Source organism: Pinus tabuliformis, chromosome 3_2 (genome assembly GCF_031772625.1).
Source record: "Pinus tabuliformis cultivar Carrire ecotype Pingquan chromosome 3_2, CPIR1, whole genome shotgun sequence".
In the NCBI taxonomy this organism is placed as follows: domain Eukaryota; kingdom Viridiplantae; phylum Streptophyta; class Pinopsida; order Pinales; family Pinaceae; genus Pinus; species Pinus tabuliformis.
Genome location: NC_142302.1, coordinates 808,812,172 through 808,956,350, shown reverse-complemented (window position 1 = coordinate 808,956,350; position 144,179 = coordinate 808,812,172). Strand labels below are relative to the sequence as shown.

Here is a 144,179-nt window from a genome sequence, read left to right as displayed (position 1 = left end):
AACCTTATAAATACACACGATTTTCATTTTACACGCACAATAAAAATGAGTAATATGTTATGCAAGTTTATATATGACACCAAAAGTTATCACATATTTAAAATTTCTTGAAAAAAATACCCATGTTAGTATGGGTTGGTCCCCATTAAAACCCCAATCCTAAGGCCATTTCCATGGGTTTTATATATTCAACAACCAATTATTAACACAATGTCTAACAATTTTAACAAAGTATAAATTAAAATTGTCATACCAATTAAGAATTTGTGTCGTGTTTCTTGAACTTCCTTTTTCCTTGGATGCTTCCTTGAATTCTCACTAGCTTCATAGTCCATGGTATCTGAAAATAAAGTAAAAAAATTGTTATCACAATTTCGAATTATTGAAGAAAATATGAATTTATAAATACTACAACTATTCGCATAATTATATGTGTAACAAAATGAACAAGAACAATAACAATTGTATAGTAATAGCTAATCAAGGTTAGAAAAAGGGCACCTCGAAATAATTTTTTATATTATTTTAATCGTGAATATAGGAAAGCAAATATCTACTAGGTTTTCCTTCCAGCACAAGCATAAGAACATTTCCAAAAGACATTACATTGTGAATAAACAAAAAAAAAATTGTATAGAGACCAAAATAACAACATATATACACAAAATTTATCTCTTATAGTCATGTATATTCTTGGTTTGCTTTAGATGAAATAATAGCAAAACACAATGAAAGAACATTAACTATGGCAATCATTATATTTTCTTCTAGATCTTTGTCTAGCACAAAGACAAACACATACCAACTTTGCAAGGTGAAATAAATTTAGAATGTGATATAATTACTTCTAACATGAACAAAAGCATATTGCATTTTCATCCTAGATTTATTTCTATTACAAAACGCATGGATATTGTCAAAAAAAAACATTGTAAGGTGAAAGAAATCTAGCATGTGCTAGAATTATTTTTTAGCACGAACACATTCATATTTCCAAGAAAAACATTGCAAAACAAAATAAATATAGCACAAGCTAGATTTCCTTATACCACAAACCACAAACATATTGTCATTAAAATATTGCAAGGCAAAGGAAATGAAACCCATGCTAGACTATATTCTATCGCATACAAGAAGATTGCCAACAACAACATTGTATTGTAAAGCAAAAACATAAACACAATGTCAATATAGTCATTGGAATAATAATATTTCTTGGGACATTTGACCTTGCCTTTTAGAGACTATGAAGTTTTAGTCCATGCCTACGTAGACTATTGTTACAATATAAAAAAATTTAAACCTTGAAAAGATAGAAGGCCCTTCATATGGAATATGTGGTCTAAGAATGGGATAGTGTACAAAGAATTCCTCCATAAAAAAATACAAAAACGTTGCAAATAACAACATTACAAGGTGAAAGAAATATAATTCATACTATAATTCCTTCTAATGCGAAATTAATCACATAACAACATTGTAGGGTGATAAAAATTTACTCAAAATTACATTTACTTATAACATACATATAAATATCTCATGACAACACTACACGACAAAAAAAATTTAGCGCAAGCTAGATTTTCTTAGCCTAAACAAAAAACATGTTAGCATTAACAACATTGCAATGTAAAATAAAATCTAACATGTGTTAGATTTCATTTTAGTGCAAACTCGAGCACATAGAAACATTGTAGAGTGACAAGTCTATCAAGTGCTAGATTTATGTCTACCACAAAATACAAGCACGTTGCCAACAACAACGTGGTAGAGTATAAGAATTCTAGATTGTGTTAAATTTTATTCCAACACAAACACAAACAAACATTTTAATTTGAAAGAAATTTAAACACATGTTATATTTCCTTTAAACGCAAACACAAGAACATAACAACATTGTAAGACTAAACAAGTTTATTGTGTGCTAGATTAACAACATTGCAATTAAAATAAAATCTAACATGTGTTAGATTTTCTTTAGCGCAAACTTGAGCACATAGAAACATTGTAGAGTTTCCTTAAACGCAAACACAAGAACATAACAACATTGTAAGACTAAACAAGTTTATTGTGGATAGATTAACAACATTGCAATTTAAAATAAAATCTAACATGTGTTAGATTTTCTTTTAGCGCAAACTTGAGCACATAGAAACATTGTAGAGTGATAATTCTAGCAAGTGCTAGATTTATGTCTACCACAAATAAAAGCACATTGCTGACAACAACATTGTAGAGTATAAGAAATCTAGCTTGTGTAAATGTTCTTCCAACACAAACACAAGGACATTTAAATTTGAAAGAAATCTAACACATGCTATATTTCCTTCTAGCACAAACACAAGAACATAACAACATTGTAGGACTAAATAAGTCTATAATGTGTGCTAGATTAACAACATTGCAATGTAAAATAAAATCTAACATGTGTTAGATTTCCTTTTAGCACAAATTGGAGCACATAGAAACATTGCAGAGTGAGAAATCTAGCAAGTGCTAGATTTCTGTCTAGCACAAATACTAACATGTTGCCAACAACAACATTGTAGAGTATAAGAAATCTAGCTTGTGTTAAATTTTCTTCCAACACAAACACAAGCACATTTAAATTTGAAAGAATTCTAACACATGCTATATTTCCTTCTAGCACAAACACAAGAACATAACAACATATTAGGACTAAATAAGTCTAATGTGTGCTAGATTAACAACATTGCAATGTAAAAGAAAATCCAACATGTGTTAGATTTCCTTTTAGCACAAACTCAAGCACATAGAAACATTGTAGAGTGAGAAATATAGCAAGTGCTAAATTTATGTCTACCACAAATAAAAACATGTTGCCAACAACAACCTTGTAGAGTATAAGAAATCTCGCTTGTGTTGAATTTTCTTCCAACACAAACACAAGCAAGTTTAAATTTGAAAGAAATATAAAACATGTTATATTTCATTCTAGCACAAACGCAAGAACATAACAACATTGTAGGACTAAATAAGTCTAATGTTTGCTAGATTAACAACATTGCAATGTATAAGAAAATCTAACATGTGTTAGATTTCCTTTTAGCACAAACTCAAGCACATAGAAATATTCTAGAGTGAGAAATATAGCAACTGCTAGATTTATGTCTAACACAAATGCAAGCACGTTGCCAACAACAACATTGTAGAGCGAGAAATCTAACATGTGCTACATTTATGTCTACCACAAATACAAGCACGTTGCCGACAACAACGTTGTATAGTATAAGACTTCTAGATTGTGTTAAATTTTCTTCCAACACAAACTCAAGCACAATTTAATTTGAAAGAAATCTAACGCATGTTATATTTCCTTGAAGCACAAACACAAGAACATAACAACATTGTAGGACTAAATAAGTCTAGTGTGCGCTATATTAAAAACGTTGCAATGTAAAAGAAAATCTAACATGTGTTAGATTTCCTTTTAGCGCAAATTCGAGCGGATAGAAACATTGTAGAGTGAGAAATCTAGCAAGTGCTAGATTTATGTATACCACAAATCTATCCTACCATCGAAAGCGGAAACAAAATCTATCCTACCATCTCAAGCTTTGGATAGAAAGCTTGGTAAAAGAGATGGATTTGGTCTGGGATAAGTCTCTCTATAAGGAAAAGAGGTCCTCTACATGGAGCTGGCAGAAGGGAGTTACCTAAAAATATATCTCGAGTTATCTAGAAACTCCATACGAAAACATCACATGTGTTTTCTTATCAAAGGATGGGCTTCCTCTCATAAACCAATATTCATTGCTTCCCTGTATCCCTTGCAAAGGCTCTATCTTTTGACCCCGTTGTATAAAAGGCTCTTTCACCCACTGTTGATAATATCGGCGATTCGAAAATATTGCGATATTTTTGGCAAAACGATATATCGCCGAGAAAATATCGCAATATTTTTTTGTGTTTAAAATATCGCGATATTTCCAAAATATCAGCAAAATATCGGCTATGTTTAAAATTTTGAAAAAAAAAAATATTTTTTATGTTTGCCGATATTTTGTTGATATTTTCGCCGATATTGCCAATAAGATGTTTTCTGGACCCTTGCCGATATTTTTCCAATACCAATATTTTCAACACTGCTTTCACCTACCCTGTTGATCATATGCTCCGAGTACAAACTCAAAATAATATATGGAAGACACATTATCCTCATGCATGGGAGACATAACATATACGTTTTCTTGGAGAGTTTCTTTCCATGTCATTCTTACATTCTTCCTCATGCTGAAAGAACATATATTTCTTACATTCTTCCTCATGCTAAAAGAACGCATGCCTCCATAGTTGGAATTCAATAAAACCAACCTAAGAAGCCAATGATCTTGAAATATGTGTGATTTTGTGCCAAGATAGAGGTGTCGTGGCATAAGTGGAAGGAAGGAATTTTTCTAAATTTGAAGACAGAGTTTAGTAAAAAACATAAAATCTCATTACGCACTAGTTTAAATCAATGTTCACTGCAAATAAGATAAAGTGTCCTTCAAATCACATTATAAACTAGTCTGAATCATCACTGCATTGAGCCATGGTATACGAATTGTAAGGATACCCAAAGAGTAGCAGTAGCTAAAAATTTTTATGCCAACATTATGGAACTAGAGGGAATGGATTCAATGGAGATCAAGACCTTACATTGTGTTTTTCTGAGTGGAAGAAGTCCCTAGAAATTAAAATTTTCCTGGAGATAGGGACAAGCAACTAATAACAAACGGAAGCACTAATAATGTATCAAGGAGTCAGGTTCCTGAAGGACATTGTGCAAAGGGATGTAGTTATTGTTGAGGACTCCAACATAATCACAAGATCACTGAAGCAATTCCCTCTTCCTAAGCCCTGGCATGCATCTATCATAAAATGGTCCTGCTACTCAATGCATTTAAATAAGTCCACTATTTTCAGGTTAGAAAAAGATTCAACTCCCAAGTCAATCAGATGGCTAAGCAAGCAATTTCAGTTGAGGACTCCAACACAATCACAAGATCACTGAAGCAGGAAAGAGCTCCTTCCTCTTAAGCCCTGGCATGCATCTATCATAAAATGGTCCTGCTACTCAATGTATTTAAATAAGTCCACTATTTTCAGGTTAGAAAAAGATTCAACTCCCAAGTCAATCAAATGGCTAAGCAAGCAGTTTCAAAAGACAAAGGAACTCTCTGAGTATGTATCAAGGGGGGGGAGGGGGGAAATCCCTCTACACCTCAATAACATCATCAATAAAAAGTCCCAAGGAGAGGAAGCATGAAAGGTGGCACTCTCTACCCAAATTGTGATACATGGAAACAAAAGGAGTTTGGCTCACCAGATAAGAAGGCACAGGGACGGTTTGCTAACAGAGAGTTTGATAACCAGGACAATTTGCTAACAGGGACAGTTTGATCATATGTTCCAAGTACAAACTCAAAATACTAATGGAAGATAGGTGATCCTCATGCATTGGAGACATAACATATACGTTTTCTTGGAGAGGCCTGATACTAAAGCATAGCGTGACATTCTTTTTTATTACAGATTTCCTTGACAACATGTTAGAATTCTTTTTACTTGCAGATTTCCACAAGATTGGGGTCCTCTGGAAATTCTTCTGGAGTAATAGCTTCTGGGTTATGATCTTCCAATGATTTTTTTTTCTTCTTTTAATTATTTGTGTTTATTATTATTATCTTCTCACTAAACGTCTTGGTAGGCTAAAATTTCACCTCATCCCACTCTAAAGTAGAATGATTTAAAGAAAATGATTTGTTGATATTCCTACCTGGGAACAAAACTGGCAGTTAAGTTATCATATTTGGTTGCTCCTAGGATTAATCATTACATCATAGGTGTGCATAGGTTATACATTAGAAGATATATACAGTCATGTATATCCCTTATCACTGGGAAGTGAAAACGTCATAATTCAACCGAGCACATGATGTACTACCGTTAAGGTGCATTACAAAACACGAAGTACAAGTTTGATACATCTTTGAATTCAAGTCCACTAGGAACTAGGAATTATGTCTGATCAATGAGATTTCTGTAGGTCTAACAAATCCACAGTTGTGAATAATTATTCCCTACAGATACATGCCCAGGTGGACAAAGTTGCAATGGATCTTGAGCATTTTGTTAGCTACTTGAGCACTGAAGAGGTGCCTTTTGCATAATGAGTAGGGTCCCGGCTGATGATCATCAACTTTGCTACTTGTGCCATCCCAATGCTCAAGACAATGCTTTGAGTAGTGACAAAGTACAAGTCAGTGAGTGTGAGAAATAAGGGAGAGGTGCTAAGTTTGGCTATGCCACTGCCACAACTACATCTAGTAGAGCATACTTTGGATGAAAAGGTACCCTGCATCCTCTTGGGGTTATCTAATATGTGGTGACCTCAGGATGATGGTAATGAAGGATGGAACTTCCAGTGATATTTATGTTTCCCAATGTTTTGGGATGGCCTTCAAAGCTAATCAATGATGACCCTCCCTGTTCTACTACGGTGCAGGTGTTCAGGTGCCATATCATTTATTGTTCATTGTTTTGTTGATGTGACTCACCCTTCAAGGTTTTAATTATGTTGATGGCTATACTGGACTTTGGGCCAAGGGTCTATTTTGTTCATAACTTCATATTTCAGTTGGATCTAGGCATTTAGTGCATAGGGGATTTTTAATGTTGCTCCTATGTTGACATTATGGTGGTGGTCCATCTATTCAAGCCACACATTCACACAATGGGTAGTGGATGATGGATCTAGTGGGCAAGTTTGGGTTTGTTGGAGGGTTACATGTTTGAGGCAGCATTTAACTGGAGAGAGGAAGATGGATAAAATCAAAATCTATGACCAAGTTTCTGGTGCAGACAGGGAACCTTGGAGGGGCTGTTAAACCAATCTTTGTACGAGGAAGAAGGGAGGCAGCCCTGTGCCCCCAACATGGCTGACATAGAGGGGATAAATATATGCAGAAAACACAGAAGTCAAAGGCCAAGGAGAAAGTAGATGAACCGAGTAGACTGCATCAGATCTTTATAGGGGGTGCTCAGCACAAGCTACTGCACCTGTTCAAGTGAACCCAATCATATTAACTGCAAAAAAGGATTTGAATAAAAGAGAGAAGCATCTTTATGTTGTCTACCTCCAGAAGCAACAAAAGAAAATATTAGAGTGTGATAGGAGAGGGTATTTTCATTTGAGTGCAATGCTTAATAAAACTTAGACGACCATTTTTTTCCTGAAATGCAATAAAGAGAAGCATTAAAACTTACTACACTAGAATTTGGCACAAGAGACGAATAAGCTCGAACATGATAATAGGATAATGATTAAAACATAGTTAATAGACTTATAAACATTTATCAAATACCATCACACAATTGGCATGGTTAATATCAGCAAAAGGCACGACTATTAGTGCACCAACGATGAAGCATTTGGCACATGAAGAATACAGCAATGCACCAGCTAGATATAGTATTTGAAAATGAAACATAGAAGATACTAGAATGCCATAGTTGACATTGTAACATAGTGCTTGGCACAGTTAAGAAAGAAAATAAACATAGTTAGAAAAGGCTACTGATTGCAGCAAAGTAGGCACTTAGACATAGCGAATTCAGATGTCCCATTTGTGGTTTGATATTCCTTTTTCTGCTCTGCATAATGAATTTCTGGGAGGAAACCCACTGGGTACTTCCCCTCTAAATGCAAATGCAAATCAAACCAATCAAACAGTCTAAATGCAAATGCACATGTATGTATTTGTTTTCGGCTTTCTTAGTATGTGAATGATAAAAAGAAAGCTAATGCGCAAATCTGAAATACTTTTCAAGCAACAGTTACTAACAAGTTTCTTTTCAAAATAAAAAACCTAAGACAATCTCAACACTTTACGATTCGGAAATGAATACTTGCTTTCGACACTAGAAAAACTACAAATTCATACCAAATACAATAGTAACAGGGTGATTGACTATCAAGAGCAACCAAACTCTCTCCTATGACTGAAAATGACACTTGCGACACTTTCAAATCAAGAAACGACAATACAATTACGTTACTTTTTGCAAAGGAGAACTAAAAATGACTCAACAAATACACAAAAACATTTACAGTTCTTTTGCACAATGGAGGCGGAATATCAGCAAGGAAAGGGGTTTCAAACAGAGATATACTGATTACAAACAACAAAACTCATGAATAGAACTGAAAAGAATGGACACAGAAACCAAAACTGAGGAACAATGCCTAGTTTGATCAGCGCACCTGTAACACAGTGAACTTGAAATGCAGCGCACCTACTACACTCAGGAAGTGCGCTGAATTTCAGATTCACAGAACAGAGCCTGCGCTGGGCCAGAGACGAGACTTTGCTTGGGTTCCAGGTCACAGTTTGTAGTTCAGTTCAAGGGTTTTGGCCGAGCAAATGGTAATCAATAAACCAACAATCAGGGGTAGATCTAAGGAGGTTATTGGAGCTACCACAGGGGCAATTAGAGAGTTTGTAAATCAGTTGTTTAATTCATAAACAAATCCCGGAGATTGACTGAAGCGGCATTTATCTACTTTGCATTTGCATAGCAAATGCAGTTCGAAAGCTACCTGGCTCGACTTCAGACTCCGTCTGTAAGTTTATAAAATAAACAACAAGGAAGATAAACAAACAACCTAGTCGCTCCCCAATGGAGTCGCCATTTTGTTACAGTGAAAAGTGTCTACACAGAACTTCTTATCCCACTAAGGTGTGGTAACTACCTTAGAAACAAACAAAGTAAAGCTACTTTCGTTTTTCCTTTATGAAATATAGATGAGAGAAGAACAAAGGAGACCAACCTCTATCTTGCGCTTATCTCCTAATTCGATTCCTCTCTCTCCTGATAGTCCTTCGCTACTTGCTTCCTAGAGAAGGATACTAAGAGAAAGGCTTAATGTGCAAAGGTGGTGGTACGCAAAACAAAGAAAGGAAAAATAAGATCGAGGGGATAAACAGAAATGTCTCCTCTCGTTTATATATTTTGTTGATTTGAAAAAAAGCTTACTCATTTTCATTCTTCTTCCTCGTTTGTTATTGTCCCATTTTCCGTTGTTGTTGACTTCTTTCTCTTTGAAACCAGCCCATTTCGTTAGCTCTTTATGTCCTCATCCATTCTCTTTCAAAATGTTTCGATTAAAGGTTTGCTCCATGAATTTCACATAAACTCGTCATCGATATCTATTGATCTTCACCATTTGAGTCTCAGCAGGACCATTTTTGTCTCTGATACCTATTGCCATGGTTCTTTCATACCTTCAAAGGAGAAGCAGCTTCAACATGCACAACCATGAGAAAAGCACTGGGAAAAGATGAAGAAGACAATGGAGATGTAGGACAACAAAAATCTCTCTATTTCTAATTGATTAATTGCAAATAAATGATAGTCCCAAAGTGTGGTAATTGAGAGGACAACTGCCTCCAGAGTAAGTTCATTTTTTCCATTTTTGAATGTAACATGGCATATTAAGGTTTAGGAATCCCCTGATAGGAAAGTATCTTTGAATTTAACACAACATATTAAGGTTTATGAATTCCCTGATTGGAAAGTACTACTAACGAACACTTAAAAATGGAATTACCATACGCTGCGATATCCATGATGGTTGGATCACCAAAAAACTAGTACTGTTATGCAGCAGGGATGGACTGTTAAATTTGAAGACAGAGTATGGTTGAATCACCAAGAAACTAGTACTGTTATGCAGCATGGATGGATTGTTAAATTTGAAGACAGAGTATAGTAAGAAACATGAAATCTCATTATGCACTAGTTTAAATCAATGTTCACTGCAAATGAGATCAGGTGTCCTTCAAATCACATTATGCACTTGTCTGAATCATCACTACTTTGACCCATTGCTAACAGACAGTTTGATAACAGAGACAGTTTGGTAACAGGGACAGTTTGATCATATGTTCCAAGTACAAACTCAAAATACTAATGGAAGACAGGTGATCCTCATGCATTGGAGACATAACATATACGTTTTCATAGACGTTATCTGTTCACAACTAAAGATTCATTCCCTATGGGCCATTCCACTATACGTGATTAATTAGTTTTACAAAAAACCCCTTTTCCAATCTATCTACTACCTGAGGTTATATAACCTTATCTTCTTCAAAAAAATCCTTACTTTATAACATAAGGGACATGATAGGAAGACTTCAAAAAGAAGTCTGTAGAATCTTTCATCACACCGTCAAGAACTTGTAAATATTTATGGCAACAGGGGACAAAGTCAAAGTCCCCTTTGATAACTCATTCGCTGAAGTATTGAGTTCATGAAGAATGTCCCTGAAAGAATATTTGTCAAAGTCTGTTGAAGTGTTGAGTTCGTGAAGAATGTTCATGAAAGAATTTCATTTAAAAGATATAATTGAGTTATAAAAGTCCACCAACAAATGACATAGATTTATATTTATTAATTGATGCTTTCCTATTGGCCTAATCAATACAAGGTTGGAATCACTCATGATCTGCAACTTCTTAACACCTCTAAGCATAACAACCTCAATAAGTTTTCTTAGGGAAGTAAAATATGCTTAGTTAGTTGATCCTCTATCGAGAGAATATTGAATATGGAAATAGTGATCAAGAATGAGAAAAAGAACAACACATACCCCACAAATGCAGGGATGGTCTTAACTAACACCATAAATAAATAAACTCAAAATCCAAATCTATCATTACTGATAGCTTAGGCCTCCTCGTGGGTATATCCTCCAACCTTTAATGCACTAGATGCTTTAGAGCCAACAGTAATAGAAATAAGAATATCCTTGTCTTGAAAAATGCTATAGTTCTTTGTTTACCAAATACCATATATGAATAACACTACAAGAGCTTAAAAGCATTTAAGAAACTTATTAAAGAACGAAACTTATGCACATTCCATCAAAATAACATAGGACCAAGGAACCTTTGGCTTGAGCTCAATGAAAAATTTAAATAGGATTTGAACAATATAACGACAAGAGATAAACAAATGATGAACATTTTCCTCATTGTTTTTGCACAACAGACATTGATGAGGCCCAACCTAACCTATTTTAATTCCACTTGCCCGAGTGAGAAGTTAATTTGATAAAGCTAACTACAATGTAATTATAATTTCCAAAGGAAAATGCAGTTATCATAATAAATCCCACTACCACTCACTTCTCTTGAAAATTGAGATTCCATAATTACCTTATACCTTGTTTAATAGTGTAAATGTGTCTTTCATATAGTTAGCCTAAACCAAAGTAATATAGATGTTGTATGGGTGTTAATGTGAGAATAATTTTGCCCCTAGACAAGGATGGCTTTGTTTGGGGCCTTGGACATCATCTAAGGAGAAACACCATTATCATCCCAGGGCGTACGAGTGGTTTTGGTTGGTTTAGTAATAATACAGACTGTGCACATGGTACAAAAACACCTCCCAGTGCCTCTAAGATGAACGGTTGGCCTAGTGGTGCTCATCGCCAACATGAAGGTTTCTTGTTGGTGGCTAGTGTCCTACTTACTAATGTCTACTACCCAATATTGTGACATTTTGATAGGTCGATGAACCAACAACTAATACATTGCATTAGTGTTGGTTGACCTTGTTAAGGTGTCCTTCATACAGTTAGCCTGAAATTTGACCTCTCGATGGACTATAGTCCCCAACCATGGAGTGAGAGTCCTTGAACCCTCTATCTCCATGAGCTAAATTATGGATAATGTAGGATGATATGCTAATATCGAGGACATGTTTGACATTTTGATAGGTCGATGTACCAACAACTAATACATTGCATTAGTGTTGGTTGACCTTGAGGTGTCCTTGATACAGTTAGCTCGAACTTCGACCTAGACTTGATGGACTATAGTCCCCAACCATGGAGTGAGAGTCTTTGAACCCCCTATCTACATGAGCTAATGGATAATGTAGGATGATATGGTAATATCAAGGACATTGAGCTTGACATGGCATGTAGGTTAGTTGGGGCTTTTTGCACATTTAGGTGATGGGGAGCACTATTTGCCATCATTATAAACCAAAGGAATATAGATGTTGTATGGGTATTAATGTGAGGATAATTTTGCCCCTAGACAAGGATGGCTTTGTTTGGGGCATTGGACATCATCTAAGGAGAAACACCATTATCATCCCAGGGCGTACGAGTGGTTTTGGTTGGTTTAGTAATAATACAGACTGTGCACATGGTACAAAACCACCTCCCAGTGCCTCTAAGGTGAACGGTTGGCCTAGTGGTGCTCATCGCCAACATCAAGGTTTCTTGTTGGTGGCTAGTGTCCTACTTACTAATGTCTACTACCCAATATTGTGACATTTTGATAGGTCGATGAACCAACAACTAATACATTGCATTAGTGTAGGTTGACCTTGTTAAGGTGTCCTTCATACAGTTAGCCTGAAATTTGACCTCTCGATGGACTATAGTCCCCAACCATGGAGTGAGAGTCCTTGAACCCTCTATCTCCATGAGCTAAATTATGGAGAATGTAGGATGATATGCTAATATCGAGGACATGTTTGACATTTTGATAGATCGATGTACCAACAACTAATACATTGCATTAGTGTTGGTTGACCTTGAGGTGTCCTTGATACAGTTAGCTCGAACTTTGACCTAGACTTGATGGACTATAGTCCCCAACCATGGAGTGAGAGTCCTTGAACCCCCTATCTACATGAGCTAATGGATAATGTAGGATGATATGGTAATATCGAGGACATTGAGCTTGACATGGCATGTAGGTTAGTTGGGGCTTTTTGCACATTTAGGTGATGGGGAGCACTATTTGCCATCATTATAAACCAAAGGAATATAGATGTTGTATGGGTATTAATGTGAGGATAATTTTGCCCCTAGACAAGGATGGCTTTGTTTGGGGCATTGGACATCATCTAAGGAGAAACACCATTATCATCCCAGGGCATACGAGTGGTTTTGGTTGGTTTAGTAATAATACAGACAGTGCACATGGTACAAAACCACCTCCCAGTGCCTCTAAGATGAATGGTTGGCCTAGTGGTGCTCATCGGCAACATCAAGGTTTCTTGTTGGTGGCTAGTGTCCTACTTACTATTGTTTACTACCCAATATTGCGACATTTTGATAGGTCGATGTGCCAACAACTAATACATTGCATTAGTGCTGGTTGACCTTGACATGTCCATGATACAATTAGCCCGAAATTTGACCTAGACTTGATGGACTATAGTCCCCAACCATGGAGTGAGAGTCCTTGAACCCCCTATCTAGATGAGCTAATGGATAATGTAGGATGATAATGTGAGGATAATTTTGCCCCTAGACAAGGATGGGTATGTTTGGGGCCTTGGACATCATCTAAGGAGAAACACCATTATCATCCCAGGGCATACGAGTGGTTTTGGTTGGTTTAGTAATAATACAGACTGTGCACATGGTACAAAAACACCTCCCAGTGCCTCTAAGGTGAACGGTTGGCCTAGTGGTGCTCATCACCAACATCAAGGTTTCTTGTTGGTGGCTAGTGTCCTACTTACTAATGTCTACTACCCAATATTGTGACATTTTGATAGGTCGATGAACCAACAACTAATACATTGCATTAGTGTAGGTTGACCTTGTTAAGGTGTCCTTCATACAGTTAGCCTGAAATTTGACCTCTCGATGGACTATAGTCCCCAACCATGGAGTGAGAGTCCTTGAACCCTCTATCTCCATGAGCTAAATTATGGAGAATGTAGGATGATATGCTAATATCGAGGACATGTTTGACATTTTGATAGATCGATGTACCAACAACTAATACATTGCATTAGTGTTGGTTGACCTTGAGGTGTCCTTGATACAGTTAGCTCGAACTTCGACCTAGACTTGATGGACTATAGTCCCCAACCATGGAGTGAGAGTCCTTGAACCCCCTATCTACATGAGCTAATGGATAATGTAGGATGATATGGTAATATCGAGGACATTGAGCTTGACATGGCATGTAGGTTAGTTGGGGCTTTTTGCACATTTAGGTGATGGGGAGCACTATTTGCCATCATTATAAACCAAAGGAATATAGATGTTGTATGGGTATTAATGTGAGGATAATTTTGCCCCTAGACAAGGATGGCTTTGTTTGGGGCATTGGACATCATCTAAGGAGAAACACCATTATCATCCCAGGGCGTACGAGTGGTTTTGGTTGGTTTAGTAATAATACAGACAGTGCACATGGTACAAAACCACCTCCCAGTGCCTCTAAGATGAATGGTTGGCCTAGTGGTGCTCATCGGCAACATCAAGGTTTCTTGTTGGTGGCTAGTGTCCTACTTACTATTGTTTACTACCCAATATTGCGACATTTTGATAGGTCGATGTGCCAACAACTAATACATTGCATTAGTGCTGGTTGATCTTGACATGTCCATGATACAATTAGCCCGAAATTTGACCTAGACTTGATGGACTATAGTCCCCAACCATGGAGTGAGAGTCCTTGAACCCCCTATCTAGATGAGCTAATGGATAATGTAGGATGATAATGTGAGGATAACATGTGAATAATACCCGAGGTTCAGATTCCAAGATTTTTTTGTAACTTTGTTATCTTCAAAGTTACAAACAACATGTTTGTTAATTGAAGTGATATTTGATTTCAGCGCTTAGTTTAGCTTTCTTTTAAGGTTTTTTAGTTTAGCAATTTTTTCTTACAACTTATCTTAACATTTGTTGATTATAGTTGTAGCACTCTTACATTAATTAGATAGAATTTTTACTTTAAATTTAGTTCATTTCCATTACTATTTATAATTTTTTTGTTTCATTATGTGTTATTCATTAACCCTACCACAAATTGTTTTAATGCATTGGATTTGTTCACTTTCCAATTTTCCAACTTCTCATTAGCATCATTGCCATCCAATACCACATTTAGCATATTCACCTTCACATTAGACTGTTTCTTGCAGAAAAATAAGGACACCTGTAACAGTTTGCAACCCGACTTCCAAGCTTGCCCAAATTCACACGAAACATAAGATAATCCGTGATTCAACGCGGGAAACTTTTGAACAGACAGATAATCAGTGATCCGTGTGCTTTGACAATCCGTGATCCGTGTGCTTTGAGAAGCGGATGCACACATTATATCCAATATGGTCGGGGGTATCCTGTAGCATTAACAGGTGAGGCGCATCTGTCAACAACCCTTTTGGACGGCCAAGACATTTTTATAAGCTCTGCATTTAATTCCGTTTTTTTTCTGTGAGGCCGATCTTCCATAGTTTTTTCCTAAAACAGGTATGTGTTTAGGCTTTCTGTTGGTTTTATTAAAAAATGTCTCTTTGGATAAATTATTATCATATCCTGTTGCCTGTTCAGATTTTTGGGGCTACCTTTAGATTATATCTTTTTGATTTTGCAGACTTTAAACACATATCTACTAAGCATAGGATGATAAAACGTTGCATTTTCTTGGATCGGATTCTAGCTTAGTTATTTCCTCTGCTTCTGGGCATATGTAACGTTAAGTGCATGTTAATGGAATTTGATTACTTGTTTCTTTGTGTTAAGTACATTGATAAGCAGAAGGGATCAATTGTCACCTATAAGGCTTATACCTAGTAACGAAGACTTTAGAGGAAGGTCAAATCACCATTGCAAGGCTTCTTGGCTCAAAGGACACTTAACCATGCAGTTTTTCACCATAATCAAGCCTATTTAGCTTTCTATCCCAACCTATTCATAGATCCCTGCTCTTTAAATTAATATTTGTTTATTGCTAAGCATCAATGGGTGGCAGTAAAAATAGTATTGAGTAGGCACTGACAAGTGCACTTAGTTTGAAAGTTGGGAAGTCAGATAATTTGGGGAATCATTATCTGTCAGATCATATCTTCCTTTGAACATCGGAAAATAATTCTTGTTCGGAGTATATCCATCAAGCTATCAGCACTCTGTTATTCATGTATGTATGAAAGTCACCTAATCATACTGCTTCATAAGTAACAAGAGTCATTAGACATCATATTATAACATCACATCTCCCTCACAATGTTTAAAAGGTAAGCTTACTTAAAACATAAGCATTGAGCTATATGCAACCTTCTCTTAATCATATGGTCCATGTGCTGGAATTATCCAATCATAATCATGCAGCTTATATCAAAATCAGTTATCAAGACATGCCTTTCATCAGGAATCATCGGACAAGAACAATCATTGAAGATTTTATGGCTCCCTCTTAAGCCTTTCTTGAAGTCAGATGAGGCAACAACTTCAGAAAAGGTATGAGTCATCATAGTCCTAGTTGTATCATCCTTCATTGCATCAAATTACCCATTTCATGATGGCAAGGAGAATTTCTCATCAGGCATTCATATATGTAGAACCATTCTTCACAAAATCCTGATTTAATGCAATCAATATATCATGTTCTTTTGCTTATTTTGCTTGTATACTTGCTTCTATTTTTCACAAGGATTGATAGAGAATTGGTCAGAGTGCTATGCACTTCTTCTAGATGACCTTCATGATTGAAGGCTTTAGGTGAGGTTTACTTCTTATCAAAGGTGCGACAATTTCCTTTACTGACAGATCCTTGAGAGGTTTGATTTTGGCCTAGAATTGTTGTTCCTTTGTTGATTCTTGTTTCCACTTGTAGCTGCAAGCTCATAGTAATTAATGATTTTCAGTCGTCACTAGGATGTCATGTCAATCATGTTTCGTGATACAAGATTAATGTAAGGCAAATCAATGTAGGATCACAACCAAGTTCCATCATAGGTCAAAATTTTAGAAGGCTACTTCCCTTATTACAAAAATTGTAACTGTCTTATTTTTTCACAAAATCATTGTCCTGAAGGTCTTTGATTTACTGACAGAATGTGCTTTAAACAAAATCATTTTCTTCAGATGATTGCAAGAACCCTTTACTTTTTCCTGTTGATATTGGGAGCTGTAAAGATCCATACGTGATTTATTTTAGCTCAGGGTAGGCCAAATAACTCTACTGCTCAGATAATATTCTAATGATGTTGATGATCTTGAGGGCCAAGATTGAACATAAATTAAGAAGTATTTGGAGAGAAGTAAACTTAATCCAAAGGCTAAGTAAATTTTTAAAGGGACTACTAGATTATCTACCATCTCTTCTTACTGGTACTATCATCTCTTCTTACTGACCTTCCACAACAAATTCTTCACATTCCCTTAGACATTTCATTAATATCTCATCAACATCCTCTTTCTACTGCTCACTCCACTAGTTTGGACATTTCATACAATCCATGAGACTTTTAGTCAATCTCTCTTCTGCATCTTCTACCCCTCTAAGGGTTGTTCATTGGTCTTGTTCAAAACAAAAAACTACTTCATCCTTAGGCTCAACTTCTCTGATCTCTTCTTCTCTCAGTTGTGTACTCAGCAAGTTCTTTATATTCCTCCCAAGCTTTTTGTATTTAGGGAGTTTCATCTTAAAACTCTTTTTTCCTATAAGTAACTTGATGCTTCTCCTCAAGTTCCATTTTTGCCTTTCATCTTCTCATTCCAACAACATTTTCACTAAAATGAGTCCCTCCTTCATCTCAAACATCTCCTTATTAAAATCCTTTTGATTTAATTTCCTTCCCATGTCATTTCTCTTGGCATCCTACTCTCCTCCATTGTGGCTTCCCTTTGAACCTCAATTATGGCCATGAATAGCCATCTCTTTTCCTTCGTTCTTGGGCTATTCCATTTTCCCACTGTGAGATATAGTCAAGCCTTGTAAGAATATGTCTCCATTTCTTGTTACCTAAATGCCCAACCTACTTCTCCATTCCCTGGACTATTGATATTCCCTTGGTTCCCTCCTTTGGAACCCCTTGAGCACTCCTTGTACCTATTTGGATTTTTTGGCACCTTTTTCTTGTCTTGAGAAATCCTCTGGTTCTCTTCTCTTAAGGACCTCCTTTGTCCCCTTCACTCTCCAACCGCAACTCGGTTTTCTCCTTCAACAACGTCTCTTTATGTAAGGTTTCTTTTGCCACTTCCGCTGATAATTCTACTAATTATTTACATCTCTTCTTGGCTATAATTATGCCATCCACATTTGCTACTATTTGCAGTTATTAGCTTTCTTTCCAAAATTAAATAAACTTAATGACTTGTTGCCTACTAGGATTTCTCCTCAATATCCCTTATAGCTCTTCACTTAGCTGTTTTCTCCTTCTAGTTCTGCTCCTTTCTAGTCTAAATTTCTTCCTTCGTGCCACCTCCTCTTCCGAGAAGTATTCTTAATGTCCACTCTGAGACTAATTCATTTCAGAATCTGGTACTATGTTCCTCATCTTAGGAAGCTTCCTATCCTATATTCATACCTTTTGAGTATATGGTGTCCTTAGTCTGAAGTTCCTCTATCTCACCTCTATATCTTGCTTTATCAATCTTGTCTTTGTAAAATAGCCAAATTTTTAGCCACCATCAAAAATAAATAGAGAAATAATTATCTTTCCTCTCTAGCGTATTCTCCTCCTCACTCACTATAACATTTGTTGGCTACAATCTCCCTTTATATGACAATGCTCTAAAAAGAGCTTTGGCTCTGACACTACAAATGGCACAGCAAATGCCTAATGTTGTCCCGTTACTTAGCTTCTAAACAGTAAGAATCCCTATCTTTTTGAAATGATAACATTTCACCAAAATGACCACATTCCATTCCTTTAAAGAATAAAAATATAAACCAAAAACCTCAACATTTGTAATTCCTTGTATGAATTAACTAGAAACCTTGTGAGTTAACAAAACTATAAATCATTAGCAGGTTCACTCCTTTCTATTTTCCATAAAATAATTGAAATATTATTGGAACCCAAGGCTTTGAGGGTTCCACCCTAGCTTGGGAGTTGGGACCTCTCCCAACGTTTCCTCCATGGCTTGGATCCAAGGCCCACCCTCTTATTGCTTGGGGGTCGACTCCTTCCCATGCCTGCTCGTTGGATTTTTTTGTTGAAGACCTGATCTCCATCTATGGCCAACTGATTCTTGATTTATTTTTAGTTTAATTCCTTAGCTGGGGTCTTTTTTTCTTCACATGACGGAGATAAAATTATCTCTTCCATGCTCAACAATGAAGCACTTACATAATTTACTTCTTAATGTTTTTAACAGAATGGAACTTGGGTTCCAAGGTGAACTAGTAGACTTATCATATTCCAAATGAAGCATGTAGACTCCTCCATTCATTATTTAAATCATGGAAATGATACTAGTAGAATTGAGTGAGATTTTGGGTGAGGTTCTGTAAATTAGACCTTCTTATCCAACTGAATGTGCTATTATTTATTCTCGAGCACCAGAGGATGTGCTTCCTAATGGATAGAAATAATACCTTGTGAATTTATTAAAAACATTCTCCTAGACAGGCCTGCTTCTACTTATGTTTTGGAAAAAACATATCATCTGATTGTTCTAAACATCAAAACCCAATAGCCAAACTCATTCCTATACCTCTTCAATATTTCTCCATTCCAACTAGGCTGAATGATCCTGAATTCAGATGAAAAGTACCAGCCTTCTCGTCATGCAATCTCAAAACAACTTTGAGGGCTAACCCACCTTCTTTGGATGAAAGGAAGGTATTAACACATCTATTTAGGGTGCATATTTATGTGCAGTTGCGGCTTTTTCAGCACAAGCATACACCACAGTGATGATTCAGTTTTTTGCTTGGGCTGAGGTGAGAAATGGAATTTTATGAACAATGATGCTCAGTGTTCCTAGAACAGAGTTCAGATTATTATCATCCTTGTTGGCATGTGAAGGTTTGTCATGCCTTGTATATTCTCATGATCTATATGTATTCATTAAGTTAGTGAAACTGGAACCTCCCCATTGACATATTTTCATTGCCAAATTTCCAAATGCTATAATAAAAAAAGGTTGTGCAAGGTTGCAGTGAGTGAACTCCAGTGTTTTTGCTGAGGCAGAATATATGTTATCTAGGCCAAATATATGTATCCTCTATTCATATATGTATCTCGAATTGTTCATTGGTCCAACTTCAGGGTTTTACCAAGTTGCAGACTGTCATTCTGGGAATATAAATGATAAATTATAATTAAGCAAATGCTGGCACACATCCGACCATACTACATCAGCCCCTTTTTCTGTTCCTCCATAAATAATGCTGATATACTAGAGATAAAAATGAATATCAATAGGGTATGTATTACTTCCAAAGGCTATGAAAAAACTTTTTAATGGTTTATTGATTCCAAATGGAAATGGATACAATAAATCTGTAGATGGATATTCAACTCTTTTCAAAGCAAAATAGCCTCCGAGCATGACCTGTACAAATATTAAATAGCCATCAATTCTCCAAACTAGTACTGAATTGCACAAGGATTATAACAATATAAACTCTGTTCAAGGAACACTGAGCAGCATTGTTCATAAAATGCCATTTCTCACCTCAGCACATGCTCATAGTGTAACTTGAGAAAATGCTCATAGTGTGCTTGAGAAAAAAATTGAAAAAAATCGGTGAGCAGAGTGTAACTTCTGATTAATTGTGAGTCCAACTTGTGCTGGCTGAGTAATCTTGATCAACCTTGAATTTTACTACAGCCTAGCTTGAAAAACTCTCTTCTGATTTGATTCAAGTCAAACCTGCAATTCAAAGAGTTTAATTCGTTATTCTCACATTGGTTGGATGGCCAATATGCAAAAAAATGACAAATAATGACGTGGTCTCTCAACAAGAATATGGGCTTTAATGCCTCACGGGTCACAAGTATAGTGTTGTTGTGGCCCAGTTTGCAACTCTGAGATATCAGAACATAAGGAGAATAGTATAGGGATTCTTCTCAATGCATGTCCTTTCCTTGTAAGACCTTGATAGGGGTATATAGATTATTGACAATAGAATGCATATTTGTCTGTATAGTTGTTTATTATGTAATCATCTAAAGGGCAACAGAGTACATGAATATGGGTTAGACTGTCTCGTAACTGTATAGTTGTTGAGGCTCAATTGTGATTACGTGATCTTGGAAGATTTTGAGAGTATATAAACGCTTCCCAATGTATGTCCTTTCCTTACAAGACTTGGATAGGGGAATATAGAGTCTTATTATTGAAATTTAGATTTTTTTATTTTTTTTTTGTATAATTGCTTATTATCTACTAATCTGAAGAAAAACAGAGTTACAAGAATACAAGTTTAAATGCCTCAGAAATGTACAGTTGTTGAGGCTCAACTGCAACTCTGAGAACACGGAATATTTTGTGTGGAATATATAGACTCTTATCAATCAATGTCCTTGTATTGCAAGACCTTGATAGGGGTATACATATTTTCTCAATAGGACAGACATGTTTGTATAATTCTTTATTGTCCTAATCATATGACGAAAACCAGAGTGCACGAATATGAGTTTCAATGCTTCACAACTTTTAGTTGTGGAGGCTCTATTGTGACTTGGAGAACTAGTAATACTTTTAGAAGAGTATATATATTGTTTTCAATCCATTTCCTTGCCTTGCAGGACCTTGAGAGGGGTATATAGATTCTTCTCAATGGGAAACAATTGCCATTTGTATGGTTGATTGTGATCCAATCATCTGCAGAACATGAGAGTGCAAGGATTTTCAGGGGATCTACATTCAAAATAAGGCTTGAAGAGAATCTCCACTATCAAATCAACCAAGGGTAGACTTGCTTAAAATGTGCAATCAAAAAACAATTTACTTCTTAATCCTCCCTACAAAGGAATTTTCAATTGCAAAGACTAAGCACAAAGAATACTGTGTGACTAGCCTTTGACCTTGGGTAAGCTAGCTTCCATGACTGTCATGCCATATGTGTTTTTCCAATTGGACCTAGGCATATGTGGCATGAGAGTCATGTGATATTATCCTTTGACCATTTTAGTCGCTTTTATGTAAAGTGATTGGGAGTATTAAGACTCCTCCATTCATTATTTAAATCATGGAAATGATACTAGTAGAATTGAGTGAGATTTTGGGTGAGGTTCTGTAAATTAGACCTTCTTATCCAACTGAATGTGCTATTATTTATTCTCGAGCACCAGAGGATGTGCTTCCTAATGGATAGAAATAATACCTTGTGAATTTATTAAAAACATTCTCCCAGACAGGCCTGCTTCTACTTATGTTTTGGAAAAAACATATCATCTGATTGTTCTAAACATCAAAACCCAATAGCCAAACTCATTCCTATACCTCTTCAATATTTCTCCATTCCAACTAGGCTGAATGATCCTGAATTCAGAGGAAAAGTACCAGCCTTCTCGTCATGCAATCTCAAAACAACTTTGAGGGCTAACCCACCTTCTTTGGATGAAAGGAAGGTATTAACACATCTATTTAGGGTGCATATTTATGTGCAGTTGAGGCTTTTTCAGCACAAGCATACACCACAGTGATGATTCAGTTTTTTGCTTGGGCTGAGGTGAGAAATGGAATTTTATGAACAATGATGCTCAGTGTTCCTAGAACAGAGTTCAGATTATTATCATCCTTGTTGGCATGTGAAGGTTTGTCATGCCTTGTATATTCTCATGATCTATATGTATTCATTAAGTTAGTGAAACTGGAACCTCCCCATTGACATATTTTCATTGCCAAATTTCCAAATGCTATAAAAAAAAAAGGTTGTGCAAGGTTGCAGTGAGTGAACTCCAGTGTTTTTGCTGAGGCAGAAGCCATGCTTCTTTCAAATCAAATGTCTAGTGCTACAATTCTCAAGGTACTTTAGGACTTGTGCTCTCTTTCTTCCCCACTTAACGAGGGAAAGGATGATTAGGTACCAACTTATAGATATCATGATGAAAGTGTTATTATAATCACGAGTCTAAATTTAGCTATTGAACTTCTATGGCAACAACTGGGTCTATGCATCAGTAAGATAGTAAAATTGGTCATCTTCTTTTCCTGTTGTACCTTTGTCTTCTGATGCTAATGGATTTTTACTCCCTCTACGACCAGGCACATAGAATATCTTTCCATATATTGACCTATTTTTGTAATATGTGAAAAGTTGCAACCTCATCAAATGACACTTACACAGCTATAATACACCAGTGCTACCTCTAGAGAGATAAGACCAGCTGCAAGTTCATCTGATTCCTTAGTTCTCAAGATACTGGCCCATTGTATACACATAATCAAAGGGAATATCCTTCACTTTGACAAGTGAAACAACCGGTAAACTCAAGGCAGCAATATCAAGATGACTCCATACACACTACATTATTAGATTGACTTGGTAAACTGATATCCTGTTGCATGTTCAGATTGTTGGGGTTACCTTCAGATTCTTTCTTTTTTTATTGTACACACTTTAAACACATACCCAACCCATTTCCTCGTAAGCATTAATAAGCATAGTATGATAATATGGGGCATTTTCCTGGATCAGATTCCATCTTAGCTATTGCCTCTCCTTTTGGGTAGATGGAAAGTTAAGTGCATTCTAAGGGAATTTGATTGCTTGTTTCTTTGTGTCAGGATACCTGCAAATGTCCTTGCTGACATTGTGACATCAATGTAAGAGAAGTCCTTGTAATCAAATGGGTATTTATCCCAGGAGTTTACTCTTGTGCATTCTCACATTTTCAAGTCTTGCATATGTGCCAGAAATCATAGACAAGTACCCAAACTTGGAAGAAAACTCAAATTTACTATGTAGCTACCTAACCCAATTCCAATTCAAGAGGTACACAACTCAATCAATAATAGCACTCAAAGGGTTATGATGCTACTGAGCTCCATTCCATAGAAACAGAGATCTCAACGAGTTAAAATTCAAGCCATGGACCATTGAAGAGTTAGATCCAACATTCAGTATTGCAATGAGTGTATATGAAATACACCAATATTATCTATGCATTCATAAGCAATATCTGACAAACACCTTTGGCAACTAGCCTTTAGTTTTTACAAGAGATGCATGAGAATATATGAAATAAATCAATCTTATCTATGCATTCATAAGCAACATCTGAAAAACAACTTTGGCATCTAGCCTTTAGCTTTTACTAAAGATGCATGAAGCATTATATAAACAGAATGCAATCTTTTGGGAATTCCATTCAAATGTGGAACATTACTATGGAAGCCAAGTTAAGAATTGATATTAGATCTTGCATGCACATTTCATGGATTGTTGTAGTAGTGACATAAAAATGGACTTGGTGAGTTATATCATATATGTCAAAGATAGTCTAAAGTGAAGTATGAAACTGCCAGCTTAGCTATAAACTTGGCTAAATGGTCCAACCTAAAACTGTGATCCTTCCTTTATTGCTAAGCATCAGTGGGTGGCAGTAACAATAGTATTGAGTAGGCACTGACAAGTGCACTTAGTTTGAAAGTTTGGAAGTCAGATAATTTGGGGAATGATTATCTGTCAGATCATATATTCCTCTGAACATTGGAAAATAATTCTTGTTCGGAGTATATCCATCAAGCTATCAGCACTCTGTTATTCATGTATGCATGAAAGTCGGTCAATCATACTGCTTCTTAAGTAACAAGAGTCATTAGACATCATATTATAACATCACATCTCCCTCAGAATGTTTGAAAGGTAAGCTTACTTAAAACATAAGCATTGAGCTATATGCAACCTTCTCTTAATCATATGGTCCATGTGCTGTTATTATCCAATCATAATCATGCAGCTTATATCAACTTCAGTTATCAAGACATGCCTTTCATCAGGAATCATCAGACAAGAACAGTCATTGAAGATTTTATGGCTCCCTCTTAAGCCTTTCTTGAAGTCAGATGAGGCAATAACTTCAGAAAAGGTCTGAGTCATCATAGTCCTAGTTGTATCATCCTTCATTGCAGCAAATTACCCAATTCATGATGGGAAGGAGAATTTCTCATCGGGCATTCATATATGTAGAACCATTCTTCACAAAATCCTGATTTAATGCAATCAAGATATCATGTTCTTTTGCTTATTTTGCTTGTATGCTTGCTTCTATTTCTCACAAGGATTGATAGAGAATTGGTCAGAGTGCTATGCACTTCTTCTAGATGACCTTCATGATTGAAGGCTTTAGGTGAGGTTTACTTCTTATCAAAGGTGCCACAATTTCCTTTACTGACAGATCCTTGAGAGGTTTGATTTTGGCCTAGAATTGTTGTTCCTTTGTTGATTCTTGTTTCCACTTGTAGCTGCAAGCTCATAGTAATTAATGATTTTCAGTCGTCACTAGGATGTCATGTCAATCATGTTTCCTGATACAAGATTAATGTAAGGCAAATCAATGTAGGATCACAACCAAGTTCAATCATAGGTCAAAATTTTAGAAGGCCACTTCCTTTATTACAAAAATTGTAACTGTCTTATTTTTTCACAAAATCATTGTCCTGAAGGTCTTTGATTTACTGACAGAATGTGCTTTAAACAAAATCATTTTCTTCAGATGATTGCAAGAACCCTTAACTTTTTCCTGTTGATATTGGGAGCTGTAAAGATCCATATGTGATTTATTTTAGCTCAGGGTAGGCCAAATAACTCTACTGCTCAGAAATATTCGGAACAACATGCAGATTTAATTACACTACAACACATTCCTTGCTGAAAAATGATCCTTTAAATAGAATGCAGATCTATCTTATTCCCCACTGTTTTCACCATCTTCCCATACACTATCAACAACTTGCAAAACAACAAGGAGATCAATACTTTTCATTTCCAGAGAAATACCACCTACCACATTATCAATAGTTTCAAAAGGAAATCAGTTTCTTTATACCACAGATGGCAAAGTTCCTTTAAGGGGTACTCCTTTGGGGATCCTATTATTAGACTTTGTAGGTGGTCCATTTATTGGAAACACCAAATGAACTCTATCAAACTTGCAATCTTTGCCTCCTCCTTGTAGAGTTATATAATGTGTTGTAGAACCTTTCTCATAATTCAACCTAGCTAGTTGTCTGCCACTGCATTTTTACCTCAAGATATCACTTCTTTGGAAATGGCTCTAAGGTTTGCATAAAATTATGAACCCATAGTTAAATAGGAACCTCCTATATCTCCTAATGACTTCGCAGTAATACATGTATCGCATTGGATTGGAAGTACCACCGAATTGTAGGGGCTGGTTGACAGAACTGGATTCCAAAATGTCATTACCTAGTGGAGCCCCAATTTCTGGTAGGCCTTTATCATTAAGTACCTCTATCATATCATGCCATGAGTGAAACTTGATTTGATGTGCTTACCCACCATTACATGGGGGCCTTTTCCAAATTCATATACATTGTTGCAACCCTTTGCTCAAGCACAATCTACTCCACCACTTGTTCCAAAGATTCTTTCATGGTGTCAGTTGTGCCATTAAACTCGATATCTTCTTAAGATCTGAACTAATCCACCTAACTATTTTCAACATCATGCAATGCCAAAAAAAAATTACAGTCTATTCAAGAGTGATTAAAATCTATATTTATCTTTTTCCATAGATCAGACACTGACACACAAGACAGAGTTCCGAGTCATCATTGTGCTCATACAAAATAAAAATTCAACCTTTCTTACACAAAGGCACAAAAAGAGTTGAAATATGGGCATTTGTTTGGAATTCACTCTATGTGCCACTATACCCAGTTAGTTTTATTGTTATGTTTGTCTGGTTTTACTTATAACACTTAAAAAGAGGATGAGAATGGAAACAATAAAGGAGTAGAGAAACATCTTCCTCTGCGAAAACAACAACTATGGTGGAATGGTAAACGCTCCTCGCATATTCACACCTTGGAAACCTTATCTCGAAATGAAGCTAGTCCTCACTTGCATTAGAGAAAATCCATTTGAACCTTGTTGGGCCTTGAAAGAGAGATCAAATTTCTCCAAACACCTCGTAAACAAATATTCTTGTAAATTTTTTATATTTTTTAATAAAAAACAGCTGAAAGGTAAGATAGGCCCCATATAGTTGACTCAGTAATAAAATTTAATTATTTTTAAATTAGATTTTTTTCATACAAAACATGTCTGCTTGAACAGAACATACTGAAAAGGAAGATAACCCGATAACCCCATATAGTTGACTTAGTAATTAAAATTTTAAGTTTATATGGTATCAAATTCCTCATCAAATTTCTTTCCACATCATCCAGTGGTAAAAAATATATCGAAGAATTCAATATATTTTAATACACAATATATATTTTTTAATTTTTTTACATAAAATTTTATGTTTATCATATCAAATATTTTATATTTATAAGAAAGATTAAGTTTCTAAGAGTTTAATATCTTTTAATATGTAGCATATATTTTTAATAGACAATATATTAAAGGGAAAAATAATAAGATAACTTTTTTGTAAGTTAGTAAAGTTTCAATATATTACTAAATAAACATACAATACAAAAATAGTAGTTGGTTTACCAAACCAGTTGTAGAAGAAGATTCTCTTTGTCACAGATTTAACCAGACATGCCATATGATTTTTTTGTCTTTACTTTCCCTTATATAGTTCAAAAAAGTTCCCCTTCCCACTACTACTATATGTAGCTCTGCCTATCTGAATAGCTATATAGCTCTGATCTTCAAACCTAAACTTGACAAAATAACTACAATACTACCTATATAAACATAACACAAAACTAAACAAAAGATTGGTCGATGCCATGATCAACTAACACAATATTATTTGCTTGGAGTTGTTATCGTCGTTGGCCCCATTGTTGGGTCCTCCACAAGGGTTGTCGCTGGAGCCTCTAGGGTTGCCAGTGGTCATCCGCCTGCAGCGCAAGCCTCTCGAACTCGATACTTCCTCAAACGGGCGAAATCTCCTATCTCTACACCCATCGATATATCCACATTATCGATATAATTTAGATAGATTGAGAACATTTTGTTAAGATCCCCAATTCTGCCAACATGCAATTTCTCTATGTTAACCAAACCCTTGAGAGCCTTTTCAATTCCTTTTAGGCGTTGGTCTATAGATTTTAACTCGATTTCTATCTCGAGTTGCCTCTTTTTCCTCTACTCTGCTGCCTCTGCTTGCAGCTTTTCCACCAGAGTCTTGACATGCCAAGCGGTCTCCAAGGTCTTTTGGTACACAGTCATCTATGTTTTGGATTTCCCTGTGTTGATGATCCAATCTCCTTCCTCCTCTATTCTACCATCAAAGATAGCCCTACAATGTCTTCGAACCTCACTCTCCCAGATTTCCACTATATCCTTCCCTTTTGTGTGACTGTTTAGCAACAACCTCCGCTGCTTCCTCCATGCATGTCTGTTTGCAAAACTCAAAGCCCTGAGCATCCGTGGGAACTACCTCTTGGCCTACTAGCATCACTTTAGCTCTTACTCATTGCACTCCCTGATAACTGAATTTCCCTCATAGAAATTACTATCACCAACTCACAATTACACCACCTTTCAGTGTTTTGCCTTATGTCGATGAAGCTTGCTCCCTAGCTATGATTTAAAGATGACACCCCAGATGAGACTTGCCTCGCCGATATTTGAGTACTTTCCCTCTCAATTTTTAGTAACTCTGACCTACTAGCGATGTTGTTGTTCATTCGTGTGTACTTGTGGACGTCCTTCCTCTCATTTTCCCTTGCCAGCGGTTTGTTCAAAATCATAATCACCCTAACCTTGCTCTTGTATGTTTCTCCTCTTGATTTCGTACCTTCCCACTCCTCTTGCTACATCTCCTATTAATGAGATGATCACACTAACAATCTATTATGGGGGAAATCCTCTCCTTCCCATGATTAACCATCACTCTATCCTTGTATTGCAAACACATACCCCTTCTCGTTTCCTAAGTATGTCCATAATGAAGGATTATTTGTTCGTATGAACTGGTAGATCACTGTCCTGATTCGGGCCCACCCCTTCTCTATCAACCTGCCTTAATGGCGTGGAGTGATCTCTCTCTGCCAACCTTTGGCTTTCCTCCTTTAGCTATCCCTCTGAAAACTTGCACATCACGTCGGTGAGCAAATGGACATTATCTACCCCTTTATTTTCCACCCTATCCACCAACACATTTGAAAACCACTGAACTAAGGTGAATTCCATGGTTTTCAACACCTCCAGATGTTTTTGAATGCGTTGGGTTAATGGGGGCAAGTGCCAGTTCCATGTTACTTTACTTATTTGTGTGCCACATTGTAACTTACGTGTCACTTGAATGATAAGAGGTGCGGTTCCTACTAGGTCTGGTTCCATGGGAGTTTGCATGGGCTTACAACCATTCATATGGGATTTCTCAATAAGTGTCTTGGCATATTTTCTTTTATATACAAATATCCGGTGATGTGTTTGTCACACCTCCAAACCAAGACACTAATGCAATAGACCAAGATCGGTCATGTCAAAGGACCTTTTCAAATCTTGCCAAAATTCTCTTCTCATAACTGCCTGCGATTACTAAGTCATCGACATACACAATGATGATCACAATATCCCCCCTTGATCTTTGCAGTATAGGTTAGGATCATAAGGGCTTCTCTTTCAGCCATGCTGTGCAAAATGCTCATCAATTTGTATAGAAAGTTCCCACAATATATTTCGTTTAAGCAAAATATAATGCTTAATATTTTGCAAAATAGATACAAATGGATTACTGCGATGTAGTAATATCTCTGAAAGAGTATCTAAAAGCATATTTTCAAGATATTTACACCATGCAGAGGTAAAAAACCAGGGCATATATGTTTAAATCCCTCCCATCAAAGTACCTTGAGGTCCCTCTAATGGTGCAAGCCTAGAAGAACTCCAATTAGGAAAAAATTGTATCAAGCCTTGAGGATAGGGTGAAACAATGGAATGTCAAAGCCCTAAACCTGGGTGGTCATCTGATTCTAACAAACACAGTGCTACAAGCTATTCCAAGGTATATCTTATCTATCCTCCCTTCTCCCAAAAGATCTGGGACATCCAAAGGAACTTCTTGTGGTGAGGGGTAGAGGTGAAACGAAAATGGGCGCTAGTGGCCTTAAATAGAGTGCAAACCCAAAGATGCAGGTGGGCTAGGTCTTCAAGATCCAGAGGTAACCAACAAAGAAAATGGAGCAAACTTATGGTGGAGATGGTTAAAAGGGGGGTCATCACCTTGGGAAAGGCTTTGGAAATCAAAATATGCACCTAATTTCCATACAAAAAAGTTAGTTTGGTTATCAAGTTCCACTCAGGGGTTGGCAATTTGGAATTTAGCATGGAATAAAAGAGGTATAATGCAAAAACACTATTCTGGGAAATCAGAAATGGAAAGGAGGCCCTATTTTGGGATGATGTGTGGTAGAAACAAGCTAAGTTATGCAGGGAGGAATGACATCCCTTCAAACTAAGCACATAAATATAAGAGTATAGAGAATTCTACCAATTCTAGGATCAAGGACCAACCCAGAATGACTTAGCTATTCAGTATCTAACAGAGGAACTAAGAAAATTAAGAATTATGTTCAATAATGAACAAGACCAACTCAAATGGGGGAAAAAAGAAGATGTGGAGTTCAATCTCAAGGAAGTCAAAGCTTATCTTAGTGAGGGATATACTGGTACAAATGATCCATCGTGGAAAAAACTGGATGGTGCCACATTGGCCATAAATTTAAATTTTCATGTCATTGATTTTACACCAGAAGGTCCTAACTCAAGACAAAGTTATAAAGAGAGGATTTATAGGTTCCTCTTCGTGTTTCCTCTCCAAAAACACAAAAGAGAGGCTTAATCATTTACTCAACACCTGTAACTATATGGAGGCACTATGGGACTAATTAGCCTCAATATTTAGATAAAGAAACCAAAGTCGAGAGAGCATACAATAAACAATAAAGAAATGACGGGTGCATTATACAAAAAACGAGGTGGTGAACCTTACCTGAAATTTCATTCGAGGTTTCATCCTTTGGGAAATTTGGAAGGAGCACAATAGATGAATATTCTCCTATTATAAGCTTCCTGTTGACAACCTAGTGGAAGGAAAAATGTGTCAGCTAAAGGAAACATTAATTAGTACGGGAAATCAACCATTAGAGGAACAACCACCCCCCCAAGGAAACACAAATTTTGAAGTGATGAGGCTTCATGTTTTTCACCCTGTTTTCCCCAAATAAATATATTCTAGCAGGAAGAATTATTCATTACTTTCTCCTCTTACAAGCAAACACTCGACAAAAAAAGGATTTCACACCTCAGAGTTTTTTTGTAGGATAAAGGGAAAGGTGAGTGGGTATCCTGCAGTAGCTGCATTGGTCTTATTAGCATTACGCCACTTTTCATATGGGTCTTCACAACAAATAATCATCATTACACTTTGTTGATTTGTTTTAAAAATAAACATAACACCCAATAGATTTCTTTTGGGATACAATGTTGTTGTTGGTAGTATGATTGTATTTGTGCCACATGTAAAGCTAATATGCGTTAAATTTCTTTCACCTTGCAATGTTTTTATTGGAAATGTGTTTGTGTTTGGGCTAGAAACTATGCTAGATTTCTTTTGCTTTGCAATAGTGTTGTTGTCAATTTGGTTGTTTATGATAAAAGGAAATCTAGCAAGTGTTAGATTTCCATCACTTTGGCAATGTTATTGGAAAAGTTGTGCTTGTGTTTGGGCTAGAAGTTGTGTTAGATTTCTTTTGCTATGCAATGTTGTTGTTTTCAATTTGGTTGTTTATTATAGAAGGAAATATAACACGTGTTAGATCTCTTTCACCTTGGTAATGTGCTTTTGTTTGTGTTAGAAGGAAATATAGCATGCACTAGATTTCTTCTGACATAAAATGTTGTTATTGGTAGTATGCTTGTATTTATGCTACATGTAAAGCTAGCATGCGTTAAATTGATTTTACCTTGCGACATTGTTGTTGGAAATGTGATTGTGTTTGTGATAGAAGTTGTTGGATTTTGTTGGCTTTTGTTTGCCCTACAATGTTATTGTTGCCAATGTGCTTTTGTTTGTACTAGAAGTAAATCAATCGTATGCTAGATATCTTCTACACTGCAATGTTATTTTTGGCAATGTGATTGTGTTTGTGCTACAATAAACTCTAGAATGTGTAAGATTTCTTTTACTTTGAAATGTTTTTGTGAGTAATATGCTTCTATTTACGTTAGAAGAAAATTTAGCATGTTGTGGATTTCCTTCGCCTTAGAATATTGTTATTGGCAATGTGTTTGTGTTTGTGCTAGAAGGAAATCTAGCATGTGCTAGATTTATTTGACCATGTAATGTTGCTTCTAGCAATATGCTTATGTTTGTAGTAGAAGGAATGATATTGATTGTTAGCTTTCATTTGAGGAAACAATGTTTCATTACGTACAACATGACAACCATAATATTTTTATTTTTGCATTTATATTACTTTTTCGGAAGTTGTGTGTTTTTGGGGAAATATAAAGTCACACTTTACACAGTTCATTCTTTTACTTACAAGTTACGATGTAATTGTTGTTACAGAATTGATGCAAGCTACAATGGAAAATATAATTTTGGCAAAAGGGGACTATGTTGATCTCCTTATTAATGATCAAGTCATTGGGCTAGCAAGGGTTGAATCTGCAGAGTCTGGAACTTATTATGTTGGAAAAAAGGTTAATGTTGGTTATGTTGCAATTTTGATAATTGATCTCATTCAACCACATTTGATTGATGATGATGTTAATGAAGGGGACATACATCCATGGAAGATTGTGGATTTGAGACACCACATAGGTAAATCAAAATATTGAAGCATGTGTTATATATTTTTGATACTATAATAAATGTTCTTTTTTTGAGTAAATACTAACATTATTTACATTTGTTTATAGGTACAAATGTTTCTTCTACATTTTCTATTGGAGACAAGGTAAATCTTCTACAACATGGAGTGAAGGTGGGCGAGGGCTCCATATTCAATACAGAGCTTGGGCATAAAGTGCATGGAAAGATGGTAAAGAAAGGATGCATAGTGGTTAAAATTGAAAAGGTGTTAAAACATAATGTTCCTCTACCACATCCAACAGGGTTTGAGCATACACTTGGGGGTGCATTAGAATCTTATGAAATTTGGCCAGAATCAGATTTGGAGCCTCACTGTCATGATCATGCCATAAATATTCCCCAAGATAGGGTTAAATTCATATGTGCAAAGGTTTCTCTTACACATGAATGCATGGGAACACGCATGTGCATTGCCAAAGGAATGCTAGTTCATGTCCACGAGGATGACATTGTTGAGGGTGAAACACTAGGTGAAATGGATTTTGGTGTTTTTCTAGAAGAGATAGATGGAAATTGTGAGATATGCAAAATTGGAGATAAGTCTATACATTGTTTGGTTAGATGGCCAATAAATAAGTTGGTGGACAACAAAGGTGTGATATTAAGGGTCAAGGAAAAGTTCAAGGAACCAACCAAAGAAATGGTGATATGGGATGTTATAGAGGACACAAATCCCTTAAACAAATGGGATGGGTACCTTTGTAATGAAAAAGATAGAAACTCAATTGATATGAATGTAACAAGGCCATATAAAAGGATTAAACGAGTTATGGCTACAAAAAAAACTGCAAAATGTCAAACAAAAATAGATGAAGAGAAAGAAATTCGACTTTTGGCAGCAGATGTATGTTGTAGAAAAGATTGTCTTCAACATGTCGATAGGAAGGCCATTGAAGGTGCTAGAAGGGGTATGAGACAAATAAATACAAATGGTATTAGAGAATTTGTCTTGAATTCACTCATGTCAAACACAGTGATGTCAAGCGGCCATGGCCATGGCCATGGCCTACCACCTATTGCTAGAAATGTAAAGGACATGAGATTTAATGGGAATATTATTTGTAAGAAAGCATGGTATAAGATACATAAAATTCCTCAAAGCACATTCTATAACTACCAACATTATTTCCAACATGGACAGATCAAAGCTATTCATGGTAACACCAACACATGCAAAGCACGAGCTCACACAGTGGCAGCTATAGAAATATTGCACAAAATTGTAATGGATAATTCAGATTTTTCACCAAATCAAACACGTCAAGTTGAAGAAGATGGAACATCTGCTCCTTTAAGACTGCTTCCTTCGACTTACACACAAATTTCTTTGTTAAAAGAGATCAATGAGGCTCTTCAAAAGCTCAATTACCCATCAATATCACAACCAACAATGAGCAAGATCTGGAATACTAAGTTTCGAGATGTGGCATTTTCAAAGAACACCAACTTCAGTAAATGCAGTGAATGTATTGTGTTGAAAGCACAAATGAAGTCAGCAACTACAAAAGAGTTGGAAGAAAAGGCACGAGGTAGGTTGACGAAACATAACAAGATTGTTATGTGTGGAAGATATTGCTACTATGCCCATAGAATTATGTCAGAGCGGTTTCCAAAGGAGTATTTGAGCATTATCCATGATAAAATGGACAAAACAAAGACATCAATCCCAAGGCTACGTGTCAAATCAAAATCTGTTGTAGGAACAAATTTGGGTTTGTCATTGACAGGTATGCTTACACATGGGCATAAGGCGGGAGGTTTTGGTCATTTCTCCTTACCATTTGTCCATATGGGATCACAATTTACTATTACATCCCTTGCAAAGTGCTTAAGGGACCTTGAAGACCCACAAATGGATATGTATGGTGATCTACTTTATGAAAGTGGAATTTCAAGAAACCCACTTACAAATGCATTACTTGACACCTCTATTTACCCAAAATGTCAAGGGTACAAGGATGATTTTATATGTCATGGAAGTTCAAAAAGTCAAAATGTTGATTTTAAACCTCTTCCTCCACATTTGTTGTTACAGTTGGACAATGCAGCAAGTGATAATAAGAATCGCTATCTTTTCATGTTTCTATCACTTTTAACTGCACTTGGTGTCTTCATCACTATTGAGGTTGGGTTCTTGCCTGTGGGGCACACCCATGAAGACATAGATGGAACCTATGGAAGAATGTCTTCCAACCTAAAAAGTAAAGATATTTATTCTTTACCTGAAATGATGGATACATATCGCATAATTGAAGAAAATAGAGTGTTTCCACCTACACTTATTGACAAGGTCTATGACTTCAAAAGTTTCCTTAGTGGATACATTAAGGAGGGAAAAAATGCACTAGTTGGACATCTTAATGTTCAATACTTCCAATTTCTTATACTCAATGATGTTCCAGTACTAAGGTATAAAGAATCAATTAGAGACTCTCAGTGGTCAGAACCAGTTGAGTTATGGAATATAGATGATGAAGGTCGACCTATAATTCCCATAGGGAAGCCATCTTTCTTAGCTTCCAAACAGAATGATGTCTATTTAAAAGAACTAAAGGAAGGGATAACATCATACATAAAAATGTGGAAAGACACTATTGGGAATGAGGATTCACCAATTGTTACAGAGGAATGGAAAAATAAAGTGGTGTATTGGGAAAAAGTTCTTGATACATTAGATGGAATCTATAATGATCATAGAATAATAGATGGAAATGATTCATCTTCTGAGGATTTCTGGCCCAAGACAAGGCACATTGTTGATGTTGATCGTAATGCACTCCAAGTAATCTCAAGTATTATGGATGGAGATTTTGATAATGCGATAGATGAACCAATATATGTTGGACCCAAATGCAGCAAGCCAAAGCCAACATTCAATCCGATGATTGATGTTGAGAAAGGAAAGATGTTGCTAGTTAGATCAGGAAATGAGGATGCAGGTGAGATGATTTGGATGGCAAAATCCATCTCAAATATCTTTAGGGATGATGAAAGTGAGAATCTTCATGTAAAGGTTGACTGGTGGAAGCCTATGTCAGGGAAATACAATGGAAAATTTTTAGAGCAATATTGGGTACCAAATCCTGATGACAAAGAACTTGGCTCTATTCCAATTAATACCATAGTGTGGGCATGGATGCCAAAGAAAGAACATTGCAAGAAGACCAAGATAAATAAATATGGTGTAGAAGCCATTCTTGATCTACTTGAGCGATTATCTTAAGAGTAGGCTTATATGATGCATAAATGTAATTTTTTTTTGGAGGATCTATTAATATACATTCAGACACATTTTCCCATATTTGTTGTATAAATATTATCTTCATATTTTTTTTGAAGGAGTTTTATATTATTTAATAGTTCAATGTAATCATGTGTTATACAAATTACATGACAATGCCATAAAATATTTAAGTTTTCAAAGCTTTATTTGACCAACATGACTTCTCACCATATCAAATATGCATAATAAAATTCAATAATGCATCTAAAAACATCTTCTAAACTTGTTATATTAAAACAATAGTGGGGTACCTAATTAGTATTATATTTAATATAAACCATTTAAACTCTTAATGAATAAATGCTAGATGCTTGATATAATGTTTGAGGTGAGTTTTCCTTAATTTTCCTTATTATAATTGATATAATCAAATTCCCTATTTTGTTGTATGTTAATTTAAAAAAAAATTATTTTGATCATTGAACAACACAACTACAATTATAAAATATTTCTACTTATAGATTTTGAAGTGGTGCCAACATTATACTAGTATAATTAATTTGTACTCAACTTAGGAAAAGTAGTTAGTGTCAATTTAAAATGGTCAATAATAGTAAGAAAAACAATATTAATATATTGTTAAATAACTTTATAGGTAAGATTTTTTTTACACAATCTAGTATTCATGGTCATATTTAATACATAAATATAAATGTTAATGGTAATAGAAATAATGTAAGGAATTTAAGTTTTAGATGAATGTTAATATGTTCTTTTCAATATAGTATCCTTAAACATTACAGGGATAAAAACTAAACATGTGTAATAAATATCTTAATAATTTTTCTCTCTTTCTTGTTGTATTTGAAAATAATCAAATTGTACTACTTTGTTACTATTCTAATTCATGATTGATTTTGATCATTAAAATGATTAGTAATTGAAACGAGAGGCTCATTTTACAGCCCAATATGGGGGGATGTGTAAGTTTGTCTATTCGTCTGTGCCCGTTTAAAATAAAAATTATGTTCTAAATAGAAAAATATAAAAAAAGAATATTTTGTAAAGTAATTAGAAGTGAAAAAAAATGTGTGAATCAGAGGTTTAAATCTTATAATTTTCAAAAGTAACTATTGAAGATTTATGTTAACTAATTTATGTCAATATCAACTTCATATATATCTATATATATAAAAAAAAAAATCTTATGGTTAAAATTATTATTTGTTCTTATATATACTCTATTTAGCTTTCAAAAATGTAGTTTCAACAATTAAAAATAGCACATTGTCTCTTTCACTCTAAATGTGTTTGCACTTGAAATTTGATCCCTACATCTGCACTTAAAATGGATCTATGATGGTATATATTGGACACATTACTATGATCATTTGTCATTGAATAACTTTATACTTAATATATAGCTTGCATATTAATATATTATTCATTAAGTAAGCCTCAACCAACTTCGTTTCTTACATAAAAGTACAAATAATAAATAAAAATAAATTATATTCAACATTTTATTTGATCCTAAAAAAATATTTTCTCCTAACTCTAAAATGGTGCAAACTTCTTACAATAGTATGTAATGATGATGGTGATAATAATGATTATCATCCACTAAGACCAACTATGGTATATAAGAAGGTAAAAAGATATTACTAAAAGTTATTTTGAATTTTAAATTGTGCCAACATTGTTTTAGTAATAATCGTAAATCAACATATACATGATATTTACTATATCGGATTATCGGTTAATAATAGTTACACACACATCATTATTTTCATAAAATAACCTTAACAAACTTATCTTTTTAATATAAACCATAAAAATATTAAAATAGATAATGTAAGGAATCCAATATTAATATGTGAAATATTTTCTTTTTCAAGTTTATATAAATTTGTTTTATAAAGTTTATCATGATAATTTTTACACAAAAAATGGTAAATATCTATATAAAAATTAGTGAACTAAGTGGCTTTCTAATTCCTCATTTCGAAAAAATATAATCTAGTTAAAGTTCTAAATAATAGTATATATTGGACACATTACCAAAAATTTCATTTGTCATTAAATAACTTTATACTTAATATATATCTTGCATATTAATCTATTATTCATAAAGCGAGCCTCAATCAACTTCTTTATTGACATAAGCGTACAACTAATAAATAAAAATAAATTATGCTACTACTCACATTCAACATTTAATTTGATCATAAATTTATTTTTCTCCTCAACTCTAAAATGGTGCAAACTATCTACAATAGTATGTAATTATGATGGTGATAATGATGATTATCATCCACTAAGACCAACTATGGTAAATAAGGAGATAAAAAGATATTATTAAAAGTTATTTCGAATTTTATTGTTATGCTGAAAAAGCAATAAAAGAAGTGTTTCAATATCATCATAATTTTGCTTAGTTAAACAATAAAAAAGGTTGGTACCGTCACAAATATATTGAAATTTAATTCTAATACGAGTATAAACTCGATGCTTTGAGGGTTTTTTAATCTTCAATCATAATATAACTAGTGTTGCAAAGGTGATAGACTTTTAAATTGTGCCAACACTGCCTTAGTAATAATCATGACTTTTCACATACATGATATTTACTATATCAGATTATAATTAAATGGATTAATAATAGTAACATATGCATCATTATTTTCATAAAATAACCTTAACAAACTTATTTTTTACTATAAACCATAAAAAATATTAAAATAGATAATGTAAGGAATCCAAGATTAAAATGTGAAATATTTTTTTTAGCAAGTTTATATAAATTTGTTTTATAAAGTTTATCATGATAATTTTTACACAAAAATGGTGAATATCTACATTAAAATTAGTGGATTAAGTGACTTTCTAATTCCTCATTTTGAAAAACCTTAATTTAGTTAAAGTTCTAAATTCTAGATCCACTGAATACTTCCATATTTAATGAAATATGTGTTTCTAGTTTGGGGTTACCACCTAGGTGGGAAGGAGTTTTGAATGACTACCCAAAGATTCCTAATAAGTTCCCATTTCCTTGTCTGTTGTGTTTCCATAACTTGTTCTCTAGATTATTTAAGTTCGAAAACCTGTGCTTGAGTGAGGTCCTCATCGAAGAAAATCCTACTGGGGAGAGAAAACAACTTCTTCTTAGCCCTGAGGGCGCAGATTCGATCAGACACAGTCTAAAACCCGAGGAAGTGAGTGGAGTGATAGCCTAGCTAGGCTCTGTCCAGAGTTATATGGGGGAGGCTAAGGGTATCCGGAAGGAACCTAGTCCCCACTTCCATAAGATCAGGAGAGGAGTGAGGTGATGGGAGACCTCTCACCTTGATACTTAATTCTCTTGCTCATCTGGTGCATTCTTCCACAATTTTTCTTGCCCCACCTCCTCAACTGCTGCAAGATGGGTATGATTTTTATCCTTTTCCCGAACCACCTGTGTCTAAGAATTTATGTGTGTTTCAGTTTCTTATTTGAAGGTGGCCTGTTGTGATCAGATCGGCTTGCTTTTAAGGTTGATAATTTCTGCATGCAATGTATCATTTGGAGGATGGAGATTTTCATTATTTTTTCTTTCATGTATTATTTTCTTAAAGGATAAACTATCCCCTTGCACCTTTGAAACTTTGTTAGAGATAGTGTGTATTTCTAAATAGAACTTGTTGTTTTCGATTTCCAGAAATTCCATTTTTACAGCATTTGTTTTACCTGGGCTACCCAAAATGAGAAATTGAACTCCATGGCTTTTTCATGGACCCCAGTTTCAAGTTGTACCCCTTGACCCTCAATCACTATTACTAAGGGTTCAGGTGAAGCTAGGGGCTTTGATAGGATTTCAAGGAATTATTTAATGTCCATGTCTAAGTCCATCAGAGGCACTATAAAAATACTGCACAAAAAAGGACTTCTACTTTAGTTGGTATACCGTTGATTCCTAGTATTTGTCAAACACTTAGTGTGAATCCTCTCTTCCTTTCCTATTCTGTGCCTTTGTTGTTTCTATCTGCAGTAGGTTCCTAAAACCCTGCCCCCACTGCTCCTCTGCTAAGTGCTGCAAAGAAATTAAATAATATAGTAGAATTTCAGCCGATATGATGCTTTCACTATGCCTGCCACTTATAATTCCCAGTGCGGGAAAACCTCTTTCACATAAAATATAGCACTCAGGGAAGAGATAACCTGGTGCGTTAAAACTCTTCTGTGTGTGCTCAAGGAAGTGCGAACATGGCTCAGAACACACACGCCATTTGATTTATTTTTTCTGACTCACTAAACTATTTTTCGTGTTTTATGGCCTGAGATCACAGGGTTCACCTAATTCGAACCTTCGGTGAATCTTGGTGAAAAGAGAGAAACAACAGTGGTTGCGACTGCAATGTCACCACCCTGACTTAACCCTGAGACCTTCACTACGTGAGACTGATGTGATAACTGACTACGAGATAGAAATTTGTTGGTGTAATAAGAACTCCTTCAACCCTTGTGATATTGAGAGTGAAACGAAGCCTAAATTATAGGCAACAAGGTGTTAACATTCTCTTTAAAATCCTAACAGTGACAAACCTGAGTTAGGGTTGGATGAAGATATTTAACGACCAAGCCAAGAGTTTATTTGCAAAAGGTAAAATAAATTGAATGTAGGAATTAAGGAAAAAGAAAGGAATGATATTGATGAGGTTAGACGAAGATGAGGATGATGTTGATGGTGGAAAAGATGATGACACTTCCTTATTTTGAACTCTGAATCCCCCAAACAGGGGAACACTCAAACACTTTCTTAACATGGAAAAATTCTCTAGGAGAATCTGGTGGATTAGAAGGTTTGATTAACATGGAAAATTTATTAGGAGAATTTAGTGGATAAAAAAATTTGCTTGGCATGGACAATTTTATAGGAATATTTGGTTGTATTCACAAATTCTATCTCTATGAGGGTGTTGACAACTTAACGAAACACCCATGGGAGTTCTTGATTTGTTGGAGGAATAATCTGAAATCTATATAATTTTTCATCCATTTTGGTGTTTTCTGGGGTGAAGAATCAAAGTTGTGGACTTGTATCAAACATCTTCCATGCCAATCCCAAATTCTGTAAGGATGGGTCAAAATTGAAAATTTTCACTTTTGAGGGAAAAAAGTGTTATCTTGGGCCATAAATTTTGCCAAAACAATTTAGCAGTTTTACCTAAGTGTTGAGTGTTGAAAACATAGTTCCTATGAGAAAACTATGTCCTTTATATAACTTGACTATTGCTTTGACCACCATAGTGCCAAATGGAGCTCGCTGCAATATCTCATACATGTGGAGGCTATTAGGGCATGCTAGAATCTAAACTACAAGGGAAGAAAGGGGTTATGTTCCTGTTGTTTTTTTTTGCCGTTTCATAGCCAAACACAATGAATTAGTAGGATATCAAGGCAGAGCAAAAGAAGTAGGCAATCTTGTAGTAACCTATTCAAGCCACAATGTACATCTACTCCATATAAACTGATTATATTTATTTGTATTTTGTACTATGAATCTGAGATAAAAGAGCAAGGCATAATCCATATTTCTTGCTAGAGTTTTGTGTTCAATGTGTTAATTTCGTGCACTTTTGACAATTGTAGTTTTGGTCTTTTCTTCTCAGTTATTTCTCATGAAGAGATTGGTATGCATCTAATATTATAACTTGACCATAAGTAATCAATACAAAATAAAGTATACCTTACTATCATTGCAGTAGCTTATTGAAATCTAATGTGATGAGATGTCTAGTGGAATGTCCATAGTAGTTTGCGTAGCATATTACTAGCATAGCGGTTTTATTTGATCTTTTTGTTGATCAGTTGTAGGATCTAGATATTTGCATAAGGTGAGGAATGTAGTTTCAAACCCTAGCCATGGTGGATGAATAAAGATGACTTGGGGGAGAGATTTGCATGGTTGGAAGTGAAGTCTATGACATTGTAGTGTGCTAGGGTAATTTTGCCCTAGATTTTGACCAATTTCATTCTTCTTGTACAACAATAAATCTAACAGTGCACTCCTACCACTAATACTACTATGCAATGTTATGATTATTCACCTAAGGTTTTCTTAATAATTAACCTTTCTTTTCCTATTACAGTAGTTAATTTTGATTCACAATTGTCACTCTATCTTCAGTGATTGTAGTGAATGGAGATATCTAAAATATAAAACAACAATACCATAGTTTTTGGCATTACATTATCCAATAACATATAAATCCATAGTACAACATGAAATTCAATTCGAGCGATTTTTTCCCTTATTGATGGGAACTATGAACTACTCGTTAAATCCAATTTTGCAATACCAGAAGTCCAATCTTAAATGAATTATGTTTCCTACACTTCCTGAGTTTTACGTTATCTAAGAAGTCAATTCTAAACCTGTTACAAAGTCAGCTTCACCCCAATCTGCCCCCTTCTACATGACTACGTCCTTCTACTGAAGGATCTGAATTGCAGACAATCCCAAATTGCAGGAATTGTATTTGCTGGCATGTATAGGACTTTTCTCCATAGATCGAAGGGAAAACAATCTTGGTGGTCACCTTAAAACTCCCGCAACTTGGAAACCCTTCTTGATTCTCAATCGAACAGGTTATGCTTCCGGAAACTCAGATTTGAACAATGTTTAGGCTTAGAAATCCTTTGATAAGTGCCGAGTCACTCTTTTTCTATTTTCTAAGACTCCAACCTACCTTTTGTTTTTGGGCTTATCTTGCTGAGATAATGCCAAGGTTTGATCTATGAAAAATGATACCCAAAAAGACAAAAAAGGATCAACTTTCCTGGATAAGAATTAGTCTAGTAAATTTGTTGTCTTTCGGAGATCTTCCCTGTGCTAGAACAGGAGCAAATCCATGAGTCTTACTACCTTTTCAAATGTCCTTCCTATGTTGAACTTTGTAGACCCTCTTAATAGCTCTACTTATGCGCAAACAGAATCTCGCTCTTAGGAGCTCTGAAAATTTTATTATCTTCACCCTGTAGAGTGTTTTTATATAGTAAAGTTCCACCAAGTCTTCTCATAAGGGTGATAAGTAAGCTTAAGGGTTGCAGCATTAAGACATGTCTATAGGAGATGTATTGATTCCAAAGATGGCATGACAATTTACTTGTATTGTGTGCTAAGCCCTCAAATAGATGGATTCCTCAAGCCGAGATTTCAACACTTTGTCACAGGAAGCATAAAAGTCTCATTTGAGTACCATACTCCAGAAATCATCATCAAACCATACGACTTTAAGAATGTATAGATTTCAAAATACAAGAATTTCAGTAGCACTATAAAAAACAAATTATATAGTAACAAGGAGTGATGCTACAGTTTTATACACTCAAACATAGTCATCAAGTCATATAGAGGTGATTGTCACATAATCAACAACAAATATTAGTCCACCAACAAATCCCATCATGACCCATCAACACAAACTCTCACAATAGTTAACAACCCAGAACTATAACATTTAACCCTTCTTCTTGCTTAGATACTAGATGTTGAAATTAATTTGATCTTCCTCTCAAAGCTCCATTAGGTTGCAGAGCAAGGTCTTGTCAAATGTTAAGGATCTACTGAAAGGTGTAATACAAGTGTCTGAATATAACATAGGCCAGAAAAAAAAAAGATATTTTAGGTAGATTTGTACTTTATATAGGATGTTGGAAAGCTACAAACAATAGGCCTAATGTTTGGTTAGCTTCTTCCACAGGGTTAGAGCATAATTCATTTGTTCAAATGTCCAAAATTCTTCAAACATTACATAATTTAGGTCAACCGAACCAAGAAAAATTTAGCAAGGTTTCAAAGCTCGATAATATTTTAAAAATCGATCTTTAATAGTAAAGGAGATAGTGCAATGGATAAATTAGAGCTTGCAGTTCGCTATACTAGAGAAAATTGTGCCTCCAACTGAGATCGCATCTCAAATAGGCACTTGAACATTGCTTCAGATTAGATATTGCAAACACTACAAAATGATCAATCGAAATTCAATAGTATAGTTTAAAAAGTCTTTGGTCGAGCTCCAGGGTTATGCTCTATTGTTAAAACGATTTTAGAGATCCAATATTAAGCCCTGACAACAAACATCTTCAACCTACAGGAGAAAAGAAAATACCAGCAAAACCAAATCCAGGGAAAATAGATAGAATCCAAAACTTTAATTTCCAAAAAGAATTCACTAGGCTGCAATCCTATTTGTCCTCAGAAAATCATAAACTATCCACTGCCATTTAAGAACGTATCCCCAATTTGTTTGTCACAAATTTTATATCAACACATGAAAAATTATGCTCCAGGCCTTCAACAAAGATCACCTGCAAATGAGACAAATACTGCGAAATGTCGATGCCAAAAAGTGAATTCCATCACCCAAAATCAAATACCAAACATGAAATTTGTTCATTGTTTCTACTATCCTCCATGGGGCTGCTAAAAAATATTAAATAATTTCACATATATTTCTTCAAAAAAAAAATATTGGAAACATCCTTCAAACTTCAACCTTCAACCAAGTGTCTCCGTCTTTCTCCCTTCCTCGAGATCTCCACCAGTGTCTTCGACCTTTGAAACCCTGCCCTGCCCCTCCGATATAATATAAAGATCCAAATTAGTTTTCAAAATCAAATACTTGAGAGGGTAATTTTCTTAAATATAATCAATAACAGTTATAGATAAGAAGTTATCCTAATGAAAAATCCAAGCCAACATAGACATCTGTTGATTCTTTTGTGGGAAAATACATTGTAAAATCAACATTTTACACATGACATGGAAGAAACATTGAGGGGGAAATTGAAATAGAAAAGCTTGCTGAAAAGTTGCCTTGTAATAACTACTAAAACAAACTATCTAAGCTGTCTTACAACAATGCTCTGCAATCTACCAAAACAAAGTTTCCATAAAAAAGTTTCCATGTATCTGACATCATAACCATTTAAATCCAAAATATTCCCTTTCATCATTGTTGTGCACTCAAAATCTAGTTCTTGTTTTCACTGGATGCATTTTTCCTTCAAAGCCCATTGAAATAGTTACCTCATAATTTCATTTTAGCAACTGAACGCATGCCTCAGATTACACTGACATCAAGAACCTCAATTGTTTTATATGTTCTTAAAGACAATTTCATGTAAAATTATCTTCAATGTCAAGAACAAAACTTTTCTCAATCATTTCTTCCCAAACTACAATGTAAGTGATGTGATTAGGGGTCATACCCTTCTCTATCATCTCATTCAAAAGTTCATTAGCATCCTGTATTTTTCCCTTTCTGCATAGCCCCTTGATGCATACATTATATGTTGCAATTTTAGTGCATTGACCTATTTTTTGCATTTCCTTGTGTAGTCTCAAAGCAAACTTAATATCACCTTCCTCACAGAAACGATTCATCAAAGTATTATAGGTCATCTAGTTTGGAGCTAGTCCAACTTCGAACATCTCATTCAAGAGATTGTTAGCCTTTGGGGTTCTTCCTTGCTGGCACAAGGCACTGATCAATATATTATATGTAATAAAATCAACTTTGACATTTTTCTTTGCCATTTAATCAATGAATTTCTTAGTCTCTTTCATCTTTCTTATCTTGCAAAATCCATTCATGAGGGAATTGTATGTGGAGACATTGGCATGAATACCTTTCTTAATCATATTTTCCAACAACCAAAAAGCCTCTTGCATTTCACCTTTTTTGCAGTATCCATCAATTAGTGTGTTTTATGTGACAAAGTTGGGAACCAAACCTTTTCTCATGATTTCATCTAAGATTTCTTCTCCTTTTATTGTTTGCCCATTTTTTTAAAGTCCATTAATGAGTGGATTGTAAGTAATAATGATAGGTAACACACTTTTTTCTTTCATTTCACCATGCAAGTTAAAAGATTATTTGGTCTTATCCTCGTTGCACAATCCACATATTAGTGCATTATAAGTGACAATATTGGGCAAAATGCCATTTTGCTTCATTTTCCCAAGAATCTTGAATGCATTAGCCCCATTGCCTTCCTTGCAGTAACCATAAATGAGAGTGTTGTAAGTAACTTGGTTAGGAATTGATCCCTTCACCAACATTTCGTTAAGAAGCTCTTTTTCTTTATATATTTTTCCAGTTATACCCTACTTGCAGTGACCATCAATTAGTGTATTATATGTAATAACATTGGGAGAGAAACCCCACGATTGCATGTCTATTAATAGATTAGTAGCCTCCTTCTAAAATTTTCCTTCCTTGTAGAGGGCATGAATCACACTAATAAAAAAGACACTGATGTCCCTAAACTATTTCGAATTTTAAGCCTTCTTAGAAGAGGTATTGTTGCTAGTGCTAGGGCTTTAAATATCATATAAGGTTTAAAATTGATTATTTTAGTAGCTCTATATAGCCAACACAGCCTCAGTTTAATGTTGAGATCAATGGAGTATGAGGCCTTCCCTAATAGGGTCCCATTTTTCCTTGGGTTTTCCCATCCCATATGTCATTTCAAAAAAGGAGAAGGTTGGGTGCCATATTGGGGGCTTTGGTAGAAATAATGCCCTCATACCTCAGTAATAAAAAAGTCAACACCTGCAAAATACTATTCCCATCATTTTCACTCTTGGCACAATGATGTGGGTCCAATTATCTATGGTTGGCTTGTTGTTCGTGGTTTGGTTTTATATATAGATTTCTTCTCACCTAACATGGGACCAGTTCCATGGAAAATCAATTCCAAAATTTATCCTTAAAAATATAGAAGTATGTGTAGATAAATTAGATATTGGAGTTCGCTATGCTGGAGAAAACTATGCCTCCAACTGAGATCACATCTCAAATAGGCACTTCAACATTGCTTCAGATCATAAATTTCAAACACTACAGAATAAGCCAACAAAATTCAATAGTACAGTTCAGAAAGTCTTTGGTCGGGCTCTAGGGTTATGCTATATTGTCAAAATCATTTCAAATATCCAAGATTAAACCATTGGAACATACATCTGCAACATGCAAGAGAAACTAAAATCCCAGCGAAACAAAATCCAAACAAAAGAGACAAAACCTAAGACTTCAATTTCCCAAAGGGATTCACTAGGCTGCGGTCCTATTTGTCCTCAGAAAATCATAAACTATCCATTGCCATTTAAGAACTTATATCCAATTTGTTTGTCACAAATTTCATATCAACACAAGAAAAAATATGCTCCAGGCCTTAAACAAATATCATCTGCAAATGAGACAAAGAATGTGAAACCTCAGTGCCAAAAAGTGAATTCCATCATCCAAAATCAAATAGCAAACTTAAGAGTTGTTGTTTGTTGTATTAGCTATCCTCCATGGGGCCACTAAAAAATCTTAAAGAATTTCACATATATTTCTTCAAAAGTAAAAATTATTCAAAACTTCCTTCAACCTTCAACCAAGTGTCTCCATGTTTTTTCCTTCCTTGAGATCTCCCCCAGTGTGTTCAACCTTCAAAACCCTGCCCTACCCCCTCCGATATAATATAAACATCAAAATTAATTTTAAAAATCAAATAATTGAGAGAGTATTTTTCTTAAATATAATCAACAACAATTATAGATAAGAAGTTATCCTAATGAAAAAACCAAGTCAACATAGCCATCTGTTGATTCTTTTGTGGGAAAATACCTTGGAAAATCAACATTTTACACATGACATGGAAGAAACATTAAGGGGAAAATTGAAATAGAAAAGCTCCCTCGAAGAGTTGCCCTGCAATAACTACCAAAACAGAGTATCTAAGTTATTTTACAGCATCGCCCTGCAATCTACCAAAACAGAGTTTCCATGTATGTGACATCGTACCATTTAAAGCCAAAATATTCCCTTTCATCATTGTTGTTCACTCAGAATCTAGTTCTTGTTTTCATTGGATGCATTGAAGTTCCTTCAAAGTCCATTGAAATAGTTACCTCATAATTGCATAGTCACAAAGAAACTTCTTTTATGCCTTAGATTACACTGACAGCAAGAACCTCAATTATTTTCTATTTTGTTAAAGACAATACCAAGTAAAATTCCCTTCAATGTCAAGAACAAAACCTTTCTCAATCATTTCTTCCCGAACTACATTGTAGGTGACATGATTAGGGGTCATACCCTTCTCCAGTATCTCATTCAAAAGTTTGTTAGCATCTTGTAATTTTCCATTTCTGCACAACCCCTTGTTGAGTACATTATATGTTGCAATGTTAGCCCATTGACCTCTTTTTCCCCTTTCCTTAAGCAATCTCAAAGATGACTTAATATCACCTTCCTCACATATTTGAAACCATTCATAAAAGTATTATAGGTCACGTAGTGTGGAGCTGGCCCAACTTCCAACATCTCATTCAAAAGCTTGTTCGCCTTTGGGGTTCTTCCTTGCTAACACAAGGCACTGATCAATATACTATATGTAATAACATCATCTTTGACATTTTTCTCCGCCCTTTCATCAATGACTATCTTAGTCTCTTTCATCTCTCTTATCTTGCAAAAGGCATTCATGAGGAAATTGTATGTGGAGACATCGGCATGGATACCTTTCTTAATCATACTTTCCAGCAACCGAAAATCCTATTGCATTTCACCTTTTTTGCAGTGTCCATCAATTAGTGTGTTGTATGTGATAGAGTTGGGAACCAAACCTTTTCTCATGATTTCATCTAAGATTTCTTCCCCTTTTATTGTCTACCCATTTTTGCAAAGTCCATTAATGAGTGCATTGTAAGTAATAATTCTAGGTACCACACCCTTTTCTTGCATTTCACCATGCGGGCTAAAAGCTTCTTCAGTATTATCCTCGTTGCACAGTACACATATTAGTGCATTATAAGTGACAACGTTGTGCAAAACGCCATTTTCCTTAAATTTCTAAGGCATCTTGAATGCAACAACCCCATATCCTTCCTTGCAGTAACCATCAATGAGAGTGTTGTAAGTAACCTAGGTAGGAAATAATCCCTTCGCCAACATTTCGTTAAGAAGCTCTTTTGCTTTATACATTTTTCCAATTATACCCTTCTTGTAGTGACCATCAATGAGTGTATTATATGTAATAACATTGGGAGAGAAACACCATGATTGCATGTCTGTTAATAGATTAGTAGCCTCCTTCTGCAATTTTCCTTCCTTGTAGAGGGCATGAATCACACTAATAAAAAAAGCACTGTTGTCCCTAAACTATTTCGAATTTCAAGCCTTCTTAGCATGGGTACTATTGCAAGTGTTAGGGCTTTAAAGATCATAGAGGGTTTAAAATTAATTATTTTAGCAACTCTATATAGCCAATAGGGCCTCAGGTTACTGTTGAGTTAAACAGAGTACGAGGCCTTCCCTACCAGGGTCCCATTTTCACTTGGGTTTGCCCAACCCATATGTCATGTCGAAAAAAGGATAAGGTTGGGTGTCGTATTGGGGGCTTCCATAGAACTAATGCCCTTAGACCTCATTAATAAAAGGGCCAACACCCGAGAAATACTATTCCCATCATTTTCTCTCTTGGTACAATGATGTGGGTGCAATTAGCTATGGTTGGCTTGTTGTTTGTGGTTTGGTTTTATATATAGCTTTCTTCTCACCTGGCATGGGACCAATTCCATGGAAAATCAATTCGAAAATTTATCCTTCAAAATATAGAAGTATGTGTGAATAGATTAGAGCTTGGAGTTTGCTATACTCGAGCAAACTGTGCCTCCAATTGAGGTCGCATATCAAATAGGCACTTCACATTTTCTTTAGATCATAGATTGCAAACAATACAAAATAATTGAGTGAAATTCAATAGTATAGTTCATAAAGACATTGGTTGAGCTCCAGGGTTATTCTCTTTTGTCAAAACGATTTCAGAGATCCAATATTAAGCCCTTGGAACATACATCTTCAACCTGCAAGAGAAAAGAAAATACCAGTGAAACCAAATACAAGCAAAAGAGACAGAACCCAAGACTTCAATTTCCCAAAAGGATTCACTAGGCTGCAGTCCTGTTTGTCCTCAGAAAATAATAAACTATCCACTTCCATTTAAGAACGTATCTCCAATCTGTTTGTGAAAAATTCTATATTAGCATAAGAGAAAATATGCTCCTGGACTTAGACCAGGAACACTTGCAAATGAGACAAAGACTGAAAAATCCTAGTGCCAAAAAGTGAATTCCATCACCCAAAATCAAATACCAAACTTGAGAGTTGTTGTTCGTTGTATCCGTTATCCTCCAAGGTGCCACTAAAAAATCTTAAATCATGTCACATATATTTCTTCAAAAAAAAAATCATTCTAAACTTTCTTCAAACTTCAACCTTCAACCAAGTGTCTCTGTGTTTTTTTCCTTCCTCTAAATCTTCACCATTATCTTTGACCTTCGAAACCATGCCCCACCCCCTCAATATAACATAAATATCCAAATTAGTTTTCAAACTCAAATACTTGCACAGGTAATTTTCTTAAATATAATCAACATCGGTTATAGATAATAAGTTATCCTAATGAAAAAAACAAGTCAACATAACCATCTTTTATTTCTTTTGTTGGAAAAGACCTTGGAAAATCAATATTTTATACATGACATGGAAGATACATTAAGGGGAAATTTGAAATAGAAAAGCTCCCTAGAAGAGTTTCCCTTTGATAACTACCAAAATAGAGTATCTAAGTTATTTTACAACATGACCGTGTAGTATACCAAAATAGAGTTGAACCCTATGTGACATCGCACCCTTTAAAGCCAAAATCTTCCCTTTCATCATTGTTGTTCACTTAGAATCTAGTTCTTGTTTTCACTGGATGCATTGAAGTTCCTTCAAATACCATTGAAATAGTTACCTCATAATTGCATAGTCATATAGCAACTACACGCATGCCTCATATTACACTGACAACAAGAAACTCAATTGTTTTCTATGTTGTTAAAGACAATATCAAGTAAAATGCCCTTCAATGTTAGGACCAAAACCTTTCTCAATCATTTCTTCCCGAACTACCTTGTAGGTGACATGATTAGGGGTCATACCCTTCTCCAACATCTCATTCAAAAGTTCATTAGCATCCTACATTTTTCCCTTTCTGCACAACCCCTTGATGAGTACATTATATGTTGCAATGTTAGCCCATCGACCTCTTTTTTCCATTTCCTTGTGCAGTCTCAAAGCCGACTTAATATCACCTTCCTCACAGAAACCATTCATCAAAGTATTATAGGTCATGTAATTTGGAGCTAGCCTAACTTCCAACATCTCATTCAAGAGCTTGTTAGCCTTTGGGGTTCTTCCTTTCTAGCACAAGGCACTAATCAATATATTATATGTAATAACATTAGCTTTGATATTTTCTCTGCCATTTCATCAAGGAGTTTCTTAGTCTCTTTGATCTTTCTTATCTTGCAAAATCCATTAATTAGGGAATTGTATGTGGAGACATTGGCATGAATACCTTTCTTAATCATACTTTCCAGCAATCGAAAAGCCTCTTTCATTTCACCTTTTTTGCAGTATTCATGAATTAGTGTGTTGTATGTGACAATGTTGGGAACCAAACCTTTTCTTGTGATAATTTCATCTAAGAGTTATTCCCCTTTTATTGTCTACCCATTTTTGCAAAGTCCATTATTGAGTGCATTGTAAGTAATAATGCTAGGTACCACATCTTTTCTTCCATTTCACCATGCAGGTTAAAATCTTCTTCAGTCTTATCCTCATTGCACAGTCCATAGATTAGTTCATTATAAGTGACAACATTGGGAAAAATGCCATGTTACTTCATTTTCTCAAGCATCTTGAATGCGACAGCCCCATCTCATTCCTTGCAGTAACCATCAATGAGAGTGTTGTAAGTAACCTAGGTAGGAAATAATCCCTTCACCAACATTTTTTTAAGAAGCTCTTTTTCTTTATACATTTTTATAATTATTCCCTTCTTGCGGGATCATCAATGAGTGTATTATATGTAATAGCATTGGGAGAGAAACCTCACGATTTCATGTCTATTAATAGATCAATAGCCTCAACCTTCTACAATTGTCCTTCCTTGTAGAGGGCATGAATCTCACTAATAAAAAAGGCACTCTTGTCCCTAAACTATTTCGAATTTTAAGCCTTCTTAGCAGGGGTAGTGTTGCAAGTGCTATGGATTTAAAGATCATATAGGGTTTAAAATCAATTATTTGAATAGCTCTATATAGCCTACAAGGTCTCAGTTTACTGTTTAGCTCAACAGAGTACGAGGCCTTCCCTATTAGGGTCCCATTTTAGCTTGTGTTTGCCCAACCCATATGTCATGTTGAAAAAATGATAAGGTTGGGTGACGTATTAGGGGCTTTCGTAGAACTAGCAACCTCAAACCTCATTAATAAAAAGGCCAACACCTAAGAAATACTATTCCCATCATTTTCGCTCTTGGTACAATGACGTAGGTCCAATTAGCCATGGTTGGCTTGTTGTTCATGGTGTGGTTTATATAGTTTTCTTCTCACCGTGAATGGGAGCAATTCCATGGACAATCAATTCCGAAATTTATGCTTCAAAATATAGAAGTATGTGCAGACACATTGTTGCAATAGCTTTTTGTATATTTAATTTAATTTAATTATTTCGTAGAGGTTCTTATCGTCTATTAATGTGTTGAGCACATCCAAAAGATTTATAATATTAGCTGCTATTATTGGGGATGCATCCCTTTTTGTCCTTGCTTTTGTTCCTAAGATGAAAGGATTGAGCCTCGAGGATGTCAATAAATTATGAGAAGGGAGATCATATAGTGGTAGTATAGGAGACTAAGTTTCTTTTAAAAAACCCCATTTTTATGATCATCATACTTTTTGAAGTAGAAAATTAGATGCTGAAATTTCTTGTGAGAGAGGGAATTCAAATCAATCGCTACAAATCTGTGGATGGATTTTTTGAGGTATTATAGGAGAATGTACAACTTAAATGGCATATCACCAATCATATCAACAAGTTTTTCATGGTGGCATATAAACATGTTTTGCATGGTGTCGGTGTCATAATTTGCATTATTTCTTGATAAGACACTGTTAATTTTTTTGAAAATTCCATTGGATATGTTGGATAATAGATGCTTCTACTTACATCATTCATCAACATCCCATTTAAAAATATTTTGCATTGCTACCACTCCCCAAATATAGGAATTTTAATTTAGCACTACATTTGTGTATGCAAAGGATATATATTTTATGCTTTCCCTGATTTGGGATATACATCATTCTGCTCTATTGAAGTTACATCATTTGTAGATTAGGTTAGGCACAAACCAATGGGATTTTTTGGGTTACTCTCCTAACACTTGTTATGGTCCAAATGCTTTAGGTATCAGTATTTGCATACTGTTGGTTTTGGGGATGATGGTCTTCCACTAGAAATACAAATATAGACTAAAGAAATGCATCAACAAGTTGAGTTTGGAGTTGTTGCACATTGGAGGTACAAGGAGGGTGAAGAAACACACTCTTCCTTCATTGTTCAGATGCTTGAGTGGGAATGATGGGTGATAATGTAGAACAGTGAGATTATGGACACTATACTATGGTTATCTCCCTAGGATGCAAACATGATACCACCTTGCCCTTTCCCTTCCCATAAAGATGGTTGCCACATATGGATACATTTTGTAGCCCACCATGTGGCACAAATGATAGTCTCCTTCTAATTATGTTGGAAGATGATAAAGTGAGCATGGTATTCTTAAAAACACGATATTATGATGTAGTTTCTTTGCAATTTTCTTGTTTTGAAATTCATTTGCTAATATTTTACACATTTTTTTATGTATGTTGTTTGAAATTTCTAACATCATATCAATTTCATGAATAAAGGATTGCATATTGCTGTTAAATAGCTGACTTCAAAAGAACTACCTCCAAATTTGATTGTGAAGGATTTTCTAGCAAAATAACTTATGGTAGTTCACTTTTTACATCTTATGGGTTGCGAATACAAGAGGAGTTGTAGCCAAGAGTGAATCAAAAAATGATTAGTGAACCTTATCAGAAGCTGAAAATGGGCGATTTAGTTGAATTAGCTTTGTCAATACCACATACATTTTTTATTGAATACAGGAAAGAAATAAGTTGAATGCTTTGGTAAGGTAGATGAAGACCATGATGAAACAAGCCATATGCTAGGAAATAATTCACAAGTTGCATCTATGACATCACTTATGTAGCAACTGGAAAATTATTTTTGGAGTGAATTAGAAAGAATGGTGACCAAAAGATTTGTGTTGTTGAATGCGAGTCAACAACAAGGTTCAATTTCATTACACCAATATGCTTGTTGTGAGCTCAACGCATCACTTATGGAAATTGAAACTGGGTGGGAAGTATAACAATCATTCCTCACAACCACTAGAGATAAACCCAATTGAAAACTTTATTTGTGGAGCTGATAATTAATATCATGATGACCACAATTTTTTTTGTAGCAAATTCATTCTACTCTTTGAATAATTTAAAGAACAATATTTTAACAAGGCTAGGAGATAGGTATGGATAACCAGGAAAGGAAGGTTTGGGATTGTTTGTGCTATTTCGATTCTCATCTTTCTATTTCACTTATTTATAGAAAATTATATATTCAAATGCAAACTCAATTCAAATTAAACTAAAATAGAGAAGCCTAATTATGAAGATGTTTCTCTCTCCACTATATTTTTTTGAATTATACTTGAATTTCACTGATAATAACCTGGATTTATATATTGCTTTTAACACCAAATTGACATCATGGTAAAAATATGAATATCACATTAAGTATGACCTAAATATGGTTCAAAGAATATCAAATTTAGCCCAAGCATATGGCAGAGTAATTTCTGAGGTGTGAAGTTTTATTAGAGGCACTATTTTTTTGTTTGTTTTGGTTAGAAAAAGGGTTTTCTCTTGGTTTTATGTGACTTTCAATTTATCATTTGTAGCATGTTGAGAAATGGCAAAGAACAATGTGTGAAATTTATCTTGCAGAAATTGATGTTGAATGAAATGATGTAGAGATTAACCAAGCTACAATTTTCTTTGGTAAAGGCAAAAGAACATCTTAAAAATTTGCCTACAAATACACCATATAAAAAGTTTCAACACAAGTAATATATGGATTTTTCTTTTGCAAATATGTTATTTTTTCTACCCAAGATATCATAGCAAGAAAAATATTGATATTGTAGGAATTGTTTGAGGACCTCAATAAGGTCAATTTTTCTGATGTCCTACTTCAAGATTGATACCTTCTCATGAGAGGAAGGCTTTAAATATGAATTAATATGTTCCTGAAACAAATCAAATTCAATGTTTATTGATATAAAAGATTAAAAAAAAAGTAATGCCTTCAGTAAATTGTTACTAGACTCTAGTGTGGGCAAGTTACAGGAAATGGGATTGGAAAAAGGATAGGGAGACAATGCAGAGCATGTCTTGCATATGATTCATTTGTTAGTGGAGATCCTTTAGGCACTTGAGCCATCAACTTTGGAAATGTTTCTAGTAGGGATTCCTATGGTTTTTAATGTTGTGATTCTTTCACCTCATGGTTATTTTGGGCAAGCAAATGTTTTAGGAATGCTAGACAAGACACTGGTGGATAGGTAAACAAATTTCTTATAATTGCAATGTTCATTCCATGATATCCTCTCTTTATTGTTTGATTGTATTTTGAATGTTTCTTTTGATTTTGTTTTGTCTTTTAACTATGAAATTGAAAATACTTGGTATCATGTCCACTTAAAAAACATTCAGAGCTTGAAGATGAGTATAGTATTACACAATATTAATTGATATCTTTTCAGTTGTTTTGCGTTAAACTATTTTCATGACTATTAAACAAGTTTAATTTCATGTTGTTATTTGAGCGTAGGTTGTCTATATACTTGACCAAGTTCACGTGTTAGAGAATGAAATTTTGTTGCAAATAAAACGACAAGAGTTAAACATCACACCTCATATTATTTGTTTTAACAAGTTATCTACAACCTGAGATTTTTAACATGTAACTTAGTTGTCATGATTGTGCCTAAGCTTTCTCTTAAGTTTGAATATAACTAAGTTACTAAGATGTTCTTTTTTATGATGATATTTTATTTTATTTGTTTATACAGGTCATATGGCTACATAATGGCCACTATCTCCAACTGAAGAAAACTTGTTCGACTTTTATGGGGGGAAATGGCATTGGCATTGTTGATGTTGAGGTATATCTCATGTAAATATTTTATAGTTTACTTTAGTTTATATTCAAGTATTCATCGTATTTCATGTCTTATACTCTTCATTGTATCTTCTTTCATTTTCAAGAGAGGAACTAAATATTGATGGTAAGAAGCAGGAGTTGAAGAAGCATGAGCAATAAATGCAAAATGAGAGAGAGAAGATAACGGGTCTAGTGATACCCTTAGAGACAAATAGATATTATATAAGACACACACATAGAGACCAATCATCAAGTCTTCAGAGTTGGTGAATTCACTTGCAATGTCTTGCCAACACAGTGATAATGTTTTGAAATATTGATGAAACAAGATTTCATGTGTAAATTGTAGTCCAACCAATATTAAGTTCGAAACTCATACTGTAATACCTCGCATTTTATATAAAAAAATTTATGTGGTTGAAATTATTTTTATTTGTACTTGTTATTATTTAGTCTTGTAATTAACATATGTAACTTTGTGTTATCATATTAGATGAACATGCACATTGCATGACATTTTTTTTTATTTAGTCGCAAAATCATACTAATTAATTTATGTTAATTAATAATGAACACCTAAAATTGATATAAAACTACTATATTAGTAGTTTATATAATGAATATGAAATTACCAAAAAAAAGAAGAATGACTACTGCAAATGATAATTTTTTTATTACAAATCATTTCTAAATTTTTCATATATACGACTATTAGTAGCTAATTTATAGTATCTTATAACACGATTAAAAGTTAGTCATGTTTCTTTGGTCATTAATTGGTTTGAAAGGTGTTGGAAATAATACTGAGAGGGGAGGTGAATCAGTATTATCAAATTCTTTTCAATATATTTATACTTTGAATTATTCTTCAGATATTGTATGTCATGTTAGATGATCCAAAAATACAATTTTATCATAGGTTATAAAATTAGAATAAAATAATTATTAATTTAGGATATTAAATTAATAATTATTATTCTAGAATGTTTAATTATTTAATGGAGACTTTTAGAATTAGCATATTGTTGTAACTAGATATGACTCTCCAAATGTGTCGTATCTTAGGCTCTATTTTAGGAGATTAGTTAGCTAGTTGGTTTGAATAGCATTTATTGTAAATGGACACTTGTTATTTAATAAGTGATCCATAATTAGAGGTAGTTAGGACATGGAGCTTATAAATAGCTCATTGCAAGAGTGTTTGGTTGTTCGGGTGTAAACTCTTGCAAAATCAATTATGTAATTGTTTTTTTCTGATTAATAAAATTACGTGTCTGAGGACACTTCTGCCATTATTGTGGTATCAGAGCTCCAGTAATGCTGCAGTGGATTTGAGGAGATTCCAGCTCTACAAGTTCTTGGAAAACTCCATTGAATTGATCAACAAATGCTTGGTATGGAAATTATCCAGTTTTTTGTTTAAAAGAAAAGAAGAAAAATCTATTATTGATTTTAGATTTTTTAAATCTGAAAATATTTGTTATTATTATCAAATATTTGCCTCTGTTTTATTATTGAACTGGCGACCTCCCTTGCACTAATCTGATCTGTGGAAGGTTTCAGTAAGAAACGAGTTTGGTAAAAGACGCAGTAACTGGTCATTGATATATTTTCTGCGCTAATCTCTAACTGTTGAAATGAGGTCTCAATTGTTGAATAATGCGTAGGAAATGCTCAGATTTGTGAACCTTTGGTTTGTTAATTCTGCATATCACTGAATGTTTGATAAGATTGTGTATACATTGGAAAGGCTGGATGATACAGTCATCAATAAACAGATGGATCGATGACATAACAAATGTTTAAAAAGCCAGATGTTAAATCCGGTCAAGCAGAGACCGATTGGAAGTCAGAGCAGAACCATGAATGGAGCAAGACTACCAGAATTTAATATTCTATGAAGTATCGATTAATGGAGGAATTGTTTGCTGGAAAATGGTACCAGATTTGCGTGGGCCCATAACCCACAGGCGTTGGATCGAAATTTCAGAGTACATTAAATGAACGAGGAAGAAGCCGATGTGGGGACAATAACACAAATCAAGCAGATAATAAAAAGCAATATCAACTAGACCTGGACAAAATCATGCGTGGCATTTTTGCATAGACAACAATATTTGGAGGAAAAGAGTGCCCAATTTCAGAGGGCAAATTTTCGAACAGAACATCTATGTCACCTTGGAAGTTCGATTGAATATTCAGTTTGTTCCATTTCATCAATCCAGATTGAAGAATGAACAAGAGGATTTAGATTGATAAATTTGGCCATGAGAAAGCCAGCAAACCCAACGTCAAGCCAGCGTGAACCAACTTGCCAGCAACAAGCCAGCGTGAGCCAGCCTGCCAGCAACAAGCCAGCATGCCAGCAATTAGAAATATTTTTTAATTTTGTAAATATTTGGAGAAATAAGGATTTGTAAAGTTTTGGAGTAATAAGGAGATTTTACTTGTAATTTTTTAAAGAGGATAACTGTAACTCAAAGTAATTTTACTTTGAGGGGGGGTAATTTTTTTTTTACCAGATTGTGCAAAAGCACCATTGTAAAAGTCAAATTTTGAAAGTTGCCTTGTAAAAATTTGAGAAATTGACTAGAGCCAAGTGCAAAGCTCAGTCAATTTTCTCCTGTTTTGACGACTATTTGAGGGTCAAGGCCAAACCCCGATAGATCATGTTTTTTTTTGCGTGGTGTGTTGTGTTGACTATCTTGTCCTTTCTGTTCTGATTCTTGGTGCGACGCTTCAACGCTAAAATGTCTAAGTTGATTAATTTGTTTTCTGATTCCGAAAAACTAGAAGGCACCAAATCTTATAAAACATGGCATCGTCTCATCGAAAGCACACTCATTTACAATGAATTATGGCAGGAAATATGTGATGGAGATGCTAAGCCGAATAAACCCACAGATGCATATGCACTGGCAAAATGGGAAATCAAGAATGCTAAAGCCTTAGCTCTTATTAAATCGTCTGTGAATGATGAAATGTATGTCCATATAGAAAATGCTTTAGATGCATGGACTGCCTTGAAAACTTTTAAAGACCTCTTTGATACTCAACCTGAATCAAAGAAGGTTGATCTACAGTTAAAATTGTTGCAACAAAAATTAACTGAAGATGGTGATATTCTTGAATATCTCTCCAGAATTAAGAATATTAGGCAGTAAATTATTAATGCTGGTTTTCCCGCAATTGATGATAGCTTTATGGTCACAATTGTAATTGTTGGGCTTCCTTCTTCCTATACGCATTTTTTAGAGACTTTACAAGTAACTGGGAAATTAGAAAAACTAAAGTTTGATGAGCTTTGTGAAATGTTGAGTCAACATGATAAAACTTTTGGGAAGAAGAAGAAAGTTGGTGAAGATGTTTTTCTCACAGAAGCCAGCACTAGTAAGTCATCAGTAGATAGTTCTCGGGGAAGAGGCAGATGGAATCAGAATCAAGCAGCACATAATCGAGGTCGAAGCCAAAGCAGGGGCAACAATTTCAACAGAGGAGGAAACAACCAAGGAAGAGGAAATTTTCAAGGACAAGGATATAATAATCAAGGTAGAGGACAATCTCAAAATAGAGGTCAGAGCAGAGGCAGAGGACAATCTTCAGGAAGAGGAAGAGACTTAAGTCAAATTGTATGTTGAAGATGTAACAAAGTTGGCCATTATGCTGAAGATTGTCGAACTTCACTTAATAAAATTCCCAAGTTTCAGCAGCATTCATCACAATTTGCAAATGATCAAGATGAAGATAACTCAGAATATGTTTTTACTTCCTCACCAGCATCACAAATTTCATCTCATCTTAGAAGTGACTATGAAGATGCCTGGATCTTGGATTCCGGGGCAACTCAGCACATGACTTGTCGACGTGATTTTTTCTGGAATTTTCAAGAATGCCAACTTAATTCAATTTTTCTTGCTGATGATACAAAACATACTCCTTATGGAAAAGGAGTAGTAAAAGTTTTTCTCCCTGAAATTGGAGAAAAAATGATTTCCAATGTATGGTATGTACCCAGTTTCAAGAAAAATTTGCTCTCTTTAGTCACGATTCAACAAGCAGGACATCAGGTGATTATGGAAGACGGTTTAGTGAAGATTAATTCAGTGAAACAAAAATTGAAAAAAGTCATGACAGGTTATGAAGATGGAAAACTGTTACGGATGAAAGGGACAGTTATTCCAAGGTATTCTGATTTTGCAGGGGAAGTGACTACAGGTATTTCACCTATGAGACTATGGCATGTAAGATATGGACATTTGAATTTTGAGAGTATTTCTCAATTGCAGAAACAAGGAATGGTTAAAGGACTTCCCACATTCAAAAGGGAAAATGCAAAATGTGAAGCTTGCATTTATGGCAAACAAAATCGAGAAAGTTTTCCAACAAGTTCATGGCGTGCAAACAAGCGGCTACAACTAGTTCACAGTGATGTTTGTGGTCCACTACAAACTTCATTTGGTGGTTGCAAATATTTCTTACTATTCGCTGATGATTTCAGCAGAATGACTTGGGTTTACTTCTTGAAGAACAAGTCAGAAGCATTTGATAAGTTTAAACTTTTTCGCCAACTTGTTGAAAATGAAGTCAAAGAAAATATAGGTACTCTCAGGACGGATAATGGGGGAGAATTCACTTCAAATGAATTCAAAACTTATTGCAGTGAAAATGGCATAAGACGACATCTCACTAATGTTTACACTCCACAGCAAAATGGAGTAGTCGAAAGAATGAATCACACTTTGTTAGGAATGGCGAGATCCATGTTAACATTCAAGAGGTTAAGTCCAACATATTGGGTGGAAGCAATACATACAGCTGTCTACTTAAGAAACAGATCTCCAACTGCTTGGTTTGGTTTCAAACCTCGAGTTAAACATCTTAGAGTTTTTGGGTCAGTGTGTTATGCCTTAGTTCCGAAAGAAAAATGAACTAAGCTTGACTCAAGAAGTTTAAAATGCATAATGATTGGCTATTCTAATGAGAAGAAATGGTATCGTCTTTTGACCAATGGAAAATTCATTGTGAGCAGGGATGTCATTTTTGATGAAACAGAGAGTAAGAGTGCTGAAGAAATTGAAAATCTTCTTCACAAATTAGAAACTAAGGGAAGTAAAAGAAATGGAAAAATGCAAAGTCAACCAACTTCACCAAATGGGTATGAACTTGATTTTCCTTCCTCTGACGATGAGTCATCCAGTCCATCTACATCAACAACATCATTTGGGTCTTCTAGCAGTTCATCCGCATCTCCAAGCAGCAGTAGTTCTTCTGACAGTGATTCTCCACATTCATCACCTGAACGACTAACATCAGTTTATATTAATCCTCTTTACAATGATGGGGACTTTAAAAAAGCACAAACAAGTGAGCACCAACTTCCAAAATGGGCAGTTCAACTTTTGAAAGATGTCAAGCCTAATGAACAGAATAAAACTGGCACCAGAAGGGCACATAGAAGTGAACGCAATTTTGCCTTGATCGCAAATGATTTTACTGAACCTTCCACATACAAAGAGGCAGTAAAACATAAAGAATGGCAATAGGCTATGGTTGAAGAATATCAAGCAGTACTTGATAACAAAACTTGGAAACTTGTTGATTGTCCAGCAAATGTTAAACCCATGGGCTGTAAACGGGTTTACAGAATTAAGTATAATCAGAAGGGTGAAATGACAAGTATAAAGCACGACTTGTCGCAAAAGGTTTTGCACAGCAGGAAGGCATTGATTATGAAGAAACTTTTGCTCCAACAGCTAAATGGAACACCATCCGATTAACACTTGCATTGGCCGCTCAAAAAGGATGGAAAGTTCATCAAATGGATGTGAAAAGTGCTTTTCTCAACGGGGATTTACAGGAGGAAGTGTATATGACCCAACCACCAGGTTTTGAAGTTGAAGGACAAGAACATAAAGTTTGCAAATTGATCAAGGCTTTATATGGATTAAAACAAGCTCCTCGAGCTTGGTATGCAAAGATGGACGAATACCTTAAGAAAGTTGGTTTTCAACGAAGTGAATCTGATGATACTTTGTATGTGTGACAACAGGGAAAATATCTGGTAATTCTTGTTATGTATGTAGATGATTTGATCATTACTGGCAACCATGATGATCATATTGCACAGGTAAAAAGGGAGTTACATGCAGGTTTTAAGATGACAGATTTGGGATTACTTCACTACTATCTTGGAGTTGAAGTCTTCCAACGTCCACATCATATTTTCATTTCTCAGAGTAAGTATGCCACAGAGGTTCTTCAGCGATTTGGCATGCAAGATTGCAAGCCCGTTCTCACCCCCATGGAGCAAAACTTTAAACTTTCAAAATTTGAAGGGGGGGAAAAGGTGGACAGTACAACTTATAGACAGTTGATTGGCAGCTTGATTTATTTGACAAATACTCGTCCTGATCTATCTTATGCAGTCAGTATTCTTTCACGTTTTATGCAGGAACCATGAGACAGTCACTGGAATGCAGCCAAAAGAGTTCTTCGATATATCCAAGGAACAAAAGACTTTGGTTTTCTTTACACAAAGACTAAAAATTTTGTACTTGGTGGATATTCTGATGCTGACTTTGCTGGGAGTATTGATGATCGAGCATCAACATCAGGTTATTTAATGAACATGGGATCAACAGCAGTATCTTGGAGTTGTAAGAAACAAGCTACAGTGGCCACTTCTTCAGCAGAAGCAGAGTACATTTCAGCATGGGAAGCAACATGTGAAATTGTTTGGTTGCGCAGAATTTTGCAGGACTTGGGCATTTCTCAGGCAGAAGCTACATCATTATTCATTAACAGCCAGTCAGCCATCAAACTTGCCAAGAACCCAGTTTTTCATTCAAAGACAAAGCATGTGGACACCAAGTATCATCATATCAGATCTCTCATTGCCAAAGATGTCCTCAAGCCAGTTTATTGTCCTTCCGAAGATCAGATCTCCGACATTTTCACGAAACCGCTTTGCAGAATAAAATTTACTAAGTTCAGGGATGAACTTGGTATCTGTTGTAATGTATCTTTGGATCATGGGGGGGAATGTTAGATGATCCAAAAATACAATTTTATCATAGGTTATAAAATTAGAATAAAATAATTATTAATTTAAGATATTAAATTAATAATTATTATTCTAGAATGTTTAATTATTTAATGGAGACTTTTAGAATTAGCATATTGTTGTAACTAGATATGACTCTCCAAATGTGTCGTATCTTAGGCTCTATTTTAGGAGATTAGTTAGCTAGTTGGTTTGAATAGCATTTATTGTAAATGGACACTTGTTATTTAATAAGTGATCCATAATTAGAGGTAGTTAGGACATGGAGCTTATAAATAGCTCATTGCAAGAGTGTTTGGTTGTTCGGGTGTAAACTCTTGCAAAATCAATTATGTAATTGTTTTTTTTTTATTAATAAAATTACGTGTCTGAGGACACTTCTGCCATTATGTCAGTACCATAAAATAATGAGCATGAACAAGAAAAACAGATAGTCACACCAAAGAACACCAGATATAAGGTGGAAACCCAATGTGGGTGAAAACCACCTGCTGCAATATGTCTCTATCTTCTTTCAATTAGAAACTCCTTTTACAATGATTTTGTACTGGTGCAGTCCTTTACCAGTATGCAGGCTGCAACCTACAAAGAGCTACAACTCTCTCTCGTTTTCCAGTCTCTCCTGGAAGGGAGCTACAACCCCCTACTTCTTTTCTTTCAAGGACCACTTTTCATTAATTTTCAGACTGGATCCAAGAACATCAAATAAACATCAAGTACATGTGAATCAACCAATCTCCTTATACAATCAAACCAATGAGGCACCCAAACTTCTCAGAATGTTGTAAATAGAAAACCAACACCAGTAACCTAAACCCAGAACACAGCAGCAAATAGAAAACAGGCAGCCAACAAATATTTCAAAATAGGTCTGCAACTTCACCCATATAAGCCTGCGGATACTCGCACTTCACCTTCAGCTGTTCTGCGTATACCCTCACTTCGTCTTCTTCTGTACTGCATACCCCGCACTGTGCCTTCAGTTGCGCTGCGTATACCTGCACTATGCCTTCCTCTGTATTGCATACCAGCACTGCGCCTTCAGCTGCGCTGCGTATACCCGCATTGCGCCTTCTTCTGTACTGCGTACCGCTGCACTCATGCTGTAGATCGCCTGGGAACCTCTGATTATGGCCAAATTAACAGTCCTCCAATGTACCACAGACAGTCAGATCCACAGATCTGATCATGCGCCCGAGAGATCACGACTTAGCAATAGATTCGCCTTTAAATTTTACCTTGATTTAGATCTAGATTTTAAAACTGATAACCCTAAATTCAGATCTTAAGATATTCAACTTTCAAAGATATCTCATCCAAGTGATCTCCTTCCCTATTTATAGTCAAACCCTTATTCACACCATGGGACAAAACCATCAATAACCAATACAAGGGATCCAAACCGGGGCTAAATTAGATCCTATACCACGGGCCAAAACCATAGGATCATGAACGACGGGCTAAATACCACGGGCCAAACATAAGAAACCCCACGTGAGTGCACTTCTCTACCTTGAAGTGAGTGAACTGGGGGACCGCACTTTCTGAACGGGTAACCTATGAGTATGACCGCACTTCATGAACGACGAACTTGCGGGTCCGCACCTTTTGAACCATTCACCTGCGAACCTCATAATTTTCATCATTTTGAGAGCCTGAATAGAGTTTTGCCACTTGAGTGAGTTGCCATCAAGTACAACACTTGTACCATAGAGCCAAACTAGAATCATAATGCCAACAAAAGGATGACTAAAATTTACATAAATATATGGCTATTAGTAGCTAATTTACAATATCTTATAACATGACCAACATTTTGGTCATTAATTAGTTTTCTCGGTTAATCACATAGTAATATACTTTGTTGTATATTTGATCATTAATTGCGGTAATTAATGACTAAATTAGTGACCAAATTTATGGCTAAATATATAACTAGATGATAAAATTGAGACAACCAATTAATGGCTAAGCTAAAAATGACTAAAAGTTGGTTGCGTTATAAGATACTGTAACTTAGCTACTATGGTTACCAACTGAAAATGGTCGTTTTTATGCAAATTTTAGTCGTTTTTTAGTAACTAATCAGCCATTTTATATTAGTCTTATTTAAGATAGAAATTGAAATATTGGTACAAGAAAGGTACATCATGCTGGATGGAAAACCATGGATACAAACATTACATGTATAACTAATACCCACATACTACATACAAACAATGCAAGTTCAAGATAATAATTTCAAAGGAGATAGCTCTTTCCACATTAAATACAAGCCTTGATTGTTAAGCTTGATCCTTGTAGCACTATGGATGGAAAATGGAATAAACATCCAGTCTATTACAAGCGTGAATGAATTATTGACTTATGGATTCCAAGTGAGATAAAGAAAAGATCATTAACAAAACACTTAAAAAGATGCATCATATGTGAGAAAAGCCAGTATAACCATATTTATGGGCAAGAAAAGACATGCACAATTTTTAAATTGAATGAAAGCTTTATGGAAACACAGGTTGAAGGATTCAATATGGCATATGAATACATTTTTCAATTAATTTCCAATAAAAATGTCTACCGAATTGATAATTTGTTAAAATATTCATATATACATCAATAAAACAAAACAAATATGTGAAAGAAGCAAAAACAATATATTCATAGCAAGAAGCAAAGCATCCACAAATGCATTTAGATTTTAATAAATGTTGTTTACGAAATTGACATATTATATTTTTTCAAGCTAATTAATGAAAAAATTGATGTAAGAAAAAAAAACATAATTCTTAAAAGTAGAAAAATGCAAGCCATGGGGTTTATTCTTAAAACAATTATCCATGGACCCATTTTCCCATTACATTCTAGTATTGACTAAACGTTTTAAGCATATTAAGAACCTAACAAGAAGAAAATACTTCTCAAATTTTAGTAAAAATCTAAGATATTGTTCATGATATGATGAGGCATAACACATACGGGGAAGGAAAATATAATACATAGTGAGAAAATGTTAAATACTAACTTGACACAATGAAAAATTTCAATTTTGTTGATGGTTTTTTTCTAGAAAACTCTACAATGTCCATAATATCACCCCATAATACACACACTACTTCAATATCAAGTAAGTTTGAATCTTTATGGCTCTTCTTTACATTTTTAATGACCTCTGAAATAACAACATTCTCTACAACCAGAATTGTTAACGCACTATTCATGTCATTTAATTTCACATCAAACATTTTATTTTCATTATATTCAACAAGAGATTTGAAACCCTCCTGACTACCACACAAAAAGTTCAAAAGACATATGTTAGTAAGAATCAACAACATATACATGAAACGCTGAGTAAACAGTTTTGTTCCAACAAAAAATATTCCCACCTGAAGTTGTGTTGTGAAAATTCTTCAGTGGTGCATTTCTATATTGGGAACAAATAAATAAGATTAGCTTCTCTCTTCCCTCACTTCAGTAATGGTCAGATATTAAGACTGTTCTCAAATAGATACTCCTTGAAAAAATTATGATTTATTATATAACAAGGCCCTTGGAAACAAGGTTGTCTTCAAGAACAGATTGAAATATAGTCTGCGATAGAAGCCCAAATAGAATTCAAGATTGAGGTAAATAGAGAAATAATTAAGATTAAGGTTAAATATTACTAAATTTGGCATACAAAAGCCTTAATCATACCTTATACAAATAATTACATCTTGAGACATGGATGAATGAGGTTGTCATGGCATATACTAACTAGTAGTAGTTTGACTTTGATTTAAATTATGTTCCCTATAGGTTACAAAATTCCCACATAATAATAATATCATTAATTAAAACTTCACAGTGTGGTAGCTCTAGTCTAGTATCATGTAATAGTAGGAACAACCATAATTGGAGAAATATACATTAATAGTCATTAATACTGACAATGAATTTGAAGATGGATGGTGGAAAAATATGCCCTAAATTGGTGGCCAAGTACCGCGTGAATGTTGATAACAACAGTCTCCTTTAATACTATAATAATATAACAAGAGTGTTAGTTTTCTTTAATACTATAGTAAGAGTGTAAGGGCACCACGAGTCATGGATCCTCTTAAACTATATTATCATTGGGGAATACATTATAGAGTGACAACACATCATTCACATACTTGTTGAGTAAGGGTGTATATCAATCCCTGAATGTTGCAATGATCGTAACCAAGTAATTGGTCACTACCCAACTACAACAAATGTCTATACAAGTCCTTATGCAATAAGAACTGTATATGATGCTCTCAACCAAGATAATTGACTATTATTATTAGTCTATTGGTAATTAAAACCAAGTCCCTCCTTTGTGATAATCTCTTAGAGTGTCGGATTTTAAGTATGAATGAACCATGTTTTCTATGAAGTTTATAATCATATGGATGTTGTGCAATGTTAGGTATTATGAATTCATCTTGAGACCTTCTGGTATTATACCTTAACCGTCAGTGTAATGGTGATGTTAAATAGTATAGCTCCCAAAGGTGGAATTCCAAATTATGTTAGTTGAGATTAATCTAGTAGAGGTTGGATTTGAGCTTATTACACCTAGAAAAATGATATGTTTGATGAACACTTGCGAATCAACCATAATTGTGAATTCTTGGAGACAAAACCGAACCATTACTTAGATTCATGTTATTAAAATACATACATATGATGCTCACATTTTTAGGAGGATAAAACTATTTACTCTTTTTTCCACCTAAATCCCAATTGAAGCATCCAAATGTAAGGATAGAATTCAAGATTGAGGTAAAAATGTCTCAACCTAAATATTTTGAAAGAGGAGGGAAAAAGAAGAGAGAAATAATGAAATGCCACAAATAAAATCCTATACTTGTCAACCAACCCGAAATCTTAAATCCCCCCCATCAAACCTATGTTGTAAATGCTCTAGTCCCTAGTTTAAGGGCCACATTGCAATACTATAAAACCTTTTATGGAAATATACTACACCAATTTAACTCTAAATATGAAATTTCAGAGGAAACTCATACTCCCTTTAGAAGAAAAAATAATGACTCTAGGTCACAAAACCTATTCCTTCCACTATTAGAAATTATAGTGGTTTCCCTTGCTACAATCACTGGTTTGGGTAAGGTCAATGTCGTCACATTTTATGCACATATTAAAAATTTGAAGTGTAAATATTATACGTGATCCTAGTAGCACATTGAACATTCTTGATGAGAAATAGGTTGAGAATTTGGGTTTTTTGAACACTTATTGATTAGCATTAAGTGTGAAGGTGTGGTGAAAAAAACCCTACGATGGAAGACTCACAAATGTTGGAGTATATTTTATTTTAAGTATCATTTTATTATTTCCATATGGACTTACTCCACCAACCAAAACAATAAATTAATCTAAAAACCAAGATAATCATGAACCCACTCTCAAATGGCTAGGGAGTCTCATAATAATTCTAAACCTTTCAAGAAGGGTCACATTGATTACACAACTTAGTTGCATTATATGAAGGCAAGTCCTTGTTAGAAAACTTATATTTTAGGGCTTTCTAACCTATGAGACAATCTATTAGGATATGTGTGCAAAACATCCAATAGATAAGGGCACAAAACCATATAGCCAAAAGGTAAGGATGTCAAACTAAAAAAAAAAAAAACTTAATTGTTGGGTGTGTGTTATATTCTTTCCACGACTAGCTTCACACGTTGTATGTTGTGTCGGGAAAAACAAGGGAATAAATCCCCCTTGTTGGGGTTTTTTCAATGGGGCGGTAGCCCCCCTGCATGGGGTCCAGGGCAGTACCCCGAGAAATTTTTTGTTTTTTGTTTTTTTATGCAGACCCAATAATAGATTGGTAGACCCAAGGATAGCCGGTAGACCCAAAGATGGTGGGAAAACCTACCTATGTTTAAGTGCATGGTTTTTGCACATGGTTTTGGGCATGATGGTTTTTTTCCCATGGTATTATGTAGATCCGGTCAAGGGAACTACTGTTATGTTCTAATCCATGTTTAATGGATTGGGGTTTATGAATGCTTCGACATGTATAGATATGTATTATAACATTGAAAGGAATATAGTGAAAAATCAATCTGGTAATCCCGAATTTGGGATCCAAGGGAAAATATCTTTGTATATTTATTCTATGTTCTCGCCATTGTTTTTGTTTTTTTTTTGAAGATTTCTTATTGAGGCAATTTTTGTATAGGGTTAAAGCCTACATTACCCTTAAACAAAATACTCAGAAATCATCACAAACATTGGCTCCAATGCAATTAACTAAACATCTAGTCGTAAGTCCAATATAGAGGCATAAAAAATAAAAATAACAAATCTTAACCTCGAAAAGGTATTGACGTATCTTGAGAGGTCAGACAAGTTGTAGGAAATTTTTGGCAACTGTGTAAATATTCCTTCTTATCTTCCTTTTTATTGTCAAAATTTCAAGCACATTTCAAATAATTCCATAAATCTAGAGGGTTTGATCAAGCATTAGGACATCATCGCTCAAACTAACAAAAAAAATTGCAATTTCATTATTCTTCACAATTCATCTTGACCTAAAAAACAAATACATCTAATATCAAATCCAAATGCAATTTTTCTTGTTAGTTTTCAGATTGTTCTCATAACAAAGAACACATTCATTGTGGATTCTAAGAATCCTCCCACTTCAGATGCCAAGGGTTGTCCTCCGTCCTGCTCAATGGGTATTCCCTGTTCTAATATTAATTAAGTAAATGTTCTTTAAAAGAAAAATAATAAGGCTAGATTAATGATAAAAGAGTGTTTTAAATAAAATAAAATTTTAGGGAAAGAAAGGTGGTAGGCACAGATCATATGAAACTTAGTTAAATAAAGTATCATTCATGAAAAAAATGAGGTTAAATATATATCATAATTCACACATGATATTAGGGTTAGTAAAAGTTAAAATTAGAATGAATGGAAAATAAAGAAGCTACAAGAAGTTCAATTGAACGCATCTAATTCATACGTGTAGAAAAAATAATATGACATCAAGTATCATTATTAATTTATCCTACAACAAAACAATTGGAATATTTGATTTAATTATTTCTAGATAAAAATATTGGATTTTTTTTTTAAATAAAATTAATGTGTTTGAGATTAAATAATATGATCAAGTCAAATTATTCTCAATCAACCACATGTACTAGTGAAATAAATACAATGAAGAACAACAATAAGATTAAGAGAGAAATAGAATAAACGAACTGGTTTTTATGATATCCAAGTTTAATGTGTAAGTAAATCCTATATAGCATGTATCATTTTGAATTCAACCTGAAGAAATTAGACTAAAATCTTATTTAAAATTGTTAAAGATCATGTATACAAAAGAATTTGAATCAATTTTTTCATCCAAGTTTGTTGTATAATCAAGTTAAATCATCAGTCTTTCACAATGAACCAAAAAATATAAACCCTTAGTTAAGAAGAACACATAAGAAGAAAAAGAAAAGAAATGAATCATGTTATTATTAATCAAAGCCTCATAGTCACAATAAGAAGAACCACTAAGGCAAGTACATTATGGATGTAAAAATAATAAGCCTTCATCTCGAGTCTGCCATCCTCTAATTTACCCACCCCCCCCCCCCCCCCCACCCCCCCCCCCCCCCCCAAAAAAAAAACAACCCCTTGAAATGAGCATTTACATCTTCTTTTATATTGTTGAGAGTTAGTTTCATATTTTGTTCTCATAACATACCTAAATAAAATCACATTAATCTTTCTTTTCACTAAATGAAATATATGTTCCATCTCTTCCATTAATTCTCTCTCAAGTCTTTAATCTACAAATTATAAAAATGCCCTCATAAATTTCGAACATAATAAAGAAGCATACTTATTAGTTCCAATATAAAATATATAATGTTAAATAAAAATAAGCATATGCTCACCCTTTTATGAATTTTTCCCCATAAATTTATTTCTCATACTTTCATAAAATAAATTAATTTAGCCACGTAAATGTTTTAATTCACAAAAACTTATTTTCTGATTTTTTTAGAGTTGTATTAAATCTAAAATTGACTTTTGAAATGTGCTCAAATCAATTCTATAATTACGCCGATAGACTTTTCTTTTGAATCAGTTCACTTCTCATTTTTGTCTACACTTCTCCTCTCCATTTGACATCTGGCACACATTTTTGTGCCCACTCTTCTCCTCTCAGCTTGACACCTTTTGCTCATAATTTGACATCTATTTAAAATCAGCCCCCTTTTGGCACAGTCAACATTAATTCTACTGAAATACGTCTACAAACACTTGGGATTCACAAATAATCTTGAGCGATCTGGCTCTCCATCAAATGGCTCAAAATGGCCAACGTGGTTTAGGGTAACGACCCACCCCCGATCTCCTCGTCATAACCGCCATTTTCCTTACCTCCATCTATGCTCTGCAACCACCTTCAAAGGAGCCTGAGGGTTTGGTTCAAGATTGTATCTACTTTTCATTGGTAAGAGCCTCAAGAACCCTTATTCGATGGCATGATCAATGTTTTTCAATAGATTAATCCTTATGGATTCTATTTTTGCATCACCACAGGGTCCGAGTTTATATGGAATGACTGCAGATGGACTCAATGTTTGTTGTGGTCGCCCCCCATGTTTACATGTGTAATACATTTTATTTCAAGTAGTTATTGCTATTCTTTCTTTTACAGCTACTCAACTTTTGAAAACCCTAAAGCGGTTCCTCTCTGACTTGATAACTTGTCACCTGTTTCAGTGTCACCCATACCACGAAATGGAACCCTTAATCAGGTTGGAATCTCCCCGGTGTGGAAAACATCTTTACTGCAATGTGTTCTTACTTCGAGTTCTTCACTTCTAATTTAATTGCTAGCCATAGAGTTTAATTGAGGTTCTTGGCTACACGTATGAGTTATTACCTGCTAGCCTTCTTGCTTCTCTGGGGTCAACGTCATGTGGACAGATGGTTCTAACACTCATTCCGACTTCTTTCACTCTAGGTGCTACTCCTTGATGAGGAACCTCGACTCTTTTAATATTTTATGAGTCATGAACCTTTTACTTGTGTACCTGGTACACTGTAGGTTGTGGCATGGCTCCGGCTTGGTCCTTCCTTCTCGATCACATGACAATAGCTGCATCTCGAATATTAGCCACTCTAATAACAATGCATCTAATATTTCCTCAACTCAATTCTTCCTGGGCAATGATGGACCTTCAGATATACAAATTTCAAGCGTGTCTGCCGGAAGCAAGTAGTCCAAACAAGTACAAAACACAACATCATGGAACAGTCAAGACCACATAATGGTTGAAACAAAACAATGTGATAAATCGGGTTAGAGATTCATTTCTCTTTCTAGCATAGTTCCTGGTATCAAGAAGGTAATTTTATACTCAATACATATGTACCTTAAAGCTGGCGTAAAATGTTTCTCAAAATATATTCGTAGATCTACTTATAAGGACGGATTGGTGATTTCTACAATGGTTCTTTCAATAAAAATTAATTTTTTTTCTGTAAGTAAAATTTTGTCTTTATGGATAGTGGAGTTTGAATTAGGTCAATTAATGTAGACGGAAAAAATCTCGATACTTGGCGATTCCGTCAAATATGTGAAGCAGTTGCAGGATAAAATGAAGAGAACATACCCCTAAAAAAATTGTTTCGTCAGTTGTGTATGTCAAGAAGAAGGAGCATTCCATCGATGACCAATATTTAGACAAAGTTTCTTCTCCTTCCATTGATTCATCTGAAGATTATAAAGATGTCACAGTAGGAGGAGTGCTGACTCCTGTTGAAGATAATGGAGAATATCCTAGAATAGATTGAGTTGGTTCACATAACCTTAGGATAGGAATTAGTTTCTATTTCTTAAGATGTTGTTCTAACTTCCCTAAAACCATGTTTTCTATTTAATGTGTAATGTGCATGAACAATGTAGAGCCTTCTGCAGAGCCAGACTCTCCTGGTTCAGACTCTCTTTCGTAGAACTGACAAGTGGGTTTAAAATCTTTAATACAAACATTGCCATTTTTTGTCATGGTATCAGAGCATTAGGGTTGACGAACCTATACGCTGGCTGGTGGGTGTCACTGAATAGAAATCATCGTTGTTTTGAAGAGTATAACTGTGATGAAACAGAAATCGTCGTAGGTTAAGAGGAGTATCACTGCGACGAGTGCATTGTAGCTCCTTGGCACAGATTTTTATTTTGGCCGTCACAGGTATTCCATGTACAGCTGCAATGACGTCGCAGATAAGTCATGCACATCTGTGATGATCGTGTAAATCATAAAAGATGCGTGGGAAAGCCAAGAACAAGGCTGTAGCTGACAATAGAATGTTGTCTAGAGGCTGTGAAGGAAGCCATGGTGATCACCGAGTGTGCTGGGAGATCAAACAACATTGAAGATCAGTGATCTGTCTCTGTCACAGATCTGGGGTAAATCTAACATCTTCTTTTACCTGTCGATTTTTTTCTTCTAAATCGCCAAGATGAATAACAATATGTTTGAAGCATGCTTGAATGAGCATAACAAGTTCGATGGTTCCAATTATGCAAATTGGAAATTCAAGATGCAGACTCTGCTAGATGTGCAGAGTGCTTAGACGATTGTGAATGGGGATGAGCCGAAGCCCACGGCTGGATCAACATCGATCCCAGATTGGGAGAAGCGAGAAGGTAAAGCAAGGACATTGTTGAAGATGTCAGTGAAAGACTGCATCATACCACACATTAGAGAATGTAAGACAGCTAACGAGATCTGGGGAATTCTGAAGGATTTGTATGAGATCAGGAATTCAAATCATCTTTTGTTCCTCAAGAGTAAGATCCTATCCCTGAAGATGGAGGAGAATGAAACAATTGCTTCATTCGTAGCAAGGATCAAAGATCTAAAGAACAAATTGGTAGACATTGGTCATACAGTTGACGATACAGATCTTGTAACAATTACCATGAATGGTGTCACCGATGATTACTAAATGTTCAGCACTGCAATAAATGGCAGACCGAAGATCTTGAAATTTGAAGAGCTTATAGGAATACTGATGCAGGAAGAAGAAATAAGATTGACTCTAAAGCCCCAGAGTGTTGATCTTGCATTAATGGTGAAGAAAAACTTCTTCAAAGGGAAAGGAAGCGCATAATAGCAAAACGGAGCAAACTCACACAAAAGACCGAATCAGACCCAAGGTATGCATCCAAATAGAAACTACTCTGAAACTAAATGTTTTTATTGTGGAAAACTAGGTCATATTGCTACGGAGTGCAGGAAGAAGAAATATCATGAAGAACAGCAGAAGCAGAAAAGGCATGCAGGTCATCTCGCGAATGACAATCATGTGCAAAATTTCAAATTATTCATGGGAGATCCTGATGAGAATGTTGATGCAGACGTCTGGTATGTAGATTCAGGAGCGTCAACACACATGACATGGAATAAGCAATGGTTTGAAGATTTTAAAGAAATCAACGAAGGAGCACACATTTACGTAGATGATGATAGAAGTCATCAAATCAAAGGGTGTGGGAAAGTTTCTATCATTCTACCTGATGGTAATATCAAACAAATTCATAATTTTATGTATGTGCCTGGTGTAACAAAGAACTTGATTTATGTATCCATGATTATAGATCAAGATTTTAAGGTTAAATTCTTTAAATCTAACTGTTATATTAAAGATCTGCTAGATGTTATGAAGACAATTGCTAAAGGAATCCGAACAGGAGGACTGTACAAGTTGGATGTAATACCTACACCAGTTCGAGCATTGACAGCAGTGAGACTGACTATAGAAGAGCTATGGCATCAGAGATTTGGCCACATCAACTACAATGATTTGCTGTTACTACAAAAGAAGGAAATGGTAGGAGATCTTCCTATGCTAAAGAAAGTACATAATGATTGTGATGCCTGTACACTAGGAAAAATGCATAGAGAAGAATTCCCTATTCGAGTAGAAACAAAACATAGGGATATACTTGAATTAGTGCACACAGAGCTTTGTGGACCCATGCAGACAAAATCATTTGGAGGTGCACTATATTTTCTATTGTTTATTGATGACTGTATGAAGCTTTCTTGGGTGTATTTGTTAAGTAAGAAGAGCCATATATTCGAATAATTTAAGCAGTTTAAAAATATGATTGAAAGACAAATAGGGAAACAGATAAAAATTCTCCGTTCTGATCAAGGGGGAGAATACATGAAGGATGAGCTTATCAGGTATTGTAAAGATGATGGAATTTTGCAACAGTTCACAGTACCCCATACTGGTGGAATGTTCTAGAAGTATGTTGAAAGGTAAGAACCTTTCGAATAGTTTTTGGGATGAAGCAATGAATACTGCAGTTTATTTGAAAAATAGGAGTCCTACAAAGAGTCTTGAGTCCAAAACTCCTTGTGAAGCATTATATGGATTTAAGCCTAAAGTAAAACACTTAAGAATATTTGGATCTAATGCATTTTCCCACATTCTACAGGAAGATAGAAGAAAATTAGATTCAAAAGCCATCAGATGTACCTTTATAGGATATTGTTCACAGTATAAATCTTACACATTATTTAATCCCTCTACTCACAAGATTTTTGCTAGTAGAGATGTCAAATTCCATGAGCAGGATCATGAAGAATTTGATGAGCACAATGAGGAATGGGACATTCCGTACTTGGTGGAAGAAGAAGCAGAGAACAATCAGGGTCAACAACAGACAAAGGCAGAGGATGAACAACAACAACAATAGCAACAACAGCAACAACAACGACAACAACAACAGCAGCAACAACAGGAGGAAGAAAAATAAAATGATGATCAAATAAGGTTTGAAGCCACCCCACAACTCAGGAGATCAAGTAGGAAAGCTCAATTTCCTGCAAGATATATGGAAAATGCTTTTATAACTAGTATGATGAATGTGGTTGAACCTTCTAGTTATAAAGAAGAAAATGAATGTAGTGAACGAAAAACAACCATGGAACGGGAATATGATTCAATAATCAGAAATAACACTTGGGAATTGGTTCAACTTCCTAGAAGAAAACAAACCATAGGTTGTAAATGGTTATATAAATCGAAGATTAATGCAGATGGAACCATAGAAAAACTAAAAGCTAGGTTGGTAGCAAAGGGGTACTCACAAAAATAAGGGATAGACTATGAAGAAACCTTCACCCCTATAGCTAAATTGAACACTATCAGAATGTTAATCGCTTTAGCTACTAAGAAACATTGGATGATGCACCAACTAGATGTAAAGTCTGCATTTTTGAATAGAGAACTAAAAGAAGAGGTTTATCTAGAGCAACCAAAAGGGTTTGTCCAGAAAGGAAAAGAACATTTAGTCTGTGGATTGAAGAAAGCAATTTATGGACTAAAACAAGCTCGCAGGTCTTGGTATGAAAAGATTGATTCATTTTTTCTACAAGCTAGCTATAATAGAAGTAAAAATTATCCTAATCTTTACACCATGAAAGATGAAAAGGGCACATAGTGTTGATTTCGTTGTATGTAGATGATTTGATCATTACAGGTGATGTTACATATCTAATCGATGAAATCAAGCAATGGATGTTCCAGGTGTTTGAAAGGAAACACCTCGGTGAACTCAGATACTATTTAGGTCTTGAGATCTGGAGAGATTCAGGTCAAACATTTCTGTCCCAAGCAAAGTATGTCAAAGGCTTGTTAGAAAAGTTTAGGATGGATCAGTGTAAGCCTGCAGCGGTACCATTATATCATAACATCAAATTGCAGTGTGAGGATGGATCAAAAGCCATGGATGCAACACTTTACAAACTACTGGTTGGGAGTCTAATCTACCTAACCACCACCAGACCTGATTTGGCTTATGCAGTCATCATGCTAAGTCAATTTATGTCTAAGCCACTTGAAATCCATTGGAATGCAGTGAAAAGTGTTTTGAGGTATCTGCAAAGTACTGTAGATTACGGTATTATTTACGCTGACTCCTCTGATGTTAGATTGGTAGGATTTGCAGATTCAGATTGGGTTGGAAATGTAGATGATCACAAATCTATAAATGGTTATGCATTCAGCATAGGATCCGGTGTGATCACATGGAGCAGCAAGAAGCAAAACACAGTCTCCTTGTCCTCAGTGTAAGCAGAGTATCAAGACATATGTGCAGCAACGTGTGAGGTAGTTTGGTTGCGAAGAATTCTCTAGGATGTCGAGGAAAAAAAAATAGACGAAACAACAATCAGATGCGACAATCAGAGTTCAATCAAACTTGCCAATAATCCGGTGTTTCACAAAAACACTAAACATATTGATACACAATTCCACTTTGTCAGGGAGAAAGTGCAATCAAAAGGAATCCATTTGGAATACTGTAATACATGTGATAATGTTGCAGACATTTTCACTAAGCCTCTTGGAAAAGTTAAGTTTCAAATTTTTATGGAGATGTTAGGCATATTTGTGAACCCATTCTCCATTAAGGGGGAGTGTTGAAGAAAATGGAGAATATCCTAGAATAGGTTAAGTTGGTTCACGTAACCTCAAGATAGGAATCCGTTTCTATTTCTTAGGATGTTGCTCTAACTTCCCTAAAACCATGTTTTCTATTTAATGTGTAATGCGCATGAACAATTCAGAGCATTCTGCAGAGCTAGACTCTCCTGGTTCAGACTCTCTTTCATAGAGCTGACCAGTGGGTTTTAATTCTTTAATACAAACATTGCCATTTTTATCAACTCCTGAAATTGAGATACGCCTTACTAATAGAAATGTTCTTATCCATGCCCACTACCAGAAAAGGAAAGGCTTGCTGCTAGAATTCGTTGCAAAGCTGGATGCACTTCAGCTTACAGTGGTGAATGCAAACATTCTCTCATTTTCAGAAGCTACGTTCGATTTGACATTTAATACTTAGGTTTTCAATACTTCCTCATCCCCCATGAATGTACTTTTAGAAAAAAGAAAATAGGTTTCCAGATTTGGAGTTAACTAAGAGTCTTATCTAATATACTTCACTTTTTGTTTCTCACAGATGGAAGAAGGATGCGATCTAACAGATACGGACATGTTGAAGTCTCTACAAGCCCTTTTCAAGAAAATTACATGAATTGTACTTTTTCTAAATGAACCCAATTACTTCCATGCCCACACCAGTGATTTCTTTTCCATCCCAATGATAATGGTTTCTTCTTTCTCAAGGTTAGTCATCGATGATTAACATATGCAGATTGCAGTGCATTTGACAAAATCCTTCAAGTTCTCGTTTGTGCGCACGATCTCGCAAGTTGTGTAGACCCACAGACCTTAATTTAATCATGTCACAAGACTGTTTAAGAGTAATAATCTTGCAAGGCCATTTGAGTGATGTCCAGCTTCTGCCCAAAGTTTGAAAATAAAAAAATTAACATCAAAAATGCATGTCTTGTAATTATTTTATTCGAAATGTTTAGATTACATTTTAATCTATTGTTAATTTAAAATGAAAAAAATTGTTCAGTCTATATTTTGATGATTACCTTCCCGTGAACATATTTCTCAGTATATCTATTAATTTTTGGATGTACTTTAATTTTTCTTCTCTCATATCACCTATGCTGCCAAAATAGTATCATTATATTTCATTTAGAAATTATTTATACGCACACAGGTGTTTATGGCTTATAAAATGAGATAGGTGGATGTTGTTGTACTATATTACTAATCCAAAACGATTCCATTTGTTTCCTGTTTTCGGTTTTTTTAGTTAAACCGAAATTAGAAGTATTGTAATATTTTTTCTTAAATAAAAGAAATAAATAAGGCTGCAACATATATATAAAAAAGCATTAAACGCATTTGGGAATTCTGAATCCTTTTTCGTAATTCATATCAATTTCCCATTTGAATTAATCAGCGAAATTGTTTGGCATTTGAATTTATTTGTTTACTGATTATTTTTATATTAAATAATTATAAAATTACTTAAATAATTTAAATTATAAGATTTGTGTGTAAGACGTGGAATAGTTAATGTTGTTAAGTCGCCTTTTATATAAAGGTTATCGATTTAAAAAATTTTGAATATAAAAAATCTAATTGATTCAGACCAGACAAGTATTTATAACATAAATTATTAAAAATATATTTTTTTTCTGAAAACAAGAGAATTTGAACGGTATATTGAGCCAAGGAAGCAAAGGAACATTGATGAGAAAGTTGTTGTAAAATCACAAGTGTGTTTTGAGGTACACCAAAGCTATTGTAAAACCACAAGTACTTAGCAATATTAAAACTTTGATATATATATTGATACAGATAATAATGTCATAATTGGATTTTTTTTTTTATAAACTTTTAAAATTATTATACTAGAGAAATTAGTTATATAAAATAAAATATGTTGGACACCTAATCTATTAGGGTTATGGTTATGGTGCATTATGTAATTAGTTATTAAAGTCCAATAAATTTTGGAAACAAAAGCTAACTATTTCAAGATTATGGTTATGGTGCATTATGTAATTAGTTATTAAAGTCCAATAATCTTTGGAAACAAAATCTAACTATTTCAAGATTGTATTTATATGTGCAATATTCTTAATACAAATTGAATTCACTTTGGAAGCAAAAGCTAACTATTTCAAGATTGTATTTATATGTACAATATAATTAATACAAATTGAATTCATTTATACCACTATCGGAATCACTATTGGAAAATGAATTCAATTCTTATTAAGAATATTGTACATATAAATACAATGTTGAAATAGTTTGATTTAGATTCTAGAGTTTATTGGACTTTAGTAACTAATTATATAATCCAACATAACCATAACAACATAACCGTAACAGATTAGGTTTCAAACATTACCCCCATTGATCATGTATATGAGAGCCCAAAAAGAGAGTTAAAATGAAGTATTCCAACATAACCGTAACAACATAACCACAATAGATTAGGTTTCCAACATTACCCCCCGTTGGTCATGTATATGAGAGCCCAAAAAGAAAGTTAAAACATGAAGTATCTGAGGATCAGCCACTAGAAGGAAAGACACTTAAGGGTGGGTGGTTATATATTTGGAGAGTTAATTTCAATCGCCAAATTAATTAAGATAGGTTTTAGTGCTAGTGGTAACCACCCTATGCATCGTTTTTCTTAACATTCACTTATATGTTAAAATAATAAAAGGCAATTGACAGTACTCACAAAGAACAATATACATAAACTTGGGATGTGTAGTCTCACTACTTTTAGTATGGAGAAAAACATACACTTGTAATCATTGAAATGTAACATGACATTTTATTTGCGTGCACACTTCTAATATCTATTGTAGTCATTTAACAATATAGTTAAGAATCTGCAATTGCTCAAAAATCCATCAACAATGGTCAATATTTTGGTGTTTAGTCCACCTTAACTATGGAGAGCATTCACTTTTAGCTACATGATTTATAGAATAAACATTTTTATGGTGTGCACTTACATGGTTTTATCATGTATTGACATGTGATTTTGTAGGACTTATGAGATCTTTTGTGTGAGCTATAGCCTATCACTTATTAAGGTTGCAAGTTAAACATCTTAAATTCCATAATCATGTCATAGAATTGGGAAGATGATAAAGTGTAAGTACAATATTTTTCAAGCTATCTTTGTGCCATGTGGTATGAGAATCATCACTGACATTTAATGGGACCATTATAATTGATCTTCTCATTGGCTATGTTTCTGTTGTGAGATGTTTACATTTATTCTTACCTTGTAAAGAGGAAATTGTAGTTATTTCCAAAGGCTTTCCATTGTAATTGATCTTCTCATTGGCTAACTTTCTGTTGCGATTATAAGTTGGATGATTACATTTATGCTTACCTTTTAAAGACGAACTTGCAATTATTTGCAATGACCTTCTAGACAGAAGGGAAAATTTCCCCTGAACCAGTTGGTACAATAAGTGTGTGGCCTATTCGTGTCTGTGATTCCCCTTGGTTATATAGTTAAACTATTTTGTTGCTAATTTAAGGTGGATTTTCCTACTTTTCTATGATCAACTAAATTTGAGTATTTTTTTAATATTTTTTTAAATATCTACAACAGTTTTGTTCTATCTTTCTCCCTCACATACATGCAGATACACACAAACACACACGTGTGTGTTTTCTCACGTGCAAGCATTTATTATCATTTTTTCCTCTGTCTATATATAATAATAATAATTATATATAGACACACGTACTTAAAATTTTTAAGTAATAAAGCTTTAAAACACAATTTAAAACATTTTCCGGTTTGTTGGAGGAGAGAGAAAGTGAGGTAAGTATGAACCGACAAATTTCAAATGTCGATGATTTTAAATCGGATGGTTCATGTGCCTTTTTGGTGGAGACATGGTGAGAGGTTTAATGTCTACTTTGGCCCAATAACCAATAACTAAAGTATGTCTTAATACGTCAACGATGGGTTGTTTTATAAAGCCATTCATGTTTTTAGTTAGTGAATGTGAGAGGTGAGGAGATAGGAGATTTAATGGGAAGAGAGGGTGATGATTTAATTTAATATTTATTTTTATTTGAGAGTTTGTTTATTTTATTTAATGCTTTATTTATTTATAATTTAATGGTTTTATTTTATATTATTTTAAGTTTTATTTTGTATTAGTTTTCATTTTTAAATTTCTATAGTTATTATATTGTTTTTTAATTATTAATTTTAAATTAAATTTTTTTTTTCTTTAATATAATAATGAATTTTTATATAAGCTATAATAATTATTATAACAATAAATCTAATGTAGGCAGATATAAATATTTTGTTATGAAGATTCGAGTATGTGATTCTGATCATAGGAGTATGAGAAAAAGTCATACGACAAAAGAAACACAAGGTAAAATTCATAGAGATAGTCGAGTTGAATGAGGAGCGAATATAGAAGCAACATTTGGCTCTTACAGGGGATGATGCTTCCCTAAGAGACATCAAGAACTACACACCTAGTTCCTTCACAGTGAGCATGGAGTTGATTCATGTTAAAAACGAAACTTGTATTCATTAACAAGAGGAAAGGAAACTTCAAATGAAAAAACATAAAGTCGTATCTATCCTAGGAACACAAATGAAGATCTTTGCATCTTAAAGTTTTAGTTGATCAATAGAATGAAACAAAGATAATTAGGAAAGGACCGAACTCGTACAGGCCCCACTGTCGGCTAATCATATCTGCATCCTGAAGGCGACAGAACGTCATAGAAAGGCGGAGAGCTGGTGGCGAATAAACGGAGTACGGGACCAGCACAGGCTCATAAGTATAATCATATGGGCCTTAGTATGTAAACATTCATAAGTTCAATAAGTGTTCACATATATAAGATATTTATTCATATATTTAGTCTACTGGGGTAACTATGATAACTATTTAGGGCACATTAATCATCGATTGGTATATGCATCACTCTTCATAAGAGAATTTCAACGCCATATATAAATAATACACGCTTACAGTTAATTATTTAAGAGATTACAAAAGTCATAATATTGATTTAAGATTGAGCAAGTGTGGCTTTCATATTGGAACAAGGTTTAACTGAAAATATGGAGACTAGTTATTACATATTTTAATTCCCACTTTATTTTCAAAAGACGAGTTTCCAAAATCAAACGTTTCTCTATTGCCAACAATCATCCACAGTCCCAATGGAGTCATACACTATCCTAAGACAAGGGAAATTTTGAATTCTTGTTTAGTATTCATGTCAGAGGCCTTCTTTCAATTTATTTTAGCAAATATGCACTTTTACAAGATGGGACGGTTATGAAATAGACTTAGTCCAATACCACTGACCTTTCTATGCTGTCAGCGTGCATCTATAGCCCTGGTGGGGATGCTAGTATACCCCATTGAAGGTTACCTCAAGAGAAGGAGTGGGAGGATTATACACTATGTTTTAATCTAGCACCATTGATCTTGCTCCATTGTCAGCGAACATCTATAGCCCCAACATATATATCAAAATGCCACACCCAAGAAAACATGGGTTCATGTCCCTAGGGTAGTATGGTGATCAGGGAAGGTCTCATGCATAGAGTGTGATTATGAGTAACTAGTTCCATAAGAGTTTCAATTAGAATTTATGACAACTAAACCTTCTGTTTATAGTTCTAGCGCTTATTAGTTAATGCAATCCCTCATGGTAGTTGTGTCTAAGCAATATGAAAAGAAAGATGTGGTCAAAAATGTTTGATGCGAAGTTTGAAACCGTTAAAGAGATGAAATTCGAGCCCAAATAATTATCCCTCAAACTTCATTTACAAATAAATACTTTTAGGATGGTTTTCGAAACTCATCATTATATAATATAGTGAGGGATCATAAATTCACATTTCATTCTAGCAATTATCATTAAAAATTATTCAAGGTGTAAATATTTTAATATTTATTCATTCTAAACTATAAAACACAAGTAAGAAAAAGTTTATTTGTGCACATCAATTATATGCAATAGTGTTTTCAAAAGTAGAATGGTTCAATGAAATCAAACAACCAATGCATCCAGGTTAAACACTTACCAACAGCATGGTTGATCTAGGTGGATATTGGTGGCCACCGGCCAATTCGACTTGGACCCCCACCATTGTTTCTTTCAATTTTTCAGTTTCCTTAATTGTAGCACAATTTACTATTTTTAGCAGTTTTTTCAGGTCCTAGACTTCTAGAGCCATTTTTAGGCCATAAACAATGTATTTTTGGAAATCTACCACTTTCGATTTTTTGCCTAAAATTTTCTTTTTTGTCGTATTCCTTGGAGAGACCTTTCCAATGGGTTATCATGGGCATCAAACGGAGATAATATGACCAAGTCGTGACCCTGGGAAGTTGGTTGTCTAACTCACCCCAACGGGGCCCACAAACTCTTGGTGTTACATCTCCTCGGGTTAGGGTTTTGGTTGTTTGGGGTTTCCTCTTATTGTTCCATAATAAAAATACCCTTGAGCCTCATTGGAACGTAGTTCAGAGGCATGTAGCCACCACATCTCTTCTCAAAGATAAGCTAGTCTTATTTCCATTCTATTTTTAAGCATATTTTAGGATTTGATATTAATGAAATGAAGTGTTATTTCTACGACAATTTTGTATTTATGGTTATATCTATAATTTGTTGCATTCCTATTTAAATATGGATTAGTGGTATCAGAGTGGTCTGCTCTTTCTCTGTTTTTCTTTGCATGTCCCCAATGAGGTTGGGATATAAGGAGTTCGGGCTTGAACTGGTCAAACCTTTGCAAAACCAGCCTCACAAATCCTGATGGCCTCCCATGGCAGATGAAAAGAAAGACAAGGGGGCAGGAGATCCTATCAAAATCTTGCTCGAGGAAGCCCTCGAGTGACAAAGGAACGTGATGATGGAAAATGTTTCCCAAATCCTTCAGCGGCTACCCAGGGGAGACATATCTACCTCCAACAGCTACTTTGGAAGTGCCACACCCTTTAAGGTATAAGTTAACTTTGAATTTCCCATATTTGAGGGTTAGATAGATGCAGACGTTGTAGAAAAATGGTTAAATCTGTTAGAAGGATATTTTTCCGTTCATGAATTTTCCGGCCAGGAAAAGATCATCTTTTCACTCCTCAAAATAGCCCCCCACGTCAAGGATTAGTGGGAAACCTATTGTGAGCAAAAGAATGAAAGTACGAACTCACTGTTTTCAGCTGCATGCACTTCGAACTCATTCCGAGATGACATCAAGGTGCAATACTACCCTCTCAGGAGCTATGAGGATAAATACATAAAGTGGAAAACGCTACGACAGGGAAGGGACCAAGATGTGTCAAAGATTGCCAATGTTTTTCATACCCTTTGCACGAAGTTGGGTATCAAGGATTCTGAGAAGCATTTGGTTGTCAAGTACCTCCGCTGCTTGCACAGGTACATCCAAGATGAGACAAAATTCCTGGACATCTCCTCGCTCCACACAGCATAACGATATATGGTCAAGATCGAGCAAAAGTTTAAACAGAAGAAGCAGGAATTTGGATCTACAAATTTGAAGCAAGGGAAAGGTACCCCCAAACCACAGAACAAAGGACGAAGCCAAGGAGGGGTGGCCCATGAAAACTTGCCTAAAACACAAGCAAAGACGTGAAGCCGAAGAAGGATACGGGAAATTGGCGTGAGTTCCATAAGAGCTCCACTCACAACACAAGTGAGTGTCAGGCCAAGCAGTCACTGGTGGCCGAGCTAAAGGCTTCAAAATCAGATTCATGTTACGACTTCGAATTAAAACTCAACAAGCGGAATGACAAAGGGAAGCAGATTATCGATGCAGAGCCCAATGCCACCATTGCCACCATGAAGATCCAGAAGGAGGAACCTGAAGATCCAGAGGAGGAAGAGCACCTATTCCACTCCAAGATGTGGGTAAAGGGTTCCCTGCTCTAGTTCATTGTCGACAGCCGGAGGCAAAAGAACCTCATTTAAGCAGAGGTCGTGAAGCGGATGGGCTTACTAACCACAACACATCCACAACCGTACACCATCGGGTGGCTTCACCAAGGATGGGATCTTCATGTGAGCTAGTAGTGTTGTCTTCCATACAACATCATGCCCTTCACAGATGAGGTATTATCTAACGTTGCTCCCCTTGATGTTTATGATGTATTATTAGGCTAACCATACTTATCGAAATGACATGTTGTGTATGAGTCAAGGCCTCGTGTTGTTATTATTACTTTGGGAAATAAGTTGTACAGGATACCAAAGGTAGCACTCCCTACCACCATCGCTTTGGTTACTACAAAACAATGTAGTAAGCTCATTTCCAAAACCAGGAAATTGTTGTTCCCAATGATATGCCCTCAAGGAAAGAAGAATATGGTGGCCACGACCTCGATACAGGGCCCCTCCACACGAAAACAACAGATAGACAAGGTCGTGGAGGAGTACGAGGACATCTTCACCTCCCCCACAAGGATGCCTCCACACTATCAAGTCAAGCACTCCATGGATCTGACCCCAGGTGCGTCATTGCCCAATGGAGCAATCTATCAGTGTTCTATTCTGGAGAACAATGAAATCAAGAGGTAGATTCAGGAGCTACTGCAGAAAGGTCGCATCCGTCTGAGTTCATCCCCTAAGGGAGCCTGATTGTGTTGGTACTGAAGAAGGATGGGACTTGGAGATTATGTATTGACTACCAAGAACTGAACAAGATCACTGTCTGGAATAGGTACCTGATCCCATGGATTGATGACCTTTTAGACCAACTGAAGGGAGAAAAATATTTTCAGCAAGATCGACTTGAAGTTTGGCTATCACCGGTTACCAATCGAACCCTCAAATTTATGGAAGACTACCTTCAAAGCAAAGGAGGGCCTTTTCGAATGGTTGGTTATGCCTTTTGGGTTGAAAAATGCTCCTACAACCTTCATGAGGCCGATGGATGACATATTTTGGCCATTCACCAACTCATTTGTAGTGGTATACTTGGATGACATCTTGATCTTCAGCCAGAGATGGGAAGAGAACCTCCACCACATCTTATATGTTCTCCAAACACTGTGGCAGCATAAGCTGTGTGTCAATTTGGAGAAGTGCACTTTTGGCATGACCCAGTTTCAGTATCTGGGATACATTATTGATGAACGAGGGGTGCATGTGGATCCAGCCAAGATCCAAGTCATTCGAGATTGGCCAACCCCAACCACTCTGAGAGATCTCCATAGCTTTCTGGGTCTTGCCAATTTCTATCGCAGGTTCATGTTAGGATTCCATCATATCACTTAGCCCTTGAGTCAAGTCACCAAGGAAGGAGTGAAAGAAAAATTCTTTTTGTCTAAATCTCAATAGAAGTCATTCACAAAGTTGAAACATCGCCTCTGCTCTGCACCAGTGCTCACTTTACTAGACTTGCAACAACCATTTGAGATCGAGACAGATGCCTCTGACTATGTTATTAGGGTAGTCCTTACTCAACAGGGGCATCTAGTGGCATATCACAGTGAGACACTTTCAGACACATTCCAGAAGTATCCCACTTATGACAAAGAGATCTATTCCATTGTGCAGGTTTTCTGACAATGGAAGCATTACATTTTGGGGAAGGAAATGGTCATCCACAAAGACTAGTTCATACAGACGTAAGGGAAGTTGCAGAATGATCACCATCAAAAGTGGTCCACATACTTGTAGGAGTTCCATTTGAATATCAAGTATAAGAAAGGTATCACCGATAATGTTGCAGGCTGCCTCAGCTGACCACCAATCATAGCGTTAACCACCGTGCTCAACTCTTGTGGGCATGAAACTTCTGATTGGCCACTTCTCTGCAAAAGCGACCCAGAGTTCGGCCACACATACCAGAAGCTCTTGGAGGGTCAGCAAGTTCCATATTTTCACCTCCAGGATGCCCTGCTATGCCACCTTGGACACCTTTGTGTTCCTTCAAGCGAGCGAGCCAAGATGATTTGGGAAGCGCACTACAGTCGAGCGAATGGGCATTTCGGGGTCGAGAAAACAGTGGCAGTACTGCAAAATTATTTCTACTAGCCGAATATTTGATAGGATGTCGAGAAGTACATCAAATCCTCCACTGCCTGTGCTATTGCCAAACTAACCATCAAGAAGCAAGGCCTCTATACTCCATTTTCTACCCATGGTCGACCTTGGGAATCGATCTCCATGGATTACATGTCGGGCCTTCCTTCTACTAATCATGGAAATGACTATGTTTTTGTGGTTGTTGACAGATCCTTGAAGATGGCCATTATGGCGGTCTGCAAGAAGAATATGAGAGCAGAAGCCACTGCTAAACTCTTCTTTGAATGAGTGTGGGTACACTTTGGGATCCAACAGTCTATCATCTTAGATCGGGACAACAGGTTCCTCAGTAAATTTTGGTCCAGTCTCTGGTTGATGTTGGACACCAAGCTCACTAAGTTGACAACTTTCCATCCCCAAAGTGATGGTCAGACAGAGGTCGTCAACAAGATGATCGTACACATTCTACGCATGTAAAATGCAAATCATCCACACACATGGGATGAGAGCCTTCCCTATGTCCATCACATCTATAATCGAGATCTCCATAGCTCAACTGGCCACAACCCTTTTCAGGTGGGCTTTGGATTCTAGCCACTATGTCCCATTGATGTGGCCATACCATTTGCAACTACTCAGGCAAATTTGGATAATGTCCTGTCGGAAGTCAATAAGGAAAACAACTTCATTGAGCACATCTAACATATCCGCCAGAAGTTCCATGACATTATGGAGAAATCAAATTCAATGTACAAGCAAGGACATGATCAACATTGGGTGCCACACAAGTTTCGGGTGGGCGACAAGGTCTGGTTGCATTTGTAGAAGGAACTCCTTACCGGATCATATCGTAAACTCAGACCACTCTGATATGGTCCTTACACCATTACCAAGGTTCTGGGTGACAATGCATTTGAGCTCAACATTCCCCCATTCCTTGGCCTGCACCCAGTGTTCAATATGGAACGCCTTCGAACATACTTCCCACCATTGCTGGACACATCACACGTTGCAGAACAACTCACACCTACAGAGTTAAATCTATATTTCATGTAGCAAGCCACAAATGATTGGATGATGGACACGTAGATCAAGAACACTCGCCAATAGAACCTCCTACTGTATCGAGTTGTCAAAGCAGGCCAACTCCTTCACCAGGGCAAGTAGCTCACCATGGACCAAGTTCAACAGAAGTTTCCTCATCTCATAGAGGAACTCAACGCAATGGGGACCATTGCTTCCTCAGGGGGAGGAATGACCCAGGTGGATATTGGTGGCCACCTGCCAATTCCACTTGGACCCCCACCATTGTTTCTTTCAGTTTTCAGTTTCCTTAATTGTAGCACAATTTACTATTTTTAGCAGTTTTTCGGGTCCTAAACTTCCAAAGCTGTTTTGAGGCCCAAAACGACATTTTTGTTTGCAATATACCACCAACGATTTTTCTACCTAAAAACATATTTTTCGTCCAACCCACCCCAACGGGGACCATAGACTCTTGGTGTTACATCTCCTCGAGTTAGGGTTTTGGTTGTTTAGGGTTTGCTCTTATTGTTCAATAACAAAAAGGCCCTTAAGCCTCATTGGAGCATAGTTTAGAGGCATGTAGCTGCCACATCTCTTCTCAGATATAAGCTACCATCGCCCAAGATAGTCTTCTTTCCATTCTATTTGTAAGCATATTTCAATATTCGATATTAATGGAATGAAGTTTTATTTCTACTACATATTTGTATTTATGGTTATATCTGTAATTTGTTGCGTTCTTGTTTAAATCCGGATCAATGGTTCCTTTTTCTAGACTCTATACTTATAAAACATAGCAATATGCTTAATTTAGAAGAAAGTCTTTTAGATTAAGCACATTGACCAAATCCTATCAATGTGATTAATCCGAAAGAATTTCTTCTACATTATGGATCACAAAAGTCTTAAATCTAACAATATGCTCAATTGTTGAAAGAAATAGGGGAAGAATTTGTGCACCATCTTTTCTTGAAATTTGTTTGATTGATAACCTGAAGCATTTTTTTCAAAATGAACACCCATCCATTGTTCAATGAAATTATGTATCCTTCTATGAAATTCTAATGAATTAGACCCTGAAATGTCAGTGAATTGTTCATGAAAATCACTATTATATATTTCTTCCTCAGGGAAAACTTGTATTGTCATAGGGTTAATCATAATAGAATTTGAAAATAAAATAATTACCACAAAATTTAACACGTGAATAGCCCTAAGGTTTGACGCATAATCTGTACATTTCTCAATATAGTCATCATAAAGTAGTTCATTAGTATGGAAGGTTGTTAGATCAATTATATCTTCTAGTTTATCAGTATAGAAAGATTCATAATTATGCCATGAATTCAAACTAGAACTTGTATCTGAATAATCTAATATTTCAAGATTGTGACAGAAGGTTAATCTCTCATCATCATACTTATCGAAAATGGGCATCTTAGATTAATCAACATAAACATCATATGGATTTATATCATAAATACTGAAAACATTGTCACATCCATGTTCATTTGTTTGATAATATTTTTCTGCAGATGATAGTTTATTTGCAAAATTATTAATGGATAAGGCTGATGTTTTACTATAAATAATTTCTTCCTCAACATGCCTTGCTTCACCAACTTTCTCAATATAATTATCAAGAAAATCAAATAATGAAAAACTAGATTCAACATGAGTCATTGTATCATTTGGTTCTTTAGGGTTATCTTGGCAGTGAAGACTAGATATAATGCTTTGTTCAGTTAAATATTCAAAGGGTAAACATATTTCATTTGAATCCTTATACTCATATTGTTGACATTCAACTTCATCATTAACACAATTTTCATTTTCTTGAAATCCTTAATAAGTTTTTTTTACAATGTTTATGGCAACAATCTTCAAGAAGTAATTTAGAGGAATATGAAATTCTATAATTTTCATAGAAAATTGCGTGAAAATATTTTAAAGATGAAATACCACCAGGAGGAAGCCTCCTATAGCATTGTCATGTGTTACCCTCCAAAGATATCATGAATAGTTTCATGAATACATCCCCATGATAAACCCAAATCTTTGGAATGTAGTTGTGGAATTGTCTAAGGTGTTATGTTTGAACATCATTTTCATCTTCACAAAAGTGGGGCAGGTAAGTATCCCATTCATCTGTATCTGGCATTTTATTTAGAAAACCTAACATATTGCAAAAATTATGTGGAGAAAATCGTTTAGAAATAGAAGACATAGAAAAAGCCATCTAAGCACCCAAGGACTCACTAGGTGAACTATTTAAATAATGAAATATTTTCTTGAAACACTTTTAGGTGCGTGAAGCTCTGAGCTTATCCACAAAGAGGTTACAAACTTAATTGTTAATTCAGTTACGAGGAAAACAAAACCTTGACCAATCGTTCCCTGATAACAGTGCCAAAATAATGTTGGTTCTCAAATTATTTCATAACAAAGAACAACCTACAAATGTGTTCACTAAGGATTCTAAGAATCCTCCCGCTTCAAGTGCCATGGGCTTGCTACCACCCACCTTAGGGGGTATTCTCTATTCCAATGTTGATTAAATAAATGTTCCTTAAAAGAAAAATAATAAGGTTGAATTATTGATAAATGAGTATTTTAAATAAAATAAAGTATTAAGGAAAGAAATGCAGTAGGCATATATTGTATGAAAACTATTTAAATAAAATATCATTCATGACAAAAATGAGGTTAAATATATATCATTATTCACACATTGCATTATGATAAGAAAAAATTGAAATTAAAATGAATAGAAATGAATGAAGTTAGAACAAACTCACTTTGAATGCATGTAATTGAGATGTGTCGGTTAAATAATATGACATCAAGTATTGTTATTAATTTATCCTACAACAAAATAATTAGAATATTTGATTTAACTATTTCTAAATAATAAATATTGGAGAAAAAATTAAATCAAATTAATGTGTGAGAGATTAAAGAATATGATGAAGTCAAATTATTCTCAATCAATCACATGTGCTATTGAAATAAATATAGTGAGGAACAATAATACAATTAAGAGTGAAATGAAATAAAATAACTAGTTTTTATGTTATCCAAATTTAATATGCAAGTAAAGCCTAGATAACATGTATCATTTTGAATTTAACCTGTAACAAATAAACTCAAATTTGATTTTAAACCTTTAAATAACATGTATTCAAAAACATTTAAATCAATTTTTGCATCCAAGATTGTTCTATAATCAAATTAAATAATCAATATTGCACAATTAACCAGTAAATATAAACACTAAATTAAGAAAACACATAAAAAGAAAAATAGAAAAAATAAATCATATTATTATTAATGAAAAAATTGAACATTTACATCTTCTTTTATATTGCTAGAAGTTAATTTCACTTTTTATTCTCATAGTAATTATTTTGAGTAAATGAAATATATATTCCATCCTTTCCATTAACTTTCGCTCAAGTCTTTAATCCATCATTTATAAAATATCGTAATAAGTTTCGTGAATAATAAAGAAACATAAAACTTAGGTCTAATATAAAATATAATGATAAATACTGGTCAACTTTTTATGAATTTCTTCCAAGAAAATTGTTTCTCATACCTTTATAAAATGAATTAATCCAACAACGTAAATGTTTAAATCTACAAAAATTACTTTCGAAAATTTTAAGTTGTATTAAATCTGAAAATTTTAAGTTGTATTAAAGCTGAAATCAATTATGTAATTTATTTTAGATTTTAGCACAAGTTCATATTTTTCTCAATATTCTTCTTCGTTTTAAATTAAATTTTATGTGAAATAAGAATGTCCATTCAATCATTCACAGTAAGAAATTCTGATTTTAAAATTTAAATAAAAATAAAATCTGAACCTAAAATTATAATTTAAAATTCAATTATAAATTTAAATTTAAATTATATATTAATATAAATTTAAAACAACATCCTTTTAATTTTTATAAAATTTTAATTTTATATATTTATGTATAATAATAATAATATATTTAAATTTAATAAAGTTTTGAAATTCAATTTAATACCTTTTCAGCTATGTTAGAGGAAAGAGAAAGTGTGAGGCAAAAATGACTTGACGAATCTCAACTATAAAGGATTTTAAATATTAGCAAGATTTATTCATTTCTATTATGTCATCAGCGAGACAATAAATATTAGATTAAATAAATAATAAATAAAACAAGGGTAAGTTGATAAGAAATTGTTTTTCATCTCAAACTAATGTCTTAAAAGGCCCGTTTATGTAGTAGTACATCCTTGCCCTTTCTTATGCTTTTGTTGGATGAACTAATGAATTCACAAATTTATTGGTATAATTCGTTATCATGTGTAACTTGCACCTACCTTAGCTTATGTTTTTAATCAATTAGCTCTCGATCCAAAATTCAATTTATACTTTTCTTATATTGATTGGAAAATTGGTTGTAGAAGGCAAGGCACAATAATCTTGGGTGATGCCCTTGCTCACTACTAGTTATTCTCTCTCTCATGAAAAGCATTCCTAGAGGAATCAAATGGTAACACCTTCAGTCCTCCTTGATGATTTGAAGGAATCAGTGAAACGCAATCATGAAACTCACCCTGGGGTTTAATGTTGGTTTTCTTTGGAATATGTCTTCGACAAGGCAATTGGAATTTGAAACTTTGAATTGAGTGGATGAGGATGAGGAGAAATATGGAAAAAAAAACAGTTCTATGTTCTTAACATTTTGGCCAAAGATTTGGACAACAGGTGCCTTTGGATACAAGGCAACATTTCTTGGAGGAATGAATCTAGAATCAGATTCTTTCCAAATTTTTAAAAGGCCGTTCCCAACAAAGGATTGTAGCGTTTATCTTAAAAAGGTTTTCTTTATTTCTTACAAGTTCTAGTTTGTATAAAACTTTTACTATATATAAATGTAAGCATCAATGATTCTATTTTTCTGAAATATATTCAAGTGGCACAACTCTCACCTGGGAGGCAATGTGATTTCATTCAATGATTCATGTATTCTTGCTACACTAGTTGATGAAAAGGAACAAATGCATCAGGCTAATAATTTTTAACAATGAAAATTCAAGGCATAGATACGAAGTTTTAGACAATTCACTTTCTCCTATTCTTTGCATTTCTTTTGTGTGTAGAAAGGTTTTTCAACTTACTCAACTAGTTATGATTTAATGGAATGGACTCTACTGGGGCTAAATATCTTTTCTTGGAATCACAACTATCCCTTTGAAACCAAGAGTCATGCCATTTAAAGAGTAAACTTTTTCCAAAATTTCCTTAGACTTTCACTCAATATCATTCCTTTGAACTGCAAGAAAATCAAATACAAAGCTTGTGTCAATCATCAAAGGCTTGCACCAATCATTTTCCTTTGAAACTCATGCCATTCAAAGAGAAGAATTGTACCAAAACACCTAGAAAGTGCATCAAACATCATCTCTCTATAGATCATCTATCTACAACTCATGTTGTTCAGGTGGGGAAGACCATATGTGAAAGGAACCCTAGTGGATGGCTTAAAGGTCCTCTAGCTTGGCTAGTAAATCAATGCCTCGTCACTTCTAATTGTACAAACACTCCCCAATAATAAAGCTAAAGGGATTTCCTAAACTTGGGTTTTTTTACTGGCAATTAATTGCCACTCAATAGAAATTGCATAATCTTCAATTTTTTGCTTTTTTTTACAACATTAAATAAAAGAGTAGGTTTGTTTCCACCTCTATCTTCAAATTGACCTAGAGAAATATACTAGTGAATCAAAATATTGACTTATAACTAAAATTTTCACTTCATGAACATTATGAGACTGCATGAAAATGTGAGAACAATGATTTCTTTAGTTGGACTACGTTTATAGGTTCCCAAGCTAACTTTCATGAACATTTTCAGCCTACATTGCTAATATATAGTTCTTTATTGGCAGTGTTTCCCTGGTTACTATTTGTAGTCATTATTGGGGTCTAAATTTGATTGTATGATTTATTACTTTGATTTCAGGGGATAGTGCTACTGAATTTTTCCCTTTTGTTGTCAATAATTTTCAAAATATAGGGTTATAAAATGGGTCTAAAATTGAATTTAGAAAATAATAAATATTCAACATTTGGACACTATTTTCTTGTTGAAAATAAGATAAAGCTCCTCCTAGAATAAGAGTGATAGGGAGGAATTGAAAATTTGGTTCTGATGTCATGTTTATTTCCATTTTAGTTTACTTCAACCTGAAGGTTAATATGAAATGTAATGATTATTTTTATCTTGGTACCTATGCTAAGTGGAAATACATAATGTAATTGAAAGAAGAATAAATGCAATCAAGATTTATGAATTTTTCACTTTATACTTGTTGGCATGTTTTGAACACAAGAAGAAACCATAAAATGTTTAAGATAATTTTGATTTCTGTGACTTCATAAATTTATTTGAATTGATCATTATCTACTTTTTCCCTCCACACTTCTCGTGCTGATGACAACTTTTCTAAAAGAAATCATGCATAGAATGAAGAAAAAAAGACCCATGAGGACAAAAAACTAATTAGACCTGAAATCATTCAGGGCAAAAATTCTTTGCCCAAATATATTTTCAATGAAATTAAAATAATGTTGATGACACCTCTACTGAAATAAATCATGCATCGAATGAACAAATCAAACACAAATGAGGAAAGAAAACTAATTACATTTAAAATCATTTAAGGAAAAATTTCTTTGACCAAATCTTTTGTCAATGAAATAGTACATCATATTTTAGAACATGCATAAGTCTATGAAAATTACACACATATACAATTGTAAAACACAAAAAAATAGATAGGAGAGAGAGGCATTGAATGTGATTTAATCATTAGTCATCAGGTATGAGAAATGTTACACAACCTTGCATCAGTAATGAAGACTAAATTATGTAACACATCGAACACCTAGCCATTAACATGAAATTTCATCATGTTGATTTTCTAAAGGCTTTACCACAACATGAATAAAGTTTCCCCTAGTTCTTACCTCGCCCTTCTGGTTTCCTACTCGACTATTCTTTTTCATATCCTCTATAAATGAATATGGTCATATGCAACACATTTTTTATTCAATTACTCACTATCCATACAATGCATCTGATGATAAGTTGGTAACAAGTTTATTCTCATGTTAGTTGAGTTGTAGTCTCATAGTAAACATGTGGGAGTCTTCTATTGTTGGCATAGGTTTGGTTCCCCAAAAAAATAAGGGAATTCTCAATCACATGCCCAAAAGTACAATTTCAATAGGAACAGATTTTGGTAGGGGGTTGGGGAAATCAATCCCTTACTCTAGAAAAAAAAAAAGGATGTTCTAGTAAGAAAAAACAAATTAACCCCACAACAATATCATCCATATTTAATTTAAAGAGTAGTCTAATGAGTCCGGCCACAATTTTGACGAGAAAATAGTGAACATTTCGACATGGTTTTGGCAAAAATCCAACAAACATTTTGGGAAATTTGGGTTACGCTTGTCAAGCTTCAAGATTTTTGGTGCCACAAGTGTTTTTGATGGTCCTAAAACCATTTCCACCATCAAAAAACAATTCAAAGACTCTTTGGTCATATTTTTCACAAAAAAAAAATGGTTTGATTCTAGCAAAAAATGACTTTCTAGGAAAAATTGTGGCCTCAATAAACAACACCTTTAATTTAAATCATTGTTCTAACATGGGCATCATAATAACACTGAAATCATGATCAGGTCACATCTTGGTTCTGACATATTTTTCCTTCGAAATTTAAGTCACTTTTTGGTGGACCCCAAGGTTGCATCATTCAAATTCACAAATCTATTACAAATCTATTGAGGGGGTTAAAATGGATCTACTTTATTATTTTTAGTGTGTTTTATTTCAATATTTTTTGTGTTCTTGTAGAATAGAAGTTGAACCTAATTTCTAAGGTTATGTTTCTTCTTCTATGTAATGTACCAAAAATTCTATGTCTTTTCTATTCTAGCTAGTATGAGGTTTCTATTAATAGGTTTTCCATGCTAAATCTATGCATTGGAATTTAATGCACTCCAAGTGCTATGTTTTTTATGCTATAGTTAGTATGATGTTTTTCTTAATAGGTTTTCCGTGATGAACATAATCTATGTTGTTCACAAATGCAATTTCAAGGTTTTGTATATTTGAATTTATGATCCAAGTGCTATATAATTTCTACTATAGTTAGTATGATCTATTTTCTGGGTGTAGTATATGTTTGACTAATGGACCAACATTTAATGGCCAATATGGGGTTTGTGGACTTCAAGGTGCAACACTAGAAATGCCATATAAGAATTCGGAAACATGCACTAGTTAATCCTTTTTCTAATCCTACACTAATAAACAATATTTAGAAATGAAACCATAAACACTAATCCTGCAATCTACAAGAAATTGTAAGAAAACCTTGGTTATTGGAAATCAAAAAAGTAAACCCTAACTAGTAACAATTAAGGAACAAACCCTAACTCTTTATCAATCTAGAAAACATGATCATCGACCAAGAGAATGTAAAGACTATCTTGTCAACTATAAAACACAAATATGTAGATCCTAGAAAATCCAAGCTCGGTCTCTTAACTCAAAATAAAACCTTTGTTTGAGATATTGAACTATATTCTATTTTCTCTCAATTCTATGTGCAAGAAAAAAAAATAAAATCACTCTACTTTAAATGTAAACAAAATCTAAAAAGATAACTCAAATATGCCTTCAAATATCATCAAATAAATCTCCTATATAAGAAATTGTTGTGTGGAGGCCTAATCAACTAAAGACAACTATTATGTGTTTAAGAAAAATCCACCTTACTCAAACTTTTGTTATTCCTAAACTACAAAACATGCTTCAACCAATTATCTCTTCAAACCAATCTTGGGGAATTAATATCTATAATGATCCCACTCTTACAAAAGAAATGTTGGGAACAAAGTATCCTATATTAGTCTATCAAATAATTACCAAACAAATCCTTTTTCAATCAGTTCCTGCACTTAGTGTATACGAGTGTAGGATGACACAAATCAAGATCACTACCTAACTTCCCAAGTGCACAATTAAATCATCAATTAGTGGCCAAAGATAATAATTTTGAATAACCAAATCAAATTGAATAAACATACCCTATTATCACATCAATGGAACCAAATGATACTCTAGAAAACAACGATCTAAAACAACTAGGGTCATTAAGGTCATAAGAAACCTCAAAATAAATGAATAAAAAATATGTGTTTACATGAATTAGTTTATTCACTCAAAAAGCCTCGGTGTATATTTTATAACCCTAAATTCAGACAACAAAATTTCTCAAGTTCACAAAAATATCGGGAAGGCATAATAGGGTCTGTAGGATCAAATTAAACCTTCACTCAAGTGTCAATACATATCTCAGAGCTACAATTTTTCTCCACCATAGATTAAAATTTTTCAAATCTTGTATTCAATTCAACAATCTCAAGACCTTGAGTTTACCTAATGAGTAGAGTTTGTGACTATTAAAAAGCTTCAAGGGATCATATTTCAATACCAGAAAAGCATAACAAGATTGTCAGTTCATTAAAAGTCCTGGAACTCTAGTCAAACTCCTGTAATCCCAAGTTCAACACAAAAATAGTATTTCAAAAGGCTGTGGCATGTATATTCGAGCAATAACAAAAGAAGAAATACTTTCACTCTTCATACCAATAAGGGCCAAAAAGTTGCAAGTCTTATTCTCGCTCACGGATTAGATATTATGAAAGGAAGAAAATGATTTTTCATTCTTTAAACAAGTAATGGTTAAAGAGTTACAAAAATCAACACTTTGGGGTAACCAACATTATAGGAAGAAAACTCAAATCAATTCTTCATAGAAAAAGAGAATTACAATATGAAAATTCTTTGGCACACAATTGAAAAAAATTCAGTGTTTGAAACGAATCTCATGCTCTCACTTCGAATGCTTCCAAATATATTTAACCAAACAAATTGTTTATCAAGTTTAAAATCATAGATGAAAGAAAATATCTTATGAGAAAGGCATCCACCAAGTTATCAAACCACCACAAGAAATTTGTTGTTAACACATTGTTACTAAAAATTATTATGAGCACACCAAAAGGAAGATTGGTAAATAAAACAACAACAACAACAACAACTATTAAGCTAGAGGGATGTCGAGCTGGGCTGGTGGGCCCTACCAATCCATATCGCACCCTTTTTAAAAGAAAGAACATAACATACAAAACTACAGTGATCATCAAATGCACAAGAAATAAAAGAGGAACCTGACATTATAATCTTTTGTTAAAATTAAGTCATCTTTTTACATCCAAGGTGATTTTATTCAAGCTCAAACCAACAATATAAGACTATGTTAATATATTTTTCAGTCGTTTGAAACTTTATTTATACATAAATTCCATTGGAATTGAATTCTCAACTCAAAAAATGGATTTACAATTTTTAGAAGAAAATCTCAGAAATTTGTGTTTTCCATAATTTTTTACATATGTGTCTCAAAGAACCCTTCGAAGCTACCAAACCATGATAAATTTTGGAAAATTTCCCACAATTTACTCAATCTCCTATATTGGGAGAAAAATCCATGTCCTAGAATATTTAAATTCATCTTCATATGCACACAAATCAAGGGGGAAATTGGCAGTTTGAAAACTACTGCAAATTTGGGGTTGAATCATTAATTATTTTCCATAAATCCACATGTGTGACTTGGGTGCATTTTGACTCTCATGGGAGCATGAGGACTTCATTATGGACAAAAATCATGTTCACTTTTTCCTGAAAGTGTACTAATATATCGATCCCCAAATGAGTGCAAGAATTTTTCATGGTGCAAGAACTAAATTGCACTTGGACAATCAATTGTTGATGCATGAGAACCTAAAAACAGTTAAAAAAACCCACAATTAGTAACTTTGTTATATAAATATTCCGAAATTACTAAAAACAAAATAATTTTATTAATTAATCAATGATTTACCTCTTCAGGCTTATGTTTACAATAATAATCCATAAGAATCCCAAATGATGATAAGAATGATAAGTCTGCCAAATAATGATAATAATGATAGAAATTAAATGAAAACATAAGGGATAATAAAGCAAAAATATGTATATAACTGGGTTTTGTCAATGATAGAAATTAAATGAAAACATAAGGGAAATATGTATAAAACTCGACAAAACCGAGGCTCAACGGTCTACCATGACAGGATTTTATGGAGATTTATGTGCGCAATGGAATTCGAGGCTTTTTTGCATTGGATTTTATGTTCCATGTGTTTTGCAATTTATGTGTATGTATGTTTTCCTCAATAGGATTTATTGTGTTCACGGTGTGAGCCTATGTAATTTTAAGATTCTATATATTGAAAGAGTTTATGGGGAATTTAAATGGAAGAGGTTCTTAACATTTGGCAAGATATATTACATAAATTTCATCTTGGTCAGTGCGATAAGCACTTCAAATAAGATAAGTGTGATGGCTTCATTCATAGGGTTTATGGTGCACACAAATTTAATTTTAGGTTTATGTAGAGATTCTTTCCTATATAGTGTGCATAAATGTAATTTTAGAGTTTTTTTTTTGAGTTTATGGGGTTAAATAAAAGATTTCTCCCTCTGAATCTTAAGTATTTTAGCCAAACATATTTCTTAAAATCTTAATAGGAAATTAAGCCTTTCAGAGCAAAAATGCTTTAAAGAGAGCATATTAGAAATTACACACAATATATTTCCATTTAATAAAATAAATAATATATTTGTATTTGATAAAATAGATAATTGGTGATAAATTTTGTAATATATATATATATATATATATATATATATATATAAATAATTTTATTAAAAAAACAATTGCTACATAGTAGTGTGTTCTTATCACTATGTTTAAATATAATTAAAGTAAAGTAAAAAATAAGAAATAGTGATATTAATGAAAATAAAAAATCTGGTTTTAGTTAACAATAATTTAGGTGGAAGAAAGAAGTTCTTTGAAGAGGGTCTATCTAAACTTTATCCATTTATAGATTTTGTTTTGGAATTAGGGACTAGAATAACCAGCAACCACACAGTTTGAGTTGTAGCTAGATTGAGGTGTTGAGAATTGAATTATAAATGAGCATGAGTTCAAAGTTGCATGAAATTGAATAGGAAATAATTAAGGAGCAAAGCGGGGGAGATATTAATGGATGAAACTTGTTAATTTATTTTGAATTTCACATCAAAATATGAGGTGTTGACAATTGATTTATAAATAGGCATGAGTTCAAAGTTGTATAGAACCGAGTAAGAAATAAGTAAAGAGCAAAGCGAGGGAGATATTAATGAATGAAACTTGTTATTTTATTTTGAATTTCACTTTAAAATATGATATCCAGTTCATTAAAAATGATGCGGTACTAATTCCATTAAATATCGATTTAATTCCCTTTAGCTTTTTGTTCGTTACGCAAGTCGTTTAAATAAACCATATTTTAGTTAATTTTAATGAAATTTAAAATATTTAAAATATTTTTATGATGTATTTGAAAACGTTAAATCTATTAATTTCTTTAGCATTGAGAAAGGATAAATAGCAATCGAATTGTTCTCCGTTTGTTTGTTTGTTTTTCAATTATTTATTAGAATCAAAATAATATACATCATTATAATATATTTCAAAAATTTATTAAATTTATTTATTTTTTTATTTAATCAAAAAATAAATATTAATCATATCAGGTTTTTTAATCATATTTTCAAGTCCAACTAATATATTTCGGAATTTTATTAGATTTAGATATTTTTTTATTTAATAAAAAATAAATAACACCCATATTATTTTTTTTAATTATATGTTCAAGTCTAACTAAAATTTTTCAAATTGCTTATAATTTTTGTATTTCAAATTACTTATAATTTTTGTAAATTTTAAAGTAATTTTTATATATATTTTAATAAATTTAATTTATTTATAGATTCAAAACTCTAATACATAGTTGTTTTCATTGTATGTTAAGAACCTAACCCATCAACCATAGCCGTGAAAAATGGAATTTTGAAGCCTTTGAAAATTACAGTATCACTAATGTTGTCAGTGTAAATTGTGATATGAAGAAAACCATAAGCTGATTTCGGTGAGAGGCGGGGCTAGCTGTACGCAGATTCAATGAGGAGGCATATGATTTTGCTACGGAGCCCAGACGTATGAATGATTGGTTTACCAAACCAACTCATTTGAGACCCCTCTTTTTTCAGCATGAAAAAAGATATATATATATATATATATATATATATATATATATCAGATGGGCCATATACATAATATTAGCATAATTAACAGGAAGATAACTCAGTTATTCTTGTGTGAAAGATTAGCCAGTTCCACAAATAAAAACAGATACAGTCATATACAATCATTGTAGAGAATAACCCTGATAATTGCTGCATGTGGGGAAATAACAGGTATGAAAAAGATAATTCAAATCAACTAACTTTCTCAGATAGTTAATGATGTAACCATATGAACTCATTACAAAGTATTCTTATAAAAATTTGTGCATCCATCTGATATCGATCTGTGTAGCATACAAAAAACAAAAACTGTTATACAAAAAAATTATAAACCATATGCAAAGATTATCCGGGAAATGTGTATTCCACTGTGTCAATCCTCTTATCTTCCATGATTATATCCATCTGCACTTCTCCCATGTTGCCATGAAGTCCTTTTTTAGAGAGCTCATCTGCAGTCTGGTTATGTTCTCTGCCAATATGACAGATTGAGGGCTGCCCCAGTTGTGTCCAGAGGCCTTGTATTCTCCTTAACCAGCCATGCAATTCTATTTGTTTGGTCAGAGTCTTTCCTTTGACATGATCCAAAATTATCTTTAGATCCCCATAAATATGAATCTCCGGGATATTGAGAAATTTTATAAGCCACAACATACCCCAAAAATCCATAGCCTCAACCTTGTTGTTTGTTCCCAGGCCAGCATTCCAATGTGCCTTGTATTGTATATCCATTGTTATAACTATCCAAAATCCACAACCACATATATTATTTTGCGTCGCGCCATCGAAATAAGTAGACGAGAATTCCATGTAAGGACAATTGCTCCTTTTTTTTATTTCTTTTGGAATACATTCATGTATAGGATATAGAGCATATAAAGAGATAATTTTTCATGAATCATACCAAAATCCTCTGTCCTATTCTAAAAAATATACTTATTTCTCCATTTCCAAATAGACCAGAAAAAAAAAAGTGGTATGGCACGCCAGGCAAGTTTTTGTTTGCACCACCACCCCATACAATCTGCAATGTTCTGATATTGTAGATATGGGAAACCAAAATGATTAGCTAATTTACTCCATACCTGGATCACCTTTTGACATTTGAGGAACATATGTTCGTTATCCTCCACCGCCTTTTTACAAATTGCACATATACTTGGCCCGTGCCATTGACGCTTTTGTAAATTCTCCCATGTAAGATTCTTGTTATGGTATACTAACCATGCAAAGAAGATGATTTTAATAGGAATATGGTTACTCCAGAGGGCAGTAAGAGTCAGGTCCTCCATTTTGTTGTCGTCGCCACCACATAGTATAGTATATACATCAGCCACACTTATGTTGCCATCCTTCATTTTCCCCGCCCATACCATTTTATCACAATGATCCTCCCTGCATATTCCCAGAACTTTATAGGCAGCACAAACATGATTCCATTCCATAGCCAGATTTTCAGCCATCCCTAGTTCATTTGAAGTTTTCCATATGGGATATCTATCTCTCCATGTGCTGATCAATTGGTTCCACAAAAAAATACCATGTTCATATAGAAAAGTCAGTAAATTATCAGAAAAACAGCAGTCCCTACCGGCACCCAGAATCTTATCCACCCCAATTATTATGGAATGTCCCGATCCCATACTCCACACTAGTCGCTGAATGAAGAAATAAGACACCTTTTTCATACTGTTCCAGATGGCCGATCCATACTCTAAACCAATGCTGTGTTTGCAGAACCAAAATAGAAATTCCCGATTTTTCATGTACTTATGTTTGATCACCTTACTCCATATACCAGAGCCGAAAATGGCACGCCAGAGTGATTTCACCCGCAGTGAGAATCCGAAAGTATTTAAGTTCATAATACCCCATCCCCCCTTATTTCTTGGACGAGCAATATGCGACATTTTAGTTAAGTGTATTTTGTGGTGATCATTGCTCCCGGTCCATATAAACTTGGCGATTATACGATTAATGCTTTTTATAATTGCCTTTGGGATCTGATATAAGTGCGCCCAGAAGACCCCAAGTTGAGCAAGTACAGCCTGCGTAAGAATCACACGGCCCCAGAGACAGATAACGAAATTCCCATCCAGCGACCCATTTGATCAACCAACCATTGCCAATGAAAATTTTTGTAGCAATTTGGTTTTATGCTGTGTACATGATATTGTAGCAATAAACTAGGATAACGATGGGAGAACGCTTTGAATATTAACCATTGAAAATTGGAGTGAAAAATAGATAGTTGAAAACTCGTCTTACGAGTAGGGATATATCCCACATTACTAAAACTGAAATGAGTTAGTTTGGTGCTTCATGTTTTCTGCTTTGGCTTGGCTTGTGGCTTGCCATAATTGGATTTCTATATATTACTTGGAGATCAAACTTTCAGCCCAAACTCATTGTTTATTTAAATACATTATAGATTCAACATTTACGTGGTAAAGAGATCATTCCAGAAATATACAATTTTTTTCTTTAAATACGTTATAGATGTTTGAACATTTATTTGGTCAAGAGATCATTCCATAAATGTAACTTTTTTGGTAAATTAAAATTTGATTTACTGTTTTAATAATATTAAAGATACAATATAATATTATTCTTTTTGCATTGGCGCTAAATGTTTGACGATTCTCTTTACTTGGGGGCTAAATGTTTGACGATTCTCTTTACTTGGGGGCGAGGGCCTTGCATAGCAATATAAATAAAGAAACAAGCATGAATATATTTTTATTTTATATTAAAGATACAATATAATATTATTCTCTTTACTTGGGCGCTAAATGTTTGACGATTCTCTTTACTTGGGGTGAGGGCCTTGCATAGTCATATAAATAAAGAAACACGCAGGAATGTCTTTTTATTTTATATTAAAGATACACTAGCATTTGCACTTTATGTTGCAAAGGAAACGTCGAAAGGCATAGAGTGGGGAAGAATAGCATAGAGTAGGGAAGAATAGAGACATGTATAGAGTGAGGAAGAATAGGGACATGTGAATGGACATTGTTGAAAGCAAGGGTGGATGACAATGAGTTACAATTGCAATAGTTAGTTATGTGTATTTTGAAAATGAATATTTTGTAAATAATAATAGTTTGTGGAAGAATTTATAAAAAATATGCCATCAACTACACAATTGATATCTACAGAAATAGAAGGCTAGAAAACAAGAATTTTAATTTATAAGATCCAATTTACATGGTTGGTCAACATGTAGAAATCCCTTGTGTCATCGCTCTGTCCAAGTGGGGAATAATAATATGACAGTGGAATCACTATTGTGAATATGCAGAGACATAATACTATGGCATGCTTATAGATCGTTGTTGGCAGACTAAGGCAACAAATTGGTCAAGTAATAATCCTCAAAAGGGCCAATATACTGGGACTCTCCATTCAACTAGGTATTACCACCTATATTTTATCTTGATTTAAGTATATTTCCAGTAACAATTCACCAAACCATAGTCAGCCTATGCGATGAAACAATATCACCAAAAGTTCAAACTAAGCATGTTACCAATAAAACTGTTGGCTAAACCTATAAACAATCTTAATCATCCACTTCTACCTGCCTTCTTAGTAGTAGGCCTTTACCAAAAAGTGTGTGATTAAGTTGTTTCTCATCTTTTATCAACTACCAGGTTTGACAGAAAAAGAAGTGCAAATTTCGTGCCTCCACTATCTAACAGATCTGCTAATTTCTAAATCATTCAAAACTTGAACGGGGACAATATATTGAAATAACATTTCCTTTGATCGAAATTGTTTCAATCTATGATTGTTTATATAAACGTCTTACAACTTGTATATTTTTATAGAGTAGTGTGGTTTCCTAGCATGCTTATGTATGAAATTAGGTCCAAGATAAATGGCAGGAATTTGACTGATTTAAACGTTTGAGCATTTTCAAAGCATTTTAGGTTCATCTAAATAAAATACTTAGCTTGTTGTTTGTCTACTTTATAGTTTACAGCAGCAAACAAAATTTACTTTTGTACTGGAGTCTAGCCTTGAACTCTTAAATAGAACTCTACACATGTATCCTTTCTATTAAGAGTGCTCATTTTTGTCTGTTCATTTTCTTTTCAACTGTGACTGATGCTTGTTCAAAACAATGTTGTCAGACTGTTTTCGGACTCCTGAATCTTGCCAAGTCCACTGAGTCGCTGCTGAAAAGAGTAACTCCTAGACACTCTTCTATCATAATCCCCACTTGCCAGACTTCTCTGAAACTTGCCAACACATATTCTGAGTATTTTTTTTCTCTCTTTGCCAAGTCTGAAAGATTCTGCTGAGTCTTCCTAAGTCACAACCCAGCCGAGTCTTAGAAGAGTCCAAGTCTGACAACATTGGTTTGAAACAATTTCTTTTTCAAGACAGGTTAGCACATCTTCCTGTCCTTCCCACAATATTTATGTATGTGTCCATGTGTGTAGGATGTGTATGTGGATCTATTGCCCACTTTATTTCGTTTGAGTGAATCAATCATTGTTAAGATGAACTTTACAACAAACTAGTTTGTAAGTGAGGTGTCATGAACATACCTCTCCACAAAAAAACTGAGCTCTTGTGCAATACAAAAGTTGTTTCATCTATGGAATGAAAATTTTGTTTGATACTACCAGATTCAAACTGGATCGAGAGAAGTTTTTGTCGAATGTTTATTGAGAGTAAAATTAGTCTTTTAACTAGATGTCCTGTATAGGCAATTGTTAAAATTGGTCAACTAAGGTCAAATTCCACTATGGACAGCTCCTTTGTAAGAGATGATGATGGCATTAGATTCATCTTCTCGAGAGGACCAATTTTGACCTCAAGCACGATGGATTCTGACAGGCAGAAATGTATATTTGAAGTCAGGCCCACAATGTTGTTTTGGTCAAGGTCAACCCCATAGTTATGTAGGCTCATGAAGCCCAAAAGACATAACCTTTGACCCACATTGAATTGTATAAATATAATATGAGTTCACTCCATTTTGGCATAATCACAGATGATTTTCTCTTTCCTCTCATGATGGATTCGACTTTCTTTGAGAAACTATCTCTCTCCCATACGTGCAAATTTTTGGAGGACGGATTTCCTGTGATTTTCTGCGGTTGACTTTTCCAGTACACAGAGCAGCATTGACCAGGAACTTTGACCAACTGTTTGACTGCAACTTTGATGGATTATTACTCTGCCAGCTAGGCCGCACTTGTGAGAATAGGAATTGAGCACAAACTGAGGTGTTTGACCACAGGTCTGAGACAGGTTTAACTGCAGACTGTTGACCAAGTTTTGACTAGACTTTTGAAGGTTGCCTTGACTGCATTTTGACTCCCTAGAGAGGGTGAATTTCTCTCTCATTTTACCGAATATATTGGGCTGATTTGACTGAGTTGTTAACCGTTGACTGTTGACTAGTTAGGATAGCTTTAACTGTTGTTGACTTCTGCATATGTGACTTTGACTTTTAGACATTTGATTGGGATCATATCTGGCAAGTCAATATATTGAGTTTGACTAATGTATCATTGTACTTATGGATTTCTCTCTCTGTGAACATTTGATATTATTAAGAAGAAAAGATCTGTGGGTTTTCCCCCTTGTCGGGTTTTGCCTTGGCTTTAAGTCTAAATCATGGTGTCCTCTTGTCTTGGCTTGTCTTTTGCATTTATGTTTGATGTTTTTTCATCAGTTACTGTCATGTGATAATGGTCAACGTGATTGCTAATGGTTTAATGGAATTAATAATGGGCTAATGGATTAATGAAGTAACTAACCTCTGACCTAAGCAAAGAACATGTTAACTCAAAAATTAACATGGTATTAGAGCTAGCTGAGGTCAAGCCCAAGCAAGAGGAGGAATACAATCTCAAGAGATGAAGCAGTGGATTGTTAATGTATTTGAAGTATCTTGTTGCAAGCCTTAGAAACATGAGAGGTCTTGAAAAATAATACAAGTCTAGGTATATGTAAGAGCTAGGCTAAATAGCTCATGAAGCCATTAATCAAATTTGAAGATGCTAAAGTCCTCCTTCAGCAGCTAAACCACGTGTCATGATAAGAAGTCAATGAAGAGTTTCTTTTTAAGAATTTGTTGATCTGAGTCCAATCTTCTCATTGGATAAAGCAGTCAACAGTATGTTTGAAGATCTGATCCCTTTGGCACCTCTACATCAGAATTCTGAAGCTAGCAGTGCTTCCATCCAGTCACCTATGCTCACATAAATACAATTCTTGTAAACAAAGATGTCCAACAAGCATATTTGTTGAGGATCAAATAAGTGACTCTAGGGATACATATCTTTATTTGGATTTTATCAATGAATTAAAGAGAGTCCTATGGAGCAATGAAGAACCGAGTTGTTGGCCTAGTTCCCTGAACCATTAAGAAGGAGCCAAGTGTTCCTATTGTTCTGAGCACAAGAAACAATAAAGGCCTTCTATGCAATGGAGCTATCTCTCTTTTACATTCTCAGCATAAGTATGATTTTGGATAAGTCTTTTGAAAAGAAATTTATTCTCCTAAGAGGCCAAGAAAAGTGCAAGAACACAAGAATATGCCAAAGCTCATTTCATGAAGCCAACCTTGGAGAAAGGATTACTCTGTTCTCGATCTTGTGGTATGGAGGCATAAATGTTATGGCTCAGTGAAATCTCTCTTATATTCTCTCTCGCTCCTCAATTCAGATAGTGAATCCGACCTATTCATGCCTCTTTGTTCTCTAAGTTATTGAAGAGAAAAAGTTTCGTTAATGTCGATTGTTTTATCTAACAAGATGCCTACTTATTCCTTGTGCTTGTAATAAGGCCAAGAAGCCTATGTCACATAAAGCACTGCTATATACTATCATGCTCTGTGAATTTGGCTGACCAGTATAGGTCATTGGGGCTGTGATTTCTTGATCTCCGCGCTATAAAAGAAGAAAGGTGGTGGACTTCTCATTCCACATATTTGTAAGGAAGCAGAGAATATTTTAAAGGGCAGTTCTAAGGCCCTTCATAATTTAAGGAAGTCGAGATTTTGTATGCATATATTTGCAAGCCTTGAAAAGACAATCAATGGGCATCCTATGTCATCTATATTAGTAAAATCAAGGAACCCTATTTTTTTTATTGAAGAAGAGGCCAAGTCCTTATCACTGTTACAAGTGCAAATATATATAGATATATATATATATATATATATATATATATATATATATATATATATATATATATATATATATATATATATATATATATATACAAGTGTTAAAAGCCTGTTCCATTCAAGCCAACTTGCAAATCAATAAGGAATATATATTCATGTCTTTGAAACCTTCATAAGAGGTGCCCTGAAGCCAATAAAAATAGAGGATGCAGTTATGAGAAGGGATGGTCCCCTTAGACATCAATCTGAAAATGATTTTTGAAGAATAGTAAGAGCCCTCCATAATGTCATTATCTAGCAGTTGATGTGATTTTGTTGAGAAGGATTAGTGGTAGCCCTCCATGTGATCCTATTTTTGTCTAGCAGCTGAAGAAAAGGAAGTTCATCCAAGAAAAGTATGCCGCTCCTTTGTGTTGGCACCATTGGATAAGGGTGACAGTACCCTTGGAAGTCTGGAAGATAGAAGAAGTGCGAGGCACTTTGGAGCAGACCCCTGTAGCAGCCTGTATGAACATAAAATCAGAGGTATGGTATCTCTCAAGGTGCCTCATGAAGAACACATTGGAAGAAGGATGTGCATGGCTGATCCTATGTCTTGGCGAGCACGATGAGCAGAGGGAACTGTGAGGACCCTGATTTTGGCATCTTGATTAGGTCATTGGGCACTTTGATGCATTGAGCCAGGATCTTATGAAAGACGGTCTTATGAATATGGATGCCTGGATGCGAAGGACCCCTCCTCATCATGGATTGGGTAATTTAATGCATATTACCCATTTAATGCAGTAATTTAATTTTTTTAGGTACTTTTGATATGCTATTTGCGGAGGTAATATTTCAATGTTCTTACAATAGGAAAGTCCTCCTTCAGCAACTAAACCACGTGTCATGATAAGAAGTCAATGAAGAGTTTTGTTTTAAGAATTTGTTGATCTGAGTCCAATCTTCTCATTGGATAAAGCAGTCAACAATATGTTTGAAGATCTGATCCCTTTGGCACCTCTGCATCAGAATTCTGAAGCTAGCAGTCCTTCCATCCAGTCACCTGTGCTCACATAAATTCAAGTCTTGTAAACAAAGATGTCCAACAAGCAAATTTGTTGAGGATCAAATAAGTGACTCTAGGGATACATATATTTATTTGGATTTGATCAATGAATTAAGGGCATAAGTATGCTTTTGGATAAGTCTTTTGAAAAGAACTTTATTCTCCTAAGAGGCCAAGAAAAGTGCAAGAACACAAGAATATGCCAAAGGTCATTTCATTAAGCCAACCTTGGAGAAAGGATTACTCTGTTCTCGATCTTGTGATATGGAGGCAGAAATGTTATGGCTTGGTGAAATCTGTCTTATATTCTCTCTCGCTCTTCAATTCAGACAGAGAATCCGACCTATTCATGCCTCTTTGTTCTCTGAGTTATTGAAGAGAAAAAGTTTTGTTAATGTCGATTGTTTTATCTAAGAACATGCCTACTTATTCCTTGTGCTTGTAATAAGGCCAAGAAGCCTATGTCACATAAAGCACTACTATATACTATCATGCTTTGTGAATTTGGCCGACCAGTATAGGTCATTGGGGCTGTGATTTCTTGATCTCAGGGCTATAAAAGAAGAAAGGTGGTGGACTTCTCATTCGACATATTTGTAAGGAAGCGGAGAATCTTTTAAAGGACAGTTCTAAGGCTGTTCTGTTGTGGTCAACAACAACCCCCCTCTTTGTTCAGTATTAGCAATAATATCAAGCAAAGGGGGACCCTTAACAAAAATCCCAAAAATATTTTTATCCAAATTTTTGTATTTTAACTCCCTAAAAGCTATATCGCATCGCAGAGAGAGAGTGAAGAGTTTTCCTATGCACATAAATAAGCTGCAAAGAAGCGATGCGAAATTCATCGCATCGCATATTTTGAAAGCGCCCTTAAAAGAAAATCAGAAGGAATTGCCGACGGCCGATTTGCGACGTCGCATATCGAAAACGTCGCAAAAGCAACACACAACGAGCAAATGAATATTGTGATATTGCGATTTGCGATCCTACAAACTGCGATTTTGCGATTTGCGATCTGCGACGAATGAAACTATTAATTGCTGCAATACAAATCGCAGAAACCACTCATCGCAAAGTTTCTTCGGCATGATTTGCAAACCCAAAATCGAGCGCTCACCTTAAGGGAAATTAATGATTGCACGCCTGAGTATCCAAAGATGATCATGTTGCATTTTTCGAAGAGTCAAGTCCTTATGAGTGTCATGATTATGCATTCATTAGAGTTTAAAGCTTTCATGTCAATCTTTTCATATCTCTTTTCCTTTGCGTAAACTGTAAGGCAGTAACTGATATAAATCTATATGCAGGAAACATCTAAGGAAAAGGGGAAAGCACCAATACTTGAAGAACAGAGAGGAGATGCCTTCGCAAATGAATGCCGCATGCAGCAGAGCCGCGGAGTCTAGAATACCACTCCACAGACACTGATGAAAATAGACTATCCAAGACTCAGAGTCAAAGGCGCACAAAAGCAGCATGTTTGCAAAAGATCCTGAAGCTCAGATTGGGTAAAGCAAAAAGAAAAACGCTGAAAAGGGATGATGCTTCAGAAAAGCCTGGAACAAAGAATGGAAGTAATTTTCAATGCGTAAGATTGTTCAGGCAACGAAATCCCTAACTCATTGAGTCTTTCACACGGCCGGAAACTGAAATAGCAACAGCATAATCAGTTTGAAAGAAATCTGGGTTATACTAAGTATACACACAGCAAAAAAACACCCAGTCAGAGGGAGATTTTCAAAAATATCTTCTGAGTTGTCAGAAAGAGGTGCCAGCTTTTGTTATTTCTACTTTCATCACCTGAGCAAAAGGAAAAGACAACCAGCCAACTCTTTCCAGGCGAACCTCACATTGCTTACAGCACTAAGGAGCAGATACAGAAACGGTTAGAAATCAGATTCAATTTTTAGAAATAAATTTTCTTTAGTAAAAGGGCGGTCATTTGAAGCCGTTCCCTAAATTTGTGTAATTAAGATTAGTTAGTTAGTAGTATTTAACCCTTCTCATGGCATTTGGAGAAGGGTCCGGAAATTTGTCAAAAAACTTGTCCTCAGAACATGCACTTTTGCACCCTCGAAGGGGGTTTTTTATGAATGGATGGATCGAGATTTATTTATGTTTGCATTTTAATTTCTGCTACTGATGTTGCACTTCTGTACTCTTAGTAGATGTTAGAAGTAAGTAGAGATAAATCGTTATTGCTTGAAGTTTGTGAGTGAAATCAGTCATAAAAGGTACTTTTATCTCTTGATTAATTTCTGCTCATATTCTTAGAGTGATATACAACTGATTTGTTTATGTGTTAATGTATGAATGTCTAGATTACCATTTGGCACTTTTGTACGGTGGAATCATTTGTTTGTGCTTAACATATGAATAACTGATTATGCGATATGCTGTTCACAACTGTTTTGCCTAACTTCTTATGCAGAATGGTTCATCTTAAATTGATTTATATTCTTATGATAGCTGAATGATCTTCATTACCAGTTGTTGTATGAAATCTTTTTAGATCGCATAATGAAAGAATTTTACCCTGGGTTAGTATAGATTAGATGTGCTGTTTTTTGTTAGATTACAGTAGCATAGAGTCAGTTTAGAGTCTAGAATTAAATTAGTTTAAATTACCTTTAGATTAGTGTCTTCAAAATCTACACACACACACACATCTTTTTAGATTGGGAAGCTGGTCCCATCATCCCCAGTCGGACCCGCTACACCAAACGGGCAAGGAGCCGCTAACCAGGTTCCCTACCGGGTGGGTATCCCCCTTGTTGTCGACCCGATTTCGGGGCCCTCAACATATTTGGCGCTAGAAGGAGGGCACGAACTATGAATGGCAACTAAGTCAAAATCTAAATGCCATTGTGAGAGTAAATCACCCTCATCAACTCCCCCGACTTCTCCACTACGGTTAAACCTGGAGTTACAAGTCGCTCGAGTATCCACCGCTGCTACCTACTCCAATATATCAGACCAACTCATTATTGAACCCCCTGAAATTCAAACTTTGATTCGTAAACTCCAGGGATTCTCTATTTTTTCTCATAGGTCTGATAAATCTAACAGCAGCGTGACTTCGCAGTACAATCCTGCTCACCCTCTGACCAAATTGAACAGTGAAAAATTTGGTATTCAGCCAAGTGAACTCCCTCTTCCTACTAGGAAAAGAACAAGGAAATCACCACCAGAGTCTGACCGTGAGACTCTTTCGTCCACTTCGTCCATTTCAACGCCCTCACCGCGAAGTCAACCACCCACATCCTCATCCCAAATCACTCATCCATCTTCCACACTTCCTCTTCAATCATCAACTATCATAATACCTTCATCTTCTCAGCATCAGGGACCGTCTTCTGCACTCTCATTAACTAGCGGCTCAACGATGGCCCAGTCTCCATGGAACAATCCTGGGGCAGTTTTAATGCCTCCACCCCTGAGCCCAATACCGGCCCGTCTTGAGAAGTGGCTACCTAAATTCAATCCAGAAACAGGCATGCTAGCCGAAGAGCATATCAATAATTTCATGCTTTCTGTTAATCTCAATGGAGTTACCAACGAAGATGCTGTCGTCCGACCTTTTCCTTACACAATGCAAGGAACAGCCGGATCATGGTACTTTTCGTTACCTTCCGGGTCCATCACAAGTTGGGACATTTTTCAAAGTCAATTCCTCACCAAGTTCGGCGATGACAGATCAACAACGACATTGATCAATGACCTATCTAATCTTAAAGCTGAGGCTAGAGAACCCATTAAAGATTTCAACTTACGGTTCAACAAGATCCTCAACAAGATTCCCGCTGCTTCTCAACCCAGCGAGGAAGTAAGATGTGAATGGTACATCACGGCCTTACCATCTAACTTGGCTATCTTCGTAGATAGGGCAAGCAAGACGACCTTAGTTGAAAACTTAACTGAGGCGCTAGCAGTAGAAAAATGCGTAGTTGCCCTAGAAAAGAGATCTGCAATAGAAGAACGCAAATCTAAGAAGATCTCTTTCAAAGAAGACACCAAGAAGAAGCAAACGAAAGATCCTTTCGATATGGAAGGATTACAAAAGGTGTTAAAGGCCATGTCCAACGAGATGATTGATATAAGAAAGCAAGTAGCAGAAACTTCTTCAAAAAAGCCCTACAGATCTTTTAAAAGAAACCTTCCCATGGAGGTGAAACCACCCAATGCTGTCTCAAACGTCGAATCTGAAGAAGAAGAAGAAGAAGAAGAGAATACCACTGAAGGGCAGACCGATGATGAAGAAGTTGTGGAACTACAAGGAATGTGGGATTTCATCCTCCCACAAGAAGAGGATCAAGAAGCATTTCCGATTAGCACACGAAGCAAAAATCAACTTGATCCTCCCCAAACTACCCCTAAACAGAAGGGCGCAAGCCCTGCAACAAAAGATAAGGTCGCAACAAAGAAAACAACCGCTAGAGTGACCCAACTTGGCCCAGTCCAATCAGATCAAGCATCTCCATCAAGAACACTGATAGTGTTGGATGAAATGGAGTATAACATTATCGATGACATGAAAAAGACTAGGGCTAATATCACTCTTTACGAATTGAGCAAATTGAAACATCAACAGAAAATAATGATGAAGGAATTACATGCCGTGCCTACTACATCTTTACCTACAGCTGTAGCTTCCCACAACATGGGAAGACCTCCAACCAACATGATCAATAAGATTGATCCGAATGACATTGCCTTGATTGGAGGAAGGTCAAGATCCCATACTCCTCCTTTTCTCCTCACTTATGAAATTTTCAATAAAAACGTGCACAATTGCCTGATTGATTCTGGTGCTTCAACGAATATTCTACCTAGATCAATATGTGCCAAATTGAATGTTCAGCCTCAGAAATCTGCGATGCGCATAGTTCAACTTGATCAATCTCAGGTCGAAGTGATTGGTGAACTTAACCAGGTGACCATAAGATTGTCGTCTAACTCGAAAGTATGTCAGGTTATCGACATTCTAGTAGCTGATATCCCTGAATTCTATGGTTTAATTCTTAGCAGGGATTGGTCCAAGAAACTCCACGGATATTTCTCAACCGCCTGGTCGCACATGTGGTTACCCTACAACGGCAAACCCAATCAAATTAAGGTTGAACGAGAATTGCACCAAAAATACATAGTGACAGAATTGGAAGGAGAGAACGAAGCAATAACATACAACAGCAGTATCATAGGCAATTACTCGGTAGATTCTTTCCTCGGCAATTTCAATGCTCACACTTCACCTTACTTAGAAAATTCAGTTGTGTCCCAAGTTGAAAACTTTTCCCAAACTGATGATTCAAGGTGTTTTAATTTTTTAGATAGTTCTGTAAATACATCTTTTGGAAATTATATTTTGATGGCTCTAAATCTAACGAGGGAGCAGGAGCAGGATGCGTTCTGGTTAACCCAGATGGGAACAAGACCATGCTTACATGCAGACTTGAGTTCGATTGCACAAACAATACAGCGGAATACGAAGCCTTGGTGCAAGGCCTATACAAAGCAATCGGCTTGAATGTTAAGTATCTTCAAGTCTTTGGAGATTCCGAAATTGTTGTCAAACAGGTACGTAACACCATACATTGCCTGTCAAGTCATTTAAAGCACTATCAATCTTTAGTACAGGATCTGACTTCACATTTCACAGCATTCAATATTTCGTCAATCCCAAGACTCCAAAATGCGAGCGCAGACCTGTTAGCTAACGTAGCCTCTAGACTGATTCCCTCCGAAGATTTTAGTCCCGATAGGTTTTCAATAGAATTAATCTTTAAACCCTCCATCCCTGACAACATCACCAACTGGAGAGTATTCAATGACGATCCAGACATTGTAAATTTCCTTACTTCTGAAGGATCCTACTCAAATAAAATAATTGACGAAGACCATCATGATCACCAAATTCAGCAAAATAGCACTGATAACGCTATACCTAAATTGGTGGTTAAGTTAGAGGATTTATATGATTTGAAAAGTCAGTTTAAAAGGTCTGCCAATTCTAAAATCTACAGTTCAACTCTGAACTATGAATTAGTGAACCTAGGAACCGATCAGAAGCCGCAAAACGTTAATCTGGGCCACAGCCTAGCTCCTGAAGAAAAATCTGCATATATCCGTCTTTTGAGACAATTCAAAAACGTTTTTTCGTGGAACTACGATGAGCTGAAAACATACAACACTTCTATCATTCAACACACTATCCCTATGATTGACAATGAAAAACCTGTCCAGCAGAAGCTCAGAAAAATCCACCCCAACTTAGAAAATCGGATAAAGACTGAGCTAAATAAATTGTTGAGAGCCAGGATAATTTTCCCCGTCAGACACTCCAAATGGGTATCCAATATGGTGCCTGTTAGGAAGAAAAACGGAGACATTAGAATCTGTATTGATTTCCGGAATCTCAACAAAGCCTGTCAGAAAGACAATTTTCCCCTCCCACCTATGGAGCAAATACTACAGGCAGTAGCGGGCTCAGAATTAATGTCTTACCTGGATGGATTTTCAGGATACAATCAAGTACTGGTGCATCTCGATGATCAGTTGAAAACCACATTCCGAACCAAGTGGGGCACATACGCATATCGGAAAATGCCATTTGGTCTGATCAATGCCGGCGCTACCTTTTAGAGAGCCATGGACATCGCGTTTAAAGGTTTAGTCAATAAATCGGTAGTGATTTACCTGGATGATATAACAGTGTACTCCAAGAAGCGAAGCGACCATCTCAAAGATTTGAAACACATCTTTCAAAGATGCTTAAGGTATGGAATTTCACTTAACCCAAAGAAATCTTTTTTCGCATTAAGTGAAGGGAAATTGCTCGGATTCATAGTGTCAAAATCTGGTATTCACATTGAACCTGACAGAATCAAAGAAATTTCTGAAATATCCATACCCCATAACAAAAAGGCCATGCAATCTTTCCTTGGACAAATCAATTTTGTAAAAAGGTTTGTCCCCGATTTTTCACGTATTATTTCTCCTTTACAAAATATGATAAAAAGGAATTCAAATTTTAAATGGGGCATAGATGAGCACGAAGCATTCAACTTGATCAAACAAGCTATCATCAACACTCCATCTTTAGCTACCCCAAATTTTTCAGACCCTTCATCTTATACACTTTTGCCTCAGAGAAATCTTATGCCGCGATTTTGACTCAAGTAAATCAAGAGAAGGTGGAAGCTCCAATCGCATTCTTTAGCTCGAACTTACAAGGTGCTGAACTCAATTACTCAAACGTGGAGAAACAGGCTTATGCTGTTTTCAAAGCGATCAAATATTTCAGACCTTTCTTACTTAAAGCCCATACCAAAGTCGTAGTACCGTTTCCAGCGGTAAGGAACCTTTTCGTACAAAAGGATGTGGGCGAAAAGAGAGCAAATTGGATTACCGCGCTACAAGAATATGATCTTGAGATCAAACCAGCAAGCATCGTAAGAAGTCAAGGCTTCTGCAAGATGTTACCTGGAGCATCGCAAATTCCGGAGAACTCATCTGAAGAGGTACACACGTATGAGGTAAGCCTAAACGACGCGGAATCATTATATGCGGACACCATTTATTATCTTAAGAATGGGTATGCTCCACCACACCTGGATCACACCAAGAAAAGAGCTCTGAGGTTGAAAGCTAAACAATACCAGCTCATAAATGATGTTCTGTTTAAAAGGAATTATGATTCTGTACTTCTTAGGTGTCTTGAGAAAACTGAAGCCGAAAAGGTTTTGCAGGAACTCCACGATGGACCAGCAGGTGGACACTATGCTGGAGAGACTACTGCGCATAAGATATTACGTGGAGGATATTATTGGCCCACACTGTTCAAAGACTCATACAATTACGTAGGGAAATGCCAAATCTGCCAGACTGCTGCGGGGAAACAAAGGAAATCGTCCATGCCACTACAGCCGGTCAACATCGAGCAACCATTCAACCAATGGGGCTTGGACATAATAGGTGAGATCGTTCCTCACTCTTCTAAGCAGCATAGGTATATCCTCACGGCAACATATTATTTTACTAAATGGGTAGAAGCAGTTCCTCTCAAGACAGTTAATTCTGAAAACATTATTGAATTCATAGATCAATTTATCATCACTAGGTTTGGATTTCCAACGGCCTTTATGTTTGATAATGCATCATACTTTTCAGGAAATGCAATGACTGAGTTTGCATTAAAAAGAGGGTTCAAATTGAAATATTCTGCTAATTACTATCCGCAAGGTAATGGGTTGGCTGAATCAACAAACAAAAACCTAATCAGGATTATCAAAAGAACAGTCGACCAAAACCAAAAGAATTGGCACAAAGCGCTGGTAAATGCTTTATGGGCAGATAGAATCACGAAGAAAGCTTCAATCGGCAATTCTCCCTTTAATTTAGTTTATGGGAAAGAAGTGGTTCTTCCAACTCACTTAGTCATTCCCTCTTTGTCTCTAGTACAACACATCGATGAAGTATCTACTTCCTCTTTGCAATTAAGACAAATGGAAATAATCAAACTAGAAGAACGCCGAGAACAAGCTAAGAAAACCCATACTCACCACCAAGCGCTAATAAAATCCTCTTTTGACTCAGCCATCATAACCAGAAAGAACTTTCAGATGGGAGATTTAGTTTTGAAATGGGATAAGGCTCATGAAGAAAAGGGCAAACATACGAAATTTCAGAAGCTGTGGCTTGGTCCTTTTCAGATTGTAGAAGTCATAGGCCCATCGACGTTTGTGTTGCAGGATTTGGCAGGTAGAAGAGATTCTTTGCCTGTGAATGGACAGATTCTTAAAATGTATTTTCCATAGAAGATCACTCTTCTATTTTTTGTAGGATAGTTTTAGTTTCTTTTATTTTGTTTTCTCTTTCTTATAAATAAAACCGGTTGTAAATGATCATTGAATAAGATTCATGAAAGAGCACACTAACTCTCTATCAGATTTTGATTTCACTTGTACAAATAGCAAAACTTTTCGAAAAATCTGATTTTTATTATTGACAAATAGAGTTAACTTTAGCCTGAATAATGATATTAGTTTCAACCTTTCAAAAAGACTTTGATGAAATCAACCTTTGGTTAAAAATGATTTTATCCCAGCACAATGAAAGGTATCATCAATAATAAAATAAATATTCTCTGCAAAACTGTGATTTTCAAAGCTCTATTATTGTCGTCCAGAGCTTTCTTAAGGAAAAACAATGACTTCCTCCCTGCCAAAGGAAACCGCAGCATTCAAAGAAACAATCCAAGAAAGCACTATAACTCAAAGAATAAGAGGTCTCATCACGAGCCGGCTTATCATGATCACAGATATTATAACTTGCTGACTTTGCCAAAACTGTCTACCAAAACAGGGCAACGACTCAAGATTGTTGCAATCAAAAGACAAGGGGTCTCATCACGAAACAGCTTGTTCAGCAAAAGTGTAAATCAAGTGAATGACTGTGTCATAATTTGGCCACCAAACCAAGACATTGTTCTTTAGAGAATAAAAAAGGAAAAAGTGCCAAAAAGGATTTTTCTCTGAAATGTTGTAAATAACCTCAAGCAGGAAAAAGGATCATTGCTAGATAACATGGTAACCCTGTCGAGGCTATGGACGCTTGCGGGCAGCAGAGGCTCTACCTACGACAAATGAGCATATTTTAAAGCCAGCACGCAGAGAAGACCTTATTTTATCTTTTAAAAAGGATCGAGTAATGTTTGGTATGAATGCAAGAACTAAGCCTAGGGAAGCAGACAATTGGAATAAAAGAAAGGTTGAAACAAAGTATCATTGACAGGATGAGGGGTAATCTACTCTATCTGTCCATAACAAAATTTAGACATATGAAAACTTTTCTATTTCGGAAGTGGAAATGTCAATAGAAAAGCAGAGATAACTGGTTCTTCACAGTGAATCGCCATTGTTGTGGTCAACAACAACCCCCCTCTTTGTTTAGTATTAGCAATAATATCAAGCAAAGGGGGACCCTTAACAAAAATCCCAAAAATATTTTTATCCAAATTTTTGTATTTTAACTCCCTAAAAGCTATATCGCATCGCAGAGAGAGAGTGAAGAGTTTTCCTATGCACATAAATAAGCTGCAAAGAAGCGATGCGAAATTCATCGCATCGCATATTTTGAAAGCGCCCTTAAAAGAAAATGAGAAGGAATCGCCGACGGCCGATTTGCGACGTCGCATATCGCAAACGTCGCAAAAGCAGCACACAACGAGCAAATGAATATTGCGATATTGCGATTTGCGATCTGCGATCCTACAAACTGCGATTTTGCGATTTGCGATCTGCGACGAATGAAACTATTAATTGCTGCAATACAAATCGCAGAAACCACTCATCGCAAAGTTTCTTCGGCATGATTTGCAAACCCAAAATCGAGCGCTCACCTTAAGGGAAATTAATGATTGCACACCTGAGTATCCAAAGCTGGTCATGTTGCGTTTTTCAAAGAATCAAGTCCTTATGAGTGTCATGATTATGCATTCATTAGAGTTTAAAGCTTTCATGTCAATCTTTTCATATCTATTTTCCTTTGCGTAAACTGTAAGGCAGTAACTGATATAAATCTATATGCAGGAAACATCTAAGGAAAAGGGGAAAGCGCCAATACTTGAAGAACAGAGAGGAGATGCCTTCACAAATGAATGCTGCATGCAGCAGAGCCGCGGAGTCTAGAATACCACTCCACAGACACTGATGAAAATAGACTATCCAAGACTCAGAGTCAAAGGCGCACAAAAGCAGCATGTTTGCAAAAGATCCTGAAGCTCAGATTGGGTAAAGCAAAAAGAAAAACGCTGAAAAGGGATGATGCTTCAGAAAAGCTTGGAACAAAGAATGGAAGCAATTTTCAATGCGTAAGATTGTTCAGGCAACGAAATCCCTAACTCATTGAGTCTTTCACACGGCCGGAAACCGAAATAGCAACAGCACAATCAGTTTGAAAGAAATCTGGGTTATACTAAGTATACACACAGCAAAAAACACCCAGTCAGAGGGAGATTTTCAAAAATATCTTCTGAGTTGTCAGAAAGAGGTGCCAGCTTTTGTTATTTCTACTTTCATCGCCCGAGCAAAAGGAAAAGACAACCAGCCGACTCTTTCCAGGCGAACCTCACATTGCTTACAGCACTAAGGAGCAGATACAGAAACGGTTAGAAATTAGATTCAATTTTTAGAAATAAATTTGCTTTAGTAAAAGGGCGGTCATTTGAAGTCGTTCCCTAAATTTGTGTAATTAAGATTAGTTAGTTAGTAGTATTTAACCCTTCTCATGGCATTTGGAGAAGGGTCCGGAAATTTGTCAAAAAACGTGTCCTCAGAACATGCACTTTTGCACCCTCGGAGGGGTATTTTGATGAATGGATGGATCGAGATTTATTTATGTTTGCATTTTAATGTCTGCTACTGATGTTGCACTTCTGTACTCTTAGTAGATGTTAGAAGTAAGCAGAGATAAATCGTTATTGCTTGAAGTTTGTGAGTGAAATCAGTCATAAATGGTACTTTTATCTCTTGATTAATTTCTGCTCATATTCTTAGAGTGATATACAGCTGATTTGTTTATGTGTTAATGTATGAATGTCTAGATTACCATTTGGCACTTTTGTACAGTGGAATCATTTGTTTGTGATTAACATATGAATAACTGATTATGCGATATGTTGTTCACAACTGCTTTGCCTAACTTCTTATGCAGAATGGTTCATCTTAAATTGATTTATATTATTATGATAGCTGAATGATCTTTATTACCAGTTGTTGTATGAAATCTTTTTAGATCGCATAATGAAAGAATTTTACCCCGGGTTAGTATAGATTAGATGTGCTGTTTTTTGTTAGATTACAGTAGCATAGAGTCAGTTTAGAGTCTAGAATTAAATTAGTTTAAATTACCTTTAGATTAGTGTCTTCAAAATCTACACACACACACACACATCTTTTTAGATTGGGAAGCTGGTCCCATCATCCCCAGTCGGACCCGCTACACCAAATGGGCAAGGAGCCGCCAACCAGGTTCCCGACCGGGTGGGTATCCCCCTTGTTGTCGACCCGATTTCGGGGCCCTCAACACCTTCATAATTTAAGGAAGTCGAGATTTTGTATGCATATATTTGCAAGCCTTGAAAAGACAATCAGTGGGCATCCTATGTCATCTATATTAGTAAAATCAAGGAACGCTATTTTGTGTATTGAAGAAGAGGAGAAGTCCTTATCACTGTTACAAGTGCACATATATATATATATATATATATATATATACATATACAAGTGTTAAAAGCCTGTTCCATTCAAGCCAACTTGCAAATCAATAAGGAATATATATTCATGTCTTTGAAACCTTCATAAGAGGTGCCCTGAAGCCAATAAAAATAGAGAATGCAGTTATGAGAAGGGATGGTCCCTTTAGACATCAATCTGAAAATGATTTTTTAAGAACACTAAAAGCCCTCTATAATGTCATTATCTAGCAGTTGATGTGATTTTGTTGAGAAGGTTTAGTGGCAGCCCTCCATGTGATCCTATTTTTGTCTAGAAGCTAAAGCAAAGGAAGTTCATCCAAGAAAAGTATGCAGCTCCTTTGTGTTGGCACCATTGGATAAGGGTGAAAGTACCCTTGGAAGTGTGGAAGATAGAAGAAGTGCGAGGCACTTTGGAGCAGGCCCCTATAGCAGCCTGTACGAACATAATATCAGAGGTATAGTATCTATCAAGGTGCCTCATGAAGAACACATTGGAAGAAGGATGTGCATGGCTGATCCTATGTCTTGGCGAGCACGATGAGCAGAGGGAATTGTGAGGACCCTGATTTTGGCATCTTGATTAGGTCATTGGGAACTTTGATGCATTGAGCCAGGATCTTATGAAAGACGGTCTTATGAATATGGATGCCTTGATGCGAAGGACCCCTCCTCATCATGGATTGGGTAATTTAATGCATATTACCCATTTAATGCAGTAATTTAATTTTTCTAGGTACTTTTGATATGCTATTTGCGGAGGTAATATTTCAATGTTCTTACAATAGGAAAGTCCTCCTTCAACAGCTAAACCACGTGTCATGATAAGAATTCAATGAAGAGTTTTGTTTTAAGAATTTGTTGATATGAGTCCAATCTTCTCATTGGATAAAGCAATCAACAGTATGTTTGAAGATCTAATCCCTTTGGCACCTCTGCATCAGAATTCTGAAGCTATCTGTCCTTCCATCCAGTCACCTGTGCTCACATAAATTCAAGTCTTGTAAACAAAGATGTCCAACAAGCAAATTTGTTGAGGATCAAATAAGTGACTCTAGGGATACATATATTTATTTGGATTTGATCAATGAATTAAAGAGAGTCCTATGGAGCAATGAGGAACTGAGTTGTTGGCCTAGTTCTCTGAACCATTAAGAAGGAGCCAAGTGTTCCTATTGTTCTGAGCACAAGAAACAATAAAGGCCTGCTATGCAATGGAGCTATCTCTCTTTTACATTCTAGGCATAAGTATGCTTTTGGATAAGTCTTTTGAAAAGAACTTTATTCTCCTAAGAGGCCAAGAAAAGTGCAAGAACACAAGAATATGCCAAAGGTCATTTCATGGAGCCAACCTTGGAGAAAGGATTACTCCGTTCTCGATCTTGTGGTATGGAGGCAGAAATGTTATGGCTCGGTGAACTCTCTCTTATATTGTCTCTCACTCTTCAATTCAGACAGTGAATCCGACCTATTCATGCCTCTTTGTTCTCTGAGTTATTCAAGAGAAAAAGTTTTGTTAATTTTTATTGTTTTATCTGAGAAGATGCCTACTTATTCCTTGTGCTTGTAATAAGGCCAAGAAGCCTATGTCACATAAAGCACTACTATATACTACCATGCTCTGTGAATTTGGCTGACCAGTATAAGTCATTGGGGTTGTGATTTCTTGGTCTCCGGGCTATAAAAGAAGAAAGGTGATGGACTTCTCATTCCACATATTTGTAAGGAAGCGGAGAATCTTTTAAAGGACAGTTCTAAGGCCCTTCATAATTTAAGGAAGTCGAGATTTTGTATGCATATATTTGCAACCCTTGAAAAGACAATCAGTGGGCATCCTATGTCATCTATATTAGTAAAATCAAGGAACCCTATTTTGTGTATTGAAGAAGAGGCCAAGTCCTTATCACTGTTACAAGTGCATATATATATCTATATCTATATATATATATATATATATATATATATATATATATATATATATATATATATATATATATATATATATATATACATATATACATACACACACACACACACACACACACACACACACACACACACACACACATATATATATATATATATATATGTATATATATGTGTGTATGTATATATATATATATATATACACATACAAGTGTTAAAAGCCTGTTCCATTCAAGACAACTTGCAAATCAATAAGGAATATATATTCATGTCTTTGAAACCTTTATAAGAGGTTCCCTGAAGCCAATAAAAATAGAGGATGCAGTTATGAGAAGGGATGGTCCCTTTAGACATCAATCTGGAAATGATTTTTGAAGAATAGTAAAAGCCCTCCATAATGTCATTATCTAGCAGTTGATGTGATTTTGTTGAGAATGTTTAGTGGCAGCACTCCATGTGATCCTATTTCTGGCTAGCAGCTGGAGCAAAGGAAGTTCATCCAAGAAAAGTATGCAGCTCTTTTGTGTTGGCACCATTGGATAAGGGTGACAGTACCCTTGGAAGTCTGGAAGATAGAAGAAGTGCGAGGCACTTTGGAGCAGACCCCTGTAGCAGCCTGTATGAACATAAAATCAGAGGTATGGTATCTCTCAAGGTGCCTCATGAAGAACACATTGGAAGAAGGATGTGCATGGCTGATCCTATGTCTTGGCGAGCACGATGAGCAGAGGGAACTGTGAGGACCCTGATTTTGGCATCTTGATTAGGTCATTGGGCACTTTGATGCGTTGAGCCAGGATCTTATGAAAGACGGTCTTATGAATATGGATGCCTGGATGCGAAGGACCCCTCCTCATCATGGATTGGGTAATTTAATGCATATTACCCATTTAATGCAGTAATTTAATTTTTTTAGGTACTTTTGATAAACAAAATCAAAAGAAGTGCGAGGCACTTTGGAGCAGACCCCTGTAGCAGCCTGTATGAACATAAAATCAGAGGTATGGTATCTCTCAAGGTGCCTCATGAAGAACACATTGGAAGAAGGATGTGCATGGCTGATCCTATGTCTTGGCGAGCACAATGAGCAGAGGGAACTGTGAGGACCTTTATTTTGGCATCTTTATTAGGTCATTGGGCAGTTTGATGCGTTGAGCCAGGATCTTATGAAAGACGGTCTTATGAATATGGATGCCTGGATGCGAAGGACCCCTCCTCATCATGGATTGGGTAATTTAATGCATAATACCCATTTAATGTAGTAATTTATATTTTTTAGGTACTTTTGATATGTTATTTGCGAAGGTAATATTTCAATGTTCTTACAATAGGAAAGTCCTCCTTTAGCAGCTAAACAACATGTCATGATAAGAAGTCAATGAAGAGTTTTGTTTTAAGAATTTTTTGATCTGAGTCCAATCTTCTCCTTGGATAAAGCAGTCAACAGTATGTTTGAAGATCTGATCCCTTTGGCACCTCTGCATCAGAATTCTGAAGCTAGCAGTCCTTCCATCCAGTCACCTGTGCTCACATAAATTCAAGTCTTGTAAACAAAGATGTCCAAAAAGAAAATTTGTTGAGGATCAGATAAGTGACTCTATGGATACATATATTTATTTGGATTTGATCAATGAATCAAATAGAGTCCTATGGAGCAATGAAGGACCGAGTTGTTGGCCTAGTTCTCTGAACCATTAAGAAGGAGCCAAGTGTTCCTATTGTTCTGAGCACAAGAAACAATAAAGGCCTGCTATGCAATGGAGCTATCTCTTTTACATTATGGGCATAAGTGTTAAAATCCTGTTCCATTCAAGCCAACTTGCAAATCAATAAGTAATATATATTCATTTCTTTGAAACCTTCATAAGAGGTGCCCTGAAGCAAATAAAAATAGAGGATGCAGTTATGAGAAGGGATGGTCCCTTTAGACATCAATCTAAAAATGATTTTTGAAGAATAGTAAAGGCCCTCCATAATGTCATTATCTAGCAGTTGATGTGATTTTGTTGAGAAGGTTTAGTGGCAGCCCTCCATGTGATCCTATTTTTGTCTAGCAGTTGAAGCAAAGGAAGTTCATCCAAGAAAAGTATGCAGCTCCTTTGTGTTGGCACCATTGGATAAGGGTGACAGTACCCTTGGAAGTCTGGAAGATAGAAGAAGTGCGAGGCACTTTGGAGCAGACCCCTGTAGCAGCCTGTATGAACATAAAATCAGAGGTATGGTATCTCTCAAGGTGCCTCATGAAGAACACATTGGAAGAAGGATGTGCATGGCTGATCCTATGTCTTGGCGAGCACGATGAGCAGAGGGAACTGTGAGGACCCTGATTTTGGCATCTTGATTAGGTCATTGGGCACTTTGATGCGTTGAGCCAGGATCTTATGAAAGACAGTCTTATGAATATGGATTCCAGGATGTGAAGGACCCCTCCTCATCATGGACTGGGTAATTTAATGCATATTACCCATTTAATGTAGTAATTTAATTTTTTTAGGTACTTTTGATGAACAAAATCAAAAGTATATCAATTTACCTTCTGAGCATCTTTGAAAAGTTTCCCTGATAAACAAAATCAAAAGTGTATCAATTTCAGATCTCTCACATGTTTCTGCAGGTTCTTCTCAGAACCCTCACCTAACAAAGAGTTTGGACACAGTACACAAATTCTACATTTCACAGCCATAAAAATAACACGATTTTACTGTATACCGTATCTGCTTGTTATTCCATTCGTAATTCAATCTCGATGAATTCCAGATAATTTGCAGTTTCGCCATTGCAGTCAAAACCTACTAAACATGGCCATTGAATTTCAGCCCTTGACCATTACAGACGAACCATCCACATTTTTTCAAAAATCAATGAAAACCATGGCACGGTAGAAAATCCAGAAATTCAAATTGCAGATCTGTTTTATATATTAATATGAATATGAAAATCTTGGAGCCCTAAATCAAACCCAGATACCTGAACCATACACTGAAAGTGGAAAATATCTTAAAAACAGGCAAGGGCAACATATATATTCCCATAATTGAAAATTAAGATACATTAAAGAGAGAAATGTTTATTTGTTTTATGTTAAGGGACCTTAAGCCCATGAAACTTAAAACTTCATCTACAAGTAGCTTGCTCACTGCCTCTTAAGTGGCTTCTCCAAGACAGCAGAGATATACATTTCTTTGAGCTCGGGCCCTCTATCCAACTTAGGGGCAACAGACCATTTCAGCTTCTTATACCTTAGCTGCTCAATCATGGGCACATAGATCTTCAGCTGATCCTTTATGCAGAAAAAATGATCTAGCCAGAACAGGCCTCCAGGCCTCAGAATCCTGTAGATATCATAGAGTACAAATTCCAGCACCTGTGTGGGAATCCAATTTCTCAAGACATGTATAGAATGAACAATGTCCAAAGTATTTTCAAAGAATGGCAGCCTCTGTGTTATAGTGATATACATGGGAATAACCCCTCTCGAGGCAATGAAACTTTTGAATGGCCCGTTCAAGTTCATGGAAGTCGTAATAATTGTTACATTCCGCTCCCTCATTCTCACGGTGAAAGTTCTTGTTCCTCCTCCGATGTCCAACCCAATTCGAATTGTCTTCTTCTTCAGATTTAAGACCTCGTCGACAGAGTAATCCATGGAGCCACTGCGATTTACCCACCTGGTTTTCTCCTGGCCTTGAAGATCGAAGCAGTCTTTGCAGTCTGGTATTTTCTCTGAATGAGGCACGAGTAATTCTTGCAAGAATATGAAGTCCAGACGACACTGGAATCACTGGAAGCTCGGCGCACAGATGTCTGAGTGTGCATATATATATATATATATATATATATATATATATATATATATATATATATATATATATATATATATATATATATATATATATATATATATATATATATATATACAAGTGTTAAAAGCCTGTTCCATTCAAGCCAACTTGCAAAACAATAAGGAATATATATTCATGTCTTTGAAACCTTCATAAGAGGTGTCCTGAAGCCAATAAAAATAGAGGATGCAGTTATGAGAAGGGATGGTCCCTTTAGACATCAATCTGAAAATGATTTTTGAAGAATAGTAAAAGCCCTCCATAATGTCATTATCTAGCAGTTGATGTGATTTTGTTGAGAAGGTTTAGTGGCAGCCCTCCACGTGATCCTATTTTTGTCTAGCAGCTGAAGAACAGGAAGTTCATCCAAGAAAAGTATGCAGCTCCTTTGTGTTGGCACCATTGGATAAGGGTGACAGTACCCTTGGAAGTCTGGAAAATAGAAGAAGTGCGAGACACTTTGGAGCAGACCCCTGTAGCAGCCTGTATGAACATAAAATCAGAGGTATGGTATCTCTCAAGGTGCCTCATGAAGAACACATGGGAAGAAGGATGTGCATGGATGATCCTATGTCTTGGCGAGCACGATGAGCAGGGGGAACTGTGAGGACCCTGATTTTGGCATCTTGATTAGGTCATTGGGCACTTTGATGCGTTGAGCCAGGATCTTATGAAAGACGGTCTTATGAATATGGATGCCTGGATGCGGAGGAACCCTCCTCATCATGGATTGGGTAATTTAATGCATATTACCCATTTAATGAAGTAATTTAATTTTTTTAGGTACTTTTGATAAACAAAATCAAAAGTGTATCAATTTACCTTCTGAGCATCTTTGAAAAGTTTCCCTGATAAACAAAATCAAAAGTGTATCAATTTCAGATCTCTCACATGTTTCTACAGGTTCTTATCAGAACCCTCACCTAACAAAGAGTTCGGACACAGTAAACAAATTCTACATTTCACAGCCATAAAAAAAACGCGATTTTACTGTATACCGTATTCGCTTGTTATTCCATTCGTAATTCAATCTCGATGAATTCCAGATAATTTGCAGTTTCGCCATTGCAGTCAAAACCTACTAAACATGGCCATTGAATTTTAGCCCTTGACCATTACAGACGAACCATCCACATTTTTTCAAAAATCAATGAAAACCATGGCACGGTAGAAAATCCAGGAATTCAAATTGCAGATCTATTTTATATATTAATATGAATTTATGAAAATCTTGGAGCCCTAAATCAAACCCAGATACCTGAACCATACACTGAAAGTGGCAAATATCATAAAAACAGGTTCCCATAATTGAAAATTAAAATACATTACAGAGAGAAATGTTTATTTATTTTAAGTTAAGGGACCTTAAGCCCATGAAACTTAAAACTGCATCTACAAGTAGTCTGCTCACTGTCTCTTAAGTGGATTCTCCAAGACAACAAAGGTATACATTTCTTTGAGCTCGGGCCCTCTATCCAACTCAGGGGAAACAGACCATTTCAGCTTCTTATACCCTAGCTGCTCAATCATGGGCACATAGATCTTCAGCTGATCCTTTACGCAGAAAAAATGATCTAGCCAGAACAGGCCTCCAGGCCTCAGAATCCTGTATATATCATAGAGTACAAATTCCAGAAGCTGTGTGGGAATCCAATTGCTCAAGACATGCATAGAATGAACAATGTCCAAAGTATTTTCAAAGAATGGCAGCCTCTGTGTTATAGTGATATACAAGGGAATAACTCCTCTCGAGGCAACGAAACTGTTGAAGGGCCCGTTCAAGTTCATGGAAGTTGTAATAATTGTTACATTCCGCTCCCTCATTCTCACGGCGAAAGTTCTTGTTCCTCCTCCGATGTCCAACCCAATTCGAATTGTCTCTTCTTCATATTCAAGACCTCGTCGACAGAGTAATCCATGGAGCCACCTCCATTTACCCACCTGGTTTTCTCCCGGCCTTGAAGATTGAAGCAGTCTTTGCGTTTGGTATTTTCTCTGAATGAGGCACGAGTAATTCTTGCAAGAATATGCAGTCGAGACGATACTAGGATCACTGGAATCTCGGCGCACAGATGTCAAGTAGAAAGTGAAACGTTTTTGAAGGTTTTCTAATGTTTTAAAACATTTTTTTATTAAATCAAATAGCTGATTTTTGTTCAATCGTCTAACAAAAGAGCTAACGGCTACAATTAGGACAGAAAGGCATCTGGGGCACTTTATTTAAGAGGGAAACTCCTTACGGCATAAATATAATATTATTCTCTCTACTTGGGCGCTAAATGTTTGACGATTCTCTTTACTTGGGGTCTAGGGCCTTGGATAGCAATATAAATAAAGAAACAAGCATGAATATCTTTTTATTTTACGTTCATTTAAATTTATAGATGTATTATTTTTAAATTTCAAATTGTGTGAAAACAAATAAAGTTGTTTAAATAATGGTTATTTTTTTATATTCAAGTGTTTTCTTAGTGTCCTGAATTTTTATGAGGAAAGTAATTTTTTTTGAAATTGAAATTGAAGATGAAGTTGTTTGGATGTTTACTAATTTTGAAGTTTTTGCAGATGTCTCTAAAAGACTGAACAAATAATATATATGCAGACTGTAAATCATTGTATTTTTGTTGGTCGAGCGTGTTAGAAAGGAAAAGGAGATAAAATATAAATTTAACACACAAAATTTACATGAGTTACGGTTCTTGTATTGATCACACAAATTTTTGAGAAGACCAATTTTTTCACTTTTGTTCTAAGGATGAACCACATTAGTTGATTCGAAACGTCGACCAAATTTCAAAAATATAAATAATCTAGAAGAAAATTCTATTATCCAGTTATTATCTGGGTTAATGTACTTAATAAATTCAAACTTACTTTAAGGGCATACAAACTTCCCCATAGGCATAAATGGCCGTCCTACAAGCTAAGCAAATGGGGATCCATTCAAATTTCAAACCATGGCCTTTTGTATGCAAATCTTACACATGCAAGGCAATGCGACTTTTGATTTAACTTGTTAATGTCAATATGGAGCGAATTAATTTTCTTGGTTTCGGCACGCAAGTCATGAATTTTTATGGGGTCACTTTGCTTTTTCACATAGATGTCAAATGTGCCACCTGTTATGCATATCATTGCACTGCCTTCAATTTTTATATATGATGATGCAGATGTCAGACATTATTGCTACAAAGAAGGATCAGAATTATGCACATTTCTATAATCATCAACTTTTACGCGTATAGTGACTGATCTGGCCATTTGTTTCAGAATTATGCACATTTCTATAATCATCAACTTTTACGCGTATAGTGACTGATCTGGCCATTTGTTACGTCGTTTTTACAATGCAGTACCTGGGTGTTTCTCAGACCACAATCCAATGGAAATGTGAATCTAGATGTTTCTTCTATCCTCAATTGATTTGTTGATCCGGAAAAGATGCCCATATTTCAAATTTATCTCGAGTTAACATTGCTTACAGAATAACTACAATTTAAAGACTCAATGCTATTTCCATCTGCATGGACCTCTTGGCCAATATCAATGACCATTATATATCTTAGAACTATCTAGTGTTATGTTTGTTTGATGTGCCTAGTCATCTACTAAATATCAATTCTCATGATGCTTTTCTGATTATGTTTTCAAGAATATATGGAGCCAATTAATTTTCTTGGTTTCAAGTCATGATTTTTTTATGGGGTGAATTTGTTTTTTCACATAAATTTCAAACTTACCACCTGCTATGCATATCATTGCACTATTTTTATTTTTTTATTTATTATGATGCAAATGCCTCATTGCCACAAAGCACGATTATGATTTTGTACATTTCTACAATCATCATCTTTTACAAGTATAGTGACTTATCTCGACATTTGTTTCATTTTTTTTACAATGTACTGGCAGTAACCAGGTGGTTATTGGACCACAATCCAATTGAAATGTGAATTTGGATGTTATTTTGTAAATTTCTACAATCATCATTTTTTACAAGTATAGTGACTTATTTGGCAATTTGTTTTGTTTTTTATAATATAGTGGCAATACCTAGTATAGTAACTTATTTGGCCATTTGTTTTGTTTTTTTAACAATGTAGTGGCAGTGCCTAGGTGGTTCTTGAACCATAATCCAATTGAAACGTGAATTTGGATGTTTCTTTTATTTTCAATTGATCTCTTAATCTAGAATGAATACCCATATTTCAAATTTATGTGAAGTTAACATTCCTTACAGAAAAACTACAATTTCAAGACTCAATGTTATTTCCATCTGCATCGACCTTTTTGGCAATATCAATAACCATTATATAGCTTAGAAGTATGTAGTGTTATGTTTACTTGATGTGCCTAGTCACTGACTAAATCTTGGTTCTCATGATGCTTTTCTAATTCTGTTTTCAAGAATCTTGAATTTCAATTATTGTGATAATAGGTTTATCTACCTAATGATTCGAGATATCTCATAAATTTATTGTCAAATGTTTCATTTCAGTGGAAAGGCATTCTTTAGTATGGTCATAATGTGCACAATGTTTCATCAGGGTAGTTGGGTTTTACTTCTTCATCAATATACATACTATTTGGTGGTTGGTTTTTTTCTATTAGTTAATGTGCACAATCTTGAATAGTGGTTTTTTAATTCATCAAGGGACAAAGGACTTTGATTTAATGTTTATTTTTTTTATTGTGGGTTTTCTTTCTTCATTATAACTACTTGTTTTATTTTGTTTTTATTTTATTTTATCACACATACCTCTCCCGTTGTCTAATATTTAATATATATTTATAGATCATAGACACCTTTGTAGAGATTCAAGAGTGATATGATGTAGGTCAAAAACATTTATAATTTTTTTTATTGGGTGTTCATTTTTTGTTGTGTTCTTGCGGCCTATCTATTATTTGTGGGTAACCAACATAGTTCCATGTTAAGTACGGATCTAACATGAGCGGAGGGGGATCAAATGGATCAAAAAATGGATCAAGTTCCTTCAAGTGGATCAAATTTATTCAAGCGCAAACCTCTTTAGAGTGTAAAATACAATGTGTTAATTTTCATTGTTTAAATTTTATTTTTGAATACTAAATAGAGTATATATAGGACAAATAAACGTTTTAACCATAAAAACTCATTTTTTTGATCATATATAAATAATTTTTTTAAACCCAAACTAAAATTATTTTTTGTTATTAACATATTTTCAAGTATATGTCAATATTAATTCTTATTAAAACATATTATCAATAGCCAAATTATAAGATTTAAATATATTACTCACACATTTGTTTTTACTTCTAATTACTTTATAACATATTCATTTTTTTTATTATAATATTTAATTTTGATTTTAATTTTAAACAGCACGGACACATCACGTGCGCATCTCAACTCAGTGCGCCTATCAGCTCCATAATTGTATATTTCTTTTTGTTTTCATGTAGCCATGCAATGAGATCCATCATGTTTGAGATAGCCACATAATCTACTATTTTAATTTAACAAAGGTTTAACATTTATTTTAATTTAAAAAGATTTTAACATCAATTTGAATTTCTAATTCATCCAACAGCCCATGCAAAACCATACTTCCCCAAGTACATTTACTACCTTAAAGGCAGATTTATATCAAATGGATTGGAACAAGAGATAGTTCCTTCCGAGAGCGAAGATCTTAACATCCATTTGAATTTCTTATTCATTTACTACCTTAAAGGCGTATTTATATCGAATGGATTGGAACAAGAGATAGTTCCTTCGAAGAGCCAAGCAGCTGAAGATTGCACAAATATGAGGAAGTTAAAAGAGAAAAGCGACCTTGACAAAAGATATATTTGAGTTTCTTTATTTTTCCTTGCAAATGGAGGCGCCAAGTTTATCTCGATTGCAGCTTGCTCAAGTTTGTTGACGTGGCTAGCAGTTGCCGGTTTCGTTAATACATTCAATATTCTGACAACTCCACAACTCTCCTGATTTCCGGCGTGCTGTACCATTCTGGCTCCCAACAGCGAATGCAACTGGTGCATAAGAGATGAACTTAAATGCATTCAATGCTACCCCGGCACTAAATTTCAAAATTCAAATATCTTCCCGCCTGGAATTTCAAATTGAAAAATGGCGCGTAGAGTTTTGGCAACAGATTATTGAATAGGGAAGAAATGGTTCTCTGCATCATTTTGAGCCAATCGCGCCGACGTCGGCACCGTACTCCACTGCAACAACATCCAAGACAACTCCATAATGGACATAAGCAGAGGCTCCTCATGGCGAGATCTCTTTCCCATCTGCGGCTGCGGCTGAACATATTATGAACTCCACACTTCTAAAATCACAACTTTATATTGCAAATAAAAACTAATTTAATTGATTCCGTTCCCTTTTAATTGATGTTCCCGTGCAGGCGAGGATACAATGCAGTAGAGGATTTCCCATCAGAAAGTAGAAGATTCAGTAGAGGATTAATTCGAGCAGAACCAAAACAAGCCGTTGATACGTCTGTTATAGGTTATTAAACAAGGTTTTGGATGTCGGATTTATTAAACGAGGTTTTGGATCAAAACAAGCCGTTGATACGTCTGCTATAGGTTATTAAACAAGGTTTTGCATGTCGGATTTATTAAACGAGGTTTTGGATGTCGGATCCTGTAACGGGTTACTATATCCCTGAACGTCTTTTTGGTGAGGCCAATGTAGTGGAACAGAGAAAATATTCTCAGGGTCGATTCAACTAATTCCAATCGAGTACCAAATTAAGGCTGCTCGATTCCATTTCAAATATAAAGCTTTCATGATATGCAAGCCCAGCAAGATGCACTCTGGATGCATTTACATATCATTAGTATCACTATATCATTTTATTAACTATTAATCAAAGAAGTGTTGTCCAATTTTTGAGTTTGAAGTTGTTGTTTGAGATAAATGGCTTTTTTTGTATGACCCTATTACGTTTAATCTATAAATTTGGTTTTAATTCTCAGAAAAATTAGTCCATGTTTCCTGATCATTGACTACTATAATTCTAAAAACGAGAATTAGTCCCCAATACAAACACGACATTGATGAATTCTCCAGTTCCGTACAAATAAATGTATAAATTATTTTATGTGGAAGCAAAAGCATATGCAATGTAAAATTGTTGGATATATGTATTGTTTTTATTATTCTCATATATAAAATAATATTTTTTTTGCTGAAAAAATTGTGTAAATTATTCATAATTTATTAAAAATTTACTAAATGATGGTCAAGATCAGTTCGACACTACAAGATTCGATTTTATTATGAATGTAGAGATTTATATCATGTTCTTAAGTTGGTTGTAGGGCTTTCTCTATTCTGTTTTAAAAAGTAAATTTTGATAATAAAAACATGTACTTACCCATAAATATAAAAGCAATTTTAACTATATTTTAAAATTTTTTACATGTCCTTAGATATAAATTAGTTCGCAACATTTTTTTTATATTGTTGATTGAAAGCCTATGTTAATTCTTTTTTAGAGAGTCGCTACTTTAATATGATGGATGTTATAGCCTCGTTGATTCCCAAACTTTTCGTAGAGAGTGACTACTTTAATATGATGGATGTTATAGCCTTGTTGATTCCATAATTTCAAATGAGCAATACAAAAATTATTCATTTACTATCAAAACTAATTTAACCTGTAATAATAGCAGTAAAGGCTCGAAGTTACTGGATTCCCAAATGCAAAAGTTCTCGCTTGGAAATGGTAAGATCTTTGGGTGTGTGAATAAAACAAAGATTTTATTTACAATGAAATGAATAAAAACTAGAGAGAAGATTTCTTATATCAAATAATTTATTTATTGCTTATTTGAACTCAGTGTTAATTTGAATAAAAAATATGTTGTCAAATATATTATTTTGAAATTTTCATTTTGCTTGTTTGAACCCAATATTAATTTGAATAAAAAATATGCTATCAAATATATTATATTGAAATTGTCATTTGAAATTAAGCTTTTATTTATTAAGCTTTGTTTTTAGGATCATATTACATTTTAAGTTATTTGTTTAGCTTCACAGTATGTTTAGTCATAAAAATATATTAGAAAAAGTTTTTAAATAAATAAGATAAACGGAAAAATAGTTCAACTATTAAAGAAAGCTAAAATATTTATGGATTTTTAATTGTAATATGCCAAGTCATTCTATAATACTCAATTTATTTTTGTTAGTTTGACATCAACAAGAAAGCATAAATTCAAGGAAACATAAAAAGAAATTGTTAATACATTGTTATATGGCAAGGTTCTATGTGGTCATGGAATGCAAAGCTTTTGTCTTGTAAATACAAACTCTTAACCTTGATTGGTATTTAAAATAGTAAATTACTTAAATCATGTTTGTCATATTTGATGGGTTTAAAATTTTTAAAAAACTTTATCCTAATTAAAATTAGTATAAAACTTAGATACCAACACACTTTCTTGTTGAAAACATAGGACTAGAGATAAAATAATTAAGAAAAAGAAACATATATATTTAAATAATTTAATAAGTGTGCTACAAAATAAAAACAACTTATCAATTAAGTATTTAATAAGGATATAAGATTTTCCTTTTGTTTTTTATCTACTATTCTATATTTGTTTATGTGTGGGGCACAATCGCCGAGATATATTCCATAGGTTATATTATACTAATGACCCATATGATAGGATGTAGATTTCATCTACTTTGGATTGCCATGTTGGTTCCTCATTGAGGGTCTCTTTGGTATGCACATTCTTTCCCTTATTAGAGGATGGTGTCTTAAAGGAATTGCCGAAATCATAGTATGGTGTCTTAAAAGAATTGACGAAGCATTTGTTTGTATCACCAATGGCATTGTGACAATGGGAAATCTAGTTGTGTACGCAAAGATTTCATTTGCTTCATGTGAAATTACGCTACAAACATTTGGCTTTCCTTGTTAGAAAATTTCATCATTATAGTTTTGCAAGTTGGCTAAATTTAGTTCAAACAGGTGCTTTCTGGAAGTAGTAACTCAAGAATCGACCTAGTAATTGCAATGTGGAACATTTGAATACACTTATTTGTTAGAACTTGGAAAAGAATGAGAAAATAGGTAATTATATGCCATAATTATTTATCCAAACTTGAAGGTCGCTTGATATCTGATATTGATAACTGGAGACTACTAAGAGATTAGTCGAAACTGCCAATGAAAGACTCATTGTCTGAAATACCCCATGTAAAATAATTGTTAGAGAATATCATGAATAGAAAATGCAGAGACCATAGAATGTTAAAGATATTATTTTAAGATTATTTCCAACAATGAGAAAAAGACAAAAACATATACTACAATGAAATTTCCACTATGGATCTTCTTGATTATGTCTTGGCTCTACATTCTTCCATCTTCCTTCATTGATTCGAAATAAACAAAGTGTTTTTTGAAATAGTCTCCGAGACAAATGAGAGGTGGTATACTACAATTTTAATATTTTGAATTTAAATTTGAAACTCAAACAAACTGCCCCATCACATTTAATATTTAAACTACCTAGCCAATTCACCATATCACCTACTCAACCATTTGGAAACTGTAGCGGTGATCCTAACAAAGATTACTTAAAAATAAGGGGTTGACAGAAAATGGATGACCAAAATATGGGAGGAGCAGAAGGCTAGAAAAGTGCCAAGAATATCAATTCCATACATGCATACATATGGATAACATAGTCTCAACGACTCTTCATCCTATAACGCTCATCGTTTTCCCACTACTCATTGTTAAATAATCGATACATTGAAAAGATAGATTTTGGAATCAATTCAAGAAAAAATATGACCTTAATAACTTAAACCGATAGGAACTATAACCCGTAGTAACTATAACCAATGAGAACTATTACCACAGTTACTCTTGCTGATAAGAAATTTGATTAATGAATGAACAAGATGATTATAGGTTGCTTGTCATAATATTTCTCTGATCAAGAAATTCTCTATAACTATGATTAATAAACATTGATTATATTTCTTGTGAGTCAAGGTTCCTAGCTAACAAAGGAATTATTCCCTAGAACAATGACTGAAAAACAAAGGTCGTAGTTTAATTTCATAACGAAAGCTCCCACATCATAATTCTTGTTGTCATGATTCTCATAAAATAAAGTAAAAGTTCCTAATTGACAAGGGAACTATGAACAACAAAGGAATGATTCCAAAGGTCATAGTTCACGAGGGTCAAATTTCTCGAGGCCATAGTTACTATGTGTCATAGTTCCTAAGGGTTAAAGTTCTCAAGTTCATAGTTCTTGTATGACATAGATACTATGGTCATATTTCTTATGGGTTGTATTTTCTATTAGATTCCAATGATAAGAAAGATGATAAAATTTCTTCAATGAGAGTCAATGAAGTGCTTGTTGGAAAATTAGGGGTGGGGATATAAATAGAGAGAGAGAGAGAGAGAGAGAGAGAGAGAGACTAGAAAATCTATAAATGGAAATAGAGAGATAGAGAGTGTTGGGAATAAATTATTCATAATGGTATGAACAATAATTACATCCATACGGTTCCATTCCATCAAATTCCACAATACTAGGGTTTTCAAATTCCATAAAAGTAGGGCTTTCAAATTGCACAAAACTAAGGTATTCAAATTTCACTTCAATAGACATTGACATACATCGCCAACTTGTGATTCAAGGTCAATATGGTGTGTTTACTTACATTTTATAATTATCCACTCAAATTTGAACTCACTATATTGGAGTTTCCACATTCCACATTGATAGGGCTTTCAAATTCCACAAAACTAGGGTTTTCATAGTGCATAAAACTAAGTTTTTCAAATTGCATAATGATATTTCCTAATAATGCACATTCACCTTTGAGCCATGCTAAGAAAGTAACCTATCATGGGCCTTACAGAGCCTAGACAACTTGGAACATGTGTGTATTCCTAAGAATAAGCACACGTTCTTGTGGGTATCTGTTATCATGATAGCCCCATTTCCACTTTTTGGGTCATCATTCTTGTGAAAGTGGCCTTAGTTAATCCTCACTAGTTTTTTCAATTGTGCATAATCCTTCTCAAGGTCTCATTATAGAATTTATCACAAAATTCCTTCATACACTTCATGCTAGGTGTTTTCTCATTAGTCTACATAGTTTATTTATTTTGCCACATATGAAGTCATTGCCACACATATGTGATTCCACAACCACTTGCCACATGGTTATTTACAATATGCTAGTAGAGTGCTAAGTTATTTCATCATGACTATTCCCTAATTACAAAAGCCTCCATAATGTCCTGGTTGATTTCTTACACTTGTTTGAGAAAAGTTCACATATTTAACTTTATGTATCTATTTATTACTCTTTTATGTTCATCTCATCATTATAAATTGGTCATGGTTATGAGCGTTGAAATAGGTTATCATCATTAATTTCTTAGAACCCCATTTTCTTTATACTTATTTTTCTATCTTCTCATAGGTTTTGTATTCCTTGAGGGGTAAGTTTCTTCCAATTTTGACTTCATTCATATGTAATTTAGGGAATTACGATACTATTTCTCATCTATAATTTCTCTTGATTCAGATTGAATTATTATATTGTTCGTCATCTATCTAAATGCTTTCAGAGTGGAAGAATTACATGAATCAACTTGTAGGGTCTTTCTATCAATGGGTCCCAATTTGGAAAATTTGGGTATGAGATCTTCCATAGCCATTTTGAGGCACTAAACAAATATTTTTGGGGTATGAAAATTATCGCTTGTGTGAAATCATTTGGTAGCTCGAAGTTTGTATGCAAAATTTATGTCTCTCGCAATTTGATCTACCATACTGACCACCATGGTACAAGTCAACATCACATTAATCCCTGTTACTCATGCATATGGGGCTAGCTATGTGTGGAATTTCAAAAAGCCTCTAGAAGGTCAAAAATCATAACTCTAATTGATGGTTGAGGGACTTAATATTTCACATAGTTAACTATTGGGTTATGTTAAATAATAGGCCACTAGGAGGAGTAGGGAATCCATTTCATGTTATTATATTTTCTTCCATATTTGAGCAAAGCAATTGGGAGTGGGATGTTAGAGAGAAAAAAAAGGGGCTTAAGATTTTGTAGCAACTTTACAAGACATGGGTTTTAGGTAACTCTATAGAGAGTACCTCTTTATTTGTATCTACACATTTTTCCATACTAGAGAATAGAGATCAAAGCAACCTCACCTTCTAGCTAGGTTTCTCCTGTAAGGCTTTCCCAAGGAAAAAATTGTGGCTATTTTGGTTAGTGTGTGTATGTCTTTTCAATCTATATTGCTTGCATTTCAGATAATTTATATTTAATAATACAAACAATAGATAAAGAATCTCAGATCTAAAAATGATTAACATTCACAGTAAAAATTTCAATATTTTATCAGATCTATTATGATAAATTGTTCCAATGGAATATCCACGAAAATTTAATGATCATCTCCATAACTTGCGTGAATGACTAGTGCCTTGTTTACTACCACTTGTTCCGTCAGCCAGTTTAACATATTATATGATTGTATGTTACTTTATCTTTAATGTTCTTTTCTTAATGTCCATGGTTAGGCTTTTATCGCCATTCTTCCCATCTTCAAAATGCAACATCCTCAAAGCAAGTAAATCCAATAACCATTAATTAGGAGTTAGGTTCAAAAATCATCTTGAATCCATTTTATATTTGAACCCATCATTCATATCAATTGGAATTGCATTTTCAAACTATGCCATGATGGCTAGGTTGTTACTTTCATCAATAGTATCAAAATATTTTATTATGAGGACAAGTATAAAAGACAAACAATACATAAAATAATTACTAAAATTTATTTTCCCACATTTTATTGGTTGTATCTATATTCCCTTACCCTTGTAGCAGTAAATAAGGTTCCAAATTTCTTTATCCTCCCTTAATTAACTATATAAACCTCATTATATCTAAAGTGTAGTAATAAACCTTTATATTCACATAAAGTTACTCATATTCATAAAGTCATATAATTTCAATTTACTTTTGTTTTTTGAATGATTATACACATTTGTCAATAACAAAATTATCTTCATCATAAATTAGTCCACAGTAGTAAAATTACTATTTATACAAAAATACAAATCACAATAAAGATAAATATAAAAGTGTTTCCCAAAAATTTCATATGAAAACATTAACTTATTACATATTAACTTGCTACATTTCTTACTATTTTGAACTTGTTATAGAATATTTGAATTCATCTTAATCATTCTTCGAAATTGTGGAATGTGCAATTCTCTAACTTTAAAATGTTGTTTTTAAACGAGTGCACTAACTTATATCTTAGGAAATCTCATATAAAAATATTACCAATTAATTCAAAGTAGAAATAAAATATATCTTACACAAAAATATTATTAGTTAAATGAAAATAAATGTTGACACCTAATCATTAGGATTGGGTGAATAACTGTAACTAATGTAAATAAATAATATAAAATATGAAGAGTCATCCAGGAGATGAAATGAATAGTCTCTCCCTCATGTATATAATAAAGACCAACCTGAATGAATATCATGAATTGATTTGAGGAGTTACCTCCTGGTCTGACATGGTATCAGAGCCAGTGCCATTTTTGGCTTTCCTCTACTTTGTAACTCCCTTTTCTGCCTATGTTCTACCTATTTTCCAGAACTCACACCTTTGTATTTGTTAGTACACTATCATATGCATTTTCATAAAAGTGTTGCTCCTCCTGGTCTTTCATATGCGTTTTCTAGGTCTGACAGTCTAATAGCGCTACTTTCTGACACTTCTGGTGAGAATATTACATTGGTGTTGCTACTAGGATATGAGCCCCGGTCTGACAATAACTCTGGGCACACCAAGAAAAAAAAATATGTTTGTCCAAGGATCAATCGAGCCTCCTAGAAGAGAGCTTTAGAGAACACTCTCCCCTCAGCTCGTCATGTGGAAGTGTGGTTCCAAAATCGGAGAGCAAGAGCAAAGTTGAAACAAAAGGAAGTGGAGTGTGATAATCTCAAACGCTATTGCGAGAGCCTAAGGGAGGAGAACAGAAGACTGTTGAGAGAAGTACAGGCACTGAGAGTGATGAAAATTGTGCAAGGTTCAGGAGAGGAGGATATATATGGGCACTCACCATTGGTTGCCACCATTGTCTAGTTAATACACAATTTGGTATTACGTTGAGCGTTGTCCAGTTAACACACAGTTTTTGTATTACCACTTCTTTCATAACCATGGGGCCTCTGCCACTGTTGTCATAATCCGTTCGGTTTATTTTATGGTATCACTCCACCGTCGTTTTCATAATACTCCCCACATCCATGATACCGGCCTCCTTGTAAACGCCATATTGGCCTCCTCCCATAGCGTGCGTGCTTCTCCCACACCGTCGCTCCCCCACGCATATGTTGTGCCTCTTCATTACCACAGAGTTAGCATTGTAGGTAGAGATTTAACAACGTTGTCCAGCATATATTGTTTGGTTGTCTCTTTTCATATACATTATTTCATATAAATAAACGTTGTTGATATACATTACTTTGTTTCATTATTTTCATGCTATTCCGTATTGTCGATTCCCAGTCAATCGTTGACCCCTCCCCCATATACCACCTCCCCCACATAATACCTCTGTCTCCATATATCAGAATCAATATTTTAGCAACATAAATTTTTTTTTCTCCACAAAAGCACATTTTTTTTTGCCAACAAAAGTATTTTTACAGCACTCAGGTTTTACAATGCATTCAATCATATCTATTGTGGGAGTAGTTCTCACTGGCAAGAAGAACTATCCTGAGTGGTCCAGGAAAATAAAACACACCCTCATTTTTAATGAGTTGTGGAAAGGAGTGTGTGTTGAAGACGAAGACAAAGAGATAGAACAACCTACCTCAGACAAGGAGTTTGCCATTTAGGAAAATAAGAACATCAAAGCCTATTCATTAATTGCAGCATCTGTAAGTTAAGAGGTGAGTCACCATATTTCGCCATTTTCAAATGCTTTCAAAGCCTTACAAGAACTGAAGGAACTCTATGACTCACACTCTACACTTGAAGTTGTTCAACTCATGATTAAAGTCTTCACTCTTGAATTACAAAATAATGATCCTCTTGCTTTTGCATCCGAAGTAAAATCTATAATGCATGATATCTAAGCCACTAAGGTTGAATTGGATATTCCTCTTATCACTTTTCTCAAGGCACTTTATCCTACTTACTCCAATTATCTTGATTCATTGCAAGCAAATGGAAATCTCAAAGATATTACCTTTGACTCTCTTGTGAAAAAATTTGTTGAAAGAGAGAAAGCTTTTGGAAAGAAGACAACCCCTGAATCTTCTGAAGAAGTTGTGTGCCTTGCTCATAAAGAAAGAATCTTGCCTAAGGTTCTTCCAGAGGAAGAGGTGGTCAAAGAGTAAGAGGAAGATATTTCAGAGGCGGGGGGGCAGACACTCTCAAGGAGAAAAGTTAGATTTGCACTACATACACTGCAAAACAAATGGATCACATGATGCCTCCACATGCAAGTTACCTTGGGACAAAATTGAGCAGCAAAGAAACCAACCCAAAGGTAAAACTAATGACACAGACAAAGGTAAAGCACCTGAATATGCTCATTATGTTGTGGCACAATGTAATATTGGAGTAAATGAAGACTTATTTAATTCTTCACTTGCTTCTTGGAAAAATGATTGGTTGCTTGATTCAGGAGAAACTTGGCACATGACTCATAGAAAAGATTTTTTTGAAGAATTTACTAACAATGTTGATGGAGCAGTTACTTTGCAGAGCAATCAAAACTCAA

General features: G+C 35.0%; 6 pseudogenes; 1 reads left to right on the top strand and 5 right to left on the bottom strand.

The window, feature by feature from the left end:
* Positions 1 to 45,162: 45,162 nt before the first annotated feature.
* On the bottom strand, positions 45,163 to 47,834 carry LOC149183073 (uncharacterized; annotated as a pseudogene).
* Positions 47,835 to 48,029: 195 nt separating this feature from the next.
* Positions 48,030 to 50,842, bottom strand: LOC149183072 (uncharacterized; annotated as a pseudogene).
* A 90-nt stretch (positions 50,843 to 50,932) lies between these two features.
* Positions 50,933 to 72,268, bottom strand: LOC149183071 (uncharacterized; annotated as a pseudogene).
* A 69-nt stretch (positions 72,269 to 72,337) lies between these two features.
* Positions 72,338 to 78,381, top strand: LOC149183070 (transcription factor bHLH25-like; annotated as a pseudogene).
* A 49,249-nt stretch (positions 78,382 to 127,630) lies between these two features.
* On the bottom strand, positions 127,631 to 128,313 carry LOC149183069 (putative methyltransferase At1g29790 pseudogene; annotated as a pseudogene).
* A 1,433-nt stretch (positions 128,314 to 129,746) lies between these two features.
* Positions 129,747 to 130,163, bottom strand: LOC149183068 (putative methyltransferase At1g29790 pseudogene; annotated as a pseudogene).
* Positions 130,164 to 144,179: the final 14,016 nt, after the last annotated feature.